General features: G+C 41.1%; 10 protein-coding genes and 1 long non-coding RNA gene across 19 annotated transcripts in view; 4 read left to right on the top strand and 7 right to left on the bottom strand.

Moving 5' to 3' along the window:
• Nucleotides 1-43,802: 43,802 nt before the first annotated feature.
• nkx2.5 (NK2 homeobox 5) lies at nt 43,803-45,341 on the top strand. Its single transcript, XM_031745310.2, has 2 exons — nt 43,803-44,148; nt 44,646-45,341. The coding sequence occupies exons 1-2, from the start codon at nt 43,803-43,805 to the stop codon at nt 45,257-45,259; spliced, it is 960 nt and encodes a 319-aa protein (XP_031601170.1). The 3' UTR covers nt 45,260-45,341.
• Nucleotides 45,342-46,781: 1,440 nt separating this feature from the next.
• bnip1a (BCL2 interacting protein 1a) lies at nt 46,782-51,193 on the bottom strand. The gene is made up of 6 exons (XM_031745129.2): nt 51,070-51,193; nt 50,215-50,307; nt 50,009-50,100; nt 48,616-48,720; nt 48,385-48,503; nt 46,782-48,190 (listed from the first exon to the last, which is right to left on the bottom strand). The coding sequence occupies exons 1-6, from the start codon at nt 51,148-51,150 to the stop codon at nt 47,994-47,996; spliced, it is 687 nt and encodes a 228-aa protein (XP_031600989.1). The 5' UTR covers nt 51,151-51,193; the 3' UTR covers nt 46,782-47,993.
• Nucleotides 51,194-51,467: 274 nt separating this feature from the next.
• Nucleotides 51,468-53,361, bottom strand: atp6v0e1 (ATPase H+ transporting V0 subunit e1). 2 transcript variants are annotated; one of them, XM_031745200.2, is made up of 4 exons: nt 53,136-53,361; nt 52,581-52,628; nt 51,907-52,030; nt 51,468-51,812 (listed from the first exon to the last, which is right to left on the bottom strand). In XM_031745200.2, the coding sequence occupies exons 1-3, from the start codon at nt 53,237-53,239 to the stop codon at nt 51,937-51,939; spliced, it is 246 nt and encodes an 81-aa protein (XP_031601060.1). In that variant the 5' UTR covers nt 53,240-53,361; the 3' UTR covers nt 51,468-51,812; nt 51,907-51,936. The 2 variants fall into 2 exon arrangements, with proteins under 2 accessions (XP_031601060.1, XP_031601061.1); XM_031745201.2 differs by having other exon boundaries at nt 51,468-51,809.
• Nucleotides 53,362-56,075: 2,714 nt separating this feature from the next.
• Nucleotides 56,076-59,726, bottom strand: rpl26 (ribosomal protein L26). The gene is made up of 4 exons (XM_031745335.2): nt 59,598-59,726; nt 58,749-58,920; nt 58,513-58,653; nt 56,076-56,241 (listed from the first exon to the last, which is right to left on the bottom strand). Exons 2-4 carry the CDS (start codon nt 58,914-58,916, stop codon nt 56,113-56,115), a joined length of 438 nt encoding a protein of 145 aa, XP_031601195.1. The 5' UTR covers nt 58,917-58,920; nt 59,598-59,726; the 3' UTR covers nt 56,076-56,112.
• A 170-nt stretch (nt 59,727-59,896) lies between these two features.
• Nucleotides 59,897-100,763, top strand: ppp2r2ba (protein phosphatase 2, regulatory subunit B, beta a). 2 transcript variants are annotated; one of them, XM_031745332.2, is made up of 10 exons: nt 59,897-60,802; nt 89,891-89,988; nt 91,405-91,570; nt 92,473-92,585; nt 94,923-95,100; nt 95,388-95,552; nt 97,402-97,571; nt 98,166-98,257; nt 98,363-98,486; nt 99,860-100,763. In XM_031745332.2, the coding sequence occupies exons 1-10, from the start codon at nt 60,724-60,726 to the stop codon at nt 100,013-100,015; spliced, it is 1,341 nt and encodes a 446-aa protein (XP_031601192.1). In that variant the 5' UTR covers nt 59,897-60,723; the 3' UTR covers nt 100,016-100,763. The 2 variants fall into 2 exon arrangements, with proteins under 2 accessions (XP_031601192.1, XP_031601194.1); XM_031745334.2 differs by lacking the exon at nt 59,897-60,802 and adding an exon at nt 81,491-82,259.
• Nucleotides 68,096-69,411, bottom strand: LOC120441416. Its single transcript, XR_005614059.1, has 2 exons — nt 68,980-69,411; nt 68,096-68,886 (listed from the first exon to the last, which is right to left on the bottom strand). It is a non-coding gene; the product is annotated as an uncharacterized LOC120441416 (long non-coding RNA).
• Nucleotides 100,764-103,469: 2,706 nt separating the features above from the next.
• On the top strand, nt 103,470-104,795 carry gpr151 (G protein-coupled receptor 151). Its single transcript, XM_031745328.1, has one exon. It carries the CDS (start codon nt 103,470-103,472, stop codon nt 104,793-104,795), a length of 1,326 nt encoding a protein of 441 aa, XP_031601188.1.
• Nucleotides 104,796-109,603: 4,808 nt separating this feature from the next.
• Nucleotides 109,604-127,133, bottom strand: adam19b (ADAM metallopeptidase domain 19b). Its single transcript, XM_031745207.2, has 23 exons — nt 126,763-127,133; nt 126,413-126,525; nt 124,880-124,950; nt 118,567-118,645; nt 118,300-118,376; nt 116,050-116,251; nt 115,897-115,962; nt 115,484-115,555; nt 115,214-115,380; nt 114,972-115,056; nt 114,711-114,850; nt 114,413-114,590; nt 114,234-114,323; nt 113,885-114,080; nt 112,771-112,879; nt 112,450-112,666; nt 112,145-112,222; nt 111,645-111,753; nt 111,411-111,540; nt 111,228-111,330; nt 110,799-111,125; nt 110,621-110,712; nt 109,604-110,523 (listed from the first exon to the last, which is right to left on the bottom strand). Exons 1-23 carry the CDS (start codon nt 126,896-126,898, stop codon nt 110,517-110,519), a joined length of 2,844 nt encoding a protein of 947 aa, XP_031601067.1. The 5' UTR covers nt 126,899-127,133; the 3' UTR covers nt 109,604-110,516.
• Nucleotides 127,134-129,492: 2,359 nt separating this feature from the next.
• Nucleotides 129,493-135,526, bottom strand: thg1l (tRNA-histidine guanylyltransferase 1-like). 6 transcript variants are annotated; one of them, XM_031745288.2, is made up of 7 exons: nt 135,396-135,526; nt 134,301-134,498; nt 134,037-134,213; nt 133,770-133,939; nt 133,599-133,687; nt 131,819-131,926; nt 129,493-129,903 (listed from the first exon to the last, which is right to left on the bottom strand). In XM_031745288.2, exons 2-7 carry the CDS (start codon nt 134,486-134,488, stop codon nt 129,742-129,744), a joined length of 894 nt encoding a protein of 297 aa, XP_031601148.1. In that variant the 5' UTR covers nt 134,489-134,498; nt 135,396-135,526; the 3' UTR covers nt 129,493-129,741. The 6 variants fall into 6 exon arrangements, with proteins under 6 accessions (XP_031601148.1, XP_031601151.1, XP_031601147.1 ...); XM_031745291.2 differs by having other exon boundaries at nt 134,301-134,414; nt 135,396-135,524; XM_031745287.2 differs by lacking the exon at nt 135,396-135,526 and adding an exon at nt 134,682-134,902.
• On the top strand, nt 135,179-137,366 carry lsm11 (LSM11, U7 small nuclear RNA associated). Its single transcript, XM_031745286.2, has 4 exons — nt 135,179-135,677; nt 136,261-136,400; nt 136,475-136,558; nt 136,843-137,366. Exons 1-4 carry the CDS (start codon nt 135,224-135,226, stop codon nt 137,167-137,169), a joined length of 1,005 nt encoding a protein of 334 aa, XP_031601146.1. The 5' UTR covers nt 135,179-135,223; the 3' UTR covers nt 137,170-137,366.
• A 2,173-nt stretch (nt 137,367-139,539) lies between these two features.
• The window catches only part of clint1a (clathrin interactor 1a), a 12,331-nt gene continuing 9,429 nt past the window's right edge, over nt 139,540-142,441 (bottom strand). For both annotated transcript variants that reach the window (XM_031745158.2, XM_031745157.2), the window contains exons 11-12: nt 142,009-142,228; nt 139,540-141,903 (exon numbers count right to left, since the gene is read on the bottom strand). In XM_031745158.2, coding sequence (XP_031601018.1) covers nt 141,605-141,903; nt 142,009-142,228 — 519 coding nt within the window. In that variant the 3' untranslated portion in view covers nt 139,540-141,604. The remainder of the gene's footprint in view (nt 141,904-142,008; nt 142,229-142,441) is intronic.

The following is a 142,441-nucleotide window of genomic DNA, read 5'->3' as shown; positions in this document are numbered from 1 at the left end:
CCATCCATTCTCTTCCGCTTATCCTTTTCAGGGTCGCGGGGGTGGGGGGGGGGGCTTGAGCCTATCCCAGCTGTCTTACAGCGAGAGGCAGGGTACACCCTGGACAGGTCGCCAGTCTATCACGGGGCTAACACATAGAGACAGACAACCATTCACACCCACATAACACCTATGGGCAATTTACAGTTACCACTTGTCATGTTAGGTGTAATGCAATATTTGCTGCTATAATTTACAATAACGCTAAAACCAGAATCCAAAAACGTATAAAACTAAAATTGCTTAAATACGTATTACTCTTATTATTGTTTTTTTTTTTTTTAATAGTAGCACCAGGTGTATTAGTATCAGTAATTCCGGTGATATCAAACGAACCCTCTGTTGTTCCATTTCTATCCATAGCATAAAAGTCCAAAAATCACAATACGAGTACTTCATGGCAGAATGAAGCAAAAAATTTAGTTAACCTCACGATAACCAGCAGCATAATTTTAGGCTTTTCCCCAAAGCCCCCATTTAAGTTGAAAATCAGCAGCCAAAAATGTCTAGAAAAGCTACCTCACTCTTGGTGTGTAGTGCCAAACCTCAAAGTACCAATAGTGAATTTTGCCGAATTCTCAGCTCAGTTTTATGTGGTTTTGAAGAATCGCTGGTATATAAGCAGTTACTTTCTGTAGGAGAAGTAGCCACACTTTTATTTGGGTCGTTGATTAGCTTATGCTTCTCAGATACATCTTGGATGCAGCATCAGCAAGCAATAATAACCCTGGTAGGCAGCTCATTAGAAAAGTGTTGTTTGACATGGCTTGATTGGAAAGCATTGTTTCTATTCTGGCGCCTGCATATGCAGAAAGCATTTGACTGTTATTGTGTTCGTATAATCGCCTTATATATGAGTACCTGTCTTTAAGGAAAGCATTTTATTGTATTGCTGAGGATGCATTTACCACTTTTTTTCTTGTTTGGAAAACAAAAACACCAAGTAAGGAACTATTTTCTTATAGTGGTATAAATAAAGCACATGATATATTTAGAATAGTTGAGGTTAATTAGCCAGCTCATGAATTAGTGGTTGGGTCCAGATCAAACCAGCATGTCACAGATGTTTGTGAACCTCAGTGCCATGAGGTTACAATTGTAGGATGTTTTGGGATATTTGTTGTTTACGATGTGTTTTCTACAGTTAGGGGTAATTGATTGCCGTGATGGTGTGTGTTGGAACATGTTGTATTTTTCCATAAGGCCAGAGGCTGAGAGGGGGCAGGGCTGATGCAGCAGATGAAAAGCCTTCTAGGACCGTGTAACCTTCCCAGGAATTCACAGAATTCCAGTTCCTAATTATGACATCCGTAGAGCAGAAGTCCAACAAACCCACCACCACCAGCAGCACTACAACACAGATTACACACAAAGATTTGTGCAAATACATGTGCACACATGCAAACATGCACTTATACTAATTACCACCCTTCTAGCGTCATCACAGAGGAGAGATGGAAAGTGGCATTGTAAAAGAAAGGAAAGGATGCAGAGACAAAGGAAGGCAAAGGAAGAGCAACTGGTCTTCAAGCGTTTCCTTGTTAAGTGATGACTTATGAACTCTCAGATAATAATGCTTCCAGGTCCAAGCCTCCTCTGTTTAGCTGGACTCTTGTCCCAACATGCCACAGTGCCCTCATCTTGTTGTTTAAAAGATATAATACCTAAAAAAATATTTTTCATTCAACCCTTCACAGCTTTTTATTAGCACTATGCGTGCTTAAGCTCAATTTGTAAAACTTCACAAAAACAGGAAGCATTTTGTGCAAAAGAGCATCTGGGGTCAGGGTCTAGGACACTAATATTTTAACCCAATGGCCAACTAAGAATTCATAATGAATGTTAAGCTTACCGGTGTCTTTTTGTAGAGTATATGTCCAACCATGTGGCATTGGTGCCATCTTGGTACTTGTCTGTCAGAACTTGCAAAGTGATGTGCTGACTGGACCTCAGTGTGTAGTGTACTGTTATTTAGAACTATTTAAGCCTCTCCCTAAAAAGGCATTACCTGTGGTGATACATAGGTATTTTTAACCTAAACAGTACCCCTGTAGCTAGCAAGATGGTGGCAGATCATTACATGCCAACTAGCTTAATTTCACCGACTCACCAGACTGGACTGTTATAAGTTAGCTAATTATTGTTAGTTATTGCAACTGAGAGAATTATGACACTTTTTACATCTGAGTAGTGTACCCATGAAAAGCTAATTACATGCTATTTTTATTTCTGCTTTTCTATCTCTCCATGATTTTTAACAGTTCTGGAGGTATGTTTGAGAAAAACCTTATCATGGGTATTTGTTTATATAACGATATACTTATTATATCTGACAGTTTAATGTGTATACAAACCATTTGTATCATTTATATTATTAGCACCTAGAATATAACCTTTTTTTAAAAAAAACATTTCATATAAATTAGTTAGAATTAAAATATACTTTGTTTTAGTCATTCATCATTTAGAAATATAAACTATATTCTCTAATAAAGCAGAGCTGCTGACTGAACTACTGAGCTAAGCTAATATTAGCTGTCAATCCTTGCTACATAGAATTCAAATGACATTTTTACTTTTCTTTCTTTTACTTGAATTAAGCCTGTAATGTCTGACTATTTTGGCCACATGGTGGTAGTAGCAATAAACTTTAAACAAAAAGCAAATGATCACTTTTTACCTTGACATGGTGTACTTTTTAGATAACTGTAAAAAAAAGAACTGAAATGTTCAGTTTTCATTTGAGCAATTATTCACATAAATCACACAAACCAAAGTCCAGTATTTATTATCTGTCAGGACTCGCTGCGTGACAGGCAGGAAAAAGACCCCAATGCAGGACTCACGGGACAAACTTCAACTCCAGGTGGCTTTATTGCTAAACTAAAGAAAACAAAATACAAAATAATTCTGAGAAGGAGGAAGCCGGGATTCATGAACTAGACTCAAATGGATCACACATAAAAGGGAGATTGCGATGAGGAATAACAAGAGACTCAGACAATATATACATGCAGAGAACAACATGGAACAGGCCACAGATGGGAAGACAGCTAACACTAATCAGACTGAGGAGACAGGGGAAGCAAAACTGAACATAATACACGTGGAACACGGGGTACCAAAATAAACTGGCCTGGTAAATGGCCTGTATTTGTATAGCGCTTTACTTTACAAAATAAAACAGGAAATAACAGAACACAGAAGCAGAAACCCAGACTTGACTCTGAAAGTGAACAAATATAGAGACTAAGACACGGAGATAACAGAAGATAAACATGGAGACATGACTAACATGCAGACCCAGACAAAGATGCTTGAGACAAAGATGCAGACAGAAGGAAAACAGAGATGAGGCCAGGATGGACGGGACACAGAAAAGAATTATCATCTAAAGAGAAATCTAGAACTAGAGTCCAAGATGACAAACTCAGAAGCACTACTATCATACACAGGGAGCATGAATATAATTACTATCACAAATCCAAAACAATAAATCTTGATTCCATAAAACTCAAAACTCTGGGTCACCAACCCATGGACCATGACACTATCCTTTTGCTCAGCTTTTTTGGGGGGAAAAAGCCCAGGCTTTTCAATTAGATGTGCTAAAAAGCAAAATGAGGTCGTTTAAAGTCGTTTGAAGTCGTTTGAAGTTTTACTTCAAAGCTTAAAACTGCAAGTGTGCATGATGGACAGAGGAACGTGGCAAAGCTTTTAAAAAAAATACTGGCTTTATTTCTTAGTTTGTTTGTTTTTAATGGATACAAGTACACACTTACTGCTTCCATTGGAATTAAGGGGGTAAGTATCAGCCAGGGGCTGCAAAGCAAATGCATTTGATTAATTGATCATCAGCATGTGTGTCCAGCTCCATAAAAGCAGAAGTTTGAGCAGTTTGCTGATCTGTAGCATTGAAGTGTGTTTTAACACAATGCTACAATCTTTCCAGGAGTGGACGTTTCAGCAAATTCACCACATGCAATGTGCAGATCAAATACAAAAAGCTTAAGAGCTATAACTCAAACTCTACAGACTTATTTAACATGTTAACTGTTAAAGTGCATGATAGTACTATCAGGAAAATGCTGAACAAGTATGGTTGCCAGAAAAAATCCTCCTATCTCTAAAAATAACATAGCAGCACAACTTAGGTTTGTAGACTTGCATCTCAACAAACCACAAGACTTCTGGATCAATGTCATTTGGACAGTAAAGACCAATGTGGAGATGTTTGGCCATAATGCTCAACATCAACCAAACACAGCATATCAGGACAAACAAATTGTAGTAACTGTCAAGCATGGCGGCGGTGGGGCGATCATTTGGGTTGTTTTGTAACCACATGACCTTGTTTTCATTGCCATTGGGTCAGCCATGAATTCCTTTGTATTCCAAAGTGTTGTGAAGTCAAATGTGAGGTCATCTGTCTGACAACTAGAGCTTGGTAATACATGGATTGTGCAATAGCACAATGATCCCAAGTACAGCAGCAACTCTACAACAGAATGGCTGAGAAAGAAAAATTGAAAAAGAAATGAATGAAAATGTTGCAATGGCCCAGTAAGAGTCCAGATGACAACCCTGACTGTGGTGGTACCTTAAGAGAACTGTGTACAGATGAACACCTGCAAACCTCAATGAACAAAGGTGACACTGAAAAGAAGTAAGGACCATAATTTCTCTACAATGACATGATAAATGTATAAAGTTATACAGAAAACAATTCAAGTTAATGCTGCTAACGATGGTTCTACAAGCCACTGAATTATAGGGTGTCCTTAGAAAAAGAAACTTATGTAATTAAGTTCAACAGAGGTCTTTAAAACAGGACAGCAAAAGAAATAGCCGGAATGGAGCTTCTGCTCATAATTGGGGTGCTGTTCTTGAAAAGTCCAACCCTATCAGAAAAATGCACCTGCACCTGGATAGGAGCAAATGTGAAGCCTCTTAATGAGAGCAGTAACAGTCAATCAGACAGTTGGAATGCCAAAAACAATAACCTAAAAGATGCCAAAACACAGATGATTAATTGCAGATTTGGCTAATGGCTTTCAGTGGTTTCTCTAAGGGAAGATCTCAAGTTTTCTAGTCATGTGATCTGTTGTTACTAAAGAAATGTTAATCGACCACCCTAAGGAGGCAAAGTAATCTAGTCTCTCAAAAGAAAAACATATTTTCTAGCTCTCATCTTACTCCAACATTTCTCATTCACTTCAACCAGTGTATGGCTTATTAACTGTGTTGTAGGCTTGGCTCCACGTACAGCCTCTTCATTTCATGTGCCAGAAATGCTTTTGGACTCAAATTCTCTGGTGTGAATCGTGGGAGGTATGAACTGAACATGGGTGTTTCTGTTTGCTCTGTACATTTTGTTCCTTGGGGAAATCTCACTGATTAAGTGCTACTATTTTGACAATATGTCAACTCACAGGGAGCAAAGATGAATTTATGCGCTTGGCAGTTCTGTAAACAGCATTACTGACCAACATGTTTCCAACCTCATTCCAATGCTGTCTGAAAAAAAGGGTCAGAAGACTGCCTATTTTAGTGCTTTTGTCAGGCTATAAAGTTTTAATGAATCACTTAAATTGAGAAATGAGGTTCCACTTTTGAAATAAAATTCTTCAAAATGAGTACAACCAACCAAACAACCGATGAGTATGCATGAATTCTACATGACCAAAATATACCAGTGCCTAAAATGCATATGTATGTTTCTTTATTTTTAGGATTGAGGCCTTGGCCAGACCACTCAGTGAGTCGCTGTGGGAATAAAAGGGCCCTTTATTAGAGATGGCACAGAGGAGTCCTTCATGAGGCCCACATGGGCACTTTATAACATCTGACATAAGCATTTGGTAGTGTGATTACCAATGCTTGTGGTTCCATCACTGATGGTTCATGGCTGATAGAGTCCAGTCTTACGTGGTTGGAAGGCAGACTCGCTTTCTCTCTCTACCAGAGAAACATATGGAGAGAGAAGGAAAGAGACATAATAAACGCAGAACTAAAGGACAGAGAAAGAAAGGAAAGGCAAATTCTAGATACGCTGGACCAAGATCATACAGAAGTAGTCGGATAAATATCTTAAACTTCTTATAAAAGTTCTGAGCACCGCTTTTGGATGAAAAAAATCAAGCTACTAATTATTCTAAGCCAGTGCTATATTAGCCTACATCAGAAGTGTTGGCTGATTTATTGCTTGTTATGCAAACCAACTCTAAAATTACTGATAAAATTACTGGTGTTTACTGATTCCATGCCCTTTTTGGTAGTATGGCAAATTTTTTATTGCCTTTCAAAATGCACATGGCCATATCATAATGGCTCTCTGATCTCCCTCTGTCACTCACTGGATATTTTCACTTTTTCAGACCATTCTCTATAAACCCTACAGATGTCTGTGTGGGAAAATACAACAGATCAGCAGTTTCTGAAATACTCATATGAGCACATTTAGTGCCAACAATCATGCCACATTCAAAGTCACTCGAATCACCTTTCTTCTCTATTCTGATGCTTGCTTTGAACTTCAACAGGTCATCTTCACCATGTCTGCATCCCTATATGTACTGAGTTGCTGCCATATGATTGGCTGACTAGATATTTATGTTAACAAGGAGTTGAATGGGTGTACCAAGGTATACAAAAAAGCATCTCTGAATGCACAACATGTTGAACCTCGAAGCAGATGAACTGCAGCAGCATAAGATCGCACTGTGTGCCACTCCTGTCAGCTAAGAACAGGAAACCGAGGGTAGGTCTGCTGAATCTTGATTTCTGCTGCAAATTTGATAGGGTCAGAATTTTGCATTAGTACCATCTGAGCATTTTTTAGATGCCATGGCCTATCTGAGTCTTGTGGCTGACCATGTCCATCCCTTTATGACCACACTACCCATCTTCTAATGCCTGCTTCCAACATGATAAAGTGCCATGTCACAAAGTACAAATCATCTCAAACTGGTTTCTTGAACGGGACAATGAGTTCGCTGTACTCAATTAGGCTTCTGAGTCACCCGATCTCAGTCCAATGAAGAACTGTTTGATGTGGTGAAATGATGAGATTTGCTTCACGAATGCGCAGCCATGAAATTTGCAGCAACTGTCTGACGCTATCATGTCAATATGGGCCAATATCTCTGAAGAACGTTTCCAGCACCTTGCTGAATCTGTGCCATGAAGAGTTAAGGCAAAACTGTATTAGCAAAGTGTGCCTACTAAAGTGGCAGCTGAGTATATGTGTTATTCTCATTTGGAAGCATAAGGAATCACAAATAGTACCCCAGGACCAAGACAAAATGTTTGTTTGTTTTTTTAAATTACATAATGTAGTTCACCTAAAGTTAAACATCATGTTTTTCAAAGTAAAATTGCAGAGAATTTGTGGTTTCTCAATAGACAATTTATGGTATCTTTTCATCCAGAAATGCAACTTAAAACTCTAAAATGCAGAAAAAGAAAACCCACATATAAATAAGATGTATTAATGCTGTCACTTTCTCTCTCTCTTTCTCTCGTTCTCTCTAGACTGAGGCAAAGTTGGATGATGAATCTACCTGATATATCAAACTTCTAAATTCTTTCTGCAAATCATGAGCACCACAGCTTCAGCGATAAAGAGGAAGTGAACTATCATTTATCAGCACAGAGCACAAAAGCTCTGGCACAAATAAGGGTGCATTAGTGCCTGTGGCATGGGTAAGTCTAGGAATAATCGAGGAATGCACCATTAGTACGGAACAATATATACAGTTTTTAAGGCAGCATATGTGGCTATATATATCTTTTTCAAGGAAGGTGTTACATACTTCAGCAGGACAATGCCAAAACACATTATTCGCATATAAACTGGGTTAAACTTGCTTGTACAAAATAGTCTGGAAGTTTGTTGAAATATATGAATGACTAGAGCCAGCATGGCATGGTGTTTTTGTTAAAGTTAGAAAAAGGGTATGGTTTGATAAAAATAATAAATAAGTGTATTAAAGGATCAAGGTCACGGTGCTGAGAGCTGGCAGTGAATAGAACGTAAACAACAGCCCTGGTGTCTCCCAAACATCCATCCATCCAGATTTCTTCCATAAGAAGTTTTTTTTGTGGTCCATTAACAACATCACACAGCTTCCACCTTCGCTTCTGACAGACAACAGTCATAATTCGCACAGCCACACGAGATCCTTCTCAGAAAAATCATAAACATAAGTCACTTAAGGCATTCGAACAAACAACCGGTGCTCTAGTTTTTTTCTGGTGAGGTCAAATCTCCAAATTTAGCCAATGCCGTTCAGGTCAGGAATATTTGATAACCTTCTACCAGTTTTAAAGCCACGCCCGCTGAGTGTTTGTGTTTGTATCTGTATGTGTGAACATTCCTGGCATGGGCAAGCATCGGAGCTGAGTGCACCGAGAGGAGGGGCCAGCCGAGGACTTGTAGACCAACTCAGTGAACCCTGGAAGGCCAGTTCATCCTTCATCATTACTTTGTGCTGAAAGATCACAGTAAGACAGACGGATCAGGCTGCCTTTAGTTGTTTGTGCACACAGAGCACACTTTTATCCTGCTCACAATCCTTTATCTATCCCTTAAACCCATTCTTTTCCATTGCCTGTGAGCAACTTTTACTGAGTCATGAAATAAATCTGTTTTGTGTGAGGTTGGATTTCAAAGCTAAAAGGCTGTTATTTCTTACATTTGGATGAAGGTTTTTGAAACTTTTTGACCCAGTTTTCAGGTCCTGAAATCCTGTATGTCGGAATTCTGTTTTTTGTTTTGTTTTTTGTTTTTTTTTAAGAGCAAAGTGAAATCTCCTAAAAGATCCCTTGGGTGTTTGGATTTATTCAGAACTCCTTGTTTTTCATCTAAATATATCAGACGTTTATGTATCAATTTGACAAATCTCCTGCGACCCTGTTTGCAAATTAAACAACCACAAATAGCATCTCGACCCCACGGCTTAGAACTCTGGTGTAAACATTTAAAGCTCTGTTGCTCTTGTGCAACAAGTTGAAATAAACTCGACCAACAAGTACTTGTTGCAACGTTAATGTCCTCCTCCTCCAGTGTGGACCTCTTTTTTGCCTCTGGGAGACCATGTAGCAGAGCGAGACATTTTTAAAATCCAGGGAGCCTCAGTGAGGTGCAGCTTAGTTTTCATGACACTGTAATGGTGGGCGCCACTCATCTTCATGGTTTCTAACCCCCCCACCCCCCCAATCTAATGATCACTGTCTCGGCCATTCAGGCTTGTGTAGTCATACCTGTGGGTTGGGCGGGATATGCAGACAGCTAGTGAATTGAATTTGAGCGTTTATGGTGTGAGAAGCAGCCCAGGGTCTAAGCGTGGTTTTAGTGGAGTCTGTCACGGTAGGTTTGGTGAGAGAAGCAGACAATGGCTCCTCTGGTGCTTCTGTGGTTAGTGAGAGCTGATCTCAGCTGCAGTACCACATGATTCGAGTTAGGTTAAACCTATATGTCTTTGGGCTAGTGCCCTTAGTTAATAGCTAGCCAGTCTATATGTGCAGTGGGTAAAGCTGAGCTGATAATTGGAAGCCAGGCTTTGTTTATGAGATCTTAGCTGGATGACTTTGCTGTGTGGGCTACTTGCTGGTTGAATGTGCGCTGTTGGTTTGGGTTAGAGGGAGTTGGCCTGAGGAGCTGAGGATGTAGCAGACATGCACAGTGGTGGGAAATATGTGGTAATTATTGTGTTCAGCACTGCCATCTGTCAACTCTCCTTCTAGATATTTACTGGACCTGCATTCCTCTTGCTGGGTTGGTGGATATGATGCACTTTATGTGTGTGTGTGTGTGCTTGCGCACATCCGTGTGTGTGGTAAAAATGCATGCATTCAGTACTCAAAATGTTGCATATGGCGTATACCACCAGATTCAAAGCCTTGGGCCATCTTCCATTGTAATGCCTAATTGTCCAAGTGCTCTCCCTTTCTCTCTCACTTCTTTATTTTCTCGTGGTTTATATCCCCTCTACAGATTCAGTTTATCTTTTTGAGTTATTTACATTTTTCAGAGACTGAGTTATTTGCTGAATATACAAATATAGCTCAGTCTGTTTATATGTTGTGTGTATGTTAGATTCCAAACATTCTCCTTGTAATGATGTGCAAAGCCTTAGGTGCATTAGTTGTGCCTGTCTCCAGAGAGGATAAATTCTTTTCATTAGGAAAAAAAGTGCTTTTTCGCATCTCTTGTTTGCACACTTTCCAGATAAGCACAGATAGCAGCGTCTGCTTGGCTGACATTGCTGGTATGGGTTTGAAGTGTACCTGTTATGAAATGAGCTAGCATCACCCTCCATAAATACCTTCCAAATATCAGTCATGTGAAAAAGACAGTTTTCACAGGACTCTGTGAATGAAAAGGTAAGTACACCCATACTGTTTTCATAGGATCTACAGGGTAAGTAGCAAGCAGATACCGATGATCAAATGAGTCTGGAGCATTCGAGTGTGTTAACATAATGCCACGATCTTCTCAGGAGCGGATGTCCAGGCAAATTCACCTGATATTCATACCGTGTAATGCTCCGAGAAAATATAAAAAAGCCAGAGAGTTACGTCGCACACTCTACAGGTCTCAGTTAGCATGTTAAACATTAAAGCTCCTGACAGCACAATTAGAAAAAGACTGAACAAATATGGCTTGTTTGGAAGGCTTGCCAGGAGAATGCCTCTTCTCTCTAAAGAGCATGGTAGCATGGCCACCATGTTTCATGTTGCATTAAGTTTGCAAACCTAATGCAACCCAATTTTGTGTAAGTTTTGCAAAGCTGCATTTGAACAAACAGCAAGACTTCTTAAACAATGTCCTTTGGAAAGATGAGACCAAATTTAAATGTTCGTCCATAATGCACAGTGTCATATTTGGCAAAACCCAAAAAACAAAAAAGCTGTGAATCCACAGATCCAAACTTCTCTACAATGATGTGAGAAACTGAAGTCACAAAATGAGTAATTTGTATTATTGCTAATAATGGTGATTCTACAAACTATCGAATGATGGGGTGTAGTTAGCTTTTCACAGGACTGTAAATGAGCAGAGATCTTAGACGTAAATGTTGTGTCTGAACTGATACAATTATGTGATGCATGATGAATAAATAATAGAGACCAGCAAATAAAGACTTTGTGGCTGCTATATCTCTCAGTGATTATTATAATCCGGTCATCTAACAATGATATTCCTTTACTAAGAATTAAGGAAGGTTTTGAAGCTTTTCCAAAAGAGTATAATTTACAGTAACAAAACTGCACATAGCTAATGGAGACAGGCTGAAGGTTTTACAGGGAGATACCAAACCTCCTCTTCTTCTCCAGAAACCAGAGGTTTGCATGCATTGCTTTAGTCTAATCATAGTTTCTTATAGCTTCGCAAGCACTACCATCCATCCCTCCCAGGCTGCAACGTGCGGTGATGTCAGAGTAACGTCTTATGTCTGAGAGCCTGCTCCTGGCAAATGACCAGACAGGTTCGCTGGTAAACACAGCACAGGTCCCCTGTAGAGTGTTTGATGTTCAAGGTCCAAGCAGTGGTCATGGCTGTCACAGTGGGACCCTTGAAGAAGTCTGTGTTGTTACAGGAAGGGTCCCAAGCCACGGCATTAGCTCCTATTCCCCACAGCCACTCATGACAAACCAGCTGGCTTCAGATGTGGCTTTTTTGCACACACATGAGCAGAGTGGTTCAGACTAATATTTTATAGACCTATAAAAACAGCACCATAAACAGAGGCTTCACTGAGTAACACATGGGGGTCTCGTCCTGTAAACCAACAGGCAATGGTTTTACTATATCTGCTTGTATGTGTGTGTGCTGCCTTTAAAATTCAGTTGTGACACAGAGAGTTTAACCCTAATCTATAAAATCAGGTGTGTGATTGTGTATACGCAAACACAGCAGTTAATAGGACCTGACAAGAGATGCTGCATATCTGTAGCGTTTACCGTGGACGCAGTCTTTTTAGCACTGTGTCAGCAAACTCCTTATTGACATCTCAGCTTTTCCTTGAAGGCCTGGGTTTCTCATGGTAATAAACTTTATATGTTGGCTGGCTCTCCCACTGGCTTGACTTTCAAAATCACAGGTCCCTGAATCAAAAATTCCAGTGAAGTATAGTTCTCTGAAATACTGCATGGCGAAGTGTTCCCAGAATTCCTTGCTCCTAGAAAACTGGGTGCTAAATGTCTGGAATGCCTCAAAACCCAAAATGGTTTCTACGAAAGTCAAACTTGGGATCGGACTGACACCAAGACATTTTGGGCTATCTTAATAGAGAACTTTATAGATGTAAATAAGATGATATGGGGTTGTGGTTGGGTCTTATTACTTGTGATATGGAGCACTGAGATGACTGCTTAACTGATTGAGCATTCTTCTTTGGTAACCTTGATGGACTAGATGGTGGGCACTGAGGCCTGCATTGTTTTCGGAGTCACACGCATGCACACATGCATGCACACGCACGGCGATTGCCCAGAGCCAAGCCTGAGTGCCACCACACATGAATGGAGATAAATGCAGTGAGTGCCTGAGGTTTCCAGCGTGGCTGTGTTATATGAGTAAATGATTAATCCGCATAGTTGGACCCTGTCTCCTGTCTGCAGCGGCATACTCCAAGGCCACACAGCTGGTACCAATTTGCATTCCCCCGCCACATCGTGATCCAACTGCATGTGTAGGAATCATGGCTTATCGCGGCAGTAATTCACTCCTTCCTTTCATGCCAAGGCTATTCTTGGCCTTGCTGCCTCTTTATTTTTAGTCAGGGCTGCTTCTCTGGGTCATTTAAATGGCCTTGATGTGGTGTGTTAGTTCAAAGCGACAGATCCTAAACTGTCATGAATCACCTTTGGGATGCATTCTTCCCCACAGTCACAACCTTTCCGACCAACACAAAAAGGAGCTCTGTTTTGCTTTTAAAAGCCGCAGATGTGACCACTCACCTGGATCTGTTGGGAAACAAGAATGTGTCTGTCTTTTAGCTCTTCCGTGTGACGGCTCATGTTTGGGTGTGCATTTACAAGAAGGCGTGTGTGTTTGATTTCGCCCCTCACTCCATCAGGTTTAAATGGTATCATGCGCTGAAAAATCTGAAGCTCATTAAAGTTTTGGCAAATGACAACACAATAAAAATAGACAGTCTGCTAAATCTTCAGTTGAGCATGACAAAGCATCTAAGCGGTCACTCATAGGACATGCATTGTATTTTTGGACCCTTGAGTGACCTCACACAAGGACAGATGCCCCCAGGCTCCTCGTTTTGCGACCTCATTCACCGATAGGCGGGGAAATAAACTTCTCTGTGTCTTGGCTCGTCCGTAGGTTCCTGTGAAGAGCCACAGGGAACATGGAGTGCATCCCAGATTAACATAATGGAGTTAATTGATCAACTAAAGTTCAGTCAGGGGACAGTTCTTGAATGCTCTCACTCCTTTTCTGTTTGTTACCCATTGAGATCCAAGATGACCTCACTCCATTCACTGGCTCATACCTGAATCTGAGGTCTCAGCAATGACAGTAGCTTTTGTCTCTCTCTGTTACCTTTTCATTATTCAGCTGGACAGTGGAGCCAGATGGATAGCTACCTTCAATTCCTGAAGTGGATGCAGATGACGTTTTTCCAAAGATACTAAAAAATCAGCTTGATAGTTTGAGAACCGGCTATGTTTCTTGTGCCAAGAGTTAGGTGATAAATTTAATGCACCTCTTTTGGTCTTCATGCCAAATATGAGGCTGCAGGCAAGAGATAATTAGCTTGGCATAAAAGTGAACTAGTAATTGTCCACATATAGTTCCAGGTGTCTTGTCATTACAAACGATGGAGTTTCACAATCCAAGAGCACGGAGAGATGAAGCCGATTTCAAAGTAGATGTTCTTGGATAAAGAGGGCGCGTGTTTTAAATTCTGACTTGACAGAAATATCATCATGTTAACATGCCCATCACATGTCCTGGTACTTTACTTTTTTCTTTGCTTTTTCATCTGGATCCTCGTTAGATGGCAAGATCATGACTGAATCCAGCCTACTAGCCTGCAAGATATATGTATGGAGGCAAACCACAGTGAGTTCAGACCAACCTGTACTCTGGCTGGAACAGGAGTGTTTTTTGGTGTGACAATAGGCCCATGATTAACCCAGTAAGTGTTTTGTGAAAGTGAGAGCCTGTGAATGCCTTTTAGAGATAAATTTTCCTTACAATGACGGCTGTAATCACTGACAGCCTTTAAAGCTCCTTAAGCAGCTTGTTTTTCTTTGTGTCTTGCGGTTTGTTGATCTGATTGGTTGAAATTAGGCCGTGGTAGGTGCTGATAGATAGATGGCTCATGCAATTACCAGCCAAGCACTTTTTGAAAGTGCCAACTCTTTCCCAGTTTACAAGGATGACTTTGCAGATGGTTCTGTGTTATGGATATGTGAGGGTATTTGTGTGTGTTTGTCTACTTGCTAAATTCTTTCACTTTCAGTCTTCTTCTCTTAATATGTGTGCTTTTGCTCATGTATGTGTTTTATCCTCAAGGGCAACCAGAGCATAATGAAGACTTCCCAGCCTCAAAACTACTTTGACATAAAGAGATGGCAAAATAATTATAAAGACCATGTACACAAAGCCACAGTTTTCATTTTGCCTGTTAAAATTATACTGGGACTGAAGAGAAGCCTGTTGTTAGCTTTGTCTTGTAATTCTGAGTTGTTAGACTCCCTCTTAACTTCTTTAAACTTCCAAACCATTTTATAGAACCAATGCAGCTGTAATACAGAGTTTAGCACAGCAAATGGAGAAATCTGGTGCAAAGTATTAAAATTAATGCTCACATTTCTTTAGTTACTATCCAGAGAAGGACTAAGACAGTCATTCAAGCTGGGAATCTGACATTATCCCTGGCAGCTGTGCTAATTTTGCTGTTTAGGGCTGTTAAAATACTAGGTTTTTACTGCACATGTGAATGGTCTTTAATGATGTTACTGCGATATCTATAGAGAATTTATGGTAAAAGTAAAGGTGTTATTAGTCAAATTTCTTTTTATTAGAAAGTGAATTACCGATAAAAACAGGGGAGGGAGGAGGAGGCAGTCTGTAACCATAGTTGTACAAGAGCTATAGAAAAGGAACAATTGCTATTAGGATGTTGTGTGTTTTGATAACAAGAGATATGGCTATTATCAATTCTGGTATAGAGACACATCAAACATTCAAATTTGTCCACTATTATCGTGGTAAGGGGAACATTAACCACATTATAAATGCAAAACATCGGGATTAATAGACACATACATGTTAGAAAGAAGAAGGTTTCAAGGTCTGCCATGTTGGTGGGTGCAAGGTCTGAAATTATCTAGGAGTACACCAATCACAGCATGTAGAAATGTAGAAGGCCAGTGTACAAGCAAGTCAGAGAGAGCTTTAAAACAACTTTGCATTCAAGCATCAAGCAAGAGTACGAAAAACATTACGCACACGTTGACTGAAACTGATCATCAACAATATAAAACAGGCAGTGTTTTAGAAAGACCAGATTCCTGACTGGCACTTATTTTCACCATTGAGTCGCATGCCTTTTCATTCTCTCTCTCTCCCTTTCCTCCAGCATTCTTTTTCTTTAATCAGCTTCACCAGACGACTTGTCTAACATTACCTGTAAGATAAGATAAGATAAGATAATTCTTTATTGTCATTGCACAGTCATACATAGTACAGTAGTACAATGAAATTGGAAAAACTGTCCTACGTCGGTACTACATATAACACAACACGACACGATATGACACATCACAACATAACACAAACAACACAACACAGTATATTAACTTAGAAATAAAAAGAAGAATAAGTGTTATGTGTATTGCACACTGTTATTATTGCACATTAATTATTATTGCACCTTGTTATAAATATAAATATTACTATTGTTATTGTTTTAAACATTGTTACCTCCCCCTAAAGAAAGTCCAGGCAGGTAGCCAATCAGGTCAGCTATTTGCATTGATTAGGGCTATTGCCCTGTTGTAAAAGCTGTCCTTGAGTCTGTTTGTTCGGGACCTCAGCAGCCTGAACCTCCTGCCAGACGGCAGCAGCTTAAACACCCGGTGTCCTGGGTGTGTACAGTCTCGTAGGATGCTGCGTGCCCTCTTGAGACAGCGAGTGCTGTACAGGTCCTTCAGGGAGGGAAGAGGATGTCCAATGATTTTTGGGCCATATTGATGACCCTCTGGAGTGCCTTTCTGTGTGCTGTGGTGCAGCTGGAGAACCATACACCGATGCAATATGTCAGCACACTTTCAATGGAGCAGCAGTAGAAGACGGTCAGCAGCTCCTTCTTCAGGTCCATTTTTCTGAGGATTCTCAGAAAGTGGAGACGCTGTTGGGCCTTCTTTAAGACCGCAGAGGTGTTAGAGCTCCATTGGAGGTCTGTGTCTATGTGCACACCCAGAAACTTGAAACTGAAGACCCTTTCCACGCACTCCCCGTTGATGCTAACAGGCTGCAGCTCGGACTTCCTCCTTCTGAAGTCAACTACCAGTTCTTTTGTCTTGGTGGTATTGAGGTCCAGGTTGTTATCTACACACCAATCTGACAGCCTCTGAACTTCAGCTCTGTACGCCGTCTCATCTCCCCCTGAGATGAGCCCCACCACGGTGGTATCATCTGCAAACTTGATGACTGCGTTGTCTGGGTGGGTACTAACACAGTCATATGTGTACAGAGTGTACAGTAGGGGACTCAGTACACAGCCTTGTGGAGAGCCGGTGTTGAGGCTGAGGGCTGAGGAAAGATGAGGCCCCACTCTAACTCTCTGTACACGGTCTGACAGGAAGTCTCTGATCCAGCGGCAGGTGGTAGAAGGAAGTCCGATTTCCAGCAGTTTAACTATTAGTCTGTCCGGGAGTATCGTATTGAAAGCAGAGCTAAAGTTAGATAAGCAAGTTCACATGCATCTATGTCCAGTTGCAGTGATAGAGAAAGAGCCTGAAGTCTGTGGCTGAGAGAATATTGCCTTATTTTTTTTTATAATGCAATATTTATTTGCTTTTAGAACAAAGGGAAACTGTCTTATACAGCCCACAACAAACATACAACATATTGGGTTTCCTGAGAACATTACCCCTAACCCTAACCCCTTTTTGCCATTCTTTAATAGGAAAATCTTGGGATTTTAACCGCTTTAATAGATTCATGTAGATAAATGAAACTATTCTCTTAGGTGAGTTTTGCACCAGCTCTACAATTGAGAGTTTTAAATTGTCTCCCCACTGAATATTATGCAATTTGAGGGCCGAGCGTAATCTAAAATAATGAAATAGCGACTACTTTGGGACTCTATAACAAGTAACCAGCTCTTGGAAACTGAGCATTGAATTTGTACAATTTAAATCCTCTAACACCTGGATAGGGCTTTGAACCCATTGGCCTTTAGCGAAGGTTTTGGACCCAGTTAGCAAGTGATAGTTTTGCCATAAAGGGGTGTGCTTGTGCCACTTGGTCACTCCACCTAAGAACTTTTCCGCAAGTCTAAAAGATTTCAATAAATACGAAATTATGAGAATAATGCCTTATGTATAGATTGAGGGTGATCTGGGGCCAGTCAGTCACTGTCAGGCCCCAGTTACACAGACCAGTCAATGAGACCCTGACAACTCTGACAACTGTGTCTCCAGAGAAAAATGTGTATTCTCAGACTTCTTGGTTGCTGGAGGTTTCTGAGAGTCACTAGGTAAAACCGCAAAGAGGTACATGGTGCTGCCTCCTCGCGATTTCTTTGGTTCCTAGCAAGTTGCCGGATTCTCTGCAAACACACAAGAGCTACTGGCCGAGCGGTGGTGAAACTATGAAAAATGGAGCGCAAACCAAAAATACACTACTCACCTTCAAAGTAAAAGCTGTGCCTTTGAAATATCTTGAGAGCTGCGGTAAGGCGTGCCTTTTACTTTGAAGGCAAATGTTCTCCATTTTCTTTTTGTGACACACTCTTTCAAGTTTCAACTACTACTCGATGAATACTTGGGGAAGTTGGCATCTTCCCTGCAGAGTACCACTGGAATCTGTGATTGACCAAAGCAATCAGAAAGAGGTTTTTGGCACTGTGCCCTGTTTGCAACCGCCAGCAACCACTCACCAACCAGTTGGGAATTCCCCTGTTATTTCTTAGCAACCACGGGGGTTTCCAGGGTGCAGGCATCTGGTCTCCATATCTGTGTGACTGAGGCCTTACTGTCCCTTCTGTAAATGACATGAGGGTTGTGGTTTTACATTTCTTACCTGTTCACTTATTCGGTGGGTTGGAGACAAAGAAGGTGAGTAGGGCTCCAAAATGTTCTGCTGACCGTCACTTTTTTCTTTAGTTTATCCAGTGAAACTATTGCTTGACAGTGTTTTAATAAATGGCAGCAAACGGCTCTAGACCCTAGCATGGATTTTTGCAAATCCGTTGCAGTTATAAGCCTCTTTAGCCTCTTAGTGGTTGATAACATAGTTATTTGTTCCAAAACAGTAACCTGACACACTTTGTGAAATTAGCAGATCTAATTAGAGCTAAATAAAACAAGTGGTTTCAGTAGCAGGATATCTAATTAACAAAAGTCAGCAAAGGACTGGGGTTAGTCTGATGTGCTGCAGCTCTAATTCGCAGCTAACGAGACATAAAAAATCTGCTGCTAACATCATAACACCAGATACCTCAGGGCACCTTCAGGGTCCATGCCTTGGCAGGTCTGGAGTGTTTTGCTGGCACTGACAAGGAAAACAGCATATTAGCTGGAATTGGTCACAATGTTTTGGCTCATCAATGTCTCAAACAGTGAAAAGGCTTCTGTACTCAAGCTTGGGATAAACCTACACCATTCTGGAGTCCAAAACTATTTTTAAAAGCCTCAAGTGACAATGGTCAGTCAGAAAACCCGAAGTCATACTGAATATCCATGTCTACTGTAAGAACACACACGTGAAGGTATGTGCATATTCACACACATTCCACCATGACAGTGAATTGATGCTTTAAAGATTCTCACACTGAGAGGGTGTTGTATGGCTGGTGGTGAAAATTATGCTACTCTTTGGCTTGTCACAAAACATTAGCTGGGAGATTGATGTTGATGTTTGAGTCGACTCCAGAACTGTCATTAGGCTAGTTTTATATGGTCCAGGCAGAAGTACCGGCAAGGGGTATTTTTGCTCGCTGACTTGCATGAATGAGCCAAAAAGCTGTTCGTTCTTAATGTTGTCATTCTTCTGCATTGATGAAACTCTAATAGATAGGGGAAAAAATGAATACAGGTTGAGGATCAGAAGACAGAGCAGAAAACTAAATGGCACAAAAAGCAAAACAAAGTAAATGACATATTTCTGTAGCCATGAAAAATACAGAGGGAGAGAGAGAAAAAGATGCGTGAGCTGAGAAATTAGTGGAAGCATGAGGGATGAACTGAGGTAACGTCTAATGCCCTCCTGCTTATTGGCTTATGTAGATCAGAGTTCCCTCATTAAAATATCACCACGGGATGTACCTCGTGCACAGCTTAAAGGGAGCAAGACACTCTCTTTAAAGCTCCAAATTAGCTTAATAATGTGTGCGCAACCACGGAGGAGTGAGTGTTTTTGCAGCTGCAGGGAAACGTGTGGAAATCTGTACACAAGTGAGACAAGCTGAGAGAGGGTTACTCAAGGTAGCTCCTGTTGTGACAGATAAGCTGCCACCGGCTATTCAGGGATTTGCCCACTGATACCAGCTCTCATTATCAGACTTGCTGCTAATTACAGAGGGAGAAAAATACTGAAGGAATGTTGAATTTGGGAGGTGGGTGCAGCTGATATGCATACTTATGAAATTCATTTTAGAATATCAAGCTCAGTGGTCATGTGTAACTTCTATAATGAGTTTTAAATTAGAACTTATGGCTGTAACAATATGAATAACAAATTAAGGATTTGAAAGATGCATGACGATTACTTTTCCATTTAGGTTTGGCCTTTATTTATGCTAGCATCAAAACAGGATCTGAGCCAAGATCTATTCAATACCAACTTTTACACTATGTACCAAATTATCAAGTACTAACATTCTGTGTTATGTGTATGAGCTGGCAGAGATGCGCACAAGGTGTTGGCCTTGACACAACATTAGACTCCAAGAGATAATTGTACTCTTTTAGAGAGCAATAAAGTCCAAATTACAAGGTTGGTTGTGGAGTAAGTTACAAGTTTGACGGCCATGACGCTGATGTTCATGTCTTGTGTAGTAGCTTTGTGTTTTGCATTTGATTTCAGTTTATTTTCCCTCCCTGATTTGCTTTTCTTTCCCTCACTCTTTACTTTCACTGCTTGGTTAGCAAACCGCATGAGTGCATCACACATACACAGATAGCTGCTAGTTAGTGCTAATTATCAGACCAAAAGAAGCAACTACATTTAGCAAAACTGAAGCTCAGACATCTTGGATAGACTGTTAGTAAATAGAATACAAATGTTCCAAACAAATGCCACAAATATGGCTGAGAGGGTAGAGTTCAGAAGCCTAGCAGACAGCTCTCAGCAACTGCCCCCTTTTATGGCAATGACGTATGAAATGGCAAGGACGCTATGCTCCTTATAAGCAAAAACTTAAAAACAAAAACTTTCCACTAAGTCAGACTTTTTGGTAAGGTGGTCTTGAGTAACAGTTCTCCAGCCTTTTCGACAAACTTTCAAAAGTTGTTTTTTTCACTGCTTTTTTACTCATTTTCAGTCAAGTTCTTGTACCTGACCATTTTTAGAGAACTGATTTTTTTGTTGTTTGTAAAGCCACTTGACACCAGCCAGTCAGTCATTCAAGCACTAAAAAAAGGCACCTAACTCAAGTGATGAATCAGAGTTGTGTCCACATAATGGACAACATTTGCGTGGCATATCTCAGCATGGTGTGCAGTGAGTCCTTGAAAATCTCAGATAACTGGCCAAATGAAGAAAAAAAACAAAAAGTGTCAGGCCTGTTTAGATGAACAGTATCTGAAAATAATTTCTTTAAAGTAAATGTCCAACAAAGACCTAATACAGGACCTGAGAGATTCAACCGATCCGTCAGTTGATGCATTTACTGTTCGCTGTTCAAGCCTCATAAGAAATGGTTTCAGTTGAAGGGTGGCTGTCAAGAAGCCAGGAAGAGAATTAGGGGGAAAATACTGAGCTATGCCTAATAACACAAGAATTGGACTGATATGGCAACATGTCTTCTGGAGTGATGAAATTTGACATTTTTGGTTCAAATCATCATCAATATGTACTATAGGTACAACAGCGAGTGTCTCCACCCATCTATAAAACACAGTAGAGGCTCTGTCATGTTTGGAGCTGCATTTGAGCCAGTGGTATCAGGGATCTTGCCTAATTTGACTGAATTATGATCATCTTGACAGAATAGGAGCAAATGGCAGCCAACATCCAAAGAACAGCGTTGAATGTCCTTCAAAAAGCTGAGAATGAAGAAGTCACCTACAGGGGCCAAGACATTTATCCCGCCTGATTTTTTTTCTACTCTGAAGTTGGGAGTATTGGAGTGAGCCTCAAGTGGTCATTTTATGAAGTGCAGTTTATATATGCAGTTTAAATTTCCCAGGTGTCTTTAAGTGGTCGCATAACTAGCCATTGTGGTGAATGTGAATACGCATATTTAACAAAACTGTCAACTATTTATTTAATGTACTGATTTTATCTCTCACTAAAGCCATGTAGGTACGTCATTATTGTGTGTGTGCATGTGTCTGTGTGCTTTTACTAGCCTGGATTTCAATGTGGTCACCACATCAGCCTGCAAATGATCCATAAACAACCTAAGTCAGACAGAAGCAAAATTAAAACCTAATTTGGGTCTTAAACCATTGCACCTGTTTGTGACAGGCTCTGGTTATTGTGTGTATGTGTGGGTGAAGCTTTGCCTGCTGCCATCGCTTGAGTTTTTCCTACATCTGGCCAAAGATAACACTGGCACAGCAACAAAATGGCCATAAACAGGGCAGGGCCATCCAACAGGAGAATGCCAAGCTGAAGCGGCAAGAATCAAGTCTACGCAGGAAAAGGTCACACCCTCACCTCTGCTGTACACTGCAAGCTGCCACAACACAGTCTTCAATGACAGATTAGCATCTCAGTTTAAAACCCATCAACACACCAGTGCTTGCATAATGCATCCTAACTTCATGGTCATATTTTCCGATGTAAGCCTTCAAGGAAAATGTAAGCTTCTGTTTGAAGGTAGCTAAATGTATATCATGAGGAGCAGAGGTCCATGTCCACTGACTTTGTCTCTCACTGAGCATTAATCAAACTCAAGCACTGAAATCCTTCCTGTATGTTCTAATGGAATTTGTACATGTCTTCTGGTCGGGCTGTAAATATTTAACTGTTTTGTGGGAAAAAACGGAGCACTGATAGATATTATTTGTCAAGTCCAGTTTTTCCACCATTAATCACAGGGATTGGAGTAATTGTGGAGGGTACAACATATGGAACATTCCACCGAGGGAGGAATGTTGGGGGGGTGGATAGATTCAGCATCTCCCCTGTGTTGGATGGAGCCTTCGAATTGTCCTCCATTAAGGCATGTGCTCTGATGAGTGATTCAGTGTGTCTATATTCAGCAGGAACTCGAAACAGTGACATGAAAATGCAGTTGGCAGCGGCTTCACAAATCCCACATCAGGCCCTGGGAAACCATAATCACCACTTTCATTTTTCAGCCTTGTTTATTTCAGAGGCTGGGGTTACAATTAAGACCATTTGCCTTGCAATTACTGTGTTAAAAATAATAAAACAATTTCGGCCTACCTAAAATACCTGCATTTTGTGTAATGATTCAGGGCGTGCAAATTGAAATTGCAATGTTTGGACATTGTCGGAGAGCCTTGTGAAGTCGCCAGAGTGATAGAACTATGTTTATCTGGATGTTTGTCTGCTTTTGGATTGCTAGCACTTTGTCAGAATGCAGCCAAACCCTGGTCACAATTTTCTGCCTGACCTTCGCGGGATAATTTTAGGTGTGTGGATGTATAATGTCATGATTTACAGCGAGGATTAGTTTTTCAACAGCCACAGCGTAACTGAGGAACGTCTCCCGAAGGCCAGTAAGTAAATTCCGCTGTCAGTAACTCACCCCCGCCCACATGCTCCCCACCACACCACTTACCCTAATTTTCCCAATAAAGTCACACAACTCAGCCAATCTTTGCCCTCAGGCTAGCGTCTAGCCAGGGAAGTACACAGACGCTGTGGGGGACAGTGGATTGGTTCAAAAAACATGTCTCCAGCCTACACACACCTTTCCATTGTACTGTCCTGATTCCTCATCCTGGCTTTGGTAATACCATCATGTTAAACATTTAAAAACCCAGAGTTTCATGCTAATTAAAGTTTCTCACATGCTTGTGGCAGTCCTGTGCAGTACAAGGTCACTGTGTGCAAATAAAACAACTATTGAACTCACATCTGTTGAGACAATGTGAAGTCCTCTAAGAAAGTTTCTGATAAGAAACTTTTTTAGTTTTTAGTTTCTGATGTGAAGTCACTTCATAAGCAATTCCTTACTACATAAGTTAATCCTGTAAATCAAAATCTCTTTTTACACGTTTTACTACTTGGGGCTTTTCTCCTTTTGACTGAGAAGGCTTAATACAACTGTGAAAGACAAAAACAAAGTCAAAATTCTGAAATTAAAGTCAGAAATCTTTGATAAAAATGCCTGAATTCTGAAAAGTACAGCACACCGCGAGCGTGTCGGCCAGGGAACACTTGTGCACACTTGGTGCGGTGTGACGTACAGTGGGCATATATACAACACATGGAGACCATTAGTGGCCACAAAAATGACGTAGTAGAGGCACCGTGCAGCGGTCTGCTCAACACAAATTCTGGGCCGTTCGCTCAAACTAGCGGTGAACGTGGTGCATGCCACTTCCTGTGTGAAAGGGCCTTAATATAATCATCAGAGGCACAGAACTCTGAAACCTTCTATTTGTGAGGGGCAGCCAATCAGAAGAAAGTTGACTTAAAGGGAGAGAAGCTTAAAAAGCTTGATGCAGATAGTGTACACTGCTCAAAAAAATTATAGGCACACTTTGAAAACACATCAGATCTTAATTTAAGAGAAATCATGCTGGATCTCTATAATGAAATGAAAGGGTGACACATTGCTTAATAGAAATTGAACATTATCCACTTACAAATTATTAAAATCAAAGTGAAAAAAATGATGTAGCAGGCTAGTCCATTTTCATGAAATTTCACTGCAGCAATTCAAATTGGTCCTCAGCTGTTTTTATGGCCTCCATGTGCTTGTATGCATGCCTGAAAATATCAGGGCATGCTCCTAATGAAATGAAGCATGGTGTGCTGGAGGATCTCCTCCCAGAAAAGGATCAGGGCATCACTGAGCTACGGAACAATCTGAGGTAAAACCCGGCACCATCTGTGGACCAAAACATTATGTCCCAGAGGTGTTTTATTGGATTTAGGTAAGCATGGGGGCCAGTCAGCCGTATCAATTCCTTCATCCTCCAGGAACTGTCAGATACTTTCGCCAAACTGTCTGCAGAGTCTTACCACATGAGGGTGACCCAGAACCTACTGAACCAGTGTAAGGTCAGGCAATGAGTCCCAGGATTTCATCTACGAGGTACTGGGATGAAATCGCATCAGCCCAGCCTGTAGAGCTCTGTGTATGCCTCCATGGATATGCCTCCTCAGATCATCACTGCCCCGCCACCTAACCTTTCATGCTGAACGATGTATCTGCAGGTAACATTCACAGCTTCTCCAGACCCTTTCACAGCTGTCACATGTACAGATGTGAACCTGCTCTCACTCGTGAAAAGCACAGGGCACCAATGGTGGCCAGCTCACAGGGCCCACTAGAGGATGTTAGACCCTGTTTCCGCTTGCTCGAAGATATTCACACCAGTGGCCTCCTGGAGGTCATTTTGTAGCCCTGGTAGTGTTTATCCTGTCCCTCCTTTCACAAAGGAGCAGATACCTGTCTTTCTGCTGGGTTAAGGACCTTTTACAGCCTTGTCCAGCTCTCCTACAGTAACTGCCTGTTTCCAGGAATCTCCTTCATGCTCTTGAAACTATACTGGGAGACACAGCAAAGTTTCTGTCAATGGCAGGTATTGATGTGCCATCCTGGACTACCTGTGCAAGCTCTGTAGGGTCCAGGCATCGCCTCATGCTACCAGTAGTGACACTGACCCTAACCAAATGCAAAACTAAAGGAGGGAAAAATGTCAGAGGCCTCCACCTCCAACCCCCCTGCTACTTAACTGACCAGATCAGTATCCCAGAAGTTTAACTGACTGATTCTATACTCTGACTAACAACTGTTTCTATCATTTTTTTAGCAGTATATGAACTGAGGAGCTGCAGCCTGGCTCTGTTTAAGATAAATAAAAGTTATTTTGAATACCAAATCATGCAAAGCTAAACCAGCAGGGTCCAAGAATAAAATGACAGAGGTGCAAATTAGCATAACTCTCTCCTTTATGATTTTGTGATGAAAATGTTAGCAACATTTTTCTTATGTACACATCCAGCATGCGTCATCTGGAGTCATGTTTGTATCCACCCGAACCTAAGTCTAACATTCAGTCTCTGCCAACTTCTGACAAACAGTTCTCACTGTCATCATAACAGCGGTAAGATTGAGGCAAAGCAGTAACAATTTGGATCATAAAACCAAAACAATGGACCGAGGGACACAAAACAGCTCTGAATTACTGAGAACAGCTGAGTCGCAGAAGTTTTCTGTGCATTTGTCAGCACAAAAATCTGATTATGAATTACTAAAACTAATTGCAAAAATGCCATCAAGTGCAGCTTTAAGAATGTGTTTTCCTGGAAATAAACATAAATAATATATCCTAACAGGTAAAAGCATGAAGTTCTTAGGTATCTTTACATTCTCATTTAAATAAACCCACACCTATGTTACTCAGAGCTTTGCAGCTTTTTTTCCTGCAGTCTTAAAGTTTATTTTACAATGTGTGCATTGTACAGTGACATATCATATGAACTTTTCCCCACAAATCCCCTTCCTTGCAGCCCTCTGTTGTCTCTTTAAAGTTTAAATCCACCCACTCTTGTAAGCTTTGGAAGACGTTTAGCACTGATGAGCACCGTGGTGTGTGTGCGAGGGCGGCACGGATACGGCTGTCCGTGTTTCATGTTTTTGATCCAGTTGTTGTGGAATCTTATTCAGACTGTGACACATGTGCTGTTAAGATGAGAAATAGAGAGCCCATAAAAGTTGTGCGTCACATCCCACGCAATACAGGCCGTATAGGCACGAGGTCTGGTTGTGCCGTGCGGGGGAGAGCTTGCAGTGCACGGAAAGCTCATGTCTCACAACAAGCTCTGTGCTGCAGGCCCCACATACACTAATTAGACCTGATATACAGCCTGATGTGTGCTGATTGAAAGCAGGCTCATCTAACTCAGGACAGAGTCCTGCTGCACTGCTGCGGAACGCCGGAGGGTGTCATTTTGTTTCCAGGCACTAGTCTAAGGTCAGTTTCACAGTCTCGAGACAAATGTCTATGGTAGTGATTTAGAGAGGGTAAACTGATGCAGATCTATGGGCATTATGCATTCAAACTGATGTTGTAAAAAGGATGTAGCTGTTTGTGGGCCTCAACCAGCTGTCCATGTGGCGACAGCTTCAGCTTCACACAGAAATGAGTGGCATGCACCAGGCAGCACAGGCCACGGCACTGTGCCAACCGTGCCAGGCACTCCCTCAAAACGTCTTCCAGTATGCGCCTTGTGTTGGAAGTGCTAGACTATAGTATCTGTATCTGTATCTTTCTTTTGTATGTGACTTAGTCTTACAGTTTTCATCTTACTTGAGTGAGAAATGCTTGGAGGAAAGCAGTCGGATGCCTGTTTTTGTTTTTTTTGTTTTTCCAGGATTCTGTCTTCTCTATCCTCTCTGTCTCTCACAAAATGGATCACTTGGGAGGTAGAGAGATGGCAGGACAATTATCCAAAAAAGCTGTTTTCACTGGAACTGCAATCAAGCACCTGGAAAACCTAGCCATCTACAATCAAGCACTTAGCCAAAGCTTTACTATTTCCTATTGAAACCGTTTATAGATTCATTATTATCAAGCAGTTTATTTGATTAGTGTGGATTCCATCAGTGGCCTTATATGAGGTTGGATGCATGGATCTGTATTTACAGTGGATATGCAGTGAGAATGCTCTCAATGACCTCCAGCAGCTTCACTTTAATTATATAGAGAATAAAGAAAGAAAGTGCTGGGACATTTTTGGCAGCTCAGGCCAACAGCATTTAGAAAAGAGCCACACTTGTGATTTTACAGCTGGTTTGCAATTGCAGAGTAATTAGAGATTAAGAAAACATGACTTATGTCAATGAAATAATGGCAAGCCATTGACAAAATGCCTTTAGCAGCCCAACAACTGGTGAAAGACCAATTGTTAGCCTTAACTGCATGCCAGCTTGAAAAAAAACACAGCGGGTTCATTTTTCCAACATTAGTTCTTGTAATGAACCAACATTTTTTCTTTTGGACCTGCCATTTGTATCATGCTTAAACAAATTATGTTCCAATAACTTTTTCAATGACCCAGTGGTGATTTGATTTTCCTTCAACTCACACATTATTAGTCAAAATATTACATTTCCATCTGCGAGGACTGCATGTACAATCACAGTGTCCAGTTGAGTTGGTGACTTGATTGATGGCGGCCTTGACTTAACAGTCCATAGTTTTGCTTTTTTTTTTGGCCCTATTACATTCTAAACACAGCACTAGTTAATCTGTGTGGCTATGAAAGTGGGGAATTTCAAACAGAAACGTCTTCAAGTAATAGTTCACCTGCTTTCAAATGACCTGTGATATTTTTTTACCTGGTCGAGCATGCTTTCGTTTATTTTTTTAAGGACTTTTAAGGACTTCCGCCATTCTTTGACTGATGTTGTATCTTTGACATTGCATTTATCCCCCTTTTTGTATAGCAACATGTAATATCACAGTGTGACAGGGGTTGTAACTTCCCTGTAGTAACACATACTTCTTCTGTTGTGTCGTTTAATAGCAAACGTATTGCCATATCCCAGTAAGTATGAATTATCAGGCATTATTTAGTTAAAAAGTAGTTGCATAAATCATAAATCATTCGGTTATTTTTATTATTTAACAAATTGTTATACTGACTACCCCTCATTCTTGTACATGTAGCTAAAGCTAGTTATCTTAACAGGTAGAAATCAGCTGGAACGAGATTTAAAATGTAGGGAAATTAATGACCTGGCTGTTTTCAAAGATAACTGCATCTGCCAGTGAAAGTTTACCAAAAAGCACATTATCAAAATAAAAGTCAGACAGAAAGCAAATAACCACATGTTAAACATTTTCTCTATTCTTGTAGGCTAATCCAATATGTCAAGAGTTCCTAAGCAGTGAGCACATGTATGGTCCATGCAGGGACTAGGCTTGTCCAGTTTGTAATTTCTACTGACATATTCTAACAACCATAAGTAAAAATTAATAATATAGACAACTACACTGGCAAAAAGTCATTACAGTAACAGCCTAGCTTGTGTTAATTTAGCTAACTGTAGCATAATGCCTCTGACAAAACTAGCATTACTAAGGAAACTGATCCCACTGGGGATAGGTGGCTGATTGAAATCACATCTAGACTGATGATTTTGGAGCATTTGAGCCAAAGCAAGTCAGGTTTGCTCATGTCCCTTATGTCTATTTGGAACTAGGAAGAAGTCATTCATCAGTTTGTGCGGCTAGCTTTAAAGTATGAGATCACTTAAAATGGCAAAACAAATGGAAATCTGTTGAGGAGATCCTGCCCTCAAATTTGGCAACTCCAGCTGTCCCAGTGTGTGGTGAGTTCACTAATCCACTTGTGCACCTTGAGATAGTGTCTCTCCTGCTTTGTACACTGTGCTCCCTAAGACTTTTGTAAATGTGGCTACACTGCCATTTTCCTGATATTTTTTCTTAATATTCATGAATTTGTTATGTTGTCTATGAAGGTCCACCAATGCATTACTTTATTAATTACAGAATTTGTTTTAAAATTAAATCTTACACACTTCGTACTGTGCAACCTCTGATTTGTGTGTTCAAATACAAACACAGTTGTGCACATACTGTATGTAACAACTTCTCAATCATAGTTTATCCCTTTGTGAATCGGTTATCTAAAGGCCCCCACTGTCTCAAATGTTTGTCTGTCCACTCCTTTTGTCGCATCCCTGCACCACAATAAAGTGATAAAGGGCAGAACTGTGCAAAAGCCTTGAGCCACCCTCATTTCTCTATATTTTGATTCCAAGGAGTATGACTGTCTTGTAGTTATTGGTGGTCTGAGCAGTAGTTCTCCAGGCTTTCTGAAGCTCTTTCAAAGTTTTTCTTTGCACACCTGCTGCTTTTGCAGTCATTTTCAGTCCACTCCTTGTACCTGACTATTTTCAGACAAATGCTTTTTTTTGTTTTTGTGTGTCTGTTAAACCACTTAACACTGACAAATAAATCACTCATGTACAAAAGAAAATCCACTCAAGAGAGCCTCAAGGGATGAATCGGTGTTGTCTTTACACATTGCAGACAACTTAGCAAATATCTAATTGTGTCTTTAAGTACTTTGAGTACTGTCTCCAAAACACACAATTTTGTTCCCATTTCTTTAGCAGACTATGAAAAGATAACACAGTTTGACTGAAATAAAACAGTATTTTTGCACCAATAAGTTGATTCCAGTGAGCTATTAGGAAAGATGGCATGTCTGAGAATAGTATGCAGTCCGTCCTTGAAAATTTGAAGAAACTGGACAACTGAAGGACAAAAAAGAATTGGCAGGCTTGAAAACTATCTACAGCACATGAACAGTATCATGTCATTTCCTTAAGAAATAGGAAAAAAATTCCAGCAAAGACCTGACACATGACCTGAGAGATGCATCTGGCCATTCAGCTGATCCATCTACTGTTCACTGAAGCCTCGTCAGAAATGGTCTCAGTAGAAGAATGGCATTCAAGAAGTCATTCTTAAGAAAGGGAGACAATAAGAAAATGCAGATGTACGCCAAATTACACAAGAGCTGGATTGAAAATCACCGGCAACAGGTCTAATGGAGTGATGAATCCAAATATGAAACTTTTGGCCCAACTCATCATCATCATAATCGTCATGTTCTGTGGAGATCAGGAGAGATTTACAACAAGAGATCTCTAAAACCATCTGTAAAACATGATGGAGACTCTTTCCTGGTTTGGTGCTGCATTTCATCTCGTGGTGATCTTGTCAGAATTGATATAATTGCGTATGCAAAATAGTCAGATTTTGATCCATTGTGCAATACCATCTGGAAAGAATCGGATTAACAATATTTTTATTCATTTTTCAGCATTACAATGATCCCAAACACATTGCCAATCCAGCAAATATTATACATGTAAAGTGGAACACTGTGTGCAACCAGCATCCAAAGAAGAGCCTTGGAATATCTTTGGAGAACTATTCCTGAAAACTACTTACAGAAATTACAAGAAAGCTTGTCTAAGAATACATGTCACTCCATCTATTTCCCATCTTTCTAGCAAAATATCAAGAAATAGGGGTGACACACTACTTTTGCACAGACTTGCATGGTACTATAACACAGGGATGGCATCCTGGAGTGGTGGTTAGAATAACCTCACAGGTAGTGTCCTGAGTTCAAATCTTTGGCCACCTGAGGCCTTTCTGTGTGGATGTGTACCCATGTTCTTGCTGTACTTGCATCGCATTTAGGGTTCTTTCCGGGTACACCAGTTTCTTCCCACAGACATGCATGTAAGGCTAATTGGTGATTCTAAATTGGCTGGAGGTGTGAATGTTGATATATTGGCAACCTCTGCAGGGTGCACCCTGCCTTTTGCCATATGAGTGCTGAGATAGGCTCTACGATTATGAATTGAATAGGCGGAAGAAGATCGATGGATAGATAACTGACAATTAATACTGTATAATCATGTAAATTTCAACTAACTGTGTGTTATCCATTTGTTTTGAGCCTTCGTTAACAGGCTACTTTAAATCCACTGCTGAACTATGACCATAATGATGTAATAAAATCTGAATCTTCTGATTTTTTTCCTTGTTTAATATATAGATTTATTTTTGAAAATGATCTAGAAATAAGGATCGTGAGCTTTATTTAAATAACCAAAGTAAATTTAAGGTTAGTATAATTCTGTTTGCATTTGCTATGCAAGTAAGTTTTATCTTGCTGCATTGTTAGATATCAGGATAATCATTAAAAAAGGTCTTTTTTTCATACATTTAGGCACAAAAATGATGTGTGCTCATGACCGTCTCACACATGGCTGACATGTTACTTTTTTAAAAACTTTTATAACAACGTCCGTATTTCAATTGATGTATTGCATTGTGTAATAATAGCCAAAATGACGATTTGAAATTACCTAATGAACTTTTTTTTCTCTAACCATACAGGAAAAAACAAAAATACAGCTGGGTACAACACAGTCCTACTTCATATATAGCACACACAGGCACCCATCATAATTGTCCCCACCACAAATTATATTTTCATCTCATTATCCATGCACTTCAAAATTAAACTTCTTTCAAATACCAGACATTGTAGGGAATAACATATCTATGAGCCAGCTCAGAGACACAAGTCTGGTGTCTGAAAATGCTGACTCAGCCATACTTCATTATGCTGTGTTTGAAAAAGAGCAGGCTCTGTTACAGATGACAGAGGATAAATGCAGGAGAGATGCTTTATGGGGGATATGGTTTGTCCTGTGATTTAGCTACCAGTTGGAAGGTCTCACAGCGGCACTGATTCACTTATACAAGTCATTTCAGTAGCGTCAGCTGAAGCCAACAGTAATGATGAGTTGCAGTACAACCACATGGCAGTTGCTGCCTTACTAGTAGCCTCCTCAGACCTCATACTGTCTGCACACCTTGCTATTGATGTTTTATGCTTTAATTATCAAGATTTGTGGGCAATGGACCCCTCGTGCTTAAATGGAAAGACACGGACGTGCTATAACTTTGAACCCAGGTTAATAAATTTGAAAGCCGAGACCGTCGCGTCGCGTCGCTTTTCTGTTCGTTGCTCCTTCTTTTTCATCTTGTCTATCTACTCATCTTCATCCATCGCTTTTCTGTCTCCCACTTTAAAGCCTCCTATACTCTCCTGTTGACAGCTTTGCTTGGCTGAAAAAAAAGCAGTAGAATTACTGAGTAAAAGGGAAAAAGAGAGCAAATAACAGCTCTTAGAATGTTTGGATTGTGAAACCAGAACATTAGTACAAACCATAATGGCTGGCCCAAAGAGCCCAGTGCCTCTCCAGAACTTCACTCTCACAGGCAATGATGTAACGCCAGCCATTTCATATGAAGCATTCGCTTGTTGCACTCAAAGTCTATTTATACTTTCTCCGTCTACTCAAAATAAAGCAGCCTATGTTAGACTGATGCTCTTTAAATAGCCTGTTAGTTTAAGCTAAGGGAATTAGAACACAACTCCGTGGTGGCGATCGCTCGCTATAATTATTATACTCTAACTTTAATTTGCTTAAAGCCTGAAAAGTAGAAAAAGATGTGAGCAATTCGTCATCACAATGATGAAAAGAGGAACACTTTAATGCTTGTTTGTGATGGTGTCCTGCACTCAGATATCCATAAATGACTGAATTAATGGACATAAAACACAAGTGAGTCACTCAACTGGCAGGTACAACCTGTTCAGAATAGATACTTTTTACTACTACAAAGCAGTGTGTGTGTGTGTGTGTGTGTGTGTGTGTGTGTGTGTGTGTGTGTGTGTGTGTGTGTGTGTGTGTGTGTGTGTGTGTGTGTCTGTGTGTGTGTGGCACGTGTGTTTGTGGTGCCAACCAGGCCTCAGTGTATACTATGCAGCAGAATAAACAAGTCTGTCTGTGTTCACAGCCTGTAATTAAAGCCGTATAAAAGTGCACACGCATGCAGTAACACAGCACACGTCATGGCCCCGAGAGGCTCTGTTTCCCTCAGCCCTCAGCATGGGTTTGACAACAGCTGACCTAAACCACCTATGGCTAACATCTCTGCAAAGACATATAGGAAAACTAAAAACATAACATGAGGAAAGCTGCGTAGGCCAGACGTGCAGCATACAGTAAAATGCTGTGTAATAACATACTGCCATTGCACACAGCAGCCCTTTGCAGTCTTGCTTCATCAAAACTGGGTTCTCAGTGCAGCACTCTGTATCAACCACTGCAGACAGCTTTGATTGTGTTGGCTTATTTTGAAGGGTAATCAGACCTCCCAGTGGTTCCACCACCACCTCAGCCATAAAAATAACCTAGACATGAGAAAAGACTGCATCATGCTGAATCCTGCCAAAATTTGGCCTAAACGTAAGCATACCACAGGCCATAATCTGCCATGAGCTGAGCTAATAGACTGGAGTTCTAGCAGCTCAAACATGACAGTTGTGCAGATGTTAGTGGATTTAATTGCTGGGTCAGTTTATTAAGCCAGCACTGGACTATTTCATGTGATAACACTGCTCAGCGAGCTTGCTAGAAATCTAGATTGACTGTATACGTTTTAACAGAATTGGTATATGTAAAAGGGTTGCTGACAAATTAAAGCCATCTATGCACCTATGTTTGACAATGTGTGTGTTTATGTGCTGTTTTCTCATGTGCACGTGAGCTCCACAGACACTACATTAAGGTTTCTGACCAGATTTTGCCCCCTGGTGGTAAAATTTAGGCAGCACTGGTTTTGCCTCCCACCCGCCTGAGTGAAAAGGACATTTGTGTACTGTGTATGAGTGATGAGTTTAAATGCCTAAAGAAATTTAAGGCTCCAAAAGAAAACCATTGCAGGCAAGTAGCTTAGATGAAAAGTGATTGCCTTGCTGTTAACTCAATTGTGTTTCTCTTTATGTGTCCTTGTATTACTAATGTTGCGGGGTCATAAACTTATTTCCACAAGACTGCAGGGTCCTTACTCCTCTTACGGGGACAAAAAGCAATTCCCATTTGAGGTGAATAATTCTAATAAAAAAGACTAAATCTGAGGTCTGGATGAGGGTAAGCCAATATAATGTCATTTTATGAGTTGTTTCCATACATATATGTGCATCAGTCACCAAACAGATCCCCATCATTGGTGCCAATGATGGACCATAAGTCCCACGCATTTCCCATGCTCACTCACACCAAGCAGAGAGTTCCACCTCACTCTCTCCTCTCTCTCTCTCATTTTCACCCTGTATGTCCTCTTCTTTTCATTCGCTCGCTTCCTTCATCACCGCTGCCATTATCATCCCACTTTGTTTTTAGCTGATTTTCAGCCTGACCTCATCTCTGGAGGAGGATAATTACCAAATGGGGACACTGTGTTTTAACAGTGATTTTTGAGGTCAGCAACTCGCTCACGTTTGCTAGCCTTTTTTGTTCCGGGCTGTTAGTAGGGAACTTGCCAATGTTCCCGTTCTCCCCAATAGTTTCTCTTTCTGACCCCCATGCATACATCGGTCCATACTGGGACTGGTTCAGGAATCAGGAGTAAACACTGTTATCTTTCACTGTTGCAGGACTTGGCAGGGCACGTTCTGTACACTGCGTCTTGGTACATTGTGTTCATGCAGTGTTAGATGTTAAAGAGTGGTGATTGCAGAGAATGTGGCATGGTTTTGCAGAATGCCAGCTTAATAAGTTCAGCCACGCCAAGAGCTATATTTGCGTTCCAAACGCTCTGCTGCTCTACAATCCAAGGCACTGTACATTGTTTTCCCATGTCTGGAAAATTAAAATGAAAAACTGCATATCGACTTCATAAACATCTGAGTTGCAACTCAGATGCATTTGCAACATGGGTGATTGCTAAGCGGGTTTTATTGGTGTGACCTGGATTGTCCTGAAGCAGGTGGCCAGTTATGCAAAGACGTAGGTACCCTGAGTGAGTAAAACGCTGGGCTAACAGAGCTGCGCTGGTATTCCACTCACCTTGAGCATGTAAAACACTATCCCTGTGGAAGCACGAGGCAGGCATGGGGGAAGGGGTCAAACTTTCTTCCCTGACTAGACATAGATCACATAACTGGGCCAGCATGGGTCTAAGTCGGCTTCAGCTGTGGAGGTAAACCTCTTGATAAAGGAAAGGGGGAAAAAAGGAACTTGCCAGTCAGTGTAAGTTTGATGCTGCATGTATCTCAAAACTAGAATGAAGACACTTCTGTGGCTTAAAGTCAAGCCTTATTACACAAATTCAGAACAACATGACAAGAGAGAGTGGACAAATCAATTTAGTGTCTGTTTAATGGACACATGCCTGAATGCGAACCCATCTATTTATTTCCCAGTAATAGTCATCACTGGCTCTACGTGTCAGTTTGAACGCGCAGCATTCAGGGAATGTAACTCCTGTCGTACGTGCCTCGAAGTTGCCACAGAAATTAAGCACATAGGTGTAAAGAAATGCCAGCCAGCCTCTCCATGGCTCCTTCAGTCCAGCTCCTGGCAGCGTGCTGGCAAGGTCCAGGCCCAGGAATGCTGTGCCCATCTGTCAACACAGAGCCGCCTTCCCTGGCAGATGCCACAGAGAGGATTTTTGTAACCTGGCCCTGGGTGGATTTCATAACCTGGCCTGGCAGTAGCAGAGAGCCTTAGGGCTGCGAGAAGATTATATGTTAAGATAATATAGAGCTGCATGGATCCCTGTGTCTACGTGTGTGCATCCCGAGAAGGTTTTGCTCACCAGAGTGACGAATAAGGGCATTCAAAAGCTTAAGTAGAATTCATTGGGCTATAATGTGACAGATATCTAACTTTTACCTGTGCTACATGCCTCTGCTCATCTTTCTGTGCTGTACTCTCTTCCATCGCCTTCTCCTCCCCCTCTCATGTCTCTCCTAACCACTCCTGGTCTGCTCTGAAATTTATAATGAATGGTGTTCTCTATGTGGGGCCTGAATATGTGTGGTGGACTCAAGGGATCACCACCTGAGTGATGAGTCTGTCTGCCCAAGTCTCTCTAGCTCTCTCTCTCTCTCTCTCTCTCTCTCTCTCTCTCTCTCTCTCTCTCTCTCACACACACACACATGCATACACACACACATGCTTGACCTGCTGGGAACACAGGGTCTTGCTGTATCAGGCCTGTGTGGCAGGGGCAATTAGAAAGGTCCAGACGGAGCACAAGCTCTCTTCTCATACTGTCCCCATTAGAGAGGGAGAGACAGGCAGTGAGGGAAGACAGGAGGAGGATACACAATAACAGTCTCTCTCTCTCCAACTTATAAACACACAGTGGCCGTACAGTAACCTTATGCAGACGTATGCTTACTAAGGTAGTAAACATGGTTTCTCAGAAGCACCAATAGTACTGTACAGTATGTTATAGTAAGCATTGAAAAAAAAGTTTTTTTAACCTGCTTAAAAGATGCCCTACTCATTGGGTCAAGCTATCATATGGGTTTCCCTGAAGTCCACTGTCAAATACTGAAAAAAATAGGCCAGAGTTGGATGAATCAGTGTCCAGACCTGCCCAGTGGGATCTGTTTGCCAAGATAACAACACAATGATCGAACCCCTCAACACTGCAGAACCTGCCACACAATTAGAGGTGATGAAAATTGATTCAGAGCAAGTGAATGACGTGTTTATGTGTTTTTCCACAGGAAGCAGTCATGAAGATGCCAAGGACGTGATAGCCTCTGGAGGAATATGTTACAGCTGACAGTATCGGTGTGTGTGTGTGTGTGTGTGTGTGTGTGTGTGTGTGTTTATGTGCATATCAGGATCTGATGGGTGGCAGATCACTCATCCTTGACCACCAACGTGCAGAGAGACCGGCGCTCTTTGTCTCCACATGAATTTTCATGCATTTAGCCATGTGTGTAACTCAAGCTGTACCAACAAGACTTATTCTAATGTTGGTCATTTAGCCTATTAGCAATGCTCTTACCTCATTTCTTGGTGAACTCTAGTGGTGTGAAAAACAGACTACTCAACATGTGAACTTGGCTCGGTAAACTCTGGGTAATTTAAGGACCATAAAGCAATGGCAGCTGATGCAGCACAAACTGGTTGGCAGTGAGACCCTACAAACCTCGGGGCACATAGTCGGTCCCAGTTCACTTGAGGACTCATGAGCTGAAGATCAAGAAAACTAATATTTAAAGAAGGGACAACACAGAATTCATATATATTTATAAACATTAGGGGAGTAATATAGCTCCTAATACATAATTTACGCAGAATTCAGATCAGACAAATACACTTCTATACAGAATCCCATATTTTACACAGCACAGAGGGAGATTTTAAGGAACAGGGCTGTAGATGTTGATCCACCCTGCATTCAGAAATTTCCAACAATTTGGGTTTAAAAAGAAAAAAATCTAATTTAAATTTGACTTGAGTATAAGATAAAATATGTCATGTGTTTATTTAGATAAACAATATGATGTTGATGTGCGACAGTTAGTAAGTACTATGTGATGCTGCCCCCCTGTGGCCAGTTTTCATGATAACACTAAATAAGTCATTCAAACTGATCAGGTCAGGGGATAGTGTTTATTATTTTATTTTATTTTATTTTATTTTATTCAGGACATTTTTACTCAAGAAGCACTTTGCTATGAAATGTAAAATCTTGTGTTACTAAGAAATCTCTTCTTGGTTACAAGAAAAGAAAACAGATTTATTTAGACTAATAACAGGCAGTCTAGGCTGTTTTTGCAGCTAAAACTTCCTGTGTCACCGGGTCGCTGGACAGTCTTAACAGTTGGTGAAGGCAACATAGGTTTCAAAGGCATGGCTCGGCAGTGACAAAAAGTCGGTCCAAAAACTGTCAGGCAGCAGGAAGGGAGGAGGGTAAGGGAGAATCCAGAAGACAAAACAATGACATGAACACCAGGAAAGGACTGCAAACCTGGTGGGTGGGTGCAAGCATAATACACTAGCAAGAAATAAACAAAGAAAAACTGTGACAGCAGGTAAACACAGTGCAGGAAATCACTCTTGGTCAGAATGGACATGAAATAAGACAAGTGAAAAAGAGAAACAAATAAACAACCAAACAAAAAAATGACAACCGAACAAGTGTGACAAGATAACCCTTTTTATGACTCTGGAGGGAACTTGTGAAACAGATGTCTAATAAATAAAATGTAAAAATATGAGGGATGTTAAAAAGGATTTGGTTGCAGAGAAAAGTGCATAAGTTTAGGAGTGGCTCCTAAACTGTTTTACTGCTCATAAGTCTTCCAAATTTATGGAAGTGCTGTACTAAACTGCTGGATTACCCCCATTAAAATCACTGTAGCATGTACAATCTGTATATGTCAGCAAAGCACAATCTGCCCATTTAAAATCCATTCATCAGCTCATAAGCTACAACACAGTATCCCACTACTGACCTCAAACATCAGCTGTGAAGGGCCGTAGACAAAACTAAATTAGGCGCAGAGTTAGATCCATCCTCTTATGTCCCCCGGGGGCTCGAACATGACCTTGAACCCAGCAAAAGATTGTGTGAAGCCTTGCCAAGCTTATGAACATGACCTGGGGAGTGTGTATGAGGGATGGGGGAGGAGGGTGGGAGGATGGAGGGTAGATAAAGGGGATGCTGCTCTCTCCATCACAAAAAAAGATAAATGATCCACAGACAGATGGCACTCAACATCACTGCCATATTCAGATAGTTTCCAGTTACAACAACCTGAATCCGGATCAGCGGATGCTTATGGTTACACTTGTGTCACTTGATGAATGAGACAGTGTTGACCCCTGAATGATCCCTGCAACAGCATGACTTCTATTGCTTTAATTTGCTAATAAAAACCCACTTCATCATGACACCAAGCAGGTTTTTGGTTTCTTGTCGGAACCACACGGAGGTCTTAGAGCTCAAAATTAAGAGATAGACAGAATTAGATTTGACTTATTGATCAGTAAACCACACCCGTAATATCTACATAATAGTCAGGTCCCCTTCTTTTACTTATGTTATGAGAAACATCCAGGGTGCAGCGTAGATGGAGACACAGCATGAGAGTGCAGTTGCCAAGACCTGACCTTGAACTGGAAGCAAATTGGACTGTATAACCCATTATGGGTTATACATGGGGGGAAGAAGAAAGTACACTAGGAAACATAATATGTAATGAAGTCTTGAAAAGAAGGATGGAAAAACAGGTGGTGATATGAATTTCAGCTGCATCTGACACTGTAGGTCTTCTGGGCCACACAAGAACCGTGATGTGTTATATTAAGACCGGGAGAAGAAAAATACTTTAGGGCTTAGCTGTAATTTGAATTTTAAGGAGATACATATTTTATACACAGAAAAAATGCAACTGTGCACACAGTTCTGAAAATGGAAACTCATTTATCAACACCCTAACCCAAAGCACAGTTCCACTGGTCTCACTCAAATAACATTGTGGAGGTTTTGCACATCTCCAAACACAGGCATACAACACCCTGATTACCAATTAGTTTCACTCATGTTGCATCCGTTCATCTCAATTGGAAGAACCATTCAATCGTATATGTATGTAAATACGTAGCATTGCCCCGTTAAGCTAAAACAAACAAATTGAATTGATCACATCACTGTTTATTTGATGGTCTGAAAGACACAGACATAAAATTGCTGTACGTAGGCTGTTGTTTTGGTGCAAGAAATTCGTTTTGAGAAGAGAGGGCACAACGTTGAGAGCTGTTTTATTTGCTAAGAGGTGTGCGGATTTTTGAGAAAATCGTTTTGAAAAATGGAGCCACATTTCTGGAGATGTGTTTAAATGTTTTGGAAAAAAAACTGCAGTTCGAAATTCAGTCATCATTTATGATGAATTACCTTAAAAAGTGACATATAAGTTCAGGGTGGAGCAGCCTAAGTGAGCTTTATATGAAATTTAATTCATTACAATTATAATTTCTGTGCATAAAAAAGTTAAACACAAAATTTCAGTTTAACTAACTCTGAGCCTTGGGACTTTGAATATATTCAGTTCAATGTTTTTTAATGGTTTACAAATCTAACCTGACTGCTGTTCATGTGAAACTGATGGATTTTTGCTGAAAGTATTCTCCTTTGGAGCGGTATACACTGCTGTTGTGTGCTTAGATGGTTGGTTGGATTAGTTTGATTTTGACTTGTATCACACTAGGAGATATGTTTTCTTCCTATAGGAAAAGTCACTTATTGTTTTCATTTCTGTAACAGCAGGAAAATGTAACTGTAATGAAAATGTTAATAATTGGAAAATATGACAAAAGACTATGACAAATTTAGATTCCAAATTTTTTGAAGGAGCTTTTTTGCAATTAAATAAATAATTCTCTAGAAAGAAAATAAACAAAACAATGATACTTTTTCTTTTTTTTTCTTCATGTAAATTATTGTTTCACATTTACATTTACAGCAGAAATCCCCTAATTAAATGGTAGCTTTCAAAGAAGTTTAGAGCTGTTACAGAGTTCGGTATCATCCATTGCTTACCTCTGTATGAACTCGGGTGTGTTGCTGTTCTGACTGCCGATTGTACTTTGGTAGAGCCTCCATGTTAAAGTCACCACACTAATTCACTTTTCTCAGCCTTTATTTCTAACAAGTAACACAAAAGTTTGATTTGATTTCAGTCCCTCACAAAGATTTCCATTTATGTGTATGTAGTGTGTAAACTTGGGTACATTGCTATGTAAATGTTTCATACTCTACATGTATAATTAGGATGCATTTAAAAATAATAACATGAACATTTTGTATTTATTAATAAACATCATATAATCGCATAAAGCTTAATAATAACATTTTTTTTTTTTAAACTAAGCTGATGCAGTGTCACAAACCTTTCCCTTAAAGAAAAAAAGAAGAAAAAAGAAGGACCATTTCTCCTAAAAAGTGTTTTCAAAGGTTTTCGGTAAGGAGGTTATCCCAAGCAGTTTGGAAAGCTTTGCCACAATTTCTCATTGTCTTCACTCTCTTCACATAATCCCAGACTGACTATGATGTTGAGATCTGGCCTCTGCATGGAGCAGTCCAAATGTCCCGCAGACATTGTTCTCTTGTATGTTTGGGGCTGCTGTCTTCCTGCTGAGTATGACTGATCAGACGCTGACATAAACTTTTGCACAGTAATACAGTTTTTGTATATCATTGCTTTGTATTTTTTTAATAAGTCTTTCAATAAGCACTGTTCAGAACCGACCACATATTTGTGCATATTTACATGTACTGACAGTACTTTCTGTGGGTTTTTTGTTTTGGATAATTTTTTTTGTTTTAACTTAACCACTGGAATAACAGATAAATTATAATATAGTTGGTAAAATATCATAAATATATAAAGTAGATTATACTATTTCTTTTTTCTTCCCAACATTAAAGGATAACAAGTCTTCGGACTCACAAATTTCAATAAAATGTTGAATTTTATTTTATTTGAGGAATTCCTAGAAATGTAATTTGTTTTCATCACTGACTTGTGAAGTTATTTACATTAGCACATTCAACGTTCATAAAATAAACATGACTTTATATACATGCACGCACAGCTAAGGTCAGCTGAAGGACAATTTTTAATTGGATCGGTCTAATCTGTCCACCACTGCAATATTCTGACATGTGGAACAATAAAGCTAACGGGGAAAGTGTAATCTAATTGTTAACAATTATATAGCAAAGCGCAAATAATCAGCCAGTTAGAGGATTTGAATTATCCAGCCTCGAGGCCAGAGAGTACCAGCCCACGGTCTAAGACCCCACAAAATCCTGCTATCTCTCTTTCTCTCTCACACACACACACACACACACACACACACACACACACACACACACACACACACACGCAGTGAGCCTCCCTCTAACACACAACCCTCAAAATACCCACACGTTCCTGCAGCGGAAGTTTTTAAGCAACCTTATCTGAAGCTTTATCTGAGCTGGAGATGTGCTGCAGAAAGACAGGTCAAAGGGGACCGCGGGGCTTCTGCAGGACGAAGCATTAGGGATATGAAACACATGCCAGACCTGTCATGTCCAATTTACAGTTGACAGAATAAGTTAGTATCCAGTAGGACTGAGAGTTTCACTTAATTCTGCATCAGTATATGGCTCCTTTCTTTGCATCTCTTTTTGCAATTAATCCCATAAAAATGGGGAAACGTTCATTCTACTTGCGAATGGGCAGTCTAAATCAATCATGTCGAAGACATTTCCCTCACGTCCTGAGCCTCCCCGAAGCCCGTTTACTTTATTTAACCAATTATTACGACAAGAGCCGGGCCAGTGTTGACTCTCGCTGGGCCCGAGAAAGATTTTATGGCCATTCATCAGCTCGCGAGGCGCACAAATAGTCTTTAAAACTATAAACACAATCGCTGGATCGGAGACGGGGGACCCATTTACCCCGTGGCTGCGCTAAACGCTGAAGATAAAACAAACGATAATACTGTCTGTCTCCTGTGACCGTCTCCACAGGCATTAATAGGAGGTTTAGTGCCAACGGGGCGAGGGGAAACCCATGTAGGTTACGCGTCATTACGCACAGTTCTTCATTTCACTGCTGACAGCTGAAGTCATAGCCCACATTATCATTGTTAAATTAAGAACTCACTGATTGTATGTTTAATTGATATCTCAGTGCGCCTGTATTTAACAGGACAGAGGAGATGCACAGAAAATTTAAACCCAGCTGAATGAATTGGGGCTTTCTGACTGCCATAAGACAAAAGTGTCACACATGACACTTTTTAGGATAACCTGGCCTGCAGCTTGGGTGGGAGCTTGTTGTCATCTGTTATCACGTCCCGATAAGACAGACAGCGTCTCCAAAAATCTCTCAGAGGCAGACAGCAGAGTGTGTCACTCCTGGTTTCAGGTTCCGTGTTCAGGGACCCAACCTGTTGTCTGCTTCCCTCCTTCTTGACGCTTGTCTGCTCTGTTTCCCCTCGGAAGAGCCACGGGCCGACACCCCAAACACACACGCGCGGACGACCATCTAGGCGCATTAATGGATTTTGATTCCTCCCAGAAAGCTAAACAATGCAACTCAGTGGTCGCTAATGCAAGTTTTTGATGTGTATGTCAGATAAATTATTTATTTGGTACTTGAAGACCTGTATAAACATCCGGAGCTTGAAAGGCGCTTGTATTTTGCGTAATGGATTACAGCAGTGCTAAACACTATCCGGCGAGATGGGTACTTAATTTAGAAGCTTTATAAACCAGTGACATTCCCAATCAAAGCACAATAAGGTGTGTTTCTCCAACAGGATGAAATGATGTACTGATTTAGTGGAATATTTACAGCAATCCTATTTGTTCTGGCCAGAGTATAAAGGCTGGTTAAGTAGGCTACTTTGCTGCAAATTAAGAGATGGGCCTATGACCAACATCAGGCCTAACATACAGCCTACCAGACATCACTTTACGTCATTATATGGGAGTACCAGAGCTCAGGGTCCCACTGGATCCCCCCGTCCCTCCCTCATTCTCTGCGTCACTGAAAGGAGGGAGAGAGAGGGGCCAAGAAAAAAGTTTGGAGTCAGAGTTGACATTCAAAATGCACACTTCACTCAAGAACAGTCCGGTCTACCAAACTTATATGTAAATCCAGTAAACACTATCAAGAAGGAAAGTTTTTTGGTTACTTCTTTTTGGCCTCCATGTGACAGATTAACAGATTATTTTTCTTTTTCTGGTTTTTGGCAATGTTTCCCAGCCCCAGCACGTCCACTCCCTTCTCTGTTAAGGATATATTAAACTTGGAGCAGACTCATGACGTTCTGGCGTCTTCTTTGGACGTTTGTTCTCGCATGGACTGCTGTACCGTGGCGACATCCTCCTCCTCCTGTATGCTGGGCCGAATGAAGCAGGAGCCTCTCCGGGACATCTCGTCCACCGCCGCCTCGCTGTATGTAGAGGACACACACGACTCCAGAGCCGGCAGAGGCAATGCACTTAACTTTGCTTCTACCTTTTATGGCAAATCCCTCATGGAGATGGAAATAGATAAGGATGGAAAATCTGATGCGTTTGAGGGGAAAAGAAGAAAAGGTGAGCTGAAGAAAGAATTGTCTTTAGTTTGGAGGCTCACTAAACCTAGGCCTGGATGCTCATACGCTTGATTTGAATAATGACAGATTCTCTTAATGTTTTCTTAACTAAAGTAATACGTACCACAAGAAAGTATACAAGAAAAACAGGGGCTGCTGGACAAAGGGCATAAAATTAAACCTGAAATGTAAACATAAATGAAAGTTGGTGAACTTTAATATTGATTTGAAAATCATTTTGAAAAATGTAACAAAATAAAACTATTATTGACATCTTTGGTATGAAATTACAAATCATAAATCATTGTGCGTAAATCATATTACGCACGATCGGCCGCACGGATGGCCGGGGCGATCTGCCCTAACCTGTGCCAATTATTATAATCGTTATAACAGCGCAAAATAAATATATATATAAAAATACAAATTCTAAAACCGGGAAGAATTATAATTCAGTTATTTCTCTGTGCTTTTTCTGTCTGTGTTTGCCTTAATCAGATGAGTTCAGTGTTCCGTCAGAGTCTGTGGAGGACATAAAGGCCGAGGATCAGGACAGGCCCAAGCCTCGGAGGCGCAGGAAGCCCCGGGTCCTCTTCTCCCAGGCGCAGGTGTATGAGCTGGAGCGCCGCTTCAAACAGCAGCGGTACCTTTCGGCCCCGGAGAGAGATCACCTCGCCGGGGTTCTCAAACTCACCCCGACGCAGGTGAAGATCTGGTTCCAGAACAGGAGGTACAAGTGCAAGCGGCAGAAGCAGGACCAGAGCCTGGAGATGGTGTCCCTGCCGCCGCCCAGGAGGGTGTCGGTGCCGGTGCTGGTGAGGGATGGGAAGCCCTGTCTCGCGGGTGACGCGACCACCTACAATCCTTCCTACAGTATGGGTCACATTAACCATTTTAGTTATAACAACTACACAGCCTTCAGCAACTACACCGGCTCCAGCTGCAACACGAACTATGCATGCAATTACCCCGCAGCTGCAATGCAGACTATGCAAGGAACCTCCAGCAACGGCAATTACATGAACTTTGGGGTAGGGGATTTCAGTAACGTCCAGAACACATACCCCTCCAGTAACGGGGTGTCTTCCTTACACGGCATTAGGACGTGGTAAACAAGAGAAGAAGAAGAAAAAAAGAAGCTAATTTACCTTAATAGGATTTTATGACTGCATGCGTGTATACCAACGAATTAAAACATTGAGGAGTTTGTGTAATTTAGTTATATTTGATGAATTATTTCTCGTAGTTTCCGTTTGAGTTCAGCACCAGTTTTTGTCTAAACGTGTTACATTTTCAGTTATTTTCAGCGCACATTTAATTTGAGCGAAAAACAAAATAATAAATGCCATTTTTTAATTTTAAAAATAGCCAGATTTCACTTTCTATTTTTCCATACCTTGTTTAAGGTGGTTATTACAGATTTCTTTCTACCAAATGTATTTTCGGTGGAAAACTAAACAATTTACAACTTAATTATATGATATAATTGTATATATATTCTATATTGTTATTGTTACTACCATTATTATTATTATTAAAATTTTTAACATACAACCACATCCTCATCGTGTCTGTTTTAGCTCTGTTATCTAACTGTACATCACAAAACCCCCACACGAATTCAACTAAATCATCCAATAAAAAACTATAATTTTAACAGCACATAGAATACACACCTGTGGGTTACATACTGCTAAACATGCATAGAAATAAAATAAAAAACCTGACATCTGTCAAACCAACCCATGGTTTGACAGATGGTTAAACTGCTCAAGTACCTATTAGAAAGCTTCATTCAGTACGCTTCAACAAGGTAAAAGGTTGTTAAATGTTTACATTTTCTTTTACAACCCACTGTCAGCCACATGTACTTTTTACACGTGTTTATAAGGTTGCTTTGACTAGCCGTGACCTTGACCTTTTAAAATGTATCAAACTGGGTTCCAATAAGGAAACCCTGAAACGAATGATCTGTTTTTTATGTAGATAAATTTTATATGAATTATTTCTTCATCTTCTCTTTATTCCTAAAAGTCAATAGTCTTTTTCCCTGAACTTGGAAACATGGTGGCAAATATAAGGTGTGACCAGATCAAAGATATGCAACTATTTATGGACAGTACACTGGATTACTGAAAATTACTGTAATTTTGTCATTTTTATTGTAACACAGCTGTTACAGCTGTTACTCTTCAGCTGAACACACACCCAGTATCAAAATGAAGTATGTATTAAATACTAAAGATACCAAAGCTCTATAAAGTCAAATTTACCAAATGAATGTGGAGTTGCTGAGGTCTCCCATTAGCCACCTGATCCCCGTGTTTACACCATCAGTGTGGTGTCGTGTACCCTTCAGAGACCTCTGCCCACTTATCCAGATACAAACCCAAACACTCAATTGTCGGTATCTTGGTGCTAAATGCAAGAATGGCCCAATTTGCTTGACAGAGAGCCAAAGGCTTTGTCTAAGTGTGCGGCTATACGAACAGACTGGAAATTGGCTCTGTCCAACTGCCGCCACTTTACACAAGTAAGAGATGCTTAGGCATCTCTCAGGTCTCTCCACACATACTCTATTGTCTGCTATCTTACTGTAAACAATACAGTCACAAATGCGCATTTGAGACACACTAAAGAAGACGGGAGCCATTGTGTTTATTAATAATTAGCGATGACATTTACAAATAATAAAAATGAAATGGCAATGCCAGGCAATTGCTCAAAGGGTGGCAAGGTCATGTGGCTTCTCTGGCCACCCTCTCCTCTGTGGTGTTGAAAAGGGAACGTCAGATAACAGCGCCACACAAACCTAAAAATATCCCTCCCCCTCACCCTCCACTCACGTTGGAAAGGGAGAGGGAATAGTCTGCTTTTCCGGGTCTTATCTGAAGAAAGGCAGGGCTGCATGCAGTCCTATCTCTGCCAGTGTGAAAATTGCTGGTGCTTTTCGGAGCTTTTCTGCTCTGCTGCAGAGCCACGGCCGCATTTACACCGGCAGAGACGGAGCAGACTGCATCCAGTCTTACACTTAATAAAGGTTTTTTTTTTTACTTTGATTTGCATGCCAAGTGAATAAACACAGAGACAGTTAGAAGTGTATATACACCCTACGAGTGCTGTTCAAGTAGGAAAACACAGTGAGGAGTGAGTGCAATTGAGCCTGAATCATAATAAAGTTAAAAAGTACTTAAATATTCTTTTCACATAAACAACAGTAATTAATGATTACGGAGTACAGTAATGCACAGTGCATTCCGACAAATAGCATTTACATATAAAGCTGGAACGTTATTGACAGTAATTATGGGAAACTGGATCGTGGTAAACGGCTTGGTTTCCACTAGTGACATAAAAACAAATATATATGTCTGTAATATAATGTCATTACATAGCATTTTTTGCCTTGAATTAACAGTAATTAATAGCATTGCATGCTACTTTAATAGTTCAGTGATTGACTTGCCAATAAAAAACTGTTGAAGCTAAAAATTACTTTTCTTTTCCAAATGAAACCATGATAATCCTCATACTGTACCATATTTCATGTTTCATAATAATCAGCAAATAAATTTCCCTCATACAAAGACACGTTTTACATCCTGAAGCCAAAAGAATTTTTTTCCTTTAGTCTGCCTCTGAGCTGCAGGCCTGTAGGTCGCTCTCCCTCTGCGTGGACAATATTTCACTCTCAGCAGCGTCTCTGTTCAGTCAAGTAAGCAGTTCGCATTCCGCCATGCAGACGCCGTAATGCGTCTAGCATGGCACGCAGCATTCAGAGTTGTTTAAATCATTCCCACTGACTATGGAAAGTACCATTCATGCTCACGGGAGAACCCTTCTGGTCTACAGGAAGGGGAACAGTCTCTTCTTTAGGATGTAGAGGACTGTTGCGAGGAACAGAGCTAACGCCAGGAAGATGAGCAGCTTGTCGGTGAGCTCCCTCCGGTTGTACTTGGTGATGAGTTTTCTGCCAATCTGAATGGTCCCTGTCATGGTCTTAAACTCATCATTTGTCTCTTGGATCGTTCTGGAGGAGGTTGCTTTAAACAGAAAAGAAAAAAAAAAAAAATGTGGGGCTACACATTTGTCACTAATATAAATAGACATTATATCCCGAGTGTGTGCATTAACACAGTGTAACCTGTTAAATTACTCTGAGTAAACAAGAATGCTTTAATGACATTTAAAATTAAACAAGTATAACAAAACAACAGGATACTGTTCATTCACCAACCTAGTGATGTTATGGTGTCCTCGCTCTGCTGAACTTGCTGGGCCATCATTCGGCTGATGCTCATAAGATTTTCGGTGATGTCGCTGGTGGTCTGGGCCAGACCCTCTTTGGCCATCTTCCTGAATTAGAAAGAATGCATGCAAACTGAATGCATCACATAAGAGCAAAAGTTGCTTAAATGCAAAGTTGAGGTTTAGTGGTCTTTAAATATTAGGGCAATCTTCAGTTCACCTCTGTCTCACAGAATCATCAGCTCCATTAAGAAGGGCCTGCTTTTCCATGTTGTCGACTGTAAGTTTGCTGGCCAGGTTGGCTTTCCTCCAGGTTGTCTGGTTACTGCGAAAAATACAAAAAACAAAATTAATAAACTTTTTTAGTAAGTAAGCTTTTAATAATAATAATAATAATAATAATAATGATACATTTTATTTAAAAGTGCCTTTCAAGACACCCAAGAACACTTAACAATAGAATAAAACTTATAATAGAACAATGCCAACGAAGACCAATAAAAAACAAAAAGCAAATGATAAAATAAAACAATTAGTTCACAGTAAATATGCAGAATTGAACAGATGGGTTTTGAGTTGGGATTTAAACCGGGAGAGAGAACCAATGTTCCTTATATCTGGGAGTAGAGAGTTCCACAGCCTGGAAACAGGGCAACTGAAAGCTCTGCTTCCCATGGTGGTGAGGCGGAAAGAAGGCACAGCTAGCTGGATAGAAGAAGAAGATCGAAGTGAGCAGGCAGAAGAAGTAGTGCTTAACAGATCAGAAAGGTAAGGAGGAGCAAGGTTATGAAGGGCCTTAAAGGTGAGCAGAAGAAATTTGTACACTATCTGGAATTTCACAGGGAGCCAGTGAAGTATCTGAAGAACGGGGGTGACGTGCTGGTAGGAGGGCGTTCTGGTAATAATGCGGGCAGCAGAGTTTTGAACCAGTTGAAGCTTATGGACGGATTTTTGGGTGAGACCATGTAAGAGGGAATTACAATACTCAATGCAGGAGATAACGAGACTATGAACAAGAATGGACATAGACTGGGTGGAAAGAGAAGGACGTAATCTGTAGATGGAAATAGGCAGAATGGGTGAGATTATTGATGTGAGATTTATAGGATAGTGAACTGTCTAGGATGACACCAAGGCTCTTAACCTGAGGTGAAGGGAAAACTGTGGAGTTATCAATAGTGAGTGAGAAATGATTTGCCTTCAATAGGTTGGATTTAGCACCAATAAGGAGGTCTTATCCTCATTGAGCTTTAGAAAATTAGAGCTGAACCAGGATTTTAATTTGGATAAGCATTCTGTAAGGGAAGAAGATGGGAGGGATCACGCCTGCAGGAGAGATATAACTGGGTGTCATCAGCAAAACAGTGAAAATGAAGATCAAATTTACAGAAAATGATACCAAGAGGGAGGATATATATTATAAAGAGAAGAGGGCCTAAGACTGGGCATTGGGGTACACCAGAAGTGACTGGGAATAGACGAGAGCGGAAAAATTTCAGTTGAATAAACTGGGAGCGGTTAAGGAGATATGATTGGAAACAGGCTAGCAGTGTGTCAGAGATACCAAGATAGGAAAGTCTCTTTAAAGTGTTAAAGTGTGTTAAAGACATTACCTGAGCATCTGTTTTCTGTGGCCTTCTACCTGAGTCATTAAGGCTTGCTTGTCTGACTCTTTGTCCTGCTCCATTGCCATCTGCTCCAAGTCCTAACACGGAAGCAAAACAACGACAAGGGCTTACAATTATATGAAAAGAAAAGTTCAAGCGACCGATGCACAGTCTATTAATTGGGATTATGTGATGTATGGAAAATCTCTCACCTGAATCCGTAGTCTTAAGCTGAGGAAGTTCTTTTTCACTTCTCCATTTAATTCTGTCAGCTTGCTTTGAGGGCCTGTGCACTCGCTGATATCCTGGTAAAATGTTGAACCAAGGATAAAAGTCATGACATTTCATTGCTACACTGCTGGTACTGTTTACATGTTGAAACGACAGCTGTTCTGCATATTAATACTGCTTTCTCAAGCTCAACTGTAGAATTCGCATTGTTTTAGACCTCCTCCTCATCTTTGAACTATTTTCACTTTTTCCTGCAAAGTGGATTTTTTAAATGTATTTATTTATTGGCGCTCCCCCCAAAATTAACCAGCATTCTAATATTTTTTGTCAAGTTTTGCAGAATAAAGTTTAACTTGTCCATTTATATATGGGTAAGTTAAGTGTGGCAAAAGTAAGACACTTGATCCGGTACATGTTTGGAAAACAATGCTCGATTTTCCAGCGTGCGTTTTACTGTATTGCTTTTCTGCCCACTGAATACTTGAAAAAGATTAATGAAGGTACATTTTTATTTAGGTGCATAAGTTAAGTTAATGCTGTGTTTAAAATTATTTAACATCTAAATACCTGCTGCCTGAAAGATAGATTGATTTTTTTACAACCAATAAACAGGTTATAGTCAAGAGGATTTAAAAACATAAAATAAAGAAATCAGAAATATCGGAAATATTTCTTAGCCTCTTGGCCAGCTCTCTCCTACAAAAAGGAGCTGTTAGGCTTTCGGAGACGGTCGCTACACCTCAGGCCAAGTTAATACAACTCCGTTATGTGACACGCTCAAAAAATAACGTGTCCTGTCGCAGCACTAAGAAGTCTTACCAAAGAAATATTCGCACCTGGATGAGAGCTTTAATTTCCAAGTCATATTTGAGTATTTCTTGTTCGCATATTCGGACGTGGACATCTGACGACGCCATGTTGCCAACGTAGCCGGCTGGAGCTACGGAAAGCAAAGAGGCCAATTTGAAGTCCGTACGTCAACGTCGCCGTTTGACGTGTTTTGTTACGCAAAAACGTCGTTATCAATAATGACTGCATTAAAAATGTTTTATGAGGTCATTTTTTTCAGACTAAACTAAAATAAAAAACAAAACAAACAAACAAACAAAATCACTTTTCTAAGCTCAATGAAAATCTTCATAAATGTGTTTAATGTGTAAATGACTGTCAACATAATTATGTAGAAATGAACACTTTTATATTTGAAAAGTTATATAAATACAACCAACAACAATTATGGATGAATTTTTTTTATTTATTCATTTATTAATTATCTGATGAACCAGCCGACACAAACTTCACACATAAACACACTCACACAACAACTGCCATTCATGCTAACAATATTGTTGAACACAATGAGTTTAATATATTAACAAAACTGCAACAAGGAAATGTTACTTTAATTTAGGCCACAGCACATCCACACAGATCTCACAGCCCTTTGGGAGTCATTATATAAACAAGGCACCGGTGCCACTCAATAATCACACAGGGTTCAGGGTTTTAAGGCAATTGGGGACAACTGATCTCTACAATGGCAAACATCCACTGGTGTGCAGCACTGTAAGGTCCTCTGCTGCCGAGAGAATAATAACACAATATTAGAGGAAATGCATCCAAGTATTAATATATTAAGTAAAAGTAGCATGTAGGTATAGTCTTAAGCTTACCTTAAGGGTTGGGAGCCCCAGAAAGGCAAATTAAGGCCAGTGATAGCGGAGGTACCAAATAATATCCTTGGACAGGCTAGGCCCAAACAGCGGGTTCAACTGGGACAGAATGGCTATCAACCAGCTGAGTGAACAGAGAAGACACCATCAAGATCACAAACAAAACACTCACTTCACAATCTCTAATAAAAATGTCATCTTGAATGAACACCACGGTTTGTCACGACACTGCAACCAGCTCCTAGGTTTATTCTAAACAGCATCAAGCCATATTGGGGGTCATTTGGGAGATTAACCTCACATGGCTGCAACACTACTGTGACTATGCTGCCCCCTTTTGTCTACCGGCATGCAACATAACACCATTGCATTCAAAACTGTAAATGTAAATAATTTATGACTGAAATAAGATATGCATAGTCTGCTTTATTTTCAAGCAACGTGCATCAATGAACTTGGAGCAACGGAAGAGGACCAATTTGTTATCATCCAAATGAATTAATCGCCTATCAGGAAGATAGTTCTCCTCTTATATTTAACAGACTACTCACTTCAGCCATTTATATTATAGGCCTGATTCATTGCAGGCTTCCTCTATTGTTTTTAGTTAAATATAGTACCCCTGTGTGTGTGTGCCTGTGGAAAAAAAAGGGATCAGGATGGTGAATACTTACAAAAGGTAACAGCAGACTGCAGTTAGCACCAGCATCGTCACTATCACACTGTGGGAAAATAATATACATTTTAAATATATAAACAGCACATCTAATATTTAATGTCTGTGAGTTTCTGGATTTAAAACACATCCAGCCATTCATCGTCATTCACGAGCCGGGTCTCGTGATGCAACTGAAAAACAAACAAATAAAGGAAGTTGTACTGACTTTGGCATATTTTCCAGACACTGAATCCATTAATGGTCGTATTATGTACTCAAATACAAGAGCAGGATTCACTGCCAGGGGATGTGAGGAACTTTAGCAAGAAGCCAGAGTAAAATTAGCTTTAGTTAGCTAACTCTTAACTTTTAGTAACTAGAGTAGCTAACAGGGTTTAAAAGTGATATGTAAGTGTAATAAACAGCTTTACACAACGCTAACAGTAAATTTAGCTCACGCACACTTCACCTGTTTGTATAAAAACTAAGAAAATAATACAACGTTGACATAAAAACCTTCCGTAAACTCGTTATAGCCAGCCGGAGGCTACAGCGAAGCTAACCAACGTACCCTCTGTTTGGTCCTTTGGGGATAAACCAAGGCACAACTCCTCCAACAATACCCCAGAACACAGTCATCACGGAAATCGCGATCGCAAACGAAGTTACTGCCATTGTGAATTTAGTCTAAAAACACAAGACTTCAGAGGTATAAACTTTCAACTAACTTTATCCTGCCCAGCCGACGACGACACGGGGAAGGCAACACGTATCACATGACTGTGAACCAGAGAAGGAGGAAGTGGAGGGACTGCGCTGCAAATTTCAAAGTGCTTGTGTTGTGAAACATTTTCATTAACTCTGGAATTAAATAAATGGGGAAAAGTATTTTCGTTTTAACCCAACTTTAATTTGTGGTTATATTCCATATGCATAAAATGAAAAACTGTATGACAAACTGTAAGACAAACTGTGCCATATATATGTTTATTTCTATTACTACATTTCTCTCATTAACGTGAAAAATAGTATATGAATTTACACATTGTTATACAGGTGAAACTCGAAAAATTAGAATGTCGAGCAAAAGTTTATTTCAGTAATCCTACTTAAAAGGTGAAACTAATATAGTTTTACCTTTTAGATATTTCAAGCCTTTATTTATTACAATTTTGTTGATCATTGCTTACAACTTATGAAAAACCCAAATTCAAAAGCTCAGAAATTTTTAATATTACATGAAATCAATAAAACAAGGATTTTAAATAGAGAAATGTCAGACCTCTGAAAAGTATAATCATGCATATGTACTCAGTACTTGTTTTGGGCTCCTTTTGCATGAATTACTGCATCAATGCAGCATGGCATGGATTCCGTCAGCCTGTGGCACTGCTGAGGTGTTATCGAAGACCAGGATGCTTCAATAGCAGCCTTCAGCTCTTCTGCATTGTTCGGTCTCATGACACTCATCTTTCTCTTGGCAAAGCCCCATAGAGAATCTATTGAACCAGGTTTTGGTACGTTTGTAGGTGTGGGCAGGTGCCAAGTCCTGCTGGAAAATGAAGTCAGCTTCAGCTTCAACAGCTGCATTGACTCTGGACTTAATAAAGCACAGTGGACCAACACCAGCATGGCTCCCCAAATTAACACAGACTGTGGAAACTTCACACTGAACTTCAAGCATCCTGGATTGTGTGCCTCTCCATTCTTCCTCCAGACTCTGAGACCTTGGTTTCCAAATGATATGCAAAATTTACTCTCATCACAAAAGAGGACTTTGGACCACTGAGCAACAGACCAGTTCTTTTTTTCTTTAGCCAAGGTAAGACAATTCTGACGTTATTGTTCAGGAGCGACTTGACAAGAGAAATATGACATTTGAAGCCCATGTCCAGGATCCGTCTGTGTCTGGTGGCTCTTGATGCACCAACTCCAGCCTCAGTCCACTCCTTGTGAAGGTCCCCCACACTTTTGAATGACCTTTTCCTGACAATGCTCTCCAGGCTCTGGTCATCCCTGCTGGTTGTGCACCTTTTTCTTCCAAACCTTTCCCTTCCACATAACTTTCTGTTAATGTGCATTGATACAGCAATTTGGGAACATCCAACTTCTTTTGCAATTACCTTTTGAGGCTTTCCCTCCTTGTGAAGGATGACAATTATGGTTTTCTGCACAACTGTCAGATCAGCAGTCTTCCCCATAATTGTGATTCCTACTGAACCAGACCGAGAAACTATTTAAAGGCTCAGGAACCCTTTGGAGATGTTTTGGATTAATTAGCTAATCAGAGTGGGACACTTTGAGCCTACAACTCGACCTTTTCACAATATTCTTAATATTGTGAAAAGGTATTATTATTAATATTAATAAAGGTATTATTAATATTAATATTCTGAGCTTTTGAATTTGGGATTTTCACAAGCTGTAAGCCACGATCAACACAATTATAACAAATAAAGGCTTGAAATATCTCACTTTGCATGTAATGAGTCTTTATCATATAAAAGTTTCACTTTTTCAGTAGAATTTTGCTAAATTTAATGTAAAATTTCTTGCAAAATCTATTTTTTTCTTCTTGTCTTTTGAACACTGTCGGAGATGGCAGCAAGAACCCAGAGGCATTCAGTGAAGAGCAAGAGGTCACTGAATTACCTGCTGTCCATCATGGACAACCCATCACGGTCATCGCAGTCCTCTCTGCAGAGGCAGCAGAGCTCATTCATCAGCTTGTTTAAAACCAAAATGGTTTCCTACTGTTCTCTATAAAACAGCTCTTCTGTGACAGATGAACACACCTGTCAGGACATAAGATTTCATTTTTATTCTTTATCCTGCTGCTGTAAAAGTAATTTTCTTTGCAGGATCCATAAAGTATATTAATCTGGATCTGTTAGAGCAAACGCTGGGTTTCCATAATTCTGCTTAAATGCTTTGATATATTTTTTTGTTTCTTGCACAGTATTTTGGATTTTCACTTCATTTCATAGTAAAATCAATTAACATAGAAGCTGAGGTGGTGTGTAGTCAGTCACGTGAATTTCCTTGCCTGTAACAAAACTACACTCATTTGCGCAATTAAAGAACATTTCTTTGTGTAGTTCACTTTGAACATATTTTAATGATAAAATCATGCAATTTTCGCCACAGCTTCTTTGTAACACTAAAATAAATATGTGAAGAACTCATTAATATTTTTTGTTAATTTATTAACATTAAAGTTGTTGGATGCCATTTTGTCAGTGAAGATAAATTAATCTGATTTAATTCTCCTTTGAATGTGACAATTTTACTCATTCTCTGGAAAATGAATGAATTGGCCAGCAGCACTGGCCAATTCATTACATTCCTTGTAATGCAGTGTGCTGTTTAGAGATTTGAACATGACTTTGATGGCATACAGTATACCCAAGTGTTAATTTCCATAAACAAGGCAAGCATGTTTAAAATAAAATACTAAAAAACATTCCCGAGTTTAGGGTGTTACAATGAAAATATGACAGACAACATGAGGTCCATTTACAGAGTTTATTGATAGCAAAAGATCATTTTCACTCCTGCATCTTCTCAATGGTCTCCTCCTTGTATTTGCCCTTCTCCTTTCCATCAGCGCGAGACTTGGCCTTGCGCTCCAGGATCTTCTTACGGTCTTTGTCCAGCTTTAGCCTGGTGATGACCACCTGCAGGCACAAAAACATCTTGGTAAACAAACATGTATTCTCTCACGGATAGCAATATGTCTGAAATTATCCTCAAATCTCTTTAATAAAATTACACAAAAACACATTGCTTAATAATTGAAAAGTTCCCCACTGTTTTTGTAACCAAGGATTTTTTTTCCCCAAATGTACAAGGAAAATCTTGCTTTTCCAGTTTACGTTAAAATATTAAAAAACAAACTAAAAAATTTGAATTAAAAGAGATATGCTGAAATTCAAATATAATCTCAATTCTTCCTAAATTACCAATGTTCCGCATCTAAGATGTCACATGCTCTCCCATTAGCTCTGTACTTGCTTCAGCTGTCCACCAGTGTTTACAGATTTACAGAACTGACAGAAAGAGGTTTTTTGGTAGTTTAATGCATTACACTGTAATTTAGAACTGAACAGCATCAGCAAAGTTTCAAAAAAGAAAAAAAAAAAAAAATCTATAATCCAGCTAAACTAGAACAACTGCACTCCACAAAATGTTATTTGGTCACTTTTACTTTGATTTTTCAACTTCAGTGCTCAAAATACCAAGTGTCAGAGTACGATGAAACACTGTGTCAAAAACCAAGTGAAATTTCTCTCAGTCTACCTGTAATCAGAGTTTAGGGCGTGCACCCGGGAGCAGGATTAAGACATCATAATTAGTTAGCAGCAAATCTTAGCCAAACAGGCAGCTTTACACATGCGTAATATAGAAACCTGAAGTCTGGCTTAGATGTGGCATCATCTTTTATCTAGTAATCCTACACTGTCCACAAAGGAAATCTGCAGACAGAAGGACTGATGGCACCCTCATAGCCCTTAGTGAGCTGCTGGTGCATACTGAGTTTTGGTGTCATTTGGGCTTGTTGTAAAGGTTCCTTTTTTTTTTTTTGTTAAAACACTGCAGCCTCACTGGAGACAAGTGTGAGTGGGTTGGTCCCTTGATAAATCAACTTCAGGAACATAGGGATTTCCCAATAGCACAGCGGGATACTACCACAGCAGTTGAATTATTCTGCACAATAAAAATGTTTACTTGTTTTGGATTTTTCTTTACCAGCACTAATGCAGTGATCGAATCTTGAAAACTTATCAATTTAGGAGCAGACTACAGCGATTGGACAGCACCCAGCATCCACATTTAAATGGGTCTAAGGTGGCGTTGAAGTGCAATGAGCAGAATCAGAAACATCAGAGTCACCCTTATTTTGTTTGTGCACACAAGTAAGGAATCTGACTCCACTTTACTTTGGAAAGTGGATACATGTATACATGTGCAGAGAGTATACCAACAACGAACCATAACACCAGCTTACAATCTCCAGATCACAACACACACCGCCTTTGGCTACTACCGTCCCACACAACGACAACTAGTCAAGTAGTCTGTCCGACTGCAGAATGAGAGAGTCAAGCGCCTGAATGCTATTGAAGTTTACTACAGTAGTGACTGGGGCACTACTCATGGAAGCAGATTTAGCGAACATCCCTCCGTTCATTAACCCAGACATGAGGAAATCCCATGATCCTATGATTCTGGGTGAATCTTGGTGTCAGAGCTCCTCTGATGGCTTTACATTTTCCCTACTCATGCATGTGCTTAACTCAAGGTGAACACTCAAGTTCAATGAAGATACTCTGATTAGCTGTTTTGAAACCAAAATCTTTAGCAGTTCACAGCAATCTGGTAAGCACACAATAAAAAGTGAATGATATTTGGCGACTTTGAGTGACGTAACTGTTATCAATGTGAAGTAGGTGGGAACCCTCAGACTTTCAGACCAGTGACTGAAAAGACTACCACAGAATGAAGAATACTGCTAAAAGGCACAACACGACAATCGTTTTCAATGTGGATACAGCTTAAGAGTTGCAGACCTAAGACTTAAACTCAAAGTTTATATATATATACTTTATTTGTTGAACATGCTTCTTGGAACAGGGCTCTGAGCCAGCTTTAGGAAAAGAAACAAACATCAAGATCTAAAATACCTCAACTTTCAAAATTACAATAGATAAAGCACACACTAAGAACCCAAAAATACCCAAGAAATACTTATATAGCTACTCTCCACATTGAATTTGTGTTGATCAGCTTAAGAGTTTGTGACATGGAAAGCTCAAGACTACATCTCTCAGGTCCACTTCCTGACACAAACAAACCAAATAGATATGAAGCCAGTAAGTGCCATGTGTGACACTACCACAGAACAAGTCTACTCAAACAAACTCAGTATCTACTCAATTATGTCTCACCTTGCTGGGGTGGATGCCGACATGGACTGTGGTTCCGTTGGCCTTCTCTCTCTGCACACGCTCGATGTAGATGACATACTTCTTCCTGTAGACCTGGACTACTTTGCCAATCTGCTGGCCTTTGTAGTGTCCACGGACAACCTGTATGTAAATACACAAGCAGGTCAGACTAATCCGCCTAACATGTTGCACATCTGCTATGAAAAAGAACACCTCAGCAATACAAACCACATTACCTGGACTTCGTCATCTTTGCGGATGGGCATGGACCTCACGTTGTATTTCTGGCGGAGCTCCTTAGACAGGGGGGAAGACATGATCTTCCTCCTGATGTGTGAGGGGGCATTGAAGTGCCTCTTGCGGTTCTTGCGACGGGAGGATGTTACAAAGGGATTGAGCTTCATGATGCTGTAAAGAAACAAGTAATAGCACATTGACAAACCCAGGGGATAAAGGCTGCACTTGCTTGCAAAACAGTCCACTCAAATTGTGGATCAGGATCTACAGTTTTAAGGAAAATATAAGAATGTAGGGTTAAAGAACCCACTACTTTCTCCTGACACCACATAAAGCAACTCTGAGAACCCAAAACCCAAACCTAGAATGTCCACTAGGTGTGTTATTTTGCTGTATTAGGTACCTGGCTAGGTTGTGCTACGTTTTAAAGGCGACTATTAAGCTAGCTCAAGCAGTTAGCATAAGATAGCCGTCAGACCGAAGCGGGATATTTCTGCAACATAAACTCGGTACAGTGGTTGAACAAACTACACACTCTACAAAAAATGTTTTTAAAAGCCCATTACACTTACAGAATGTAAAATAGGTCAACTATTAAAGGCTAGCACCAGGAGTAGAGCTGCTTCACTATCGCTAACCGACATGCGGATACTGAAGGACCTAACAGGGAGACCAACTACTGACAGCGTTTATTTAGTAATCCATCGTCAACACGAAGCCAATATTCACTGATTTTTAATTGTACTGAAGTATATGTGGGGTTTACACTTGTATACGGACACACAGTGGTATTAAAAGCAGGATGGATAACGATAACTTTGGCGAATTCATCTGCTGGGAATTCTTACCCTGCCTTTGCTCCTCTATGGCCGGCGGAAAAGAGACTCGCAAACTACTTCCGCTGGCATTAGTTCACACTCAAGTCTCGCGAGAAGTCAGTGTTTAAAATGATAACACAGATAAACACAAGCGTAAACACAGAGGGGTCTGGCAAACATGACACAATTTCGTCGTACTGGAACTTGTTTTAGTGCTGCGTGTGCTGCGAGGAGTTAAATTCGACTAAAATAAGGTGACCTTTAAGATTTTTATTCAGCATAACAACTTTATTTTTTAAATAATGCCACGTAATAATTTTTAGTTTATAAAATTACAGGGGCGTTTTTAGTAAACAAGCACAACAATGTTTACTAGGTTTGTTTTTTGTGACGTTATAAGTTGTGTTTGCTCGCTACGTTAAACATTTCCACAAGATGGCGCCAAACTTAGTTAATCGATAACATGGTTTACAAACAAGTTTTGTCTATGATTCATCAAGTTCTGGGCTCTGTGCAGTACACAGCCCTCTTTTTGGCATTCGGGATAAGTGTGAGTAGCATTAATAGATCGGCAAAACACATTTTCTATCGGTAATACACACCCCCAAAAAACATTCAGTGTAATTTCCAAAGTATTTGCCCTTAGCTACATTTAATATAAAACAGACTACCAAATTCATAAGGAAACACTTCCTGGCTCCCGCCGAAGTAATTGCGCTTTCCCTGCTCTTTTTTTAAATTTAAACCCCAATACGCTGAGAAATAAACACGAGGAGGGTGTTCACACCAGCAGACCACACATACATTGACCTCCCATGATAAGAGGACAGAAGCGACCCCCTGTCCTGCTCAGACAAACTCGCCCACATACACGGAACGACCTGCCGAAGCGGAGACGCTCTGACACCGTGCGCTATTCGCTCCCCGGGTGAAGCGCAGTTCTACCGGAGCCTACTGCCTGCCTGCCTTCCTGCCTGGCTGTGAAAAAGTGATGCTGTCATAGCCCCCCTGCACCGCGGACAGAGCCTATTTCACTCCCCCCTCCTCCTCTCCGAACCTCCCCGGATCCTCTGTGGCTGGCTGTCGGCGGCAGCAGTGCGGATGTGGAGCCCGCAACGCAACGCTCTACACCCGTCAGCAAGCACCGGAGAAGAAGATGAAATGTTTTTCCCGTTATCTCCCGTACCTCTTCCGCCCTCCGAGCACCATCCTGTCCTCCACTTGCCACACCGAAGGTAGGGTGGGACGCTTAACGGGGGGTGGCTTTCACGGGTCTGTGAGTTGCTTAGTTTGAGCCTTGTGACATCAATGTTTTTAGGCTGCTGCACATATGATACACATGTGCAGAAGTTAGGCTGGCCACTTGAAGGGCTACGGCTTAACCAAAGGGTTAACCCAGACCAATGCAGATTTGACACTGTGCATGAAGTTGAAGGAGCCCTTTCTCAAATCTAGATTTCTGATGCAAATTATAGAAAGCGTTCCAAGACTGTGTGTGTGTGTGTGTGTGTGTGTGTGTGTGTGTGTGTGTGACTGTGTCTTGTAAACAGTATCACTCCACTCTCGTGCATTTTGCTCCCTTTAAAGGTGTCAACACACAGGCCTACAGGATGCCAAGAGAAAAAGTCAGTTTGTGGAGTTGCATGACAAGTACCCACATTGCTCCTTACTCATGGTTCTCCCATTCATTTCACCAGCTCACACTCTGCCTAGATCACTTAATTCAAGAGCTTCTAGGCATCTCCACACGTCGCCCAAACCTCTCACATTCACCCATTCCAGTTATTCCCCTGGAGTCCCTGAAGTTAAAATGGTGAATTGACATGCTGTTAGACCGAGAAATGACTTCATAATCCTGCTGATTGTGCTGTCAGACACAGCCCAAGAGGGTCTGAGTGTTTGTATAACCAACCACTTACTAGGTCATAATGTGGAGACTGAGGCATTGCATTATTTAGCTTTGCATGGTTGCCCTCTTTCCTGTGTGTGCTCTGCCCTCAGCCTTCTGGTAGAAGGGAAGATAGTGTGATACACTGTACATCCCAGTATGTTGTGGGCATTGACAAGGTCTTAGACAGCATGTAGAGCTGACCTATATACTGTATATATTCACCAAAGAAGAAGAAGCACTTGAGGCTACCTACTCTTGCACTTTTTATGTGTCTTCTTTATTTCATCACAGATCTTTCCCGGTTCTAAATTTCATTTTTTCTTCCCTCCATCCTTCTGACTAATTTAATCTTGATTAGCCATTTAAAGTATGATTATCAAACATTAATTACAGCACTTAAAGCGGAGGTCGGATGTAAGATAGACATTGACTGTGAAATTATGGCTATCAGTTTGCCTCATAGCCAAAGCCAGCACTGATTCTAGTTGTTTATTTTGTTTTTAGTTGGCTCTGATTGTGCAGTGGAAATAAATCTGAGTGCATTTTGAACATATACCTGTTTCAAAGTCATTTAGATCTCCATCACACAGCTTTTGAACATTTAATCAGCACAAAAGCGGCACAACACGTCAGACAAATGTCAGCATCTGACGTCAATAAACGTCATCTTATTTATATCAGCCAGAATATTGTTGAATTTGTATAAAATCCAAGGTCCAAGGTTTAAAGTGTGTTTATCTAATACTAGATGCAAGCTATAAACGAGATCAGGAGCAATGCATTGCACAAAATATGAATCACAACAAAATAACTTACAAAAAAGGTTTTTAACAAATGGGTATGGAAAACTTTTCTTGTATACTTAGAGTGTACATATGTGGATTTTAAATTTAGAGATGTTATATTTGTCTTGTAAAATATAAATTGACCCGCTTTTCCTGTAGCCTAGTTTCTCACCATGACCACATGGCGTAAACATGATAGAAATGTTTATCATTACTGCATTCGATCGCAAATACCAACTCAGTTTGAGCTCCCTGATGTTAAGAGGTGCGGCCAACAACCAAAATGTTTTTCACTGTCTTCACTCCAAGCTTGTTTACTCACTTTCTGAGTCTCCATCCCTCTGCCTGACATGAGAGAGTGGTATAATAGAGGAAGTGATAGATCAAGAAGAAGAAGAAAAAAACCATGGCTGCCTTGTTCAGCCTCGGTAATATGATACACGATCCTGTGCTGCTCCCTGTGTGAAGAAATATGAAACAGTTGTATGGAGAAAGCAAGAGTGAGAGATGTTGAATCTCATGTGCTGGAGGCCAGCAGAGTGAGATGACACAGCAGATCACCTTAGAAATATGATGTGTTAAAAACAAAAGAAAGAAAAAGAGAGACAAATACTTCTGCACACTATGTGTTTGGGTGTGTTTTAAAAAGTAAGAGAAGGTAGCTGTTTTTGTGCTAGAATCTATGCATGCGCTGGCGTAAAAGCTTTTGCTGGTGTGTCCCGTTTTGACCTTGTTGGCATTTATTGCCCCTTATTCGGACATGCTGGTCTGAAGGAAGCTGGGTGGTGCATCACTGTAGTCCTCCTTCATGTCTGCTCCAGCTGAGCGAAGTTCACCGCAGGGAAGATGAGTGTGCAGTTACCATGTTAGTGGAAAATATATTATATAAGCACTGCACTGACCATGGTGTGTGTGTGTGTCTGTGTGTGTGTTCTCTTTGTTTATCTGGGCCATTGTAGAGAGCAATGTGCCAGCATCATTCGGATTCACCTGGGTCCAGTCTCTGAGGGATACACTGCAAGCTTTTGTCTGCCTCCCTGTATAAGTTTATAAGTTTGTATTGGTCTCTCTGTGGCTTTTATCTTTTTTTTGTCCCCTGGTGTTCACTTTTCTCCTTTTTCATGAGTCTGTCAGCAGGGGTGTGATGGATTAAGTCTTCAAGTTTTCTGAAGGGACTGCATATGTGTGTCTTTGCTGCTACTTGGTGTTTGAGTCAGGAAAAAAAGAAAAAGTGCACCCCCCCCAACTGACATCTCACCACATCTCAAACTGCCATCAATCAGCAGTGCAAGTCCTGCATCAGCTTCCTCCATCTATTGGCTGTAGTGTCTAAGGGGAAACCTGTGGTACATTATTTTGCTAGGGGGGTGGGGAGTTGAGCTGAAAGGCAAGTGATTTTTAATTAATTAATTAATCTTTTTGAGATTAGATCTGTGTCAAGTCTCTGTGATTATTAGGTATAGCTGACACGTGTCTCGTGCCACGCGTGTGCATTTGTGTATTTTTGCTACATCGTGGTTATTTTATTTGTAAGAGCTTTTCGTGGCATTGCCGGAGGGGAACTTCTGTCGACAGTCTGACAAAGCATGACACTGAGTTGGAGTTTTGTGTTTGAAGAACACAGCGTGTGTTTGTGTGTTTGAGGAACATTGCATATGCTTGTGTGTGTGTGTGTGTGTGTGTTCAGTCCCTTATCTTACATCCTACTCTGTTGTTGTTACCCTGGCAGACACCCAGTTCACGGCTCAAAACACACTTGTCGTAATCATCCTGCCCTTGCATGCCGTTGGGGACAAACACCCTACATACCAAACTCACATAATTCACACACTTACAAGTGTGACTGTTCTGTTTCAGCTTGTCAAAAAGGAGACAGCCCTCGAAGGGATAGGATACTCCTGCAGTTAGTATCGCATGTCCATTATCTCGCTTTTTAACTCGTTAATTAAATAGTATCCAAGCTGAGATAGGAAGGATCAAATGGGGTTATTTCCACATATTCTAGAAAGCTTATCTAAAACAGAGAAGACAACTTATAGCAGGTTTCAAAGACTGAATGGTACCCTAATGACAAGTAAAGTAAACTTGATGTGTAAAAGCGGTAAGGTTTTCTTCCCACCTGGATTGATCCTCCACACTTTCCTGGCTTCTTGCCTGCAGGTGCTCTCATGACATAGGCCTAGTGGTGTAAATGTAAGAAAAAAAGAAGTGTGGCTGCATGCAAAGGATTAGAATGACAAAGCAGCAGATTTGTTTCGGTTTTAGCAAACGAATGACCAAAGCTGTAGTCATGCATCCATCCATTTTTCCCAGCTGTGTAATCCTTGTAATGGAGTAAAGTTTAAAGTTGTACTGAATAAAAATGTATTTTAACATGGGGCCAAGTAGCTCCAAGTAACTAAACGATTATGCGGATGCCTTTAGTGTCACTCAGTGCACTGTTTATGTTTTGCTGTATTGCTTTGGTTCACTCTCACTGTTCTTAACCAGTGGATGGACTGCCTGTCCTAAATGGTAGATAAATTAGGTGGTTTGCCAAACAAGTGGCAAGCTAGGCCTAAGCTTAGAAATATGTATCTTAGCCTGGTTCCTAACAGCTTCTGCCCTTGCTGCACAGGCAGTTTACAGTTAACATGAAAACAAAACTGTTCTGTTCCTTTTTAGTGCCACTTTAGAGCAACAACCACCCCGGGTAGCTTTATATTGCAAGGTAAAGAATTTACAATAATTGAGAGAAGACCTTAAGAGGAAAATTCCCTATAATCAGTCACCTCGGAATGTTGGGAAACTTTAACAGGACGAGACCTCAAGCAGAACCTGGCTCAAAGAACAGCAGCCATCTGCTGCGATCTGATGGATGTGACGGGAAAGAGAGAGCAACAAAAGGAGAGCCTAGATAGACAATGGTGAGGAACATGAGGTATACAAGAATTATTTAAATACTAAATTAAATAGAGCGAGACAAGTTGGGTGCTTTAACAGAAGGAAATAAATAGCAGATAATACACTATCTGGAAAAAGCAGAGGATCTCAGGAGCCACTGGGAACTGAAATGAACATGACGTTCTTTTGCACAGTGAGACAAAAACACCATAACATATCAGTGTCCTCCTCACACAGGATTTTCCCGTAATCTCAATTTACAGCAAACACTTCCTGCTAAGTTTCTGCAGCAAATCTGCAGGAAAACAAGAAAAGAAGCGCACAGTTACAGTATAAGTGAGTCTCTGTGCCTCACAGGGGTTAGCGTATTATTACAGCAAACACAGTGACACAAGTCTCTTTGTCCTGTTTCTTTATCACAGTTTCGTCATATGTAGAACTAGAATAAACATTATGTTACATCCTCTGGCCTGCAACTTAATGGTGAGACCTCCCCATTTTTGTTAAACAACATTGACTGTGCCCCGGTTGGGAGCCAGACAAAGGGGCTCCTTTGCAAGCTGGACTGCTGGGCTTGTGCTCCAGCTGACAGGCTGCAGCAGAGACACAACTACTATTGGGACTGGTGTATATATAGAACATCAGGATGGGCTTCCTCTGCCTTTCAGGCCCCCTCTCTCCGCCCATCTGCCTCTCTGGCTTTATAAAAGAGATGTTGAATGAGGCAGGTTACTGTGAACATGCTCACAGTGGTACAATAAAAATCAATTCATTAAACCCTTGACATGGCAGTGCTCCTGCATCTTGTATTATTATTAGACCCTGAAAAAAAAGATAAGGCAATGAGTGCAATATATAGTCTTGGATGTACTAAACAAGTTTATGGAGGCAGTATTAATTTGATACTGTTGTGGTGTAATTAAAATAGTTCTGATACCTAGCTCTCGTCTTTATTTCCTATTTTGGTGCTTTTAATTATGACGTGCACACAATATTAGACTTGCCACAGTGGAAGGTATAACAAGTGTTCAGCATGCCAAGGTGACACACGCAGACTTCACTTCTTTGCGCTGCAGCCTTTTAAAGCTTTGTGAATTTAAACTGGAAGAATAGACTAGCTTGGATGAAACTTTAATGAGACTGTGCCACGGCTGTGACAAGGATATACAGCTGATTAGAAGCACAAATGGTACAAGAGATAACAAAACAAAGCGACCGCACATATTTGAAACAATGCAGTCCAAAATGGAAGAAATCAGATTTTTAACTTTAAGCAGACGTACCGATTATGTGGGCGTTATTGTATTTGTTGTGTGAGGGTTGAGGTACACACTGGCACTTGTAGTTCAGTGGGGTTTTTTGTACAGTTTTGATGTAGGGGTTGAGCTAATGTGGAAAAAAATAGAAATTACTGCTGGTTTAAAAGTGTTTAAAAAAACAAACCCTAACCCACTCGTGTATTTAAGAAGAAATAAATACACAAACAAGTTAGCCAACTACACAAGCATTACACAGTTCCTACAACTGGAAGCTTCAGGAGTACAACAGAAACATGTAGCACAAATGCAAACCAAACTACTGACACTTTTAACAATGTCCAATTTTATAACAGTTAATATTCTTAAAGTAGCTATAAATAATGTATCTGTATTAATGGATCATGACTGGATGTTTATCAGAGGGATTATAATAATAAAACCACAAAGAGCTATAAGGTTTATGGCTTCATAGCGTACAACATTATTTTTCGGTCCAGTCTCAGCAATGGATCAATATAAATAAAGACACACTGGAGAAAATTCACATGTTACAGCAGCACAAGGCTCAACGAGAAAAAGTGAATTAGAGAGATATTAGGAAAAAACAGAAAAATAAATAAATAATGGTGTACAAAAAATGGTTGCTCTATACAGTGAATACAGTCACAGGGAATTTTTTCATATGTACACTGAGTGCAATGGGAATGATAACATATATGTGTATACTGGGGCAGGAATCTATTATATGTTTGTATTGCGCAGTTTCTTGATACTGCATAGTTTGCAGCACTTAAAATACAAAGTTAAGGCTAGCTGGTAAGGCCAGAACAGTTAAGCTAGAGTAAATATTGATACCTGTTTATTCACATGTAGTTTCCGCTGCCCCCAAGTGGCTAAAAATCTTTTTATTCAGGTTTTGAAAATATACAGAAAATAATTTAAACTAACAACATAGCTGCATGAAAATTGTAGTTTTACTGTACTATAGTTCTTTTTTTGGGACTAGTGAAAATAAAACAGAATAATGTTGAGTACATACACATGAATCCTACCAAAAAGCTGCAGGAAAACAGTGAAGGAGAGGTGACAATGTCACCTGCTCTGAGGATAGTAAGCATTCAGTTTAAGGAGCAGACATGACTTGGTGTTCCTTTCAGCTGCCTGTAGAAACCCAAACCTAACCGCACCCATAGAAGCAATAGCTGTGATCCAATTAGATCTTGGTTTAGGTGCCCTTTTTATGGTTTCCCAGCATAGTTTTTCCAATATCCTTCTGAAAATAGCCATCCACGGTTGCAGAGTCATCGCACTTCTGTTTGTACAAAACAACCTGAGCATTAGGGTCGATAAGAGGCAGGAATCAAAACCAAAACATAGTCTGGAGCAGAGACAGCTTTAGATTGCAGGATGTTTATGAGTCATCTGTTATGTTTTCTGTCTGTCAGAACCACAGAGTATAGTGTTGCATGTGAGTGTGAGGGAGAAGGGAAGAGGGAGGAATGCTTCATCACTGCTCGTGCCATACCACAGTGAAAGCTTTTACTGTCCTATCTGAATGGTGTTATACACTGAAGACATGGCACTGGATAAATAATGTAGCCAGATGTTACAGTATGAGGCAGCAGACAGCAGCAGTACATAAAGTACCAGTCAGCCTCTCCCTGCTGTCTCTTTTCACTCACTGTGCTACCCCACAACCCCCGAGTCCTGCACACAGAAGCGCACACAGAGTACAGAACATTCAACTCTCCAGCACATGATGTCACATGAAAACCAGAACTCAGTCTTTTTATATCGTTGTTCACCTATAAGTCACGTTTGATATTGACGACTTGTGATAAACAGCATCTATCTGCCGCACACTTAAAGTGAGCAATTTAGTATTTATGATTGCTTATTTAATTCATAGCTACCGTTGTACCATTGTTTAATCCCAGAACGGAGAACTACAAATATCAGTATCAGTCAAATATCTTTTGGGGGCATTTCATGTTAAACAGTAGGGATTATATTTGGATGAACTGATCACAACTTAAACTGGGTTTGTTTAATGTATCCATAGAATTGCTAATTAGTTTTCAGTAACATTAAAAAAAAAAAAAAAAGTACAAACTTCTGAGACATGCTTTTAGTCCTGTTTGCTGCCAAGTTATTTGTCAGATTGTAACACACCCAAAGAAAGATCCTAGGTCTGACCAACCGTCTCAGTCGTGGGCAAAAAGATGAAAGTCAATAAAATTCTAAAAGATAATTTATTGACAAAAGTAATCAAGAGATAAAAAGATAAAACAGTCCAGTGTCCCTTTTTTGAATCAAATAAAACACACAGTCCCAAGGCCAGAGCCAGCTATGCCACACTGCCAGTTGCACTCCACGTGTTGCCTTTAACAGGGTTAGAAGTTGTCCTCCGAGACCCACCACCCTGCAAGCATATAGCCAGTGGTCACTCCAGCCTCTGCAACTCTGCTGCCTTTAGGCTGTGGCATATAACAGGCCCTGGCCTACACAGAGAGACAAAATAACACATTTACTATAGAATTCATAGCGCAAAACCCATCCATCCCAAACATACCAGATTTCATCACATTACATACCTGCACAGAGAGACAAAATAACACAGCAGTGTTTGTAGTGTGGGCTATAAGTAGACCAGTGTATCAGTGCAATGAAGTACACCTGCCTCTAATTAGTCCAGCCCCATTCCAGCCATTGGCTCACCAAAAATGTGACACACACACACACACCACTCCCAACCCAGTGCAACTTCACACAATAATATGGAGCTGAATCAACACAGGCACATTAGTCTACCATGTTACAAGATCATTAAAAATCCTGATGGACTTGTTTAGTCCCATCTTATATGTTTCTTGGGTGTAATAAAAGATTTGAAGCTGAAGGTGTAGAGTGAGGTCAACAATCCATTACACTTTGGCTTAAACCCACCAAGGTCTTCACGGTCAAGCTAATGATTGATGCTATACAGGGCTATTAAAAACTATGTTTCTTACTGCCAACATATAAGTATATGGTGGATGATATATGAGGACTCAAAATATCACTTTGCTTTGTTGTGACTTTGTTTTGTACATTACAGTAACAGGTTATAACAGCTTAAATTTTGAATACATTTTGAATATGCTTTGATTTTTTTCTAGAAGACAAAATAAACTTGTGATCAAAAATGTTTGTATTAGTTTAAATGCTATGTAATGAATATCTAACTTTACAAAAGAATGAAATGAATGCAACACATGTACTATGTCCACATGCTTAAAAAATAATTTAAAAAGTAAATGATGTAAGGTATATTAAAATAGGTTTTAACCATATGAATATTTATCTGGATTTCTGCTATTTTTAAATAACTCTTAGCCAAGTGTTCTGTTGACCAGCTTTGTCTCATTTTAAATCCCACCATGACACCAGTACCATACTCTGGGATTATGCAGACGTGACTGGATGACAGTCTGTCAGTTCAGCACTTGTTATCTCATTTGCTTAGGCGCCATCTCTCGAGCCTGCTGAGGCTCAACAGAAACTGATTTCAGTCAGAAGGCAAGGAGTCCAAAAAAAAGAGGAAAAAAAAGCTTAGCTCAAATTAAATTAGACAATGCGATTTCCCAAATCACATTACAGATTAAATCTCAGTCTAATCAGCCCATATTATTAAACCCCAATTTACATAATTGCTTGTAAAGATGAAATTTCCAAAAACATTTTAAAGCTCAAACATTGCATTTCTTACATATAAAATTGTTCAAGAGAATTAAAGACAAACAGGCAGTTATTAATCTTCCAGCAACTGTACTCTGACTTTAACTCTATACTTTAACTCAGAGGTTTGTACCCACTCTGTTACGATGTTCGTTTCCTTCTTAACCGTGGCTTCCTGTGATTAGTTCACATTGTTCTGACCAAATGCCTCTGTGACCCACCTAGCATAAAAGGTGTTTGGCAGCCCGGTGGGTGACAAAGCACAATACTGAGGCTAAATTAAGTTTCCCTCCAGCAGCCAATTTTACGCTTGATAGTAAATATTTTTGAAGGCCAAGACCCAACATGCTCTGACTGATCTAACCTGAGAGGTATTGCTTTTTTTCCCCTTAATGAGCCACACATTACCTCATACTGTTAGGCCTGCCCACAGTGATCCTGTGCCAAGCTGGTTTTGCAGCAGCCACTTTAGCAAAACTGTACTTGGAAATAAAGCAGCTCAGGAGGCCGGTAGCATTACAGTGATGTCGATGGCAGCAGACAGTGGGGTGTGCTTCACTGAGCCCATCTGGTCTGTTTGAAAGTGTCGCTGAGTAAAAGGAGAGGCGGTCGGGCTGTGGAATGGAGTGTGTGATGGATAGGGTGATGCATGCAGGAGGAGGGGTAGAAGATGAGAGTGCAGATTTTTTTTTTTTTGGGTGGGGGGAAGGAGCTCTTTTCCGGCAGAGTTAAATCTCAGGCTTGGCTGTCACACACTGCTCTGCCTGTTTTCATACCAAGCACTCGCCTCTGGCTCCAAACCAGCTTCAACCAACCATTGCCTCCAAACCCCACAACTCACCCGTTCCCCCTCTTTTTCTTTCCTTCTTTCAGGCATTTGGCTCACCCTTGATTCCACCCGTTTTCATTTTACTGAATCTCATTCACTAGCTTCCATCCTTTAGCGCTCTCTGTTTTTGATTTTCCTTACCTTCGCTTTCATTTTATTCCCCCAGTTGGGCTTCTTTTTCTTGCAGCCTTCCGGTAGTACACAGGGGTGTGGGATAGACCCAGGGCCTCCAGGTTTCCATAGTGATACTTTGTGTCCTGATGTCATTAGTATTGACAGTGTGCAGCTAGACCAAGCTGTCCTGGCACACAGGGCTGTTTACTGTTTACCTCAAACTTAAGCCATTAGCTGTGAGATTAGTACGTGTGCCCCGCAGATGTGTGTGACATATTTCAGTGTGTCTGATTGCTGCTATTTTACATAACACTTGAGTGGAAAAGCAACAGTTTGGACATGTAACATGTGATTGTCTGAGCGTGCTGGTTTTCCCTGTAAGCAGCAGGGTCAGGTTCCAGAAGCTAGATTTGCCAGGAAGAACCTCCGCATTTAGGAAATGGCTGTTTCACGAAGAAACATCCTATCTGTCTGCCTCCTTGCTGTGTGATTACTGAAGCATGTCTGTAAGGCAAAACTCCCAGCCCGACTCCCCACCTCGTTTTGCATTCTCTCGGCGGCTTCACTCACTCGTCTGTCAGAGGAGATGGAGGTCCTCTTAGCGCCACTGCCCTCAGAAATCCGTGTGAGTGTGTTTATCTGCATACTTGTGCATCCAAGTGTATGGCCTCTAACATCTGTGGTGAACACTCTGAAATCACAGGGCTGCTTCCACACGTCGACCTCTTGCAGCTCGTTCAGCTCAAAGCTCTCCTCCAGGCTCTCAGCTGGCAGGTTGTGCCCTCTGTGTCACCAGAGTAATTAGCTCTGCTTTGTTTCTGAGGCCAGGGGTGAGCAAATTATGGATTCCATATTGATGCTGTCACTTCACATGCAGGGAGAGCAGTATCTATGCCGCTCATCCGGGACACATGCACAAACCTGGCATGACCATGAAAATGTGTAATCTCATACTCACATGAACTTCTTTTAATTCTTTGTACATGATGATACGGTATATGCAAACTCTTCCTACTGACATGTGACCCACGTCTTATACACATGCACACACACACACACACACACACACACACACACACACACACACACACACACACACACACACACACACACACACACACACACATTTCATTTAAGTATAATTCATATCACAGGGCAGTAGGGTGACCAGATCCCAACAAACTAAAACTAAATCTGAAGCAAAGAGTGTGTTTGTGTGAGACACTCAAGCTGAAAGTGAGTCTAAATTGTGTATTCTCCATTTGTGAAATGGAAAAATAACACAGTCACCTTCCACCAGCTTCAAGTCATAAGCAAATTCCCAGTGTTTGTTGTGGCTGGTCCGTCAAATTGTGGCCAAATCAGTGTACCTTGTGACAGTGATGACAATTTTTTGAGGGTGGCTTTAGAAGCAAGCAGACTTTAGAAAAGATGCTGTCCCCAGGGTTGAGTCCATAAAAATTATGGGACATTTACTCAATGTGGGACAAAGAATGAGAAGTTAAAGTGCTGATATGCCTGATCAAAGTATATATATCTATATCTATAGATAGATAGATATGTATATACAAGCGAGCATATATATACAGGGGGTAACTAACTGGTTACAAAAAGAAGGTGGATTGTATTAAAATAAATAAATAAATACATCTTTAATTTAAAACAGCTCTCAAACCCTGCTCTCTTGCTTTATGGTCTTAATCGCCACATTGATGTATTGTTAAATATAAAACAGGATATGATTTATGGCAGGCCTACCCTTGTGATTGAAAACTCACTGTCCCATGAGCATGTAGTTTCCTGTCTCATCTACCACTTACTCATCACATTTTGAGGCTTCATAACACAGCCTCACAAACCAAAGAGAGATTTGTCAATGGCTACAGCCATCTTTTATATGCAGTCTGTATTTTATCAGAGACAACTACTATTAACATCTATATATAGCCTGTCGTCCTGGCAACAATTGCAGCTCAAATCATTATGTTTTTCTTAAAAAAAACTCCACAAACTTTCTTGGGATTCGAGGATAAAATGGTTAGATTTCAGTTTTAACCTCACAAAGCAAGTTCTAGGAAATAACTCAAGAATCAGCGTGCTGGAAATAATAAACACATTTTTCAGAGAATTATGTATTGATGACGTGTTTTATTGAAAAAGTCAAAGGTGAATTTCACTTTTATCTTAATTTGGCTTACTATATTTGACTGTTAATATATTTTGTTTGTGTGTGTGTTTAATCATTTATAAATAACTGTTAATGTCCGTTTCAATGTCTGAACTGTGTTATGACCCATTCACAAAATTACTTGTTAAAATGACATCCATTACATTATATATGACATATTTCTCTTTCATGCTAACATTGGTATATTTCTATGAATGCTAATATGGTTAAGGTCTGCTTTGTGTTATCTTTGACTCATTTATTCCACAAAATATATTCAAAATGAGGGATCTACTATAAAATTCAGTGTTTGAAAAAATGCATTTGCCTGCCAGCTGTTTGCAAAATCAATAGCAAGATGGGGTTTTTTTGTTTGGTTTTGATTATTATTTATGCCTCTTTGCACCAGATACACAAGTGTTAAATAAATAAACTAATTACATCTTTGAATGTTGAACACAAATTAAACAAATACACACGTATTAAATCTGATATGAAGACAGCAATAACAATTGGCAGGTAAACTGGCACATCCCTCAAAACAAGCACCACCACACCCGCGGAAACAAGCACACAACTTTTGCTACAAATTCACACTCTGCTTCATCTCCACTTTTATGTAGCTGTGACACACATACACACACTGTGTGTATGTGTGTAACACACACATACAATCAATGTGCCACGACTTTCAACCAGTCAATAGGTCTCTTCCAGTGAATGACCTTCTCTAAGCTTAGCATCACATGGAGACACTTTAGTAAATGAATAGTGAATACAAAAGGGTGAATAAGATGATACCATCCAGCAGACAAATGGGTGCATCCCTGCTCAACAATGCACATGCACATCCTGCTCTTAATTCTGATCTGGTCTTAACAAAGACAGGACCCAGCCTCATTTATCTTTAACAATGTAGGCACACTTATGTCCAAAAAAATAAATAAATATGTGAATGTAATAGTAAACAAACCCAAATTACACAGATGCATAACTGTGGTACTGTAAACTGTACAGGCTGACAAACAGCTTTTAGGGATCATGGCCGGAGTTATAAAATGAGCTAAATCAATCTTAAATCATTGCTTAGGTTCAAGCATGTAATATTTATTTTTTACCAGCTGGTGGTGCTATAAGATTATCTCCTTTAATGCTGGAGCCTTGAGCGGATGACATGCTGTCATTGTATGTTTAAATTTATTCTATGTACATTTGTGGATGGTGTGATAGGTGGATATAGTTTGTTGCTGTTTTTTTTTATTAGATCTGTAATGCATATGAAAGATTTAGATTGGTTTTAATATTTTATTTTATTATCCAAGTCTCATTTCACATCAACAGAGAAAGTGTTCTTGACAGCCAGCCAGCACGATAAGCAGACAGATGGACGGACCACTTTTGCCAGAAAGTCTCCTCACATCATGCTACATCAAAAATGGCAAATCCCTGCAGCTACTTTGCAACATAGATTCCCCTCATAACAAATCAATAAATTAAATAACAAAACAAAGCCCTGTTTAAATGAGAAAAAGGCTGTTTGAGCTTATTGACACCTACCTATTAGAGTGGCAAATGGCAAGAATTTACCATCACAGTGGTACAGCCTGATCCCATCTTAAGCTCGTCTTTAGGTGTGTGTTTCGGTTTCGGGGTGGGTGGGTGGTTGGCGACTCTGCTTGATAGAAAAGTGTGGATGGACAGCTTGCTACCCTGTGGGCACCACAACTACAGTCTATCTGTGATCCACGCTGGCAGCTGCTCTGCCAAATGGGATTTTCCTGGAGATTACAGCCTCTAAGTGTGACATGCTTGCATGTGTTTGTCTTTGTTGTTGACGGAGTGCGTGTGTGTGGACTATTGTAATAAAGCAATGTGCATTTGCGTGTGTGAGCTTGAGTCTGTGTATGTGTGGGTGGGGGACTCTTGAACCGAGGTGCACAGAGAACATGTTCTGTTGTCACATGGGGCTGGTTGAAACATGACTGAATGGCTGCAGGGAACCCTCTCTGGCAAGCTGTAGCAAAAAAAGAGAATAAAAGGGGGGGGAGGAAACGTGTTCAGATGTGGGGTCAGGCTATTTCCACACTGCTGCTGTTCTTGTTAGTAACAGGAGTTCTTCTTGAATAGACACTCCCTGTCCAACAAGCGTGATTACCTACATACCGTGTGGCTGGCACATAACAATGCTTCGGCATGGTACTACAGCACACACAGTAGGCATGTACATTACAACAGCCTATAATTGTGTGAAAGCCGGAAAAGCATTCCATTTACAGAAAAGAGTTTCTTTGTTTTGTTATTCTTAGTTTTTGATTGTTAGTTTGATACAGAGAAAATATTTGAAGACACAAAAGGCTGTGAGAACTTGTGATATGCAGTTTTTATTATACTGACTAGTTAATTCATACTAGAAGCAGCTCCTGAACTAACTCCACTAGCTTTTCTCTCTGATTTGTTCAAATGAAAGCCGAGCTATACAACATCTGAGAAACATTTTATAGAAATTGTGTTTCCCCTTTAGGCCTTTTTCACTTTCTGCTAGCTTCAGCACAATGCAGAGCTGTCCACGGTCCTGAACATAAGCTGTGCATTGATCCCTAGTTGTGTATGGGGAGGTGGCTTTGTAGGCACTCACTAACCTGCTTAACCTACTTTCTACTGGTCAGTCTTTCATGCGTCCACACATAGAGGAAAGTCCTGTAGGATAAATATAGCATACTTAACAACACACAGTGTTTGTCCAGTCTTTCAGGGCCGCACAGACAGACTTTGTTTTTGCTGTTTTCTACCAAAAAAGCGCTGATCATTTTCACTAATGAAAGCCAGCTTTCCTCCGAACATGAGCCCTCTGTGTTCTTCCCATTAACCCAACTAGTACAAAATGTGTTGGGACGTGCTTGAGCCTTTATAGAGATGAATATAACCAAAATAATGACATTTTAAGATCTTAATTGTCCAATTATGTGGACAGCTGTTGTGTTGCATTGCAATGCCAGTTCAATTGCAGTTACCTAGCAACCGTAGCAGTGCAATGCAATGATTTTCTGTTAAGTGGCACCATTTCCTCTCAGCAAGACTAGACCGTGTAGTCAGAAAACAAATCAAAATGTGTAGCAGCGTTGTAGGATTCTTCACCTGTCGGCCAATTTGTATGTTGCTTTATTGCTCGTAACATTTTAACGCAACAAAGGCTATTATAAGTGTGTATGTGTGTGTGTTTTGTGATTAGGGTACCTGCTTTATATAGATGCCAATGTGGGTCATGCATCCATGCCTCTGTTCTTGAGGTGTGTACATGCAAACACAATCATTTCACTTGATTAATGTTCAACCAAAATGCTACGTCCTGCGCTAATCATTGTACATGCATTCTTTTCAATTAATTTATTATCAAGGGAGGCAGAGAGAGAGCGAGGGAGGGGGAGATAGAGAGCAAAAGGGGGGGAGGTTGGGGGAGGGGAATAGAGAGTCAGGGGGAAACAGAAAATCCAATCCTGCTGGTCTGAAGTCTCGGAGCAATGGAGCATTAGTCTCATCCTGATGTAATTGGAATGACACCAAGAGTAAAGCCTACTGATTTAGGGACAGCCTCTAGGCTTGATTTAATGCCCTCAACCAAAACTATACATCCATCTTTTTATCTTTCTCCCCTTTCTTCTTCCAGGCCCTGCGTTCTCCTCTGTTATCCCTCCCCCACCCTGACTCAATTCATTTGCCGGCTACATGTATCTCCATCTGTAGTCTATTAACAGAAGAGTAGCAGCATTTTATATTACCTAAAGCCAGGAGGTTATAAACTCCCACTAGAGACTGTATTTTCCAGCTTTTTACCTTTTCCTTCTGGCATTTATGTGCTTGAATGCCAGTGTTTTACTTTCACAGAGGTTACATTTAAAAACCGTATAAATATTTCCGGAGTAGACCGCAAAGAAAGGGCAGAATGAGAGAGCGTATCCAGGCCAGGTACTTGTTCCTTGGGGTTTGCCGCTACTCAGTCCCCTGACAGATGGACTGCCAGGCCAATCCTATTACCCCCGTGTGTTTAGCTGCTCTTAATGCCAGGGTGGGTTGCATGGCTAATGGCAGGCAATGAACGTTTGGAGAGGGAATTTAATGCCATTGAATGATTATCATCCTGATTTGTTGGGTAACACAGAAAAAATCTAAAACCGGTGAACAGACATTAAAAATTATGACCATGACAACTTTGTAGCTCAGCATGTTGTGCTTTGATACAGCTTGTCCCACTGAGGCATGTCATATGAAATCAGCTCAACTACTAAATAGCCTTTACTGTATATATACTGTATATATTTTGAATTACAGCTTTACCTTTCTACCTTAAAGAGGAAGAAAATGGCCTTTTTAGTGTTTTTAATGTATTTTGTTTTATTTTGTATTTTGTGCTTTCAAACCTCTGGACTATTATAATATAATAATAGAGTCCTGTCTTATGTTCAGGTAAAGCATCCTGGTCAAATGATGGCAGTTTTTAGGAACAGCTGTTTGTGAGAATACCTGCTTCATAATTCTACAATAAATCTTGAAATAAAGTAGGTCAAATATTGCCCAGGGTTAAATCTTAATTCTGTAACGTGTTTCTCAGACCACAGCTTTCCTGAGTAAAATAATCCATAGTTTTCAATTTGCATGATTGTATGACTTCAGGCAGTTTAGATTTGCCTTCCATCACAGATTTTGTTGTGCTGTTCAGGGAACGACAGCTATTCATTTAAAATATCTGAATGTATTAAAGCATTGTGGGTATTGCTGTAAATCAATTAGCAATTATGGCAATATTGAATTTGAAGCTGCAGCAGCATGAGGGATAGCAGTGTTAGGCAGCCTCAGTCGGTCGGTCCACCACTTGGTCCAAGTGTCAAATAAATTGTCAAGAAATTTTGAACATGTCATGCTGTGAAATCTTTTACAGATATTATTATTGCTCAGCAGCTCAATCTTAATGCTCCGTTCATCATTAATCAAATGTCACGTGAACATGTTTCTTCATATTTGAATGAGTGCCCCGGTCATGTTGCGCTGAACTGCATCCAGTTAAATGAACAGGTAAGACTATAACATTTGTGTTCTGCCTTCTGACATGAGCATGTTTCAGTGACGCTGTGATGAACATGAACATAAAATGAATGATAGAAATTACTTGTGTGGAAAAAAAGCTGACTTTTAGTCTTATTCAGCCAGCACATCAGAGTTTTGACATCTGATGAAATATATGATAAACCAGCTCGATGGCCCGGGGCGCAGTTTTTTGCGTCATCATTTATGTTTCCAAATGGCGTGTCCCTATGACTGATCGTCTCTTGACATTTCCCTCTGTGAAACCATGAGGTTCTCTGCCTCAACAGCTACTCAATGATGTTCCATGAAATGTGGCACAGATGTTGTTTTTCCCCTCTGGAATAATTGTAATAACTTTAGTTACCTCTTCCTCTTGCACCATCAATTGAAAATGTCATGTTTATACGCAATTTGATTTATGAATCACAAACCCTGCAAAACATTCCAGTCACCCTTTTTTTGCACTTTGTCATGTATACTGGTAGTTGAAGAACGGTAGCATGTCAGTACGTTGAAATAAAATGGTGAACATGCTAAAAAGCATCACTAGATCAGGGAGTTGGCATCATTACTTCACTTCCAGCCACACTGGACCAACAGGTCAACAGAGGAAGTTATAAACACCGTCTCCGTGCTGCACTGACTCACCTTCAACACCTGGGGACATATGCAGGACTGTCGTTTGTAGACCTCAGCTCTGCATTTGATATAATCATGACCAAACTGCTAAATCTAGCTATCGGTGATGACACATGCAGATGGATCAAGGACTTCTTAACAAATCGCTCAGAGAGAAGATCTAGATTTTGTTGTATAGCTGTACAATGACAAATAAAGGTATTCTAGTCTATTCTATTATTTCTGTAATTGTGTTAGCATTATGCTCAAAGTAGCATTGTGTCTAAGATTTGACTTGAACAATTTACAATCAAGATAACTGATGTAATAAAAACTATTGCATTTTTAGCCCAAACTATGGTTACCTTGTGTGCCGTATATGCTTTGGGATTTATTTACCACAGCCTCCTATTTATTGGATTAACTGATGACAATAGTCAATATCTTCGCCTATTTAAACCTGACATTATCCACTGATCAATACACTATTGACTAAAGTTCAGAGATATGAGGTAATTGCATTGAAGGTGCAGAAGTATAGGGAACTGTGCCAAACAGCTGCGGTGTTCTCAAGTATCTATATGTAAAGGCGTATGTATGCGGTTTTTTGGTATGCAGACGGCGTCTTTGCCTCCTGTAGCCGTACACCGGAATCCCCGGGTCAAGCAATTACCACACATCAAGGAAAGCAATTGGCCATGACTAAAATATCATTGCCACGTGATTGTGTCCCTATGTTTGGTGCTGCTGGAGTCTAATTTAACCCACTTTGTCCACACGATCGAGGAGAATTGAGGACACGCTCTCCAATTCTGGCCGCCCCCCCCGAGCATTTCCTACAAGTCTGACACGCAGCAGCTGGGCTGTAGACGCTCAGTCACTGGTGTCTTACCCAGTGGAGTGGGAGATGGGGTGTAATGAGCGAGAGAGCTGAGGTAGCAGAGGAGAACAAGTAGCTTGGTGTTCAGAGGAGGAGGACAGCATCAAATGAGCCGTGGGGTGAAGAAACTTGGGGCTTTTTGAGTGAAGGCTTTGAGAATATGAGTGTATCAACCTGTGATCACTTTCTTAGTCACATTATGAAGTGTTGGGGGGGGATGGAATGCAGGTAAGGACTTGTATGCACAGGGAATGGGACAAAGGCAGGGAGAGAGGATATTGTATGGATATTGTAGCATTGATCCCAGACTCTGGCTCCAAGCAGCAGTCTCCACTTGTGTCTCTGCCTCATAATTTTCCCCCCTCAACTCCCAACAAAATCTGACAAAACTGAACCTCTCATCCATGCGGCTTCATTCTATAAAACCCTTTTGTCTCGCCGATTCCATTTGAGTTTATTCGGCCTGCTCAGCTGTGACTTAGCCAAAGTCTTTGTTGAAGAGGAGGGCTTTGTGTTTCTTTTGTCCCTGTATATCCTGTTTAAATATTGATAGAGGTGGGAAATGCTATTGACCACTCAGTTAAATCTAAGAGGGTCAAGGATGGCAGCATTTCTCTGCTGATTTCATTAAAGGCGCGGAGGACTGTAAATATGGAAACGTGAACCACAAGTCCTCATGGATGCTCCAGCAGCCTTCATTATCCCCCTGCATGGATAATGCCCCGTAATGTATTCTGATGGAGATGGAGTTTGGAGGTTGATGGGGTGTAAAACAGCATGTGTAGTAGGCCCCTGTTTTTTTGCTATGTGCAGCATGCCTCCCTCACAGCCAGATCCCCATTAGTAGAGGAGAAGAGGATTGGATGTGCAAATGGTCCTGTGGATTAGAGAGCTAATGCATTTAGTAGAGGGGGCGCCACAATCTCTGCTGATGCTATGTGTGCTGAGGCTCGTGCAGGGGAGATACCCAGTCCCTTTGTGGTACCAAAGAGATTTCGCGTAAAGTGAGTAGATAGAGCTGAGATGCATTGCACTCTGATGCTGCACACACACACACTCATTAAAGATTATGATTTGACCAGAAGAAGCCTCGTTTTGTGCGTCGTTATTAAACTCAGCAGTGAAATGAGATCTTTCCAGAAAGAGCCGCAGATGGTGACCTTACTAATCTAATTAATTAGCCTCTGGTTATTTTTTCTTATTCTTTCTAGTAATCTCTGTTCTCTAGTTTAATTTTACGTTTCCTTCTCTCTGTCTCGGTCTTTCTGCTTTGTGACCCCTCTCTACCTTTAATTTCTGAAACCTCTGTCATGTGTTTGGACAGAAATGTGCCATGTCATGCACCTCTTATAACACATCCATCCAAAACCTCAGTCTTGTGGCTTGAATAGCTGTTTTTAGGGTCCTAATTAGAACGAAAGTAACACAAGCCACTGCAGTGCATAGATGCCTCTGAAGCAGAATGGAGGAATAGTAGTTTAAGAGCAACCTGCTACCAGTGACTTTACACCCACACACACACAAACCTTGGTAGTTCAAAAATCTGTGAACAGATTTTGAAGTCTTTACTAGTCCTGGTGGTTCGACTGGGCGTCATGTTTGCTGCTTGTAGGTTTTTAAAGAGCCAGCCGTCAAGCAGCAGGGAGGGGCCCCTGCTGAAGCGCAGCAGCAGCAGCAGAGTGGGCAGCTACAGTGAAGCTCTGCGCTATCCGGCACAGTGAGTCAGCTGAGCTGCAGGGATCGCAGGCGCCGGTTCGCTTCGATCAATGAATGAATGAGAAAGAGCGAGGAGACCCTGCAGAATCTGGATCCAGAAAAAGTGAAGATGCATCGCTGTAGGCTATGACATGGAAATGCGGAGGTGATCGGAGCAAGCTTGTTGACGCATAATCCCGCCCGCCCCGCTGGCACTGGGAGGCGAAAATCTCGCCTGCCTAAACTAAACTCCAATCCCCCAGAACAGATTTACGGAGTGCGCCCGTGCTGCTGCTGCTGCTACTTCAGGTTCAACCTTCAAGAAGACGTTTATTGAAATCATCATCAGCTCTAAGCTGCAGGTTTTCCGTGCTGACATTTTTGGGAGATACGCGTTTGATGAGTTCCCTGAGGCAGACGCACCTATGACGCGCTGTAATAATTAGGCTATTAAACCCACTGTTGGAATCGACACTGTCACTGCGTTGCGGACGGTCGGTCTGTTGGATGCGACCCGAGGTGTGGACAGGACCTGCCCCGTGCACCGTCGTCATCACAGGCATTTGATCGCGATTGTGTTGATTACACCGGAGATCTGGAGCCATGACAGGCCCCCCGCTGGTCCCACAGCCCGCCTGCTGACGGTACCGGGCAGGATGGGAGCAGGTCTGCCGCTTTCAGGATTTCGAATCAGCCGATTTATCAATGGAGGAGGAGAGTGACACCCGGAAAATCAACAACAGCTTCCTTCGCGACCACAACTATGCAACCGAAGGTATTTTGATGTTGAAAAGAAACACAGTTTAAAGGTGTTTGACAGTAAATAACCTGCGGCTGTAGCTAAAGGGATGCTAATATCACAGCAAAAAATTGGTCAATCTAATTATTAAGTAGCCTGTAAATGACAGCATGTTACACATAAGATGGCATAAATGGATGATAAAAATAAATATCCTCATGTTAGGCTATATAATGATGCTGTGTGGGGACTATTAAATGCATAAAGGTGGGATCACTTAAAGCTCGTTTAATCACCTTAGGCACAGAATAAGCTGGGGTTATTACGGGAACATTCTGGTCATTTGTGGTGAAGATGCAGTGAGAATGTAATAACCGGGCAGGATGGGGTGGTTTCCCATCACCAGTTAGCGCTATAATAAGCATCTTAATCAGGGTAATCAGGGCTTTTTAATCTGTTTGGATTCTTCCTTGTAGAGGCACCAGTACAGGATGTTTTATTCCCTAGTTTCCGAGTTTAAAGAGAATGTGTGAAGTAGTGAAAAATGTATTGTTTTCCTTCTGTGTGCACTTGTTGAAAAAAAAAAAAAAGGAGCAGGCAAGGTGCCCTAATTCAAGGAGACAACACAATGAAATATGGATCCATCTCTCTCTCTCTAGCACACGTGCATCCACACACACACACACGTTTTTACTGTATGCAATGCACAAAACCTTTTTTTTCCACCCTGCAGCTACAAATGTTGCTCTGTTCCATGCATGTGTTTCCTCCTCATTGACCACACACATCAGCCTTTTGAGTTCCAACCTGTTAAAAGTGATGTTTAATACTTCCCTTATGTTCTGCCAATTAGCTCCAGCTGTCCTCTACGAGCTCCTTGGATCACTAATGAACATAAAACACTGATTTATAGGTAAAAATGGTGGTTGATCTCATTATGCAATTATGCAGATTGCTCATAGACATTATCTGCTGCACTGATAGCACTGAGATTACAAAACCATTGAGGTCTGATGGCTTTTTGTTTTTAAATTATTGCAGTACAATCAAACTTCATAGAGGCTAAATGCCCTTCTGTACTGTATTTGTTGTAAATGCCAAGGGCCACATATGAATAAATTTATATTTTTAACCACAGATTAAGCTCAACTTTCAATCCCTTAATAAGTGGACATCTCCCATCTTCATCTTAATTGTCCTATTCTGTTGAGTGGTTTTTATTGGTCAGTTTGATGCAGTGTTTCAGTAGAAGGCTTGCCAATTGTATAAATAGTTACTGCAGAACTGGGAAATCCTTTAGTTTTTTTTCACACCAGACACATTTTGCCACCCACTTACCATAAGATTGGGTGAGGAACAAAATCAGTGGAAAGAGGAATGTAATTTCAAATATTATGGAGCTCCACATGGGATAAGATATTTATGGACACACTCTACACAATTGAATAGGATGGATGTTGTTGGAGGTTATGAGTGGCTGCAGGGTGGGTCAAAGCCGCCACAGAGCTTCTGTGGGGCTCAGGTTACAGATGCCACTGCAGAAACAAAGTCAGGGCTCAAAAGACATACGTATGTTCTCATTCTTGCACGCTTTTGTGCTGTTTCCCCTCGTCCCTTTTCCTTCCTTTTCTTCATTCAAATGGAGAGCACCATTATTTGCCTAGGGCTTAGATGATTCTCTGTCACAGCTAAACTCACTGCCACCGGTTCGCAGCGCGAGAGGGTGCGATGAATATCTTTGTTTGATGTGTGCGCTGAGATGAAAAACGGCAGGGAATCTTCATCTCCCTGCCGCTCCTTCTCTGTCTCTCCCACTCTTCCATCTACCATCTCATTCATTCAGCATGAGGACTGTCAAATGTGTCCTCCCAAAGCAAAGGACCATCCAGTCTGAAGCCCATCTGTGCTTTTCAGATGTCTGCTTTTGTTATGTTTTATTGCTGTAATTTATGACTGATCATCACACTTCATATATCATGAATTACTGTGTGTGTGTGTGTGTGTGTGTGTGTGTGTGTGTGTGTGTGTGTGTGTGTGTGTGTGTGTTTGTGTGTGTGTGTGTGTCCTTTCAACCTCTAAATCCTTGTCACCCTTAAGTGCTATAAAGTCAGTCTGCAGCCTTACGGGCTAGTGTTGGTGTCTGCTGCCCATCTCTATAAATTCCCCAAACTGCACATTTTTTTATCAGACCCAGTATGTGCAGACCACACACACACACACACACACACACACACACACACACACACACACACACACACACACACACACACACACACACACACACACAGTGGTTCTGATGAGCAGCAGTGAGTTGGTTGGGTTTCCCCTCAGGCCATCCTTGCCCACAAAAGCAGGACACTTTAATGATGTCACATTTTAATGATGTCACTCACGCTGACCTTTGTCTTGCACCAATCCCACCCCTCAGTGCTCAGTGGGTCTGTGGGTGGTTACACTGACTCTGTTGAACACGCTGTAGTCATTCGTAGTCAGGCATGAAATTTCAAAGTCTCCTCAATCTTAAAGTGAAGTTTCCAGAGTCATCATTATTATCTAAAAGCGCTATATAAACACAGGCCATTTACCATTTACCATCTAGAGGGGAGAAAATTGTATTACACTCTGATTTGCATTCGGCAACCGCCTGCAGATGACACGTTGCTAATGGTGACAGAATGGATGATTTCTCACTGTGGCTGTGTATACGCGTGTTGAGTCAGTGGACTGTGGTGTTCCTACAACAGTTAATTTTCAGTCACCTCCTCCTTGGATGTTGTGATAATGGATGAAATAGCACCACATTGGGTTTAAAAATGCAAATAGCTTTCTGGCTGTGAGGCAGGACCTAACATAACGTCTGCTTTAGTATTGATTTCTGGTCCTTTACAATTTAGCCAGTGGAACAATGACTTAAAGAACAACTGGTCGGACATGTAATCCCTTCCTCTTTCTCTCCCCTGCCCCCCTCTTCTTCGCATTCTACCTCTTGCTCTTTGCTTTGCTGTTATACATCTGTCCGATACAAGCTTGTGTGTGATGTGACCTCTCTAGTCCCACTGAATACTGATGCAGTCCCACTACAGAGAGCTCACAGCCTTTATTGCTGCCGCTGCTGAGAACAGAGCCAGAGCTCGGTCGTCTGTGCCAAGGCAAACGGCCTGGGGCCACACTTTAGGACCCCGGCATAAAAAGACTTAGCCCACCATACCCTCAGGTCCCATCCATTATTTACTATGAAGCACTCAAAACGCCTCGCCCCGCCTCGCCACATAGTGCAAGAAAGACTGTGCATGTGCATGTATGGAGATGGTGCGGGGGGTAGCGGAGGCTTAATGGCAAGCTGTGAAGTTGGGGCGAGTCGCACTCCTTATTCAGCAGCTGCTTTCATCCCCTGATTAGCTTCTTATTAAGTCTGAAGCACCATGAAAATTTAATGAGAATTTATTAAAGAATACCCGTGGTGTTGCTACTGTAGGATGATGACAAAAATGTCCTATTTTTCTACTGTGATATGGCTTCCTGGTCAGTAGATGAGTTAGCGCTGGGATAGACATACTGTGTGTGAGTCATTCGGGGTGCAGCTAGCCTCAAGGCTAAGCAGTGCTTGACCTTTCTGGGATTTTATAATGGGATATATTTGTAAGTTTTGATAGCTAATTCCCGTGTCCTGTCGAGGAAGCAGCGCCACTCAGAATGCTACATGTGCTGGTGATAAGGTCACTAATAAATGTGAGGTTTTAGTCTGTACAGCAGCCATCTAATCTTTGATTCAGCCTTGAAAACAGGAAGATGAAAGGGATTTCACCAAAGCATCGCAGGCAGACAGATCGAGCGTGAGTGTCAGCTTTTGTTTTTGGTGGGGGATTAGAATACTGCGCATCCTCGCTTTCCTACCATCCCCCCTGCTCTGTATTTTCAATTTCTAAAAGAATACCAAATAACAAGAATTTGAAATCACTCTTCTTGGTATTCAGCTTAGGGCCTGCAGGGGATGAACGCTGGTTCATCTATCCCCTCTTCCTCTGCTCCATTTTTGCCCCGTGTTGTGTCTATAGTCAGATGTGTACCACGGCGATGTGTTAATGAAGTGTGAGAAGAGAAGCAGTATCACGCCTTGCCCATGTCACCCTTAACTCCCTGGAGTGTGGGGATACAGAAAATCACACATGCACGCACACAAAGATACATGCACAAAAGAATCCACACACACACGCAAGAAAAAAGAACACAAAATACACATACCCTGTCTCAGTCTCATGGGGCTGATCCTGGAGAAACCAGGTTAATTAGCTTGTTCACTCCAGATCTTACAAAAGAGTCATTCTCTTCTGATGAGGAGACCTGCATTGTGCTCTGCTGCTTTATGTGAAGGTAATAGAGTTAAATAAAGCCTTAATCATATGACGGGGTACCGGACCAGTAGGTAGTGGGGTTTATTCAAAAATGTGATTGATCTCTATTGTTGGTGGTGTGAATTGAAGTTATTATCAGCTGCTTGTTCAGCACATGAATGGTCTCCATTTCCAGAGCATGTAATACTAGCATGTGTTTATTCATTCCCTAGGAAGAATGGCACTAAAGATACATTTGTTAATTGTCATTGTGGGAACAAGACTGGCAGGTGAAAGAGAGTGTGAGAACAGACTTGAATTATCCACCGGCTTGATCCTTTGACGCAGGCAGCTCAGCACAAGTGCTGTAATCCTTTCCTCTCTACCTCTAACTCTAACAAAGCTTTTGCACAGCACCAGGTTGCTCACGTCCCTCCTTCTACCTGGAATTACTGCACACCCCTTATGCAACTTGCTTTCTATTCAGGCACACCTTTTTCAAGTCTTTGTGTCTTACACAACTCTGCAGTGCCACGAGATCAACCTCAATTTGTTTTCTTGTTGCCTTACCTCCTGACAGGATTATGCGTTGTCTAGAGGTTAGGCAGGGCGCTCTTATTTTTGGGCTCTGCCGGTGTCTGTGCCAGTGAATCTTGCTGTACAAGCTTTTATTGAGCTATTTCGAGAAACAGACTTCTCTCCCCAGACTTTTCCTTTCTCTGTGATTGCATTTAGTGGCACCTCTCTCTTTTGTGTGGTGTGCTGTGCACAGGCCTCTATAAATAAACTCAATATTCTCCCTCCCTTCCTGGTTTTCCTGTGTCTCTGGCTCTTCCTACGGGGTTTTCATTCCAGAATCGATGCATATCTATGTTTCCATCCAGCTGGTCTGATTGCCAATTCTATATTGCACAGTGAAGAGGTTACTGGGGGTTAGATTGTTGGATAGAAGTAGATAAGATCTGTGCCATGCCTGTTTTAATTCAGTCTTACATGTAGACATCTGAGCAGCAGGCCAGCAGGCTCGTCTGTGTTATTACTGGTGATGGATGTGTGTTATCTCAAGCATCCCTCTGATGCATCAGGAAGCGCTGACCTGTCTTTGTCAGACCTGGCTGGCCACAGGATTTATAGGCTTCATCTGGCTATGGTCTGCTGATGAAGTGTGTGTGTGTGTGTGTGTGTGTGTGTGTGTGTGTGTGTGTCCGTCCAAGTAAGAATTTGATCAGTCCAGTGTCTGGCTTACCTCTAATTCAAGTCCATCTTGGTCATGTAATAAAAATCCCATCTGACAATAGCAGAAATCAATCGAGAGACCCCGCCCACCTGTGACAGTGCTGTGAATTTATTTTTCCATTGTCATAAAGTTTCATTTGAAGAACATGTTTGCCATTCACAAACACAATTACGAAGCTGCGTGCCTTGTCTGGTCTGAAATCATTTGCATGAAAGAAAAAAAAAACTCATTTAAGGGAGCATTCCATCACGTTAGCGTGTGTTTCAGCTCCACTGGCTCTGCCTGGTTGATCATTCAAAGAGATGATTGAAGGATGTATTCGTGTGTAAACTTGTTAAATAGCATCCATCAATTACTGTTTCCCCTCAGTGACTTAATGTGTGGATGATGATGATGAGGGAAGGGAAGGGAAGGGAAGGGAAGGGAAGGGAAAAGAAGAGAGGCAGTGGGGGGATGGGGAGGGGGCAGAAAAAGAGAGGAGAAGGGCAAAAAAGGGCGAAACCAGCTTTGATTAAAGAATGCTGAATGCTAAGCCGATTCCATTCGATTCACATGAGTGACTTTGGCCTGGTGGTACTGGAAGACAGTATTTAGTGTGTGTGTGTGTGTGTGTGTGTGTGTGTGTGTGTGTGTGTGTGTGTGTGTGAGAGAGAGAGAGAGAGAGAGAGACCTCATACATGCACTACAAATGTAGTGCATGTAAGGGTGTAAAAATGCATTTACAGAGCGCGTTTACCATGTGTTGCTACAGTACATGCAACACCAGCATGGTGCATTGAAGGGTTCTCCCAGGCTGCAATTAGGTCAGATTTTGTCTTCTCTGTGAAAGGTTATTATTTCTTCATTCAAATATAATTAGTTTTGCCCTCCCACATCATGTCATTATCAACACTTGCTCGTAAGAATCCCTCCGGCCTCATCTGTGAATGTGACTTTCTCTAACATTTAATTGAAACTAGAGGAGGACAGACACAGATTCACAGTATATATACAGACAGGATGCACGGTCATTTCCACCATGCACGGCAGGTTTTTGTGAAGCGATGAGTCCGTCTACGGGGACTCTATTGTCTGAACTTGTGTGCTGCATTGAACTGAACTCGTTCCCCCAGATGCAGTAGCAGGTTTTCACTCTATTGCAGCACTCTTTCTCTCTCTCTCGCTGTCTGCTGAATTACAGCTAGCATCAGCAACTAAGTCAGAGAGCTATTGACACACACATACACTCCCTCACTCTCTCGCTCTCTCTCGCTCTCTCTGACTGCCACTAGAGATGGAAACGGTCTCCATAGCAACATTCGCCTCTCCTGTTCAGAGCTCCACCAGCAGCAGGTCCACAGAGGGCGTGGGGGGTACAAAACAACAAGCGCTCTCTCTCTTTCTCTCTCTGTCTAATATTATTGTCACTGTTTAACAGAGGGCTAGCCTCTGCTGTGGTGTGTGTGTGTGTGTGTGTGTGTGTGTGTGTGTGTGTGTGTGTGTGTGTGTGTGTGTGTGTGTGTGTGTGTGTGTGTGTGTGTGTGTGTGTGAAACAGCCTTTATGATATGCCAACTTGTCCCTGGGCTGTAGAATAATTACAGTCACCATTAGCCTTTCCTAAATCCAGGCAGATGTATGTCTTTGAGGAGAGGAAAACCTACCTTAAGGGCAGGTGTCTGTTATTTACTTTCTGGTGAACCTGTAGCTATGCAGAGATGCTTCAAAATGTAAAATTCAGGCAACTGATAACTGATGTTGCTAAAACACATTAAAGCTTTTTGAGTGTGTTTTGTGATGAGCAAGAGTGCAGCGGCAGAGTCCTCTAATAAGCAGAAGTGCAATTAAATGACACAGATTGGCTCACTTCAATCAGACAAGAGTCTCAATTATCATGCAGTGACTCATCCAGTGGTTTCTCCTAACCTATATTTCCTCCAAACTGGGCTGTCTGCTCCGAGGAGTCCTCTGTGGGACTGTCATGAGATTCCCCTCCCTTTTCTCCTGAAGTGTTTTCTAGAAGATCCCATTGAAAAGTGTTTCCTTTTGTCTGTCAGATACTTGACAGGTTTGTTCACACTGACATTTTCTCCCCCTGTCTGCTCTGCTTCCTGTGTTGCAGCTGACATTATCTCAACGGTGGAGTTTAACTCATCGGGGGAGCTGTTGGCCACTGGGGATAAAGGAGGCAGAGTGGTTGTCTTCCAAAGGGAGCAGGAGGTAGGAAATGCCAACAATGCAGTGATAATTATGCTGTCCTTCAGCTGAAAAGGATTTGACAGCCTTGAAGCATTAACGTTGGATTGTTTGTTTTTAGATAACTAGCAAGCTAGAGGATGTATGTGAAAAGGACAGCTGTAAATATGTTAAAAAACAAAAAGCATTTGTTGGACCAACATTATGAAGACATGCAACAATGTAACACAAAAGTACTGTTGAAAGCCCCAATTAAAAAATCTAGTCTGTTCTGTTACTCAACATATAATATTCCAGAATCTGTGTAAATATATCATAGACTGTATAAAAAAAGATGGATGTGGACACCATGACATCGCTCATTAATTTTTCCTGTGGTGCATTTTGACACTTAAGTTTAGCAACATCTGAGTGATAATATTTGAACAAGGGGTTGGAGTGCTAGGTTATCGGCTAACTAGTCTGTCAGCTAACTAATCTATCTTAGTTAATCCTACCATATTATCACTACTATACCAAAGTCCAGTTCAGTTTATCAAGTTAGCTGGGGTTGGACGATAGATGGTGTAAAAAAAAAAAAAGTATTAAAATTAACATTTTAATATTACTAAAAAAGTACAGCTTCCAAGTCAGGAAATGAAGTCTTCTCGGAAGTTCCTTAAACCTATCCTGTATACCATCTGAGGGCCACCAGATGCTGATGGCTGTGGTTGCATAAAAGACTTCTGATCCTATATTTTCCCATTTTCCTATATATGGGAAATGCTAAACACTTGCCTGCTGCGTTTATGGTCTCAGTCACATATTAAGGGTCATTCAGAATAAAAAATTAAGTCTTTTTTGGTAAATTATTTTATCTGTGGTATTACCTGTTAGCTCAGTGGCTAACAACTGTGGTTGTGTCAGTCACAAGTTGTTAGCCAGTGAGTGACCTGCCCGTCCTGGTCATATCTCATTTTTGCAAACAAGATGGTGACCCCCAAAACCCTTGTCTCACAGTCTCAGAACGGGATATCATTTCCACGTAACTTTTACTTTTCATCCGTGTTGGTAGGGACTTGACGTAATTGTGTCAAACCAGAATTAGGAGACGAGATCCCCAAATGCAAAGCTTGACTAAAGTGTTTTACTATGTTTTGTCATTGTTCTACTATGTGTTTTATTCTATTGTTAAGTGTCCTTGGGTGTCTTGAAAGGTGCTTTTAAATAAAATGTATTATTATTATTATAAGTAGTAGTAGTAAGCTTCCTAAGGAGAAATTTAAGATAAGTTACATTAAGATAAGTAAGATAAGGTACATTACATCTTTTCCAAAAAGTGTGCTCTAATATTGAATCATTTACACCTGTTTTTTTTATCACAGGAATCTTTTGAAACTTTGACCAAAAAACACTGGCGTCTACCTGTGCTTCACTTTCCCTTTTTTTCGTCCTCTGCAGAGTAAGAGTCAGCCCCAGCGTCGTGGGGAGTACAATGTTTACAGCACATTCCAGAGCCATGAGCCAGAGTTTGACTACCTGAAGAGTTTGGAGATTGAGGAGAAGATCAACAAGATCAAATGGCTTCCTCAGCAGAATGCAGCATATTTCCTGCTTTCCACCAACGGTCAGTACACCTAAGGTGCTGTAAGAGCAGCACAAATATCAGAATGGTCAAAAGAACCAATAATCTATCTGGAGTATGTTTACATGTGAGCGAGTGTTATTAATCAGGTACTGTGCAAAATGACTCATTCCTCACTTTGCAGAATGCTCAGATTTACAGTTGATGTAAAAGGAGGTGTGATGAATATCACTTGACCGTGTCTTTTTGACTTTTTGGGAGAACGCGGCGTTGCTTGTTTTGCTTGGCTGAACAAGTGTCACCTGCAGAAGAGTTTCAGATTAAGGGCTTCATGCATGGCTGTCACAGCAGGGCCACATATTAAGGCATGTGCCACCACACACGCCGTACATGTACGAGAGCCACAGCAGACACGCACACACATCAGCTGAGAGACGTCTTGCAGATTGTGGGCTTCACGCATGGCTGCTACAGACGTGCTCGCGGTGGCTGGAGCAGATGGTGGAGAGTCCTGCGGCGATGGCCTCGCTGCTCTGACACCGGCATTCGCAGCGGAAATTAAAAGAGGGGAAAAAAAAAAAAAACAGACAACCTGACTGCGGCTGCCATCCACTTCAGTAGACCGAGAAGATGAGATGTAACTGATGTTTATATGATGCAAAAATTGAAAAGCAACCCAGATGGCTTTTCCAGGGGGTGGGAGGGGAGGGGCGGCGGTGTAAACAGCAGCAGGGAAATGAAGTCAACTTGTAGATTGATATCGGTGACATCAGAATCTACGCAGGAGTCGCCATTCATCATCCTCGCTGGCTTCTGCCCAGCTACTTGCCAGATTGTATCCCCAGCCCCCCGCATCCATCTTGTATCTGAGACTCACTCTGCTGAGCCGTGATCTAACTGTATTTTGTGTATGTCTGTGCGCCTGTGTGATGTGTCCACCTCAGACAAGACAGTGAAGCTGTGGAAGATCAGTGAGAGGGACAAGCGCCCTGAAGGCTACAACCTGAAGGATGAGGACGGACGGATCCGAGACCCATCCACCATCACCTCTCTACGGGTATGTGAAACTGTCGAGTGTCACAACACACATGATGTCACATACACTGTGGTGAAAATAGGCTGCGACTAGATCACACTCACTTTATTAGACAGTGCACAACATTTGAATGGAATGAAAACATTGCATCGATGGCACTACTTTGAATTAGTCCACAATGAAATGGACCGCAATTTATGGACGTGAAAATTCGAGTCAGTGATGGCAGAAATGTAATTTTCTGTCACTAAAAACCACAGACTTTCTATTTGACTGGAGGCTGGATGACCAAACGAGACTGCGATAAATCTGATAAATGTCAAATGAATACAAAAATGAAATATTTGAAGCCATGCATCAGTGGTCTGGGTGGCTTAAGACTGAAAAAACTACTATAGAAAAAAGTAAAACATGACAACTCACTGCCACTATATCCATTAATAATAAAAATGAAGAATATTTGTGCTCTGTGGAAGCTGAGATAGGCTCCAGCGCCCCCATGACCCAGATTGGAAAGAAGAGGGTGGATGGATGGAGAACTATTTATTTATGCATGGATATCAGAAATATTTAAGAATATTTGTGGTGTTCAGTTTAAAAACGAAATTAAAAGCATCACAAGCATCACCTAGCAGTAGCATCTTTCATTTGACCTTTTGGTAGATTCCTGTTTTACAGACCCCACAACTGCTGCTTGTAACCCAGGCTCACATATTTTGAATGAACCAGCATTTCTGGAAAGACCTGCACATGGAATCCAAGCAAGAAGAGTTCAGATAAGCTGATTAAGTCAAAATTTAGCATTCAGCCTTTTATGCTATGATAGCCTTTAATCCAGCATAAACTTCTTAGTGACACATGCTGCACGCCTGTGTCTGTCACAGTTGTTTCTTCATTTGTGATCAGTTTCAGTCCCGATAAATGAGAGTCTGACACCAACAAAGCAACCTGCTATCTTTGGACTCTTTTGAACTTAGTCTGGCAGAAGAAATTGAGAATGAGCGATCAATATGTGCGCAGAGATGAACACCGTGAAAGGATCATCCTCTCTCTCTCTCTCTCGTTTTTATCACTCCGCTACCTATTTAATTTTCACACAAAAGAGGGCACACACAGACACACAGGACTGTGTCTGTGTGTGTGTGTGTCTGCCATTGCAGATTAGTGCTGTGTTCAGCGTGTCTGTCCCTCTTTGTCTGGCTGGCCAGGGGATCATAGCAACCTGGAGGACAGGCCGGGACTGTGGCAATCCTGTTTAGAGGCTGTGAAATCTCAGCAGGGGGAGAAAGCAGAGGAGGAGAGGGAGGAATTCACTAATATTCATCCTAAAATTCATACAATGCTTTAAAGTTTATCGTTCAGTATCTCATAACCACTTATATAAAACATTATAACCTACTGATTTACTTTGAAGTATTATTTTTAAAGCAGAAAAATATAAATATATTATGTTACAAAGACAAACTATCTGATCACAGCGAATCTGCAAGGGGCAAGCTGAATGGCACAACTGTCAGTGTTCGGGGGTTATGGGTTAATATGTTCTGTGTCTCTCTGGACAGCCAGTGAAAGACATGGAAATAAAGTGACATCCATGGAGATACAGCAGCCTGCTGGGCTGCCATGTCTCTCTGTCAGTGCCAGCAACGGACGAGAGAAAAAGGGAAGAAGCAGCCGATTTGTTCTCCTCGCTCCCTCCCCTCTCTTCTCTCTTTGTCTGGGTTTTATCTGGCCAACGGGGGGCTGCATGCAGACTGGTACTGGGCTTCTTTGAAGCCCGAGCAGCAGTGTGCAACTGTGGGGTCTTGTGCGTCTGCGTGTGTGTGTGCAAGCTTGTCTTAATTCTGCAGAGTTCAGTTATCATTCCTCAGCAGGGCCTGGCGATGCCCTCGGGCCATGTCTTTTTTTCCACCTCCTTCGATTTCTCTCCATTTTCTCTTTCTCCATGACACACACACACACAAACAAGAAAGCAGGAGTGACTTGGAGAAAGAGAAGGAGGCGTGATCGCTGGGTAGCTGTGTAGCTGTGTAGCAGAGAGATATTTGCGGTCTGATTGAACCAACTCATCAAGCAGCCCTTGAGCTTCTGTGTCATTAAGATTTGCGGAGTAAATGTCAAATAAATCCCTGGAGTCATCTGATTGTGCCTCACACACAGACACACACCCACACACAAAACTGCCCAAACGGTCCTCACTAAAATATCTGGACAATCACACACACGGACACAAGCAAAGACACAGATACACTCACAGAAGGCCAGCCTAGTAATTACTACCCTCAAAAACCTCAAGCTGATTTTTCTATTCTTGCATATTTTTCTGCATTTACATTTTCCCTTAAATGTTCGCTCCAGGTGCCGGTGCTTCAGCCTATGGATTTGATGGTCGAGGCTACAGCCAGACGCGTGTTCAGCAACGCCCATACCTACCACATCAACTCCATCTCTGTCAACTCCGACCTTCAGACCTTCATCTCCACCGATGACCTTCGGATAAACCTGTGGAACCTGGAGATCACCGACCGCAGCTTCAGTATCCTCTTGTTCTGTTTTTTTCTATGATTATCATTGTTTTCATTTTTAAAAAAGACAAAAAAAATGAAGAAAAAACATTCAAAGCCACACTTAATTCTTTTTAATTAATAATGATAGGATGATAAATAGATTTGAGGTTCTAAAAAAATCATTATTATTAACAGTTTGTACATAAAATATGTATTTTTTACCAGAGTTGCATTATAGTAGAGGCACGATTTTTCATTTTACTCTGTGGGTTACATGTCCACTGTAGTCTTCTGTTCCTTAGCGGTTCTCTCTCAGACATCGTGGACATCAAACCAGCCAACATGGAGGAGCTGACAGAAGTAATCACCTCTGCAGAATTCCACCCGCAGGAGTGTAACACCTTTGCCTACAGTAGCAGCAAAGGTTCAATACGCCTCTGTGACATGAGACAGGCCGCACTCTGTGACAAGCACTGCAAATGTGAGTACCAGAGCATCATGGGAGCAGATTTAATAAGTGTCTTGGTGTTCAGGTAGACTTACCAGTAACGTGGCTCGTTTTTATCTAGCCACAATTCTTTGAAGGTTCACTGAAATACTGAACACCTTTGTTCCATTGTAATAATTCATTCCTTTAAGGCAGACAAAATTTAGATACTGGAGAACTGCGAAATTCACAGGACACAAAACGACAAAAATCAACCATTTCCATCGATGCCTTTATTGCCACTGAGGTGATGGGAGTCAACAAGGGAAATATAGCCCGATTCCAATATTCCACACCTTGGCTGTAAATTCACACTCTGCTCCACCTTTTTTTTTCAGCTGTGACATGCGGGCTTCCCCTGCTCAATATGCCACGATTGATAACACACGAATAAATCTTGTAGCGCGTCTCAAACAATGAATGGCCTTCTCCGAAGCTTAACATCACATGGATACACTTTGGCTGAATGAATAATGAATACATTGACATTTTCACTGGGAAATCAATGGCTTAAGAGCAATCGCATTAGTCCCTCATGGACACACCCTGTTGTTCAATAATGTCACTCATTTCCTCAGACATATTGATGGATCCACTGGACCCAGCACCAACACGGCCTGTTGAATTTCACATGAGCATCACATGAGAGCTGGAAAAAAATGTTTACATTTGGATGCATTGGGCAGTTGAAGTTGTCGGCTTCATACTCTGATTGTTTGGCATGTGTGTGCCATTCCTAGACAGGTGCTTGCAGCAAACACAGACACACACACACAGGCAAAGCAGGCAGGTGCTCTTGTTAGCCCCAGGAGAGGTCTGTTAATACCGACCTACTGTCTCACTGCATTAACGTTTACGGCTCAGAGCGATGTAAAGCCTTCTCTCCTGCACTCACACACCCCTCCTCCTTTTTGTGACACACACACAACACAAACTCACAATCATAGTGTATCTCCTTCTATATATATAAATCTTGGAGGACGCTGCTATCAGTCAGTTTTACAGGAAGGATGAATGGCCGCCGAGGATTGCCAGTGAGCTGAGCCCCAGGACAGATAGAGAGAGGGACCAAACAGCCCCCCTGCCGACTCCCCGGGGACCCTATTATCCACCCGTGGATCTGGATGGGAGGGAGGGCAGGGGCACACACACATGCATATATACATGCACACATTACACTTGCTCTTGTTCGCACGCATTCGCTGGCGCGCGCACATACAAATCCAGCAGGGCTCATATGGACCCAGCACTTTGACATTGATTTGTTTTTCTTATCCCTTCCTCATCCCCCCATTTTTTTCATCTCTCACGCTGCATCCCTAGTTAGACTCCCCACTGACACATCACAGAGCTATTCTCCAGGCCTTAGCTGAGGAGTGGGATTGAGTGGAAGTAGGGGGAGAATGGTGGGGGCATTTTTTTTTTTGGGGGGGGGGAGAGATGAGTGAAAGAGAGAGAGAGAGAGGGGAGGAAGGGTGGGAGGAAAGGAGGAGGAACAATAACTTGACAGCTAACGATGGAATGCCTGGCTGTTATCCCCAGCGTGCTGGCCTACACACAGAACAGCAGCTGCCAAAATCAATATGAATCATAACCAATATTTACCCACCATGCTGACCCACGACTATCTCCCTAAACACACATGTAATTCTGTGAGGAGATGCAGCTGCTGCAGAAAACTCGGCATCCAGGCATTGTCACGGCTGTCATTGTTTTCTAATGGCAGCCTCCACCGCCCAAACTGAATCTTCCTCCTTGAAGCGATTTAAAGTCTTTAAAGCGGTGTAAAATCCTGTGTTGAAAGATAACGGCTTTTTACATTTTCTTTTTCTTTTACATGTAGACTTTGAGGAGCCAGAGGATCCATCCACTCGCTCTTTCTTCTCTGAAATCATCTCATCCATCTCTGACGTGAAGTTCAGCCACAGCGGACGCTACCTGATGACAAGAGACTACCTCACTGTAAAGGTGTGGGACCTTCAAATGGAGAACAAGCCGCTCGAGACTTACCAGGTACGCTTTTCATTGCGCTCTCATGTGCCTGTTGGATAGCTTGAGGGCTCCAAAGGAAATGCTCCGCTGCTGAAGTTAGTAAATAACCACTGTGCCCAGATCAAATCAAAACTTATTGATTTCAGGCTTATCACTCAATATAATCCTGTTTCACTGTCACCCTGCCAATCTGTAACCGTGTCATGTGTAGCAATTACCCCAGGAGGGCTTATTGAGCTGAGTGTCCGTAAGAAGACGGATAGTATAGGCGCTGATGGAACCCGGAGGGCAGAACCTCCCACTGTGTGGTCACGGCAGTCACGTCCACGCTGTCTGATCAGGGGAAGCCATCTTAGGGCAGATCATGATTGATAAGGCCATCAGCCAGGCTCAAGGGATTCTCTGTCCAGTTCCACCTCAGCCTCCACCTGCTACCTAGCATCTTAGCACAGGTCACCAGGTCTTGAGGGATTACTGAAAGCAGAGCATATGGTGGTGCAGCTTATGGTTTCGGTGTGTTTGCCCACCGAAAGGCAATGCAAAGAACTCCAGAGGCCTATAAAGACTAATCCAAAAAGTACTGCAGATTGTCATGTTTTTGGTTTTGTTCTTCAGGTTCACGACTATTTACGGGGTAAGCTGTGTTCTCTGTATGAAAACGACTGCATCTTTGACAAGTTTGAGTGCGTCTGGAATGGATCAGACAGGTGAGACTTATTTTCAGCGCTGCCATCGACCAGATCTACCAACCGCTCGGTCCCTTCAGCCACCCCTCTCCATAACACCCCGTCTCTTCTTTTTTCCCTCCTCAGCGTCATAATGACCGGCTCTTACAACAATTTTTTCCGAATGTTCGACCGGAATACCAAACGCGATGTCACACTGGAAGCATCCAGAGAGAACAGCAAACCCAGAGCTATTCTGAAGCCTCGCAAGGTACCATCACCAACACAAGTTATCCTTTTTAAATTCAAAGACATCTGGCTTTAGTCTTATAATGCCTCACTGCAAGTGAGTTTCTAATGGAGAAATGCTAATTATTCACTGCTTCTCCAAAAATGTGATCCTTGCTGGACTGTGTGGATCTGTGACAGTTAATATCTTTTGATTTGTCAAGCAAAAGTATTCAATTTGTTAATTTGGGAACCTGTGATTGACATTATTTTCACTATTTTCTGACATGTTTTCACCAAAGTATCGGAGGCAATCATTGACAGACTCATTGATAATGTAATTAGTTCAGGGTTTAAACAGTAATTGTCATCATTGATTAATTTGTCAATTATTTCCTAAGCCAGTTGATTTATTGAATAGCTATAAAAAGCTGGTCAATAGTGAAATTTCCTGCTGTAATTTTCACTGATTGAAAGTGGCACCTCCAGATGTCTTTGAGTTTATCTGTGATACTCATTTATGGCAAAAAAACGGATTAAGCAAATGCCAGCAGTTTTTGTGATCAGTCGGTTTTGAGATTTTAAAGTAGAGGTGGCACTTAAAACAATAAATTCACTTCCCTCCTTATATTCTGTAACTTTGATAAATATGTCATCACTGTACAAGTCCAGAAATTCAATATCAAAACAGACCTGACTTAACAGTGACAATCATGAGTGAATACAACACACAAATGAACAAAGAAAAATGTGTTTAGTATATGTACACAGTGCAGTCTTATGTTTCAAACTGCAGTAATACATGTTTTCGATGGAGAGAAGAATCTCCTGGCTTATCAGTTCAAAGAATAGCTTTAGGTTTAGGTTTTGAAGCACTTTAGGTTTTGCTTGGTCTCATCAAGGTTCTGTTTTCTGCCTAAAGATGACTTTAGATTTATATTCTTCCATGTGTAAATATGGGGCTAGCTAATTTGCTAACTCAATCTTATATCAACTTTGTAAAGTGACCAAGCCTGAAACAAATGTTGGTAATAGCCCTTTTTAAGTCCTATTTTTAGCAAACCATAGAGGTTTTTGAACCAAACTGACCATATTTGGAAGGGTGCAAAGCTATCAGCTAACACTAGCTTGGCTCATTATCAAGATGCATCCATTTATACCTCGCAGACACAGATACCTAATAAATGCAGCCAGAATTTAACTCACCGAAACTGGAGCACGGGCCTCTTAGCGCTTAGCACCAACACGGTTTAGAGGTCCAGCTCAGTGACGCCATTGACGCCTAGCAGGCAGCTACAAGCCTAGTCAGCACCCCACCCACCCCCGTCATCTTTCAAATGACTGACATCAGTGAAATGTGCGAGCTGCCACACTCCCACATCTTAATGCCTCTGCATTTTCGTTGTCGTCCTCCAGGTGTGTGTAGGTGGGAAGCGGCGTAAGGATGAGATCAGCGTCGACAGCCTTGACTTCAGCAAGAAGATCCTTCACACGACGTGGCACCCACATGAAAACATCATTGCTGTAGCAGCCACCAACAACCTATACATCTTTCAGGATAAGGTCAACTAAAGGGCAGCCTGCCCCCTGCTGACCCCTGACCCTGCACCTGTGAGGGGCTGCTATCTTGAATTCCCCAACTCTGCTGATGACGAGCAGGGTAAAAGTATCCAGTGACTGAAGTGGGGGAAGTGGACAGCACACGTTTTAGGAAGCAACAACTTGATTCCTTGAAATCAAGAATGAACTTCTTCAATTTGACTTCTAATTTAATTTATTTAGCCATGCGGACACCTGAAGAATTGTTTCCCATGCGTTTATGCAACAAGAGGATTGCTACCATCACATTATGACGTAGCAGCACTCTGGACCCGAAGGACAGAGGCAGATGTGGGCACACTGAACAGAAAATAGAGCACACGGAGCACAGGCCTATGTGATGGTGGCTCACTGTCATGTAGCAACAGTGCCCCCTGTCTTTCGGTCTGCTCATGCTGCAATGCATGTGATCAACCCTGCAGCCTCTACGTGAGGCAAAATTCCTGAACAGCGCAACGTGCTGCAGAAGAGGAAAAGACTGTTAATCTCTGACCCGCAGAAACTGAGTTCTTGCTGCCTGTGACACAACACAGTCAGTCTTTCTAGTACCAATCTCGTGTCTCCTTGTGAGACTGCTGTAGTCTGTAATGTGAATGAAGCCCTTCCAGGCTGTGTCATTGGGTTTTATTTAACGCTTTTGTTTTTGTTGAGTCCTTCTCTCGGTCAATGAGTCTGTTTAGAAGCTGTGGTGCCTTCTTTTGGTATGTGGGGGTTCGATGTAGTGGAGGGGAGGGTCGGGTGGGGAGGAGGGGTAATGACTACAAGGAGTGTGTGTGAATGTTTCAAATGAAATGTTAACTTAGGAATTTTTTTGTTCTTTTTCTTTCTTTCTTTCTCTCTATAAAGAAACAAACACACACAAAAAGCTCCACACAGGTCCCAAGTAGAAAAAGTGCTTGAATCAATGTAGTCACAATTATACATTAGAGCACTGGTTTCATGCTTGTGAGCTCAGGGGAGAATGCTGTGATATGTACAAAGTAATTGTTGCTCTCACCTTGCAAGTCAGTCTGATGTTGTCAGTTTGCAAGAGACAAACAAAGCCACATTCATTTCTAAATTTCTTGCCACATTTTCTCTTTATTTGGATAGTACTAAAAATGATCTGTAGATGGTAGATTGGTCGACTCATCGTGTTGACATATTGAATTTAAAACTTGAGATTTTGTTGGCCTAACAATGCTAGCATAGCTTTTTTTTTCTTTGCATGCGTTGGATCTGATTCTGATGAAACTGACAGCCTGCGTATAGCTATAGATATTTGAACATCTGCAGATCATCTGGGGCACTATTCAGTTTTTTTTAATATATATATTAGATTGCTGCAATGCCTTTCCATGTTTCTCATCAGGCTGAAAATGGGTAACATGGAACAGTAGCAGATTGTCTTTCAGCACTCGGCTCATACCGGCCAACTCCCGTAAAGCAAAGCAGTCAAAGGTCTAAGTGAACTCTGTGAAATCAGGGAATAATTAAGTGTGATTCCTTTAAACAGTAATGTCTTCTAAACAACCTCCTTTGTGACACTCTAATTGAGAAAAAAAAGACTTTTATAGCTCAGAATGTATTGAAATGCAATGAAATACCATGCAGTCTTTATGCTTACTGGACTTTCTTTTGAATAAAAAAAGAATAAAGATGTGCAAGTTCAAATCATCCACTGGTGGATTTTCTCTGTTAACACCTGCTGAATCAGTTATCAAACCTTAAGTAAAATGTTTTATGGGCTGAGACCATTTCTGCTCGTGGTGTTAGGGCGCCCTCATGTGGACAAAAATTAAGACAAATAAAGGCAGTCCAGCTGATGAAATGGGATTTTCCTTAAGTAAAGTTACAGCTAGGCCCATAAGTACGTAGTTTTGTGCCTGTATACCACTATGTTGGATTTTAAATCAATCAAGATGCAATTTTCAGCTTTAATTCACTGCACATGAATTTCAGGACCACACCTCATACTACATATTCCCTCCTACACTTTAGGCTGTTTGTTGTCATTTCATCAGTATTTGGTATGACCATCTTTATTTTTCACCACAGTCGGAACACCCTGAGGCAAGCTTTCAGTAATTTCTTTAAGTAGTACAAACATTCAAAGCTCTTCTTTGGATGTTGGCTGCCTTTTGTTCTGCTCTTTGTCAAGAGGATCCCAAAAGCCAAAAGCATTTCTCAGGTCCTGTGTCAGGCTGAATCTACCCCTACTTCTTATGAGCATAACTTTCAGAGACTGTTCATTTGCTGTAGATAGTTTTTTTTTTTTTAGGGCTGACACTTCTTTTGTCCTCAACTTGCCCATGACGTTCTCCAGCTAATAGAATCACCTTGTTGTTGCAAAAATATAATTTTATGCCTCTCAAACTTATCTTTGGTATGATTGTATGTCAAACTCTAACAAATTATGTATTTTTGTGACAGGCTGATAGTAAGAAAATGCAACTAGAGCAACTAAAGGTGGCTCCAATGAAAGGTCTGGTAGGGAAACACAACATTTGGTGATAGACTTCAGGCACTCATTGATTCAAAGGAATTTCACCCAAGTATTAAAAAGTGTTAAATTTAAAATGATGTCAGTCTGTGAAGTTCCATTTGAGTCGCTGAAAATGAGGGGCTGTATTTCTTAAACAGTTAATGCCATGGTTTTGTTGAACCCCTTGAATTAAAGCTGAAAGTCTGAGCTTTGATTCTATCAGTGGGTGTTTAACTTCACTGTGCTGGTTTACAAAGACAAAATAATAAAAATTGTTCATCTTAATCACTGAGCACATTTACAAGAGACTTCTCCTGACTGGTTCTGGCTGGTTTATTGATATTAATATCTATTATTATTTATGTTATGATGAAATTTGAAAATAAATAAATAAATGAAGCTTGTGATGATGTCCCAACCACCTCATGCAAAAATCACACACTCTGTCAGGATGTCTAGTGAATGCAGTTCACAGTTTATGGTAGTGCTTTGGCTTTTGTCCCTAAAGCAAAATTCTATCATCAACAGGTAGGCGCTGTTACCTTTAACTCTTATTTAAGGAATCTGACTACTGTTAAGACCATAACTTTAATGAATCACTTGCACCAATCCAGTATATTCATCTGTGCTGGCCCCATGTGGGTGTAGTCTACACACATTTTGCCAGCTGGGGACAGCAGCTGTCAATCAAACAGCATCTTTATAACTTGCTCGAGATGCTGCATCATCGCATCTTGGGATAAACCAGAGGACTGTCAGGTGCTCTGTACACTGCGAATTTATTGCTTCTCTGGTGCTCTGGTACCTTGAACAGGTGTAAACTCCAAGATATATTATTACATTGTTTTTGGACATTTTTTTCCTCCCAGAGCTTTTTTCTCCTACATTTCCTGCCTGCCTTCGATTATTTTTTTAAATTAATTTATTATCTTCTTGTGACCAGATCAGCATCTTCTGGAAACAATGGATAAGCTTAGTGGGACCAATGGCACTGTGGTGAACAGCTCTGTAGACATGTGGTCATTCAGTGAACACGATTCCTTCCAGCACCTGGACCCGACTGAGCTCAGGGTCCTGGTGCCAGCTATTCTGGGAGTCATTTGTGTCCTGGGCGCGGCTTGCAATCTAACTGCGATGGTCATCTTGTTCTCTAACGCGCACAAAGGCAAACTGTCTCTCATCAACTCCCTCATTTTCAACCTGATGTTTGCGGATGGGCTGGTGCTGATGTTTACAGTGCCTTTCAGGGCTGCCTCATACTCCAAGACGAGCTGGAATTTAGGCTGGGTGGTGTGCAAGACAGCCGACTGGTTTCTCCAATCCTGCATGGTTGTGAAGAGCTTCACCGTGGCTATCATGGCCAAAGCCTGCTACCGCTACGTGTCAAATCCAAACAAGCAGGTGAGCATCCACCTGGGCTCCATCCTGGTGGTGCTCTTCTTCATATGGCTGTCTGCCTGCACTGTCACCATCCCTCACTGGCTGTTTGCTCGGCTGCAGAGAGAGATCCGTGGGCTGGTGTGCGTAATGACGGTTCCTCCTGAAGCCCAGGATTTCATGTCTGTGTATGTGAAAGCGTATCCTCTGGGGGTCTACTGTGCACCTCTGAGCATTGCCCTGATGTATTTCTGGAAGGCTTACGGCCAGTGCCAGCGCCGCTCCAGTAAGAGTCAGAATTTGCGTACACAGATCAGATCCAGGAAGCTCACTTTAATGCTTTTCAGCCTCACTGTGGCCATGGCTGTCCTCTGGATTCCTCACTGGGTTGTGTGGCTTTGGGAGCGCCAGATTGCAGAAAAGGAAACTGAAGGAGCTCAGCCCCTTATCTCCTCTCCTCCCCTTCTCCTTATCCTTTCTGCTCAGCTGCTCACCTTCTCTCTGTCTTTGGTAAACCCTCTCATTGTCCTTTCTCTCTCTGAGGAGTTCAGAGAGGGTTACAGGGGGCTTTGGAGGCGCCTCACCCTGCGCAAGCAACTGCCACCCAAGCCTGGACCCCACAACCCCACCACTCTCCAGTCCCCTTGTCCTAGACCAGAGACCTCAGGTCAGCTGCGGGGGGAGAGAAGCCTTCAATCAGACTGCAGCAAGGAAGCCACGAGGGAGGCTCAGCCTCAGCTGGAGCAAGTCAGACCAGAAGGAGGAGGGAGGGAAGCGGACACCGTGAGTCTTAAAGATGGGAGCGTCTTGCCTGATGTGGAGCAGTTCTGGCACGAGAGGGAAGGTGGATCACTCACACAGGAAAACGACCCTGTACCGTGGGAGAACCAAAACATAGAGGAAAAAAAATAGCTACCACCTTTCTAACCGATCATCCCCAGACCGAAGCTGAGAGGACTGCAGAGTGCTGCACTGTAAATAACTGTGATTCTGTCAGGTGTGTTTATAATATTATTCAAAGGTAAGAAGTGCAATCAGTGTGAATGTGGACTACATCTATATCTGTGTAAATGACCGAATTCACAATCATGTGTTAGCATTACTATATTTAGAGTAAGCTGATTTTTGGTGGCTGTACATAGAAGCTTCTGGCAATAATGATTATGTACATTACACAGTAGAACAGACCTGTATATCCTGTATGTCATGGTGTTTCTGTGGAATATTTGCCAGCTTATATTATTTGGACTTCATGCTGCTCTTTGAACATATAAAAAACAATTTTTGCAGCTGTGCAATAACTGCGTGTAAATACTCTGTGAATGTTATAAAGTAATGCTGAAGTAGACCAGCTTTTTGCACAAAAATGAAAAGATCTGTGGGGACTATTTTGTGATCTAATAAAGACAAGTATTAAAATGTACCTCAAGTGTGGCTGTTTTTGTGGTGTCAAAAATATTCTTGTTATTGGTTTAATCAATGGCACTCATACACATACAGTAGCATCCTAAAGGGATACATCAAACATGTCTCCAGCTGATCGGGTCATTAAATGTATTTTTACAAGGGCATTCATTAGATTCGCTGAAGTTGTATAATAAGAGAGAAAGAGCTGTCGTCTGAACTCACATGCAGTTTTACTGGAATCTCATAAGGAATTCTCTCTTCACTGACTTACACATAACAGGTATCACAGTAAAAGGGATAAACATCACGAGTGGAAACTCTGCTGATCTGTAATCAATTTGTCTGTCTGCTGCTGTGATTAACACTTCTGAATAATCCTCCTCCTCGCTAATGAAAGACCTACATTCTTCTTCTTTTTTTTTTTTTTTACATGTAGTTAAATCTCAGGGTTTTACATCCTAAAATGGGGGTAAAAGGTTAAAAAAAGAGAGAGAGCAGAGGAAAGTTTAGGTTCTAATCACCCTGTTTTCTCTTTCCCCTCCCTTATGACATTTTCCTCTCATTAATCATTTATATTGACCTTTTATTGCCAGAGGCAAAATACATCAATCAGAGCAACACTTAACTATACAACCCACCATCAGTCCCCGGGGTAGTGACCCGACCATAAACACTGAAGGCAACAAAAAGCTAGACCCTCATTAGTGGACTGAAGTTTTCACCTCTGCTGTTTCAGCGGTGAAATAATGCAACGTTATTGCAACACAAAAACAAACAGTAACTGAACATTAATCATAGTTGTTGTACTATCTTTAACAAAAGTACGCGGACGTTATTTACAGCCTTGGTTGTTGGCACCTCTGGCTGTAGCATTTAGTCTGGTAAATGAGCCAGTAAATCTGCAGTTGTGGGATTTTATCCAATTTCAACAGAAACCCCAGGAGCTGCTAATATCTGGCAGGCATCTCGTTTGCTCATTTGGCACAGTTACTGGCAGGTGAAATGATTTCCAAAAAGCATGTGCACAACAATCAAACTCCAGGCTTGAACCCAAACCTTCAATTAAACTTCATAAGATTTTTTTTGTATTGTTCCAAGATTGGCATGCTACTATTAAATCATTTTATTTTCAGCCAAGAGGAGCCTGTGCACTTCCTCTACATGCTATAATGTAGACCGAATATACAAAATATAGTATAGCTGCATATTTAATGGTGTCATCCACACGTTTTTTTAGTGCGTGCATTAGAGTTTGTTGTACTTATTGTGCCTGATCAGACTGCACCTGCCCCAAGTAACAATTCCCTCATGCTTCTTTGTGATTGCAAGACCACAGAGCTTACATACATCACTTGTCATATTGGAAATCATGCCCCCAGTCGGGTGTTTACTTCATAATAATAAAACAATCAATAAAAAAAATCTATGGAACAGATTAACTGATCTTTTTCTTCCATGAGAGAATGGAGACGCTTACTGCATGCAATTAAGAGACTGGCTGTAAACGCGTGCTGATGTGAAGTGACTGCCATTGTCATAGCACAAATTAGCCTCCCAGTGATAATAACCCACATTTCTGTTACACAATGGATAACCACAAAGAAACAGTTTGCGTTCACTCTGATATCAGTGTGCTGATCTACAGTCTTACAGCGCATAAACCAAGAGGCAGCTCAACATTATGCTGCAGTGGGAGGAAACTGAGATTGCCTCCCAGTCTCTGCTCTTTTATTTCACAAACTGTAAGATTTGATAAACTCAGGTGTTACTAATGACATTAATAAAGATTCTCTTCTAGGTATAGAGCCTTGATTAATTTGATTAGTAGCACCTGTGTTTACCTGTTAGTTTATGCCATTTTTGGCATAAAATAGTTCAGCCTGAATTCAGCTTATTTGCTTTTGAAAGAAATTAAGCAATAAAAAAATAACTTGATAACAGAGTCAGAACAAAGAAGAATTTTCGGGCCGACTGGGCGAAAAGTGAATTTTTTGTGCGTTAAATGATCAACATGACAAGTGGCAAAACAACTTGGGTTTAATGAGGTCATTATACAAGGCAGGGGAGCTTCCAGCAGGAGAGATCCTCTCTTTACTGGCCTCCTGGCTGTGTCCCTCTCCCACTGTGAGGGGAGGCGGGGGTGTCACCCCCGCGTTTCATCCCACAGCCAATCATCATCTCTAATAAATGAACCTCCACAGGAAGTGACATGCTAGCGAACACTAATTATGCTCAGCAGGGGGAGGCTGGCTGCAATTAAGCCACATGCTAAAACCTTTGCCTACCAATGCCTGTGGAAGATCACCTGGCTCTTCAGTCCACAGAGAGTCGACTAGTGTGTGTGTGTGTCTATATGTGTGTGCATGCGATAGGCTGTTTTTGTGTTGGAGATAGATTGGTTCGGGGGGTCTGGCCCTGGTATTTAACGGTCTTTTAATTAGAATAAATCAAAGTGCTTTCATCTCAGTGAATGATGCAGAGATCTAAAGGGCAGGTAGACACCTTTCAGCATTTCCAGCCCTACTAAGAGAGGATGCCATTTACACTTATACAAACACTGGTGACAGGTGAGTGGAGGTGACAGATGGAAATGTACAAAAAACAGTTCAACTCCAATTTAGCACAGTGGATTGTCTCAGCACAGGACTGGTAAGGGAGACTAGGGTAAAAACAGCCTTTTTCTTTTTTAACTCGTGATATTCAAGATATGGGAAAATGAGTAAGCAGTATAATGAAAATGTACTGCTGTACAATGTAAACTGGACTGTTGGCTCAATTAGCCTCACAGCATTTGCCTCATTTTTGCCCACACCTACCTACCATTTGAGAAATTATCTCTAGATAACAAACATCAAAAATATTTTAGACCTGGATACAGTTGCTTTGATGGAGCTGCCAAAGACAGTTAAAAAAAGTTCAATATATTTCATGGCTGTCAGTGCACAGAGCGTGGATAAACGTAGCCACTGGCTCATCTTATTCCACTCTGCTCCTACTACCAAGTTGCTTTCAGGAAGAACAGAATGTGATAAATCAAATATATGGACGATTATTTTTAGTGTAATATGTCCAAAAACACCCTTCTATGAGGAGAACACACCACGACAGCACTGAGATCAGACTAAATGAGTTAATTGGCAGTCAGGTGGTCATCAGTTCCCCAAAGAAATACTAATGATGATCCCTTCACTGTAAGACTATAAACCTTGGCTGTGAAGCGTTTCTATTTTGGTCATGTGATAATGTGTCAGGGTTGATTCCAGCATGTTGTGCTGCCACCTGGTGGCCAAAGTATGAATGAAAAGGCTAAAATTAAGAGTATTTTTTCTTCTGCAAATGCAGTCTGAACCACTTTAAGTGAACTGTGAACAGGATGAATTAAGCTGCTTCCAGTTTACTGTAAGAATGCACAAGAAAATAATTTACAATCCCTCAGAGTTGCTATTTATTCAGGTTGTTTATGATGCAGTCATGTTCAAATCTATTGTTTACAAGTAACTCTAGAGTTTTTTCTGTACATAGCGTTACAATGAATGGGAAAAGTCAGATTATATGTTCATCACTGACACTTTTCACACACTTTTTGTTTTATAAAAAAAAAGCTGTTTTTTTTTTATCTAACATAGCAAGTTTTTTACACCATTTCCAGGTGTGTTACTGTGGTCAGTTTGACTTTTAACACTTACAGTAGGTAAAAGTACCCTCACAGCTACATTAATACGTGCACCTTAATAGTACTGGGTTGCATCTCCTTTTGTCTTCAGAATTTGTTGTAGCATAGATTCAACAAAGTGCTGAAACATTCAAGACAAGATGGCACATTCATGATCTGAATCTCCCCACCCCAGAAGTTCTCTCTGTTGAATTGAGACCTGGGCTTGTGGAGGCCATTTGAGCACAGTAACCTGATTTAAGCTTTGTGACATATGAATATGGTCAGCAACAATACTCAGCTGGTACTACCGTTCTCTGTCAACCACAAAGATGGTTGTGTGGGAAAAGAAATCAGCAGACCAGCCCATCTGGCAATAACAACCATGCCACGTTCAAAGTCACTTAAATGGCCTTCTTCCTCCATTCTGATGCTCAGTTTGAACTTCAGCAGGTCACCTTGACCATTTCTAAATGTTTAAATACTGCTGCCATGTGATTGGCTGACTACAAATGTGCAATACCAGCAGCTGAACAGGTGTGCCTAATAAAGTGGCAAGCGAATTTATGTGGGAAACAAAAAAGTATCTGAGCTCAAGAACTGCGGCTGGCAGCTGTATTGGTGAATGCTAGGATGAAAAAGCTGAAAAAACAACAACCTGTTAAAATGTTCAATATCTTTTTTATTTACCCATGTGTTCATTTGAATTTCAGTTTCAGACACAGTGTTACACAAGCCCTGTGTTTGCATAGGTCTGATAATGAGGTAAAACATGGGAGTTGGCATTCTGCATTTCCCTTTTACAGATTACAATTCCCCAAGCAGTCACAATATGACACAATATTTAGAAGCACCTAACAGTAATGGCAAATTATTACTGCTCCAAAGCCTGCGGTTACACGACCACCTTTTAACCCCTTCAGGGCATGAGAACTCAAAAAGACAATTTAAAAAAATTAAATTAATGAAATTAAAAACTAAAGAAACGGAAAAAAGTCCCTCACAGCTCCTGCTACATATCAGACATGCACTTTCACCATAAGAATAAACTTACAGCGCGCATGCAGGTCTTTCACTGGTTACTATTAGTCCAGTTAAAACCCATTATTATTCAGAGATAAGAACTTCATTACTGGCATCTTTTCTTAATATAAGACATCCCTTTATGGCTGATTCGCTTTAAGAGGCATCACGTTTGGTACAACAGTTACTCTGTAAACATTCGTTTCTCTTTGATTTTGTGAATAAATACTCCTTCATTCATATTTCTACCAACTTAAGTAAAAGAAACTAAAAGCGCTTCAGTTCAGAGCTCTGGCTTCAAAGTTGATAAAGCAGACACATGTAATACACAAAGCACTCATCATTAAGCCTAAATCTTAGGCTTAAAACATCTCTACTTTATAACTTGCTGTAATTATATAATTTTCCACATATTGCACACCAGTGTACAGTGTCAAGTATTCCTCGCTTATCACCTTTTTTACGACCTGGCACCGCACTGAAAAGATATTCTGAGGCAGTCTGTCACTGGATGTAAGCAGTGGTCCCCAATGCCTCCCTGAGCTTGTAGATTAGGCTCTAGAGAGAAGAAGTGCAAAAATTTTTTAATAAAATATAAGATGTTATCAAGAGTTGTTTATTCCTACAGAGAGACATTTGGGAACGCAACACTTACCTGTTTGGCATTTTCTGTCCAGCAGATGGAGCCAAACCAGGTTTTCCTCGTTGCAAGGCATTGGTGGTAACCTGTGGGACTTTCACAGGGTCCTGCACGACAAGTGAGATGTTCCGAATTTAGTTCACTGATGCAAAAGTACACACTTTATTTATTAATGCAGAAGAGAAGGATTTACCCCTGATTGTTTTTTGATAGGGCAAGGTGGTGGAGGTCTGTTTGGGGGGTTTGGTCTATTTTGGGGTACTGCTGAAGGCTGTGATGAGTTTTTGGGATCCAGGGAGCGTAAAGGTGGAGGTCTTGTAGGTAGTGCAGAAGCCTGGTTGGGTTTCTGTCCTGGAGGGACAGGGGGAGTGCGACCCTGAGGAGAGATCACTCTCTGGGGCTGTGGTGTCCGCTTTCTCTGCTCTGCAGCACACATTGGTACGGGAGGAGGCTTCCCTGCAGGACATACGATACCATTCCTGGGTCGAGGTGGGGCAGACGGGCTCGGATGCGGAGAAGACTTCCCATGTGGAAAAGCACAAAGATGACAAGTATTTTCAACATTTTTTATGGTATTACATGACAGACATTACTGAGGTTGTCCAAGAGTGGGCTTATTTACCGAATTCTTTAGCAAGAATGTTGGGTTGGCATGACCGTTGGCACGACTGTCCGAATTAAGAGGCTTGACATCAGGTGGCTCGGAAGTGTGGATTTCATTCAATCTGGATGTTCGCACAACACAAAGCAAAAACGTTATCTGCAAAGTAAGTTTTTAGTGTTTAACAACTTCAGAACTACATACTTTGGCACTGGTGGTGGAGCAGAAGGCTTCAGCATGGGGAGCTTATGTCTGCAGAAGCGCCAAAAAGCAAAAGCAGCCAAACCCGCCAAGAGAAGCAGGAAGGAAGTAAGGAGGGCTGTACCAACGCTTCCTGTTGGAATATAAAATAGACAAGAGTCAGAAAATAAACAAACACCAAAGAAATTGTTTTAACTTTAATTAATTGCACATGAATGATTGATGCATGGGTCTCACTGCGGTTGATGACGGGCCCACTGTCCACACTACCCCCTGATCCTTTCTGGTCGCAGAGAGGAGGAGCCCAGCCTGGATCACAGTGGCAGTTACGGTTGTTGTTGCACAGCTGGTAAGAGAATAAGTCACATTTTTTATGACTGAAGGAGAATCAGGGACAGGAAGTCAATGTTTTGTAACAAAATGTAGTAAAAAGGGGCTGCCGAAAAAAATTGGTATAGTTTATGGAACATTTTACAGAGGTGACCATATTGCTGCATAATACAGCCGTGGTTTCCCATAAGTAAGATGCCTGAATGCCAGACCTTTACTTGTTTATGATATGTTTTTTTTATATTGTTGTGTTGCTACTTTTAATTAAGCAAAGGATCTGGACCGTTCCTGCACCGCTGCTTAGGGCTGCCAGCTTTCAGTAATTGTAGGCTAGCTGCCAAATTTTTCTCAGAAGTCCAGAGAAATCCATCAAACCAGCATCTCTTCTGTGACACACTGAAACTTACTCCGTGTCCGTGGCACTTGGCATTGCATTCCCCCGCTCTGAGAAAAGATGCATTGCGGCATAATCCGTTAAAGCAAATCTGTTCAAACAAAAGAAGCGTGAGGAAGAACATTAGAGAAGCACTTCGAGACAAGTTGCTTATCCCCTTTCAGGTGAAAACTGAAATCGATGATCCATTTTCTCTGTCTGATCGAAACAGTTTGGTCTGCTTTGTTTGTGACTTAAAATCAGGTGAAAAAAGTAGTACTGGTACATGCTCTTTACTACTACTGCAAACTCTGTTTAGCACATTTTCATAACTCTCACCAAGTCTTCGCCGCACTTGGTGCCCGTCATGACCAGACCTGGATCCAAAGTGTCACCCTGTGGCTCCTTTTCCTCCTTGTCAAGCTTGTACACATGTGTCCCCTTGCACATGATTCTTCTGTAGCCCTCAGTAACCGTGGTTTCTATGACAACCGCATTTTGCTCAATAGGCTTGGAGGCTGACGCCAAACACTGGATTTTCCCACATTTAGCATCCCTGTCATGTAAACAGAAAACCCCCCCAAAACAACAAAGACAGACTTCAGTTGAGGGAGAAGTAAATTAAAGTGTGATTAGTTTGCTGAACGTTTTGGATTTCACCTGTCACTACAGCTCCTGTATCTCCCAGACTCATCTTTACCACAGTTCCCATACATATTGCCAGCTTCATTTACCCTCTTAAAGCACAGGTCAGGGGCCGGACGACCATCTGCGGTTTAATGAAAAACAACAACAAAAAATGCACAGAAACATATTTAAACGTGTGAGCTCACACAAACACAATAACACACATGCAGACATGCAGTCAGGTTGTGTTATTTGCCCGTCTGATGAAGAACAGATGGCATCCCTTACTGTTCAATGTGGCTCCTGTGGTACTACAAAGGCTCTGTCACCACATGAACATGGACACTGTCCAATAACAATCCCTAGTCCTGTGACCCATCAAGGACTCATCTTTAAATACACTGAGCCTGACTGGATATTTATCTCTTTAACATTCATTTCTTCATTTAAAAAAAAAAAAGTCCAGAAACTTGGTATGACTCAAACCCCTCAAAGCCCACAGATGAAAAGAAAAGAGATATTATTTGTGCAGTCACTTCCTTAAAAAGTAGTGAGCTGTTGTTTCTGTGGTTTTGGTCTTAAAATAATACCAAGACCATTTTAAAGTTCGAAGCACGAGGGCATGCACCTTCAAACCATGTACAGTTTGTTAAATTCGACTGTCTCAGTTTTATTTTTGTTCATTAAAAATACTGATTTAAAGTTAGTCTATAATATATATGTATATAAACTTTAATAATCCTTTAATAATAAAGACAATTTTTAGAAGCAAAACCACCTTTAGCAGAAATAAGTTGTAGTTGTTTTCAGTATGAGCTCATCAGTTTCAACATTTTGTGGAGGAGTTTTGGACGACTCTTTGCTACAATGTTGCTTCCGTTCACTGAGGTTTGTCTGAATTTGTTTATGTAAAATTCTCTTAAGTTCCCACCACATTTCATTCGGACTGAGATCTGGACTTTGCCTGGACTATTACAACACCTTGATTATTTTCTTGATTGTGGGAGCCAGCAAACTGCCAAAACCTCTGCTTTTATTGAGGTGCTCAGACTTGCTGATGATCAGTAAACCAAGTGCATTTAATTAGCAGAAGGTAGCTGCTGTTTATCCTCTGAATTTCTATAGATGGAGAGTCCGCTTTACCCACCTTTTCCCCAAAGTGAGCGACACTGCTGCTCAAGGGTCAGACACATGCCGGTGTAACAGTAGGCCTTCCCGCCTGCACATGATGTGCCATCCACTAAATAAAAATCTGCAGGACAAGACTCTGTTTTGCCGTCACAGAACTCAGGAAGGTCACATGACCCCGAGGGAGCACGGCACAGCACACCCGGGCTCTTCAGCTTCACAGTGAAAGACAAAAAGGAGGGTGCCAAGTTTTAAAAGAGTGAATAATGACATAAATAAAGTTAGAAAAGTACAACATTTATTCTGTACTAGTGAGAATAAGGGCTGGTGATTTCCCATTTAAATAGTATACACACTAATATATGTACCTTGCAGTTCTGACAGCAGACTCCGTGGGCACACTCGGCTCCAGCTTTCAGGGTACAGTTGTTGGCATTACAGCATGGGCTTGTGCACTCCTGGGCAAAACGTGTTGTAGAGTCATGAAGCCTGGCAAAACCATCAAAAGAAAAACCCACAGTGCATATACACAGAAACACCCACTGACCTCTTCTTCTCCACAGTCGCATTCTTCTCCATCTTCCAGGTAACCGTTACCACAGCGATGCCCTCCATACATTGTCCTGGTGTTGGGCAGGTTAAAGAGACACTTTCCTCCTCCAGAGCTCAGGTAGCTCTTCAGCTCCTTCATGTTGCAATCATTAAACACTCGAGGAAAAGGATGCCTGAGCACGAGGTAACGAAGAAATCAGGTTTGATTTTCCCTTTCATACTCTATCATATTCTACCTTTCTCCTGGTTTAATGAATGCAATTTCTTGTATTGTGGCAAGCCGAATTTCATACCCAGTAGCGGCAGCCATGATACAGCCTCCGTCTTCTGCTTTTGCCTGGCAGCAACCTGGAATGTCGTGGCTCATACCAAAGTTGTGTCCCATCTCGTGCGCCATCGTGGCAGCAACGCCGACTGATAAATCTGAGTGGTCCTGTTCGACAGAGCACGAGGATTTTAAGATCAGCAGAAAACAACGTGTGATTCTTTGACTTGATGCATGCTGATGTAGCGTAGCAGGAGCAAATTTAAAACTAAACACACTCATCCCTCACCATGTTTACTCCGCCGGACTGGTATTCAGAGCACATGGCTTTGAGAGGTGCCAGCCCGATGGTCGTGCCCCGGAATGACTTCCCCCTGGAGACAAAAGAGAGCACTTGAAATTAGTTCCAAGTCAAGAGCATCCCGCTGGACTGCAACCGGTGTTTATTACTGTCTTGGACAATGATTGTGAAACGTACTAGAGTGACACAAGTCCACAAGTGTGACAAAAGAGTGAATGAGAAACACTGACGTGACCAACTGAGCATTGTCGTTGGGGAGACTGCGTAGCTGTTTCTGTCTCCAAGACAGGAACGCTGCCAGGGTGCTGTGCGGGTTATCGGAGACGCTGATCATGTCCTGGCTGGTCCACACCTCCAGACCGATTAGTGCCACACGGATATTTAAACCTTTGTAGTACTATCAGTGTCGGCAGGGAAATATCAGGAAAAAACATAGGCATGTGAAACTCCAGTGTCTGGGGGTTTTTCTTTTTTTTTTCTGGTTTCAGATCAGATGTTACCTTGTCAACTAGGTTGGCTGCTTCCACTAATTTCTGTTTCGTCTTGTCAAGATCAGAGTTGTGCTTCTCAAACTGCAACAAACATAAACCACAACGAACACACAGAAATAGAAACTCAACTCAACGTCTACACATCTGTTAAAAACGGGTACATCTCACACTTGAAATAAAACAGGAAGTGAACCTTTTTTTTTTGCAAGCGTTCTCCACAATTGGGTTTACTAGCAACTGCATGAAGTGGGAAACTACATAATGCAAACTTTATAGTTCATAAATGATAATGATGGCACATACCTAATCCCACATATGAAAAGCCACACTCCCCGCTACCACATCTTAATGGTTCACTGCAAAAAACCCCAGTGTGGTTGCAAAGTCACCCAATATGAGCACATTCCCCACTGTCTTCTCACCTCAGTCTTGTCTGCAACTATGAGCAGCTCTACGTATTTCATATTCTGACTCACTTCCCTTCTTTCCTGAAGAGAAAGACAACATAATCATGTTTTAGTATTTTAGTAAATGTCAAAGAATCTCATCGATGAGGTTACTGCTACTGAGCTCACCCTCAAACCCTGTGGTGACATCATTCCCTTGATAAAGTCATTAAGCCCCTCCTCATGCTCCACTTTGCCATGGTGATGCTGGCAGTGACCCCCGGGGAGACGAACACTCTCGGCTCGAAACACAGCATGCCGATCAGCATCCGTAGAAACGGGAAGAGGCTCTATCAGGTAGCTGATGCTCGTGTTCAGGGAAATTAGTCCCCTAGGAGGGAAAAAACAGAGTCATATTCAGGAGATCAGCAATGTCTTAATATTTGTGTGACAGAAGGTCACGCTTCTCTGTTTCTCCATTGTTGTGTAAATAGAGATCAGCTGACATAAACAATCCTCTTCAAAAAGCCACTAATCATAACAGACACCTATACTCAAACACACACGAGTGCATGCAGAGCAGCGGGCCGTGCAGCTGCAGAAAACATCTGGAGAAGTCAGACGCCCACAGGTCAACATCCTTTTATGCTGTATTTGCATTCCCTCGCAGAATCTACATTAGCAGGAAGATGGTTATTCGCTCATCCTCCAGATGCAGAACATTAACCCAGAAAAATCACACACACACACACGACTAAGATGTTTGTCAGCCCTCACTAGTTCCTCCTCTGCTGCCTGCCTCTCCTCTCTCTCTCTCTGAGTGTCTCCAGCAGGAAGCAGCAGCTGCTCTGGAGGCGCATCAGGAGAACACACGAGATCTCCAGTACCGAGCTGTACTCAATGAACCAACACTGAAGCCAGTGACCTAATAAACTCGGAGACTACATCAGACAGTACACAGGGCTGTTTCCTGTAACATTATTTATTGAGGCACAGCTTGACCACAAGCTGAAGAAAGTCAAATTCATACATCTTTTACTCCCACTGCCCAGCTGTCGAATTCTCAGCACGTCTCTTTTGGATTTAAAAACCTATACTTATGCAAGCACACTGTCATTTTGTTTCATAGTCCTCTGAGTATATAAAACAGAAATACATGTTTTAGACAGGAAGTTTTAGAAACTTGTTTCTAGCAGTTTTTTTAAAAGCACGCAACTTATTGATTCTATAGATAAGCAAATGAATTAGCTGAGCGACTATTTGATCAACATAATCTCTGCACATTCTAGTCGGTATCAAACAATTTCCTGTTTGTATAAGCACATCTCTTTCCCCTGCCATCACGTCTTTTAGCTCTTACCTCTGCTTTTAAGAAAATGTTGACTTTACAGAAACATCCTCTTTTTTTGTTCTTTCAGCTCTTTTCCTTGCCAGATAAATTTAAAGAATTTAAGCCATTTAATCAGAACATAATATATTTCACACTATTGGAAAGAAAATGTCCAAAATGCACAGTGAAGTGGTTATTTAGGAAAATGTTTTCTATCAGATATTTATTCAAACTAGTGGGAGTTTAATGAGCTTGGAGCTCATTAACATAGGTTTCCATACATTTTCATGCAATGTGTAATACCAAATATAATTCTGATCATTTAATTAACTAATGAGGAGCAGTCTCATGGTGCTGTTACTTATTCTGTTATATTTCTATCTATGGATGGAACATGTAGCTTTAAATGCTGTTTTTTCAAACAAACTTTTCTCTTACTATGAGCCATCTACGTACATCCATACATACTTGAGTTGGACTTAAATATATGTTACTGTGAAGTTTTATTACTTTTTATATTCTAAAGGTTTTTAAAGACAAGCTTGTTCATATACCATCCCTGTTTGGATGCATGGTTTCCCCTGTCTTGATTAAACTTAATTTTGCTTATATAGCGCCAAATCAGAACAATACGCACGTCAAAGATGCTGCAATAATACAGAGCAAATCCCAACAATCAGATGACACTGTATGAGCAAGCACTTGGTGACAGTGGGAAGGAAAAACTCCCTTTTAACAGGAACAAACCTCTGCCAGAAGCAGAATCAGGGAGGGGAGGCCAGAGATTAATAGCCCAACCCTTTGACAGATGCTGAGACTGAGGAGCCTGGCGATGCTTCAACAGCCCAGGCCTGTTGAAGCATAACTAGGGGCCTAAGGCCCTAAGGGGCCTAAAAGCTGAAGGCTCTGCCTCCCATTCTACTTTTTTATTACCCTAAGAACCACAAGTAAGCCTGCAGTCTGACAGCAAAGTGCTCTAATGGGGTGACACGATACTATGAGTTCCTAAAGATAGGATGGGACTGATTATTCAAGACCAATGTAATTTAATGAAAGGCTTGTTCATTGTTGGGAGGATTTAATGAATAATAAGAAAGATTTTTTATTACCTGAGCCCTGAACAAGTGCTGACAGCAACGCTGGAGCCTTCCATGCCCTGAACCTCGCCATGGTAGAAACAGTGTCCCTGAAAAACAACATTTTCATTCATCACACACTGAACTTTCAATGTAAACAGAAGTGGTAGTATTTATGCCAAAACCTGTCACTAACTGTTTATTTCCCTCCTCCCACCTGACTTGATCAACTACACTGATGTTTATCAGTTAAGACTCCCCTCCGCAGCCTAAGAGCATGAAACTATCTCGCAGACTCACAGTGCTGGGTCGAGAAGAGGACTTGCGTGCTCCATTGGGTGTGTACCATATTTCCTGATATCCAGGGGCCAACAGCTGCCTGGGTAAAAAAACAAACTCAGAGACAACAAAATATTCTGTATTTTGTGACAGCAATACGGTCTATGGAAACAACAACATTGTGAAATGATGGTGAAATACAAAACTGCAGGAAGCTGAGAGGTTAGCAGAGGACAGACTCTCTGCAACAGCCCACAGCTCATAAAACATTCACTCTAACACAGGCGCTCCCCAAAAAAACAAAGTGCTTTAAAGATTTAAACAAAGAGCCTATTGGTGACAAGCGAGCGCACAGGAGAATGTGGGAAACTGTAATCAAAGCCATATGTCCCTCCCCCCAGTGATCCTTTTTACTTCTTGGCGAAGACTAGTCTATTGCTGAAGCAAGAGATGATAACTTCCCTATGCTGACAGGTTCAGTTGTTGGCATGTCCTGACTGCATTTGTTTGACAGATGTATTATTTACAAGTGCTCTTGAGCTTCTTTGCTATTTTTCAGGCTGTGAAGCAGAAACATGCATATGCATGACACAGAAAACTTTCTTTGGATAAAATATCATAATCCTCTTATTTTCTATTTATCTGTATCAGCACAATTAAGTCCAATGTTTATTGCAAACCATTCTTCCTGTTTTCAGTCATAAACTTTAAGTCATCTTCATCTTCTCCTCAGGCCAACTCAGCAACTGGCTATAACTGCAGAGAAACTCAAGCATATCTACTGATGTTGTTTCCTGCAGCATTAAACTGCAGGAGTTTGACTCAAACAAACCAAAGATCGTAAAGATTTCCTTATTATTAATGCGTCTTCATTTATTTTTAATCTAGTGGCTTTTAAGGGAAATAGCAAAATAAAAATGTAATCTTCTTGTAAATATGCCTCAGCCAAATTTGATTTCATAAGTTAAATGAGAAGATCCTTATCACTGTCATATATTTCAAGAAGAGCAAATGATTAAACTGCTGGAAACTATGTTCTGCCCAAAGGCAGAAAAGCCCATCTACCTCCCAATCCAAAACCTTGGATAGGTAGTGTAACTAAGGGATGTTTCTGAGTCACTTGATTTAGCCCTAACTATACCTATAAGCTTTATCAAGGACAAAAATGGCTTCTAATCTGACTATCTGACCAGAAGGCAAATTAGCACAGATCCACCAGTGTTAAACTCATTGAAAGGATGATGCAAATTTTTTTTTTCATCCCTGTTAGATGCCAAGAAGGAAACAAGCCTCTTAAGACAATGACAGCCTGCGGATGAGAATCTGAAATAAAACAGGCAAAGACACAAAATGACTACTTTTAACAGATTATGACTCACAGGAAGAAGGGGCTGGGTATCCACATAGATACATAGGAACTCTAAAGGGGGACCTCAAAACGATTGGTGGGAGGTATGTCAGCATGAACGGGGTCATGTTGTGATTTGACCTAAATGTCATTTATATCTGTAATTCCTCCAGTTTTCCAGCTTCCCTAACTTCCTGAAGACATTTCCCATCATCCTCTGTGTCAACTGTAGGCCAATTTAATGGCAGTTAAAGACATTAGATGACTGAACTTTAGCTTGCTGCTGTTCCACAGTCATTTCTTCCATGACGGAACCACACAAGTACTCCACTTCTGTTCTCCCTTATCCTCACTTGCCAGTCAGCGGCAGTTTCTGAGTTTCTGAGCTGAATCCTATATCCTATATCCTATTCCTTGGGGACTCATTTTAATGAAAGTTTTAATGAAAAGTCTAATCCCAGCAATGTATTTGTAATTTACTTTGGTATCATTGATGGTAGTTCATGCTTAAGAAATAGAAATGACTTAAAACATGGCAAAATAACATCTAAAATCTCACAATATGCTGCATGGTAGACAGATTTAGGACCCAATGTTCGTGATGTTACATCTGATGTTGAAGCCCTGAGGCCTGTGTTGAGCAAAGGCTGCGTGTCCAAATGAAGCCTGTGTCGAGGCCCATATCGTTCTGCAGCACGTGACCATTATGGTTCCACAAATTTGGGGGCATTTTACATAATATCTCCCAATAACAACATACATCTTCTCAAATCGATCTCAGAGCGGATGGTACAGAGGCTTCTGTGATATTACCTCTGCCTTTTGTTGAAGCAATTGGCCAGAAAGATTCAACACATTCATGGTGATTTATCACACCATCACTAACTATTGTACAGGACTCCAGAGACAACGGGTGCAATCAAAATAAACAAATTTATTACTGGAATGCGCAAAAAATACCAAACAAAGCTGGGCTCCAGCCAAAAGGAAATGAGGAAAAGAAGGGGTTAAATACACGAGGTAATTAGGGAACCATTACACAGCTGGGGAAAATGAGACACAGGTGAACAGAATCTAAGTAACGAGACAAGGGGACGCAAAACTGAACATAATACACACAAGACTGGGGACTGGCAAAATAAGACAGGAAGTAACAAAACATGCATACGCCTACACTGAGGGAAACTTACCTGGACACATGAAACACAGGGGAGGCTGATAAAAATAACAGGTGACAAAACCAAAAAGCCCAAAATACTCATCGAAAATACACTACACTAGGACTTAATCATAACCACAAACATAGAACTCCAGAAATCTATAATTACAAGAACACTGGAAAATCAATAAGAAAACTCTTAACTGAGGACAAAAAAACAATGAACTCAAAAGACCGAGTCAATGACTGAGCAATCGTGACATAAAAGTCGACTTTATATCACAAACAGTAAGATCTAAGGTGTGCATTAATGATGAGCTAGTTACAACCACAGAAACCAGAGAATAACAACCTGCGGGTGTGTCTGAGTTTCATTTCTAATCACCAACGTCTCCAGAAGTTTGAGCTCGGTGAGAGAAAGAAATGAAAATACTGTACAGGGTTCAAGTAAATGGTCAACCTGCAGGGTGTTGAAACATATTAGAATAACTGAAATAGAAAGACAAATATCAGTTAGTTAATCATTTGTTATTGAAATTAAATGAAATACTGCAGATAATTAAAAACTTTTACACCCTTTATTAAATCAGTTATAATTTGGCCAGCTATGCAATCTAATGGCACCACAAAGCCCTGAGTCAACCGCCGTGAAACTCTGCAGCAACACTTTTGGAATACCCCAAAGCTTTATGTATTCTGCTGAATACTGTGACAGCTTTCAAGTAGAGACTGGAATAAAAAAAAAAGCTTTGTCCAATGGCGGTCAGCAGCAGCGACTGGATGTCATCCAGCACTTGGACAGATGCTGTGATTGAGGAGCCTGGCGATGCCTGAATCACGGCGGTCTGGCAGTGAAGCTGAGACAAAGGCTTGGTTCAGCCTCAAGAGGAGAAAGAAGGGATGGGGGAAGAGTAATGCTAATGTACTTGAGAGATAAAGAAGGGGGGAGCGAGAGGGAATTTGGGGTAATGCTTTAAGGGTCAGTGGGTCACATTCTCTCATAGTATCAGATGACATCACCACATAGAGCTGGAAGACGGGGAGGAGGGGGAAGGCTGATGCAAAGTCAAATTACCTCTCAGCAACAGATGATGAAGAGGCTTGCATTGTAGATGGAGGCTAACGTTTTGCGTGTGCAGAGCCTCGGTTGAACACACACAAGCTAACACAGAGGCCTAGATTAATGTGTCTAAGCAAACAGGATGGCTGTGAAACTAAACATAGACACAAGGGAAACAAGGACAAGCGAATCCATGAACCCGCTCTCTGCTCAACAGACCTGCAATCCATCAGATCTGCGCTTTCAAGTCATGTTTGTGTTCTTTTTGGGGGTGCACAAATGTGTCTGCGGGTGTCGTCTGTCTGCGTGTGGCCGCAGACGCCCAAGCCTGACCGCAGGGAACATGTGGGGGATGTATATTTGGATTAAAGCCCTGGGGGGATATCAGACGAGGTGAGACAAGGGGGGAGAGAAGGAGAAAGAATGGGGTGCACATTTTTTAAGTTGGCCAGTGGAAAGACATATAAGGTGTGGGCATGATGACAAGGGACAAGAGGGGAAAGGAAGGAGAGGAGAAACAGTATAGTGTGAGCTTCCCATGAGAGTGCTTAATTCAGATTAATGCATTTAAGGGTGTGCAGGAAGGACATTAAAGAGGAGAACAGAGAAAGTCAGGCGGAGGAGGAAGCAAGAGTGTCGGCACATTCTGAACCAGAACTGACCAGAGAATCTCTGCATACCTCTTTCCATGACTTTCAACACCTTAAGCTCATCGTTCAGTTTCTTACTGTTTCCTGCCTCGCTCACTCTGTTTTTACATCCTTTTCCTGCTACCTGAGTCAGCACCCACTATGGCTCCTGCCTTGCTCTTAACTGAATTAACCCTCTGCTGGTGCACTACAGTCTTTCATTAAGATAAAAGCTCAGGCAGCCACTTATACACAACCACACCAGTGAAGTATAAATGCAAAAGAGCCACACAGATACACATACATTCAAAAACATGACCAGGGAGGACAGAAATGGATTGAGTGTTGACTCCAGCCATGGGGAAGGGGCTGATCCCCACATAAACTCACAGTTATGTTTTCCCCTAAGCTTTGAATAAGTGATTTAAGGAGGACAGCTGGAGCTCTCACATCGTTTTTGTTTTTTTAATTGAATTGAATTCTCGTCCGGTTTTAGGTGCAATGAGGACATAAGGGAGTAACCAGGACACAGAGTGGACGCTGGCAGCATTTTCTCTGGCTTGTCTCCAAAATCAGACATTAATCTCCCTTGGCATAAACTGCTTTCTGCCTTAGCCCTGACTCAAGTCTCACATTAGACCAGCAAAGGATAAACAGAAACAGGGTAGGCTAATCCAGAATAGCATTCTCTGTGGGGCAACAGAGTTGGTGGGCAACACTGGTGAGCCTCAGCCTAAACAATGAATCTACAAAAGAAGCTGCAAGCTTTCTTTGAACCTGCAGCACCGCTCATGCAGCGCACTGTACAGGAAATATTGAGCTGAGGTGAACTGAAGCCTCCTTTTTTTTTTAACGAATGTTAAACTGTTTTCTGACTTCAATACCTACATCCACATAAGCAAAAACAGCAGAAAATGGTTGCCTGGATGCACGGATGGAATATTTGCATAATTTTTTCAGCTCAATACAGCTCTCAGACACAGTACATTAAAGAATCAATAGTAGAGATTGCGATTGAAAACATTCAGTTTTATACTAAACAGTGTGCTCCACAGGATACACTGCTTCAGTAACTAAATCCAGCTTTTCAGAAAAAAGTAAATATCTTTACAGAAACCTCTGTAGCTCTGACTGCAGCAGAAAAATACTGTTATGAGTTAATCCATTCTCACGGCTTCTCTGTTGCACAAAAAATGAGAAGTTTCACAAAAGAACACAAGTTTCACAATATTTTTTCCTGTCCTGAGTACCGAGCAGGGATTCTACTTCCTCTTTTTAAGAAAAAAATTGTTACATATTTATTTGCACCATTCAACACTGCACTGTTCTGTTGAAAAGGGAAGGATTGTTGTAGTTTTGTCGTGTATCTTCTTACCACATCTTCTTACTCCCTTACCACACATGCGCAGGCGAAATACCTCACCCAGGAGGAAATGTAAGTGAGTGACCACCTGCTGGGTTTGGAGAACAGGAGGCAAGATCCCCTCAGGGGACAGTCAGTCAGACATGGTGGAATCGGGGCTTGTTAGTATTTGTGTGCCTACGAGTCAATGAATGACAGAGACGGCATGCAATCGAGGGTAAAAATGGACTTCATTCCTAATGTTCCTAAAAGCTTCCCGGTCCACTTGTGCGCTGGCTCGAATCCAAAAGTGATAAACCGCAGCTCCGTTGTTACCACTGATATCTCAAGAGCTGCAACCCCCCCAAGCTAGCACACAGTCTATTAAACAGATGAGACACAAAGCTCCCTTCCTATCACCAATCCATTGTTACTGGACAGGAACCGCTCCATCAGATTAGAGGGCGTTAGATGCAGAGGCACCGTCCTCACTTCCTGATCGCCTCATCATGCCCTGGTTGCACGGATCGGGTGTCATCCCTCTGCTGTCCAAAAACCATCAGCCTGCTTTCCTCTGCTCATCACCCTTCTCAGCACCCCCTCAAGGGGCGCTGACCTTATAAATGCATCTATGTGACAGTTAACATCTGGCCAAATAAACAGAGGTATAGAAAGGGCATGTTGTGGAAGTCAAAGGAACAATGCCGATGAGTGATTTAATCAGCTCCTCTAAACTACTGCTTTACTGATTTTGCATGGAAAGACAAAGCTGGTGTTGAAAACTCAAGTTACTCACTCATTTTTCTCTAATAGTAGTCTGAGCTCCTGGCCCTCAGCTGTGATGAGCACCTGCGCCTCTGCTGGATGCTGGAAGCAAAACATTAAATGCATACTAATCAGTGACAATAAGTGACAGTGCCAAGGAAGTATTTCCCTTCTTCCTGATTTCTTAGTTGTTTTTTTGCATATTTGTCACACTTGTATGTTTCAAATCATAAATTAATTGTGATTCAACACATGTTTTGGAAAGCTGAGTTCAATTTTATTGGCCACACTCTATAAGCCCCAACCACTGCTAGACCCTGTCTGAAAAAGTGAAGTAGGCTAAAAGATCTCAAAAAGCAACACATAAAACTGTAATATAAAGAAACAGAGTCACTGACATTTATCAGTCTGGAAAGGGTTACAAAGCCATTTCTAAGGCTTTAGGACTCCAGTGAATCATGGTGAGAGACATTGTGCACAAATGGAGTGACCAGCCTACCGAATTTACTCCAAAAGCGCAAACTTGACTCATCCAAGATCACAAAAGACCCCACAACGACATCTAAAGAACTGCAAGCCTCATTTTCCACAGTTAAGGTCAGTGATTATGATTTAACAATAAGAACTGGGTAAAATGGCACAACGGGGGAGTTCCAAACTGAAAACCACTGCTGACCACAAAGAACACAAAGGCTCGTCTTACTTTTGCCAAAGAATATCTTAAAGATCCCCAAGACTTGTGGGAAAACATTCTGTAGACTGACAAGACAAAAGCAGAACTTTTTGGGAGATTTGAGTCCAGTTACATCTGGACTCATGAAACTAACGCATTATTTCATATTTCATAAAAAGAACAACACAGCAACCAGTCAAGCGTGGTGGTGGTAGTGTGATAGTCTGGGGCTGCTTTGCTGCTTCAGGACGACTGCCATAATTGATGGAACCATGAATTCTTCTCGCTACCAGAAAATCCTGAAGGAAGACGACCAGCCATCAGTTCATGCCTTGAAGCTCAAACACACTCGAGTTATGCAGAAGGACAATGATCGATCTACAAAACACCAGCAAGTCCACCTCTGAATGCCTAAAACAACTAAATGATGGTTTTGGCGTGGGCTAGTTAAAGTCTGGACTTAAATTAGATGGAGATGCTTTGACATGACCCTCCAATCTGGCTGAATTCTGCAAAGATGAGTGGGCAAAATTCCTCCACAGTGATGTTATTGCAAACGCTTGATTGCAGTTCTTGCTGCCAAGGGTGCCACAACTAGTTATTAGGTTTAGGACCAGGTGGGCTTTGATAGCTTTTTCTCTCAATAAGCGTTTAAAATCATTTAAAACCTTCTTTTTTAATTTACTCTGGTTATCTTTGCCTGATCCCTTTGTTTGATCTGAAACATTTAAGTGTGAGAAATATGCAAAAAATAAAAGAACTCAAGAAGGGGGCAAGCACTTTTTCACAGCAATGGTTTACACAAAAGTTTTTCTATATGAAAGCTGGATGTGTGTCAGTGCGTCTAAAGCATTTTGTTAGACAGAAGGACAAAGAGCGAGACAAATTCACCTCTTTGTTGTCAGACCTCTTGTGTCTGAGAGGATGCAGCCATATGGGATAAGTAATCTCATAACTCTCCACGTTCTCAAGGATGCTTTCCAGCGAAGCCTGTTTGGTTTCTCCTGATTGGAAACACATGGAACGGAGGGAAAAGGTTGAAAATACCACAGAATGAGAGTTAGCGTCTTATCTTTGCTGCTAGTTAAGAAACAACACTGGAGATCCACATTGTCGCCTACATAACCGACACACACCTGATGCAACCATTTAAACAGGAACGCATCCCTGCGCAAAACAACAGTCGTCTATTCAAAGCAGGCATCCAGATTCTAGTCGTGCCGGGGAACACTTGGACTCACCATTGTAAACAGCGGCTTCAGACACAGCAGCAGCGACGGCACAGTAGAGGACAACTATGAGGCGCGCACACACAGAGCACTGCGCGGCATAGGGAGGTGGTGATGGTGGTGGTGGAGGACGCGCTCCTGGACGCATTCTAAAAACAAACGGCTCCGGGTGAAGTCGCTCAGCAGAGGCATAAATGTGCGGTGATCCGGCCCGGTTGCTTCACATCACAGAGGCAGAAAACGGTGAGATGGTCGCACACCATTTCGCCTAACCACTCCCCTTCGACAGACAGAAGGACGATGAATCGAGACGAGGCAGACTAGCAGTCAGGAACAAACGTTCGAGCGAGAAGGAAATCACAGCGCTTTTTAAGTGAAAATCTATAAATGGGATTATTTAAATATATATATCTATATCTATAGATATATATATCAATTTAGCGCATATAATGTATTCTAGAAGTCTTGAAATGGTTATTTTAGCACTATTTGCACCACTTCAAAGGATATCCTACTGTACTTCCACAAATTTGAAAGACAAATCAGTGGCAAAACTGACAGAAATACCAGATCATGTTTAATTCAACTGTTTTATTTATATAGCGACAAATCACAATAACACTCGCCTTTATATTGTAAGGTTAAGAACCTAAAATAGTACAGAGAAGGCCCCGACAATCAGACGACCCCCAGTAAGCACTTGGCGACGGTGGGAAGGAAAAACTCCCTTTTACCACGCGCAGGGAGGGGCAGCCATCTGCGCCACCAGTTAAAGGTAAAAGGAAGACACAGGACAAAAGGCACTAATAAGAATGTACTTCCAATTATTTGACTACTATTTTCATTTTTTCTCACTTTCTTTTCCACCAAAACAATTTTTAATGAAGGCTTTCTGTTGTTCTCTTTTTACAACATGCTTATCCATTGCACCGTCTCTCAGAACAAGTTTAATGCCACCATAGGGTAAACCACGGACTGCTGCATTCAAGTTATACATTGAAAATATATAAATAAAAAGATAAGTGTACATTAGCTGTGCTATATATGTTTTTCATAATTATTTAGAAAAATTATGAACAATTATTATGAAATAATTAAAAACAGTAATCAATGCATTTTGACTCCAATTTAAGACATTCCTGATGACATCACTAGGACATCTGCAGAGTCATGTTAGTTTCAAATGTGAAGCTTTTTGACAGCTGCTAAAGATTAAAAACTACTGTCTATAACAGGGTTGTCATATGTAAGGCCCGGGGACCAGAATCGGCTGACAAAGGCTCTCTGGACTGCTTTGGAAAATGTAAAGGAGGGTATAAATTTTGAACTTTTAACTGTATTTTCATAAGTTTTACAGCTTTTGCTACTAATAAAGACCTCTCTGATCACCATTCATGCTACACCAAAGTAATTAGGTAATAAATAAACAATTAAATGACAGAAAAGTTCAATTTTTTTCACTATATAATACAGAAATTTCTTTTGTTTTAAAATTTTCTGTTAATTAAAAAAAAGCTTTCAGTGTTATAATTAAAGGACAGTCTGGACAATGAGCTACTAGACCTTTTGAAAAATGCCATAAAATACTCATAGGGTCCAGTGGCTGTGTGTGTTTTCCTTTTTAAATGACCTAATGACTTTGTTTTAAATTTAGTTGGTGTTATCACACACCATCTGGCCATTTTACCAGTAGCTTAGTAACCTTATCAGAACTGAAGAGACTTACCAAAAAAACAAAATAAACATAAGCTTTCACTTCAGGTCACCCCTGAATTTATTTTCTAACTTAGCAGACCTGCGAGTTAATGTTTGGCATTGCATATGCTGTCTTTAAATAACTGCCCCACTTGTTCTAACATGTTCCGCTATCTGAACTTCCTAGGCCACATGCTGAACCACTGGATGAGCTGTTTGCCATTGACTCAAGCATGCAGCTTAGATATGTTATTAAAGTAACATACAGTATAGCATAGTATATGCTGATATTTTAATTACTATATGATTGCATCTTTATATAATTGTTCATGAAGTCATTCTAGATAATGACCACTGTATATTTGAAGCAAAAAGGCCTCCGTATTGGAATTTGCTCCACATGTGTGAGTAGAAAGTTCACTTCTAGTTACATAAAATACAGTACAGCTAAATGCTTTTAACAAGGTCACAGAACCAAAAATATCAACAGTAACTGAGCCCACCTGAAGTAACAACATACAGTAGGCTCCTACTAGTTTAGGCTTCCAGCAGCCATTCATACTGAGCCAGTCATTTATAAGTGTGATGATAACTACCCCGCAGTGCACATGTCAAGGATAAAGTGTATGCAGGGTGTGTGAGGTATTCTTAGCTCCGATGACAGTGCAGCCCATTCACGTCTCTAAATGGTATGCTGGCCTCAAGACAAGGCCGTGAGTTCCTGTCAAGGTATTGATTTCGGCTTTACTCTGCTTATTTCTTTTCTTACTGGATACTGCAAGGGAATGCTTTGCAGAAGTAGTATTAAAACTCAAGGATTAGAATTTTAAGGTAAAATAGATTTGACACATGTGGAATACCCCTGAGGAATGAGAGCAGGAGGCCAAGAGAAAATATGTCAAACATACTGAAAGATCAAGTGTTGGTAGTATTATAAATGTCATTCATGGTATCAGATGAGGGCATATTTTGGGAAAGGCAACCTTAGGAGAGCCACATGCAGGAGTAAATAGATGTCACACTATTAAACCACTCACATCTGAAAGATTTTCAAACAATCTGCTTTTCTTTAAAGATGACAGACATCATTATGCAGTCAAAGGAGGGAAGTTCCTCCATCTTAGGAACATTTTTATATATGAAAGTAAGAATACATAGGATTTTCATGGGTAACATGTCATTTGACACAAAGTCAATATAAAGCTGTAGCTCTGGAGTCGCTGCTTAAAAGGGTCCGCTTCTACCTCTGAGGTCAGATGCATTCAGAGTTGTTCTCTTTCAACAGGAAAAGTTCGGTTAGCAGTTGTCATCCTCCAGGATGTCTGGGTGCTCCTCCCAGAACTGCTCTCCTATAAGGTCACAATGGTAGGCCTCTACCCTCCTCCTGCTGCGTGTGACGGGCATGTCCTTTTCCTCCCCATTTGGCAGCTTTATGCGTTTAATGATAGTCTCATCTCGCTAGATAAGAGAAATGAGAAAATTGATTAAAAGCAGTAGATAAGCAATCAGTCCGGTACCTAAACCTGGTAAAATTATTTTGTGAGATTTGGTTTTGAGTGCATTTAAAAAAAAACCTCAGAGGAGCTGGTGCAGAGTGATGCAACCTAACTTAAATTTCTATGTAAGCAGCATTTCCTGCAGTTAGTGTCAGATCTACATCCGGTGCCACAGCAAGTAGCAGCCTGACACACTACACATTACAGTGAGCTATACTTTGTTATTTATGTATACATTTGATCCTATGAAAATCTCTTCTGTCCTTTTCTTTGTTTTTTTGTGTGAGTTTAAATTTCCCTTTCAGGGGCACAACCAATAAGCATCTAACTGTGTAAATAAATGTCCTATTAAACCAAGGGAATTCTACTATTACATGAAAAAGACATTTCTAAAAATGGTTTCTTGTGATGTTAGTGGCAGAACTCTTTTCTCTTACACTCCATCCACAATGTGAGGTCATGTGCAATAAAAAAGTGTATGCAGCTTCTGACATTTCTCTTTCATGCACAACAACAGAACTACCAATAAAGGGGAAAAAAGGCAGTGTGGTGATTTTAATGTTTCAATCTCAGACTTCACTGCTTTTAACAGGAAGAAACACAGACACCATTTGAAAAAGCGAGCCGTTAGTGTGCTTAAACATGCAAAAACAACCACAGACTATATAAAATATGGTCACACCCATGACCCACTGGTTTGTGAACTACTGTTTTGAGTTTGGGAGAGAGGCATTTCGACTGGTGTTATAAATCCTGATCTGACTAGCGAGGGGTGGATGTGACTGAGAAGAAAACTGATGTTGCACTATACAATAGCAATATATCAATCACAAGGCAGCCATTCTAAAATGCATACCCTGCTTTAACATCTATTTCACTGCAAATTCGGGAATAACTAAAAAAAATATAAAACAATGTGTTATGTTAAGGTAGGACTTTAAAAGTTTCAAAAGCTGCGACTTTTACTTTGAAGGCAAATCTTCCCCCTATCCAATTTGCGTCACACTTTCTCAAGTTATTACTGTTACGCTAGTAGTTAGCAAAAGCTTGTGGACAAACATGAAGAACTGCAGGCAACCTTGGAAACCTGCTAGCAACCAAAGCAATCACTATGAGCTTTTGGGTGCAGCATCTTCTTTGCAATATTTCACCAAGGAAGAACCAGCAACCTCCAGGTACTCCACTGCCAACCAGTAGAAGAATACACATTTTCCCCTACTGGTCCAATATGGCAGACAAATCTTAAGCAATGTCTACATGATGTGAATGAGAAACCTCAAAACAAGGGAATTGATTTATTCAAGCACAAGAGTTGATCCTGCTGGCTATTTTAAAGAATGCAGGTTTGTAGTTTTTTTTTTTTTTTTTTTACCTTGGATTCAATTTCCAGACTACAACAAACTTCTATGTACAGGTTCTGACGTCACCTCAAACTGTTAAAAGGTTTTGCCCTAACTATTTTCACACAAAATTTGGTGCATTGCCGCAGGTGGAGCAATTCGTCTGGTTAATTCCAACAACAAACTCTGACATATTAACTAGGTACTGAACCCCCATGCAGACTGACTCCAATTTCTTACAGGGACACGTGGTGTTCATGCACATTAGATTAAGCAATAACAGGTCTCATGCCATGAACGTCCAGGGCTGCACATGTACCGCACTGAGTGGATCAGCGTGTCCCTGCACTTCACTGAGAGGCATACCTAACCCGATGAATGGCGGTGGGCGGACTGATCAAAATATTAATAGTATTGATACAAATGCCTGTATTGATATTTGCGTGATAGGATTAATTCTTTGTTTCTATCCTTTGAGTTTAGTAGATAGCCCACTGAATAAGGGGATAGATTTAAAACCCTTCTTGAGCACCTCACCTTTTCCCAGATGAGGGTGGTACCTTTCTTGTGGACGGCAGATTCATTGTTGTAGTTGATACCAAATTCTGTGAAGAGGATCTCATTTTTATCCCCAGCCAATGTTCCCTGAAAAAGGCAGAAATACTGTGAGACATCCAAACTTAGGTGTGTAGATACACAATCCCTCACATGGTCTTTAGATAGTACAGTTTTATAAAAAGCTACAACAAAAGCATGACAGCAACACCACCGCCCACCAAACCGCTGGTTATATATAGTGGCTCTGTTCCTTTTACTTCAGAATTAAAACTAGAAGAAAATCAACAAGAAATAAATAGTAAACCACTCAGTCATTTTTTGTTATTATTTGTTGTTGTTATTATTATTACGTAGGAATTATGAACCATGAATGTTGGATGAGATGTAAATAAATAACTCATGCTGCCTAAACATCCACCCAAAACCCATCAGCTGGTTCCAGACAGCCCCCACAAGAATGAGGTGATTTCCAGAGGACAGCTGTGTCAGTCTGTAGCAGCTGTCATAGCTAGTGACAGACCTGTTCCTGTACACACTATTTTAATGCACAGGAATAAATTGTTCATAATGACGTAGTTGAAAGCTTACATCTTTTAAATAACCTCTTTGTTTACTCGGATAAAATATAAAAAGTACCTTGAAACCTTATCGGCCCCTAAAGCCAAGTGTTGTTTAAGTATATAAGTGATATTATTAAATGAAGAAAATGTTTGTTTTGTTTTTAGACTGAAATTTGATAGATGAATTTTTACAATTAAGGCATTCTTAGCTAACGAATCAACCAATTTATTCATTTTCAAAGTCCGGGTAGGTAAGCATATTTTGGTTTATTACTTTTTGCCAGGTCATCTAAGTTTGTGTTGATGGATAGCTCTACTTGTTTGTTATTTTGGTCTCGGCTCACTCATTTTATACTCTGATTTTTGGGAAATCTGTTGTTCAATAAATATAACACTAATACATAAATGAAAACTTGTTCTTATGGCTACTTGGGACTCGGGGGAAGGGGATGCCTTTTTCATATTGTGCCAACTAGGGGCTCATCGTCTGTTTTCTAGCTTCGTGGTGGTTTGGTGAGTTATTTGTTTCTGGTTGGCAGTTTTCTATCGTGTGTGGGGAAATAATGTTTTCCTTTTCCTAATAGTTTTGTGACCTCACCTTCCTTCTAGGAAAAAATAGGAAAATGTTAAAAGGGCAGATTTGCTTACTGTGGCTAATTGACAATATTCAATACCCTAAATTAACCTTTTAATTTACAAGTAATAGATATTACATAACTATATCAGCACCAGCCATCACTACCACTAGCTTGTTTCTGATGCTGTTTAGAAGTCCAGAGACTAGTAGTTGAAAAGCTTTATACCTACCATAACATATCTGTAGCCAGAAAGAAAAAAATCACTCAGTATGGCAATCAATTATCCTTTATATGGAACATTTTGAGAGTTGTGAGCATTCACTGTTGTTTTTTTCTGACACATGATCAGCTGATATGGATCTACAAAACATGCTGCTGGAATCTATTGGTAGGTAGAAGCCAGTGTGTCTTCATTTGGGACATGGTACACTTTGAATACTGTGTGGAAGACCTTGAGTATAAGTGACAGTCTTTAACATATCCATGCTTACAACCTTAAATATGTGGGCATTGCCTTAATATGATTTTTTGATGGTACCTTTTTCAAATACTTATATCTGTTAATAAGCACTTGCATCTGCCAGTTTACACCCAAACATACATTAATCAACTGTGTTTCACCTTTAAGCGATCCTCTGCCTGTGTTGTGCTGAGTCCTTTTCTTTGCACTAACATCCAAAACAGTGTGTTGTACAAATTATTGATGTGACCTGAAAAAAACAGAAATGCAAGTGACATATTTCCATCACACCAAATGTGTGATTTACCATTCAGAGCATCATTTGCACTTACAGTCTGCCTGCCTCCAGCTAAGGTAGTCTCTAAGGTTACGATTGCTTGGATATAGGACCACACGTCCGTCAAATCCCGGAGGGTACAGGAGGGGCTGATTCTCAAAAAACTCCTTCCAGTAAAACACGTACGAGGAGGAGAACTGGGAGGCGACGTGGGTCATGAGCTTACTGTAAGGAAAAGAGGGGACAAAATATAGTCAGACAAAATGCTAGAGGAGGTCTGTGTGAAAATGTTGTTGATCAACATTATGTAAAACATCAGCACCTGGCTCTTCTTTTGAACCAGGTAGAAGATCGCTTGAAAACAAAGCTGAACTCATCACTTTGGCCATAGGCAATGACAATATCCTCCAGTTCTTCCATGACAGAGTGTGCGCTCTTTCTCATCAGCCCCAAGGCCCTGTCGTCATTGGGCTTTGCAAACTTGTGCTGCTCTGCAAACCTGAAACACATAATGCATGAAGACGCCAAAACAACAATGTGGATTCAAAAAGCTCCCGGTGTTTTAGCGCAAATGAAGAATACTCACTTGTGAAAATTGCGACCATCCAGTCTCACGACAATGTAGCAGTTCCGCAGACAGGTGTCATCTGCTTCGAAGTTGCGCACATACTCAAACTTACTTTTGGCCATGTTACTGGATCTGGAGAAAAGACGGACCGAAGGTGTAAGAGCACAGCACCAAACACCAAATCTGCTCGCTGTACTAATTAGCATTGGGATGCTCCTGAAGACAAAGCACAAGGAGCGAAAATTATATGTCAACAGTGGGAAAATATTCAGTCAAACGGACAACAATTACTATGATATAAAAAACTAAATTCAATAACTTCAAATGATGTTAAGTGTTATGATTAAAATGATCTCTGTTATACGTATGTCAGTTCTCCATTTATTGAACTTTACTTACTATTTACGAATGAATGTCATGTGTGGTGTTAGCCTTCTACACAGACAGCTAACCTTTTGAAAGCCCTTCGATAGCTACGTGGTAAATTGCACCAACAGCAATATTCGAATTGAATAAGTTAATATCTAAACTAAATATATCTAAATAATAAGAATAATTCTCTTCCGCACATTCAAACACGTTGGTTTGTATACAGTCCGCCCAGAAATTGTGTCGTAGCGGAACCACAATCACCCGGAACACAAATTTTCGGAGCTACGGTAGACTTAAAATAAAACGCAAATAATTTCCGGTTTCTTCTAGCCACCTTAAAAATAATGCTTCAATTTTCAAATTTTTTTGGATGCTGTGCTGAATAATTTTTTAAAGATTTTTAAAGATTTTACGAAAGTAATTTGCTTTCTAGCGCCATCTTGTGCCTAAACAGAAACTAAACTAGATACTGTACATATACGAGGTTATGGGACTTGTAGTCCAGTTGCTAAACACGACAAAAATACCCAGAATTCCTCGCTTTATACACTTCTGCGGTTGTTTTGAACATGGAGGAGAGGGAAAAAAGAAGTGTAAATTCAGACAGTAAGGAGACGTTGTCAGCACCCTGCTCCAGCCCGGCCTCAGCGCCGGAGGCTGATAGTAAAGCTGAGGATGGTGGCGCAGTTAAACTGGACGTCTGCTCGGATAAGTTTGATCCACTCTTGGCCTTGTACTCACCGGCAGTGCAGCTTCCCTTCCCAAACATCAAGTGCTTCAACAACGTGGCCGAGTACGAGAGCTTTCTGAAGGGCGGCCGCGGGAGAGCCAAACCGGAGAACGTGGAGAAAAGGCAGCGTAAGGCGATGAAAGGCGTGGTGGACCTGGAGCGCATCGAGAGGCTGAAGAAACTCATGGTGAACAACCCGGTGTCTGAGTCAGAGGAGGGAGAAAGCAGCAGCGGCACGACGCGGAGGAAGAGGAGGCAGAAACCTGTGAAAAATGTCCTGACGAGAATGCCCCGTAGGTTCAACACCCATCGTGTAATGTGTTGGAGACCTAGTCCCGCCTGGGCCGTTTCACTGAGCCGCTTTAAACTTTAAAGGAGAGCCTAGAATACGACATTTGTATTTATTAGAATACACTAAGAACTGACAGACTACTCCAAATAAACTGACAAATAAAATAAAATGTCCCAGTAAAATAGGACTACTGGAGTAATAAAGAGGCAGAATGGCTTCAGTATTGGTTGTTAGGTTCCTAGCTGTGGCTTACGAATACCCTTAACCCCTTTGCCGCCAATAAAATGAAAACCACATTACAACATTACACACACACACATACATATATGTGTGTGTGTGTGTATGTATGTATATATATATATATATATATATATGTATGTATGTATGTATGTATATATATATATATATATATATATATATATATATATATATATATATATATATATATATATATATATTATTTTTATTCATAATTTTAGCATTACTTGTTACTTTAAAGAAACCTCTGTTTTAGCTGAATTCCCTGTATCATTTATTATAATACGCAGAAGCAGCTGTGCGACCTGCTTGTCTTGTGTTTTCAGTGTGTAAAGGCAGTCCTCTGGGGGAGCTGTACCGCTGCGTGGAGGAGAGGATAAGAGTCAAAGTTCACGTCAGGACTTTCAAAGGTCTGAGGGGAGTGTGCGCTGGCTTTGTCGTGGCCTTCGACAAGTTCTGGAACCTGGTCAGTGATCTCATGTTGTATTCTTGAACTAGGCAAATTTCGTATCTTCACCGTTGGTTATCTCTCGCTGACAGGCGATGGTGGATGTGGATGAAACGTACAGAGAGCCTCTGTTTGGAGAAGCTTTCTATCATGAGAAAGCCCTCACCACTACACGGGTAATGGATGAGTTTTCATTCTATATATGACTAAAATTTTGTCCTTCAATTTTCTAAGGAAAGCTAGAAACATTTAGAAGTTTCTAATGACTACTTCATAATAAAAGCTATCTGTGCTTTGCTGATTAAATGCTTACAAGTGAGCTGACAGTAGTATTGCTGGCTTAAATTGTAAAGGTCTTTTTACATTTATCCCTCTTTAGCTCTTACACAGCACTCGGAGCGCTTTTATGTGGTTCAGTTTGATGAAAGTCTTAAGAATGATCAAATCTTTGTATTTCCAGCTTTTTGAGAAGCTAAGTCTCCAGGAAACCTCTGAATGTGCTGAGTCGGTGAAGAAGCAGCCTGCAGATTCTCCCAAAGAGACTCCAGAAAGTTGTTCTTCTTCTCATGCCGTTGGTGTGAGAGGAGACGGCAGGACAGCAGACTCCAAGCTGTCAGAAGCTGCTGAAACCGAAAAGGACGCACACAAAACACTGCTCGTGGTCCAGAGTCCACAGACTCGCCAGAAGAAAGAAACCAAGACGTATGGTAAGGTCCATACGCGCCACATCAACCAGCTGTTCATCCGTGGTGAGAATGTCATCCTGGTTAACCCCCAGCCGCTCTGATTTTCACTCTTACATTGATCCCGGGCAACAAAGCAGGGGTTTTTTGGAGCATCTGCGCTAACTGGTACTGACAAATTATAGCAATTCAGAAGGATCGCAGACTGATGATTTATATCATATTGATATGGAGGTTTGTCTCTGCCCACCAGAGAAATGATTTTGCTTTTGATAAATAAAAGCGTTCCAGTTGTAATTACAGAAAAGTGTGTTTGTGTGTGTTTTGTTTTTGCCTGTTTAGTTTATTTGACACCCTGTAAAGGAAACCCAGTGAAATGGCTGTCTCCCAGCAGGTGGCACCATAAACACACCAGAGCCATCGAACACGCCATTGTCATCTCAAAGAGCTTGTCCCTTTATGTTGCATTTCCCCGCTAGTTTGAATGGGAATGACAGTGCAGTCTCAGCGGACTTCATAAATGCATTATGAATAATTGAGTTTGTGAAGCTCGAGATTGCAGATGGCACTCAAAAGCTGTCATTTGTCTTGACGTCTTAGATTGCTTTTACTCTTTAATGGGCACATTACCCATAAAAGCACGATTTACTGCATCTCTTAGAAGTTGTAAAGATGTTGCTTTTTTTTTTCCTTTTTAAATGACAGAGGTTAGTTTTGGATGATGAGTGGTACAGAACGACCGTCGCTGCAATGTTTCTGGGTCTGCGTCAGATTTCTTTCTGCATTTCAGCTTCTCTTAATTTGTTTAGAGACTGACCCTCTTTCCATATATTTTATGTCATAAGTGGGGCATGTTCTATGAGTAAGGTGAGCTTTTATTCATTTACTGTATATAACGTTACTTTTCATATAATGTATCAGAATATTATTAGTGTAGCCCATTTAAAAGGCCTCTCCAGAGAGGAAAAAAATGGGGTCAATTGTTTAATGCAAGCTGTGTTTGTCACAAAAGTGTGTTCCAACAATCCCTGATGCAGTGTGAGCAGGGCACAGTACTGATTGTGTGGTCTAATTGTGGCAACAACTGCAACATCTGTCTCTTGCGTGTGTTATACCAGAGTAATGAGGCCATCACTTGCACTGGGAGAGACTATAAATTTGACAAATAAAAGAATCCAGTGCTTCCCTAACTGTAACACCAAAAGGATTTAGTAGCATTCCTTAAGTCCCGATAGTCTGAAAGTGCAAAAGGTTCAAAGCATGTGTTGAGCTCAGGAGCTGCAGCTGGCTCGTTGCTTACTTGATTTAGTCTCTTGTGTTCTATAATCAGCGTTTTTTCAGCCAGGGCTACCTTTGCAGGACCCGGCGGGTAAATTGGAATTAGCTCAACTTATCAGAAAATACAGAAGTACAATTAATTAAAGACCTACGTGGACCGCAACTGGTTTCACAAGAAAAGTTACTTAATCAGCAATAATGGACAGGCTGAATGATCAAAAAGTAATAAACTCACTGGCTAAAATTAGAGCTAGAGTTATAACTGTTAAGTTTGGATTAACAATTGAAATACAGTCCTGTGCAAAAGTCTCGAGTCACCTCATTTCTTTATATTTTGCTAGGAAACTTGGAAATAGGTTTATTCAAACGTGCAAACATACAGGGGTACAATATGTAAGGCAAATCAGAGTTTGCACAATTATAACAAGCGTTAAGGTAAATATTTGGTATGACCACTTTTACGCTTCAGAGTTAGATGACTGCTTGCATAAGAGTTCAGACTTCTTTAGTTTTTAAGGACATGACTTTCAGATACTGTTAATCTATAGTTTTGTTCCACTTCTCCTTTTGTCCTCCACTTGGCCAGTTTCCTCATTTAAAATTTTTTAAGGGCACACTATGCTGCCATATGTCAAACTTTCAGCTATAGATCTGTGGAAATCACCTTGTTGGTGCAAAAAAAAAAAAAAAAAAAAAAAAAAAAAAAATCTCAAGCTGTGTTGAAGTGCCTAAAAATTCAATTTTAAACTGATTCTTTGTGAAGTTTCTTGTTGACCACAAGAGACAAATATAACATTCCTCTGAAAATGGTCAGGTACTGGACTGAAAATGAGTGGAAAAGCAGACAAGTGTCCAGAGAAAAACTTTGATATAGTGTTAAAAAGGTCTTTCAGTGTTACAAGAGATCCATAATAAAGATTTGAAGGGGTACAAGAGTCCTTATGTCTGGCCGACAGTAGGACATCAGGCAAAAAAGATGGGCGGGATCTACCTGAGCTATAATGCATCTGGCAGCGTGTCACTTTTCTCTTTGATTTACAGACGGCCTTTTGAACACCGTCTCGTTACTGGCACAAATTAAACTCCCATCAAGTAAATGTAATTTCCAAGCCAAGTGCGGATGCTTCACTTTTGCTGCTTGAAGCAGTTTTGAATGAGGCTAATGACACAACACACCAAATAACACACACCATTAGCAAATTTCAATCAACTGTTTAATGTTGTAGATAAAGAATCTTGATGTATAAATCAAATCAAAATGGGAATAATGCAAAATTTCATTTTCTAGAAGGATTTCCATGATCTTACATTTGCATATACTAGTGTTTCAACAATCCCATTTTTGAGAGGACCAAGAGGATTTAAAGTAGAAAAGAAAATGCGTAAAACAAACCTCTACAGTATATATATTTGTATATATTAGGAAAAAAACAAAAAAAACAGCAAACAGATTTTGGTCATTTTAATGCTTCAGACACCGATGCAAGGCTACTATGTGTTAGTGTGCTCAGCCTTATGAGCCCTTGAGAGGAGGGTTGAATAGAAAAGCACAACTTAAATCCTCCTGAGGCTGCAGAATCCACTGCCTTCTCCTGTGGTCAGTGAATTATTTATCTCAGCGTCGACATACCAAAAATGTCAGGCAGTCAAGATTCAATTTTGATTATCTATCACTTATCACAAGGATCAGGAGGCAACCACCGGCAGGCACTTGAACCACTGAAGTGCAATGTTGTGTACATCTATAGCATAACGAAGCTGGCATACAGCTGGATGGGACTGTTCATAATGTGCTACCCGATGACACAAATGCAATCCAACCAACACGCTGATCTGAAACATGGCAGGTTAAAGTGCTTCCTCTCACACAATCGTCTGTACCTGATAAGTCACTAAACACACAGACTCGGACTGATAGTGGCTATGACAGAAAATCTTTTCAGGACTCCGGCTCCTGCTTTAATGTACAACATTAATCAACATGGAAGGTGTCATGTACCAAAATGCACTGATGGACATTAACAGACAGCTGCATTTTACAATCTTAACAGTATGAATCAACACTTGAGGTTTGAATGAATTTATCTTGGTGTTTTGTAGCTCTGAAGTTCTCACTGGCCTTAATAGATTGAAAACAAAACAAACAAGAAAAAAAAAAAGTTGCATCAGATGAACAAACAGAACGAGTGAAACAACTGCATCTGCCATCTGTACAGACAGTACACTTGGCTTGAGGCACAGGCATATTTGTACCAAGAACAAAAACTCCATCCACGCAGCTATTTTCAACACTGCACAGTCACATTGTCGCCTTCAAAGAGGTTGACTGAAGAGAAAAGGCAAAGGCCTTTCAGGGACTCTGTACTCCTGTATAAGGCTTTTCTACCTACTGATTATCTCATTTGGATGCTAACTAATTATAATTATCAGAAGAAAAATATATAGCTATATACCAATAAGAAATGCAATAAATTGATGGTCTTACAGGAGCAACTCCTCAAATTGATAGCTTTCACTGCAAATAATTAATTACTTCTGCTGTAGGCACGTTTGGAGTCTGGATACTTATGTACAAAGAGAAGGTGTCAATGTGCTTTGTTATAGTTCTTAATTCATATCAGAGATTTGGTCTGCATGATGCAATTCTTCACATTGTCACTGCCTCTCACATATGAGCTTCATAACTTATTGTTAGGGCTTCAGATTTCTATTTACACGTTGAAGGAAGAACGATGACCAAAAAAAAAAAGAAAAAGGTAACCTGACATTCTTCGATGTTTGTTAGGAAGTTAAAATGGCAGATCAAGCTATCGAAATTCATGATTCATCAAGTTATCGACATTATATTGCAAAAAGAAAAAAGGAAAACAAACGCAGCTAGTCATATTTTTTGCAATTCTGGTGATTTCATTTGATTGAGGTTATAAAGCAAATCCCCCTGACATTCTCTCAGTGGCACTTTCTTCTTTCTGCTCACTGATATACAACTAACCTACAAGGCACACCGTCATCAGAGTGCCTGACCATGAACCCAGACCTGACAGATCATTGGTTCAAACACACGCACGTGCACGCACACACTCATTCACTTAAATCCAAATCATATTACTATAAAAAAGAGATTGCAGGGTGTTGGTATTATGATAGTTGACATTATTGACATTCAAGTACTCTTTGTTTGCAGCTCTTAACAATCCTTCAACAATGGACGGAGAGGGAGACTGCCACTGCTCCTCTTATAATCTTTGCTCTCCAGTTCCATCACTTTCCAAAATTTCCAAAGTCAGCAAAGGCATCTTGTTTGGGCTGCTGGGCCATCGCAGGGTTCATCCCCATCCCCATCCCACCAGGCATCCCCATGGTCATACCTCCCTGTGGCATCCCCATATTCATCCCACCTTGATGCATCCACATCCTCATTCCCATCATGCCCTGATTGGGGGCCATGCCCATTCCAGCACCAGGGTGCATCATGGGATTAACAGGAGGTTGGACAGCTGTAGGTCCCAGACTCATATTGGAAAATCCCTGGGAGAGCATGTTGCCAGGTGCCTGGTTGCCTGAAATTAACAAAAGATAAATTAAAATTTTAAAAGGACTTAAGCCAGAACCTGGACTGTGAGTTGTTGCCATTCATGTCAGATCTGAAGTACTAATCCTCTCACCTTGTTGAAGGGTGTTGAGACTGGGCTGGGCGGGTTTCGGGGGGTGCATTCCAGGGCCTAGGAAGTCCAGGCTGATGTTAACAGAGTGATCTGACCAGGTGGATGGAAGGGATGCTTTGGCTCCTGCACCTTGAGATGACACTCCCTGCTGCACAGGCTGGAGAGGCTGCATAGACTGCATCGGCTGTGGTTGAAGAGGACCCCCCATTGTCTGGAGGGGCTGGCAAAGATAAAGAGGCAGGCACAATGTTAGAAAAAGAGCTCATTTGTGCCAAATTCATAAAAATAAAAAATTAAGAGATGCATTTTTTTACTCCATTATTTAAGGCTCTAAAGCTTTAGCATGACCCACTTAACCTCGACAGAGGGAAATCTACCCGAGTCTCTTAACTCAATAAAAAAAACACATCATTTAAAATAAATAGAGGAAATG

The sequence above is a fragment of the Oreochromis aureus genome, linkage group 2, assembly GCF_013358895.1.
Source record: "Oreochromis aureus strain Israel breed Guangdong linkage group 2, ZZ_aureus, whole genome shotgun sequence".
NCBI classification, from domain to species: Eukaryota; Metazoa; Chordata; class Actinopteri; order Cichliformes; family Cichlidae; genus Oreochromis; species Oreochromis aureus.
Note: the sequence above shows the minus strand (reverse complement) of the source record. Positions and strands in the feature narration are given on the sequence as shown.

Coding starts and splice junctions, on each gene's coding strand:
- nkx2.5 (XM_031745310.2), top strand. CDS start 43,803: ATGTTTCCCAGCCCCAGCACGTCCACTCCCTTCTCTGTTAAGGATATA. Junction 44,149..44,645: donor TGAGGGGAAAAGAAGAAAAG/GTGAGCTGAAGA, acceptor TGCCTTAATCAG/ATGAGTTCAGTGTTCCGTCA.
- bnip1a (XM_031745129.2), bottom strand. CDS start 51,150: ATGGCGTCGTCAGATGTCCACGTCCGAATATGCGAACAAGAAATACTC. Junction 50,101..50,214: donor GCTTAAGACTACGGATTCAG/GTGAGAGATTTT, acceptor CTTCCGTGTTAG/GACTTGGAGCAGATGGCAAT. Junction 48,191..48,384: donor GGACACCATAACATCACTAG/GTTGGTGAATGA, acceptor TTCTGTTTAAAG/CAACCTCCTCCAGAACGATC.
- atp6v0e1 (XM_031745200.2), bottom strand. CDS start 53,239: ATGGCAGTAACTTCGTTTGCGATCGCGATTTCCGTGATGACTGTGTTC. Junction 52,629..53,135: donor CCCAAAGGACCAAACAGAGG/GTACGTTGGTTA, acceptor ATTTTCCCACAG/TGTGATAGTGACGATGCTGG. Junction 52,031..52,580: donor GCAGTCTGCTGTTACCTTTT/GTAAGTATTCAC, acceptor CTGTTCACTCAG/CTGGTTGATAGCCATTCTGT.
- rpl26 (XM_031745335.2), bottom strand. CDS start 58,916: ATGAAGCTCAATCCCTTTGTAACATCCTCCCGTCGCAAGAACCGCAAG. Junction 58,654..58,748: donor GCAAAGATGACGAAGTCCAG/GTAATGTGGTTT, acceptor ATTTACATACAG/GTTGTCCGTGGACACTACAA. Junction 56,242..58,512: donor TCGGCATCCACCCCAGCAAG/GTGAGACATAAT, acceptor TTGTGCCTGCAG/GTGGTCATCACCAGGCTAAA.
- ppp2r2ba (XM_031745332.2), top strand. CDS start 60,724: ATGAAATGTTTTTCCCGTTATCTCCCGTACCTCTTCCGCCCTCCGAGC. Junction 95,101..95,387: donor GATCACCGACCGCAGCTTCA/GTATCCTCTTGT, acceptor GTTCTCTCTCAG/ACATCGTGGACATCAAACCA. Junction 98,487..99,859: donor CTATTCTGAAGCCTCGCAAG/GTACCATCACCA, acceptor GTCGTCCTCCAG/GTGTGTGTAGGTGGGAAGCG.
- gpr151 (XM_031745328.1), top strand. CDS start 103,470: ATGGATAAGCTTAGTGGGACCAATGGCACTGTGGTGAACAGCTCTGTA.
- adam19b (XM_031745207.2), bottom strand. CDS start 126,898: ATGCGTCCAGGAGCGCGTCCTCCACCACCACCATCACCACCTCCCTAT. Junction 115,381..115,483: donor CAGCCAACCTAGTTGACAAG/GTAACATCTGAT, acceptor CGACACTGATAG/TACTACAAAGGTTTAAATAT. Junction 112,223..112,449: donor CCAAGTGCGGCGAAGACTTG/GTGAGAGTTATG, acceptor TTGTTTGAACAG/ATTTGCTTTAACGGATTATG.
- thg1l (XM_031745288.2), bottom strand. CDS start 134,488: ATGCTAATTAGTACAGCGAGCAGATTTGGTGTTTGGTGCTGTGCTCTT. Junction 134,214..134,300: donor GATGGTCGCAATTTTCACAA/GTGAGTATTCTT, acceptor TATGTGTTTCAG/GTTTGCAGAGCAGCACAAGT. Junction 133,940..134,036: donor TGGTTCAAAAGAAGAGCCAG/GTGCTGATGTTT, acceptor TTTTCCTTACAG/TAAGCTCATGACCCACGTCG.
- lsm11 (XM_031745286.2), top strand. CDS start 135,224: ATGGAGGAGAGGGAAAAAAGAAGTGTAAATTCAGACAGTAAGGAGACG. Junction 135,678..136,260: donor TGTCCTGACGAGAATGCCCC/GTAGGTTCAACA, acceptor TTGTGTTTTCAG/TGTGTAAAGGCAGTCCTCTG. Junction 136,401..136,474: donor TCGACAAGTTCTGGAACCTG/GTCAGTGATCTC, acceptor TCTCGCTGACAG/GCGATGGTGGATGTGGATGA.